This window comes from Lissotriton helveticus, chromosome 5_1 (assembly GCF_964261635.1).
Source record: "Lissotriton helveticus chromosome 5_1, aLisHel1.1, whole genome shotgun sequence".
In the NCBI taxonomy this organism is placed as follows: domain Eukaryota; kingdom Metazoa; phylum Chordata; class Amphibia; order Caudata; family Salamandridae; genus Lissotriton; species Lissotriton helveticus.
The window spans coordinates 547,433,860-547,578,038 of record NC_136065.1 but is presented as its reverse complement, the minus strand read 5'-3'; positions in this window follow the sequence as shown (position 1 = coordinate 547,578,038).

The following is a 144,179-nucleotide window of genomic DNA, read 5'->3' as shown; positions in this document are numbered from 1 at the left end:
TATTAGGTATATCATATAAAATATCAGAAGTTAGATACCAAAGTCTATTTCATATCTGCTCTAAATGTATTCAATAGTCATTTGATGTCAATGATTCTATTGTGTATATCAAGCCTAGCAATCCAACCAGGTAGTGTTCCAATATCCTGTCTCTCTTTCTCTCTTGCCTCATTTCCCTTTCACTGGCTCTACTTCTAACTTGTATTTTATTAGTGAAAGTTTGACTTAGGGGTTTGAAGGAATGTGAAAGTTTTTATCACTCTAGCTGGATTTGAATTGAAAGATTAGCACAACTTGACATTATGTTTGGGTTGATGCCAATTATAGGTGACAGAAGCTGAGGAGGGGAAGGGGAGAGGTTGAGATTAAGATTGGTGAAGATGGGAAAGGGGAAACTAAAGGTATATTGGGTGGAGAGAAAGGAGGTTAGAGGCCAGCGTAGTGTGCAGCAATCTGTGTCAGTGCTGATGTTAATTAGCACAACAGACATCATCAGATCCTTATAGTGTTGGTCACATAGCGATAAGATGCAAAATACCGAATAGATAGAGGATGTGTCTGAAAGCATTTCTTCATACTGGATTGCAGTAGAGGAGGAAAGAGAAGAAAACTTGACAGCAGAATGGACATGGGATGGCTATTTGGTGATGCACCTATTTGAATCAGTGAATTTTAGGTACAACCTTTACTGAACATATGCGATTGACAGTAACCACTGGAATAGGGGAGGAGAGTTAACAGTGATATCAGAACAAAGTGGATATTTAGGCACTGTAACCCAGATTGCGGTGCAAACAGTGATATCCACCTATAAAGGAAGGGAGTTATCAAATAGGTAATTTGCAATGTATGAAATGGAACAAGCAGTACCCAAATACATTGGGGAGGTAATGTAAATGATAGATTCATTGAACTTCCAGTGTGGAGAACTTAAAATCACACAATGTATCCAGCTCCTTTTTGTAGTTTGTGACATTGCTGTAGTAGCAGACAGTTGATAATTCAAACAATGAGCTAATTCTATGAAACAGTTCTTTGCTTCATGGTTACTTTGACATAGGGAACCTTCCAAAACTGGACAATTAGAAAGTTCTGTACCACATGGGAATTTTACCTCAGTTTCCGGCATTCCGGTAAATACGTATACTATTTGCAAAACTGTGAAGAGATCCACCCAATCTGAGAAAGGAAAGCTCAATATGTATGATTTAACAATCCATGCTGAAAGAGGAGCATTTACTTATCCAAGTCCCAACCTCTTCACATACCCTTACCACCTTGTTGGATTCAACAGTTTGAATTCTATTAAGGTTTTCTTTGAGTTCTCACAGCAACATTGTGACATTGTAATCAAATACACCATTCAACCAATTCACCTTCTTCAGGTTGCAGAAATATTACTATGTCTAAAGGTTTAAATATCCACTATCCCATACCACTACATTTGCTTGTGAGTGCTTGCCAACCAGCCTCGACCGGTCCACCATTAATCAAGTTGTTTTTGTATATCTCAATTTGGTTTCAAAGGACATTGTTCACCAAGGAATAGACAGCCCTGTAGTTACTTAACAGTAACATGCAGTTTGTCATACAATTAAAACCTCCTAGATTATCATTCTGCCATTCTAAATGTAGAGCCTACTACCAGCAGACTTTGTCTTTGGATGCAGTGTGGCAGATGGGCTGGTCATGAGGGCATATACCCTGATGCATCAATCATGCATGGTAGGGACATCTGTATCCTTTTCACCAAAAGGTAATAAAAGATATCATATGGTAGCTAGAAGTTATTATAAAGTTTGCACCAGCTTCTCTCTAACCACAATAATGGCCTATCACTGTCTGACGAAAAATACCTGCAGCATTATAGAATCAATCAAAGGAAGAAACCAATTGTCCTAATGATTACCTCATGTTTAACTGTGCAAGAGGTATTTAAATGTAATTATGTGTCAATGGATTGTCAAGAGAATAACCTCACTACCCAATTTAGAAGAAAGCAGGGTATTTTCAAAATATTTTTGATGCTCTTCCACTGACGCCTAGGCTCTGTCATGCATACAATCAAGTATAGAAATAAATACATGTGTTACCAATTTCCTTTGAACTAGTGATTTTCTTACCCTGCACACCCATCTGGGTAAAATAATTTTCTTGCCTTCCTTTCCTTTTAAGATCAAAGTTAAGCTATTGACTGTTGACTTGCCAGCTCAACATGTATTTCAGGGTCCTCTAATGAAAACACCTCCTCTATAACTACATCTTTTAATAAAATCAATGTTAATGTTATTAGAAGAAGCACAGGCACTTTGTATTCACCATGTTCACAAAAGAGTTTTAATTTTGTTTCACATAAGAATAAGCTTTCTTTCACTCTTAGTTGTCTTTGCCCAGTAGTACATCTTTTATTGAAATCAATTGCAATGTTATTAGATGAAGTGCAGGGAGGTTGTATTTACCAGGTACATATTTTACATTTACTTTTATTCAATACAAAAAAAAGCTCTGTCACTCTTTTTTTCCTTTGTACAACATTCAAGGTTACATTCCTCATTTCAGGTGGCTTCAAGGGCTTTCAAAATAATTGTGAGTCTTATGCTGAAGAAGCACATCTCTTTAGTAAATTAATTGATTCAGTTATCAAAACTGCAGTTATTTTAAAGTTATGCATTGAATGAATAACCACAAAATTGGAGTTCTGATTGTTGTATATTCAATTAATTAGAAACAAGATTATCCTGAAGGGATGCATTACATCACTGATCAAATAATGTATTGCCTTCCTAGACAAAAAGAAGTAATCTATCATGGATAAAGATCAGTGGAACTATCACCAAGCATGTACAAAATGTGTGCAGAGAACGATTTTGTTAAACTCATTATAATTCAAATTCATGTTCAATTTTAACTTATTTTTAAAACCTAAAATTAGGCTCAATGGCAGAATAAAAAATCATCAATTCCATTTTGGACAGTAATACACAAATAGAGGAACGCAAGTGTTTTCGAAAATAAACTTTGTGGGACCATAAATATTAACACAAACACATGGCGATCTTAGAGGGACCTTAGAGTGCTAGCCTTGGACCTGATTACCTGAAGCTCACAGTCTACCTTTCCATTCCATTTTTTGACCCGTCTTCACCTTTCTTTGCACTTTCTCTAATGAATGTAACATCAAAGAATTTAATAATTTGGAGTTTTGTCACTTATACTGTCTCACCTTTTTCAACTCTCTTTTTCTCTCATTAACACTTGATTATTCTCCCTTTTTTTTCTATACTGTTTTTGTATTATTTTCTACTTTGCTTGTCCTCTCCCTCAGACTCTCTCAAATTCAAACTCTTGTACATTTGCAAATGTTGCTGCAGTGCCCATTGATGGTCATTTGTTTTAAAAGTTGAAATATTCATTTGATTAGTTCTTAATCAGTGCATGACATATTAGCTGATCTTTGTAAAGAAATAATCTATTCAGATGAACCACACACACAATGGGAGTTTTGAATAACATGGAGAAGTAACCCTGGTGCTGGATTATAGAAATTGCAAAAAGAACAGGTGATGGACGAAATTCTGAGACAATCAAACATTCACCCCCAGTCACAGATCTGGGTTAAATCCATCATTCTTTTGCACACCATACCATTCCAGTTTGTGAGAAGGTGGGTTGGTATATGCTGTCCACTAGTTAAAGTGGGCACCTTGTACCAGTCCACTCGACCTGTATGATGTATGAGGTCAAAGATACCCTTATGGAAAGCTATCCTAGTGGTAGCTAAGGAGAGCAGCCTTCAGGCTTAATCTTGAAGGAATGTAAAGCAGCTTGTTTTACCAGAAAATCACCTCCTAAATGCCTAACTGAAAGGAGAGCCACACAGTGTTTACATAAAAATATGTATTTATTAATATAAAACTATCTACTAGTCTCTACACGAGTCTAGGGCACAAAGCACACAATATTGAATCAATAGAACACTCGGAAATAGCACAATACACAGCGGGCTCCAGGGGGAGATCGAACTATACACTAAAAAAATGATATAACAACAATGACTTCACTAGACACAGTGCCTAGAGCACGTAGAATCACTGGGACCCCAAGGAACGACCTAGATGAGTGACACAGGGAGCCCACGGAGGACGATTTCAGTGAGGAAACACAAACACGTGCTCCATACAACTCTATGGGAAAATAGCGGTTGGAAAATCCCAAGTTAAGGACACTTCAAATAGGAATTCAAGCAAACCCTTTGGAACTTAGTAGGTTCTGAGGCCAACCCTCCCGTGAGTACCAAGGTACTCATGTTACCTATCCCAGAGGAGTCGAGTGCATAGGTGTCAAGTGGTGTCGGAAACCTTTATCGTTTTCAATGGAGAGCTGCAAAGAAGTACTGCTGCCAGGAAGATGCAGAGTGTCTGGTCGAATCCAAGCCTGGATTCAAGGTGAGAGGAACCTGAAAGCAGAGGGGACAGAGTCTGGGTACTTCAGGTGACCAGGAGTTCAGTAGTCGAATGCCCACTAATGTCGGGTGCTTCAGGTGAGAAGAAGATTTGCTTGACTCTGCAGCCACAGGGACCAGGAGACATCTAGGATGACCAGAATCCGGAGGTGAGCTTTCCCATGAAGGATGTCGAGAGCTGATGGGTAGATGTCCGACTGGAGCACCAAGAAGCCTTGGCAACTGCAACCCATGTGGTGAAAGGAAACAAGTTACGGTGTGGACCAGCAAGGTCCAGGTGACTCACCAAGCAAGGGGTAGTCAGGGCACATCTGGGGGAACAAGGTACGCCCAAGAATTAATAAGATGTCCCTCGCCAGGACCCAGAGGCCAACGGACCAGGGATCGCGAGGAGACCTCCAGCAAGTCTGAAAAGCACCTGCCCACAGGACACTCGGAGAGTGGAATCTGGAAATCTTCAGTGCAAATCCTGCTCGGGGTCAGGATTACATGGAATCCAAAGCACAAGCTCAGGAATTGTCACTAAGCATATGCAACTGCAAATGTACGCAATGCACAGGGGTTCGGGTTGCACGGTCCCCACGAGGGATACTGGTCTCAGAATCCCTGAGAGGGCAGGTCGACCACAGGTACCTTCAGGAACCCACCTCCTGTTTGCTGAAATCTTCAGAGTACTCAGGATATTGGGAGAAGCAAACCAGGTAGATGCATTTAGGTGCGGGAGTAACTCCTTTACTCCAAGTGAGATTCTACAGTCGTCCAGCATCGTGCAAGCAGTCGAAGTACTTGGTTTCTTCTTAGCAGATTTTTGTCTAGGTAAAATCTAAAGTCCTATAGTCAGGTAACCCACTTCATACCCAGGGGAGGGTTTGGATGGATACTGTGGACCCTCCTAGGTGAGGGGCAGGACAGAGGGGTGACTACACCCATGTCCTTTGTCCAGTTTCGTGCCAGAGCAGGAGCCAATGGCTCCCATTACTGGTTTGAACTGGACTATGCACAGGGACACATAATGTGCCCCCAGTGCAGATTTTCTACCACTCTGAAAGTGCATCCACCCAGCCCCAATGCACTAAATCCTGTCTGGGAGGTGATCACACCTCCCTGTGACAGGATGCCTATTGTCATGCCTTCCTCTGCTCGAGCTTGGCTCAGCAGCAGGAGAGCAGAATCGCATCTGTGGCTGGCAGCATCCATTTTGTGCTGCCCAGGTCGAGAAAGCTGGTACCGGGTAGAACGGTGACCCACAGTAGTGGTTCTAGAGGGGTGGAATTATACCTCCCACACTAGTTACTGGTGTGGAGGTATGCTTCCAAGGTCTTTGATACCAAACACAACATGTTTCTAAGCAGCCGTTTTAAAGTTAGCATTTACCGCAAGGTTATATTGCACTTAAACATATATGTCTGGCTGCATCACAGACAACCCTGGAAAATGGCCTCCGAAGGCTGCAGAGGGGCTCTTCTCATGCAGGGGCACCCTCTCACGTAAAACCAGGCACCCTGCCTTCAGGATTGTTAAGGCCTGCCATAGAGGTGACTGATAGGTATTTATGTGTAGTGATTTAGAGAGATATAGTAAACCACCCCTCAGTAAGTGGTGCAAGCACCATCTTACACAGTCTGCAGTAGCAGGTCTGTCGTGTCAATTTGAATGATCTCTCATGGGTGGCATAATACATGCTGCAGCACATGTGAGGCCTCTGGGGTACCTATGCCCTTAATACATGGTGAACCGTATACTAGGGACTGATAAGGGTACCCCAGAATCCAATCTGGAATGTACCTAAAGTACATGCATTGCAATTTAAGGAAGAAAGCAGATAGACTGGAGTCCTGGATAGCAGGATGCCAGTCAGACTAGGCCAAAAACAGTGATACATCAGCAAAAAGTGGTGGTAACGATTAGAAGCAGATCCTACTTTCCTACACAGTTTAGACCCAGTAATATGCAAATCAGTCCTGGCCCTGCTCCCCATGGAAACAGTCTAGCCCGAACTGCAGGGCCAGGACCCCCCTGGACCACAAACAAGCATCCTGGGACCGGTTTCTGGGTTTCACCCCTCATCATCCACGCTAACTTGAATCTGGTGGTGTAGTGAGCACGGGACCCATGCCTGGGCACTCCCTTCCCACTTAGGGCGATAATTGCAAAAAGAACTGATGATGAATGGAATGCTAAACCAATCAAACATTCACCCACAGTCACAGATCTGGATTATATCCATCCTTTTTTTGCACAACACACGATTTCAGTTTAGACCCATTCAGATGCAAATCAGTCTTTACCCTGCTCCCAATGGGAACAGCCCAGCCCGAACTGCCAGGCCATGTCCTCCCTGGACCACAAAAAAGCATCCTGGGACCGGTTTTGGGGTTTCATCCCTCCTCAGCGAGGCTAACTTGAAACTGGTGGCGTAGTGAGTACAGGACTCACATCTGGGCATACCCTTCCCACTTAGGGCGATAAATGCAAAAAGAACAGATGAGGGACAGAATGCTGAACCACTCAAATTATTCACCCCCAGTCACACGTCTGGGCTAAATCCATTGTGTTTTTTAAACACCACACCATTCCAGTTTTGATCCAGTCATATGCAAATCAGTCTTTGTCCTTCTCCCAATCAGAACAGTCCAGTCCGAACTGCCAGGCCAGGTCATCCCGGGACCACAAAAAAAGCACCCTGGGACCGGTTTCCGCGTTTTATCACTCATCAGCCAGGCTAGTTTGAATCAGGTGGCACAGTGAGCACGGGACCCAAGTCTGGGCATACCCTTCCCACTTAGGGCGATAAATGCAAAAAGAGCTGTTGGACTGAAAGCTGAACCAATCCATCATTTCTTTGCACACCATGCCATTCCAGTTTAGACCCAGACATATGTAAATCAGCCTTGACCCTGCATCTCTACAGTACAGCCCGAACTGCCAGGCCATGTCCTCCCTGGGCCACAAACAAGCATCCTGGCGACCGGTTTTGCGGTTTCACCCCTCAGTAGCCAGGCTAGCTTGAATCTATTGGCGGATTGAGAATGGGACCGACGTCTGTTCATCATTTGCTGCCACAGAATTATAGAAATGATCATGAGGTCATTGCAAGCATTACACTTACTTTCTGCTCTCACCGACAATCTCGGCATTACAGTAGGGACTTTAAACATTCGCATAACCTCTTCTCTAACTGATTTGTGCTCATGCAGTTTCGTAGAGATGCTCCTTCCCTTGCATGGGTGTAAGAGAGCATTTTATTCTGTATTTGGGTGCACAGTTCTGTTTACAAAAGCACACATACCTAGCGTATACACCAGCATATGTCTGAATGGTATGCTTAATATTTAATCTGACTTGAAACGTAATAACTGTTTGTAGTTAAAAGTCTTAAGCCCCGATTATGAGTTGAGAGAATCAGAATTATTGTGTATGATTGTGCTCCACTCAATCGTTAGTGCAAGTTTATTCCTCGATTTATGGGTGTGTGAAAAATACAGATCTAATTTCACCAGCCAGAAAATCTGGCCAGTAAAATCGCTTTGGGAAAGGATTACATTGCAGCCTGGACCTATTACCCAGGCCCTGCCCAAATCCAAGAAAAGGCTAGAGGAGAGAATGTAACGCCCTCCACTGCCAGCCATCCTTCTCCTCTACTCTCCCCATCCCCCATCTTTCTCACGCCACTTCCACCTTACACCAGCTCCCACACACATTTATCAGCTGTTCAGAGCAAGTGGCGAAAGTGTGCTTTGAACCCCACAGAAAATTAAATACCATGTAGATTACCAACAACTAAATCCGCTCCACAGTTATTCTCCATTCGATTACGTTTTTAACTCGTAATTGGAGTAAATGTGTGCTGAAATGCATGTCGACAACAGTAATTCCAATCTCCTGGAATCTTTCCACGTATGTACTCCTAACTCATAATCAGGTACAAACCAGCTCATAGTAGAAACTTGTGGTTTTCTTTTTGTGTCTCTTTGGTTATTGTACAGCATCAGTGCTTTCAGTTAAAATTAAATATTGTTCCGTACAAAGTACTTATTTTGACTGGCAAGACTTTCACCTCACTCCACAAATAATAATTAATTAAAGTATGGCACATGAGAAACAAATATGTTATGAACGTAATTTTTTTCAAGGACTTAACCAAGTTGGGTAAAGCTGGGGACTGTGGGTGACCCTTTTAGGGATCATAGGTCCAAAACATCTAAATGCATTATTTTAATTATTTTGCAGCTCATAAAGCACAGCGGAAACAGTGAGGCCTGAGTATCCCACATCTCCTACATTATTACCAAACTGCTAATTTACAATATCTGGGTGAGTGGTGGCGAGGTTAAACAGACAAGTTGGGGTGATACATCAACCAGATCTCGGCATCTTGCTCCTAGTGGAAGTGCTGTTTGTTTCTTATAGATATCCCCAATAGCTAGGCCCTTGCTTGGGGTCTGCAAAAACGTAACTAAGAAACAGGTGAGTCTCTGTTTTTCCATCACTATGCTCACCCGTTTATACATGGGGAAATCTCCCCTGGAAAAAAAATCAGGGCCAGGGAGAAGGGGAGGCAGAACACAACCGAGTGATATATTTTTTAACATAGAAACACAATATGCTGGAGACTGAAAACTCTGGTAATTACAATACAGTATGGGGTAAATGTACTACTTTTCCCACAGCAAAAGTTGATGTGCTGTTTTGTGTGAAATTAAGAGAGAGGGAATGCACCATATCTAATAAGATATGGTGTTGTCACTCTCTCTCTCCCTGCTCTGGTGCATTTTTGGTTGTCTTGCTAGCCAGAACACACACCTTTGCTCTATAGTGGAAGAGTGTGACTATGTCAGGCTCAACATTTTATGCTGTTAGGGTACTCTTCCAGTACAAAATAATAGGCTTAGTCATTGATTAAAGCTTTTCTGACGTTGTATGTATGCTGTACAGTGTAGCAAACATGTAATGTTGGGAACCTTTTGAGAAACAAAAACCTTGCTGAAAATTCATGCTTAACTTATTTTTTTTAAAGAAACTTTATTTTAAGATTTTCAAGCACATAAACCATTGGTGCGCACACAGTAGCGAGCAGAGGTGATACATAGGCATGTAAAACAATAACAATATTCCCTCTCCCTTCCCTTCCCCCACCTCCACCTCCATATTCTGGGGCAAGAATTGAGCTCCTCAGACATTACTCCCCCCACATCGTGCCCTTCAGTAACCACTGAAGTATCCCCTAAAGTGGTTCTCTGTGTACCCGTCTGTGATTTCCTGGTAAATAAATTGTGACATAGCTCCCTCCAGAGCCTTAAGTCATCCTCAAGCGCATCATCCCTGCAACACTTTTTCATCTGCACCTCCTCAGCTAAGGTCCACTCACACACATCCCGGATATATGCTGAGGATGCGTCCCCGTCCATACTATTGCAATTCTACGCCTTGCCAGCACCATCAATAGTTGCTGTAGTCTATATCCTATTTTATCTAGTTTTTTTCTTTTCCTTATCAGCCCTACGAGACAGTTTTTTGTTGTTAATTGAACTCTACTATTCACATGGCCCCTTATCGACTCCACTACCTTTGTCCAGAAGCCACTGATGGCAGGGCACCCCCAAGCCAAGTGCAAGAATTAGCCCCAGTTTTATGACACCTGGGACATGCATTAGACCTGCCCAGAGTCATGCAATGGATTCTTGCCGGGGTCATGTATGTGTGGTGGACGTAGTTATAATGTAATTTGCGAAACCGGGCATTACAGGAGATTGTGTGCATGAGCGCACTTACCACTTTCTAATCCTTTTCTTCCAATGGCTCCATTAGATACGCATTCCAAGCCACATATGCAACAGGAGGGGGAGCCCCGGCATCCGCACTCATTGCCCTGTACAATAGAGATATGACACGCTTGCCGGCCCACCACATAAGTATAATCTCTATTGTTTGTGTCAGATGCAGTATCAGGGGATACATGGGCCATATCTCTTTGAATATGTTAGCTAGGGCAACATACTGTAGATGTTGCCCATGGCCCAATCCAAAGTCCCTACAAGCCTGTTCAAACGTAAAAAAGCACTTGCCTGGGTACAGCGATACCCCCCTCCTGCCATGCCCTAAATGACATGTTACCATCACTTTCCGGATTGGCTCTAACTCCCACACTGTTAATTCCCTGTGAAACGGAGTATGCCTGAGGATTCTCTCCACAAACAGCTGCCACATACACGCTGTCTGCCTAACCACATATGGTGCAGCTTCAAGGGCACCAGCGCCCTCCATGAGTAGGACCGGTAGTTCAGTGACTGGTATGCTATCAAAAAGTAGCCGTTTCTCCCAATTGTTCCCCTCCGCAAACCACTTGGCAGCATGCTGCAATTTAGCCGCATAATAATATAGTTCCATTCTAGGTGCCTCTAGCCCACCCCATCATATGTATGGTTTAGCATAGCAAGAGCAACTCTGCTACGCCGCCTGGCCCAGTATAAGTCTTTCAACAGTGAGTCCAAAGCCCTGAATATTTGGCGGGGTATGGGACACAGCCCATTATGTAGCACATAGAGGGAACGAGGCAGCACCACCATTGTAGCTATCAGCAACCTGCCTATTAGGGAAAGTGGTAGAGTATTCCAAAAGCCAATTGAGGCCCTTAAGGCCTCCAACGTCTTATGGATGTTAAATTGCAGAACTTGGAATCCTTGACAGCCACCTGTGTGCCCAGGTACCTGAAGTGCGAGGTCTCCCATCTCAGTCCTAGTTGAGGGAATAACTCCGTGCCAAGGTGAGTCAAGTGAGGTAGGGGATACAGCAGTAATTTACTCTTATTGATTCTCAGCCCAGAGCAGTTGCCAAACTTCTTCAAAATCTGTAAGAGTCTCAGTACTGCCTCCTCAGGTGTGTTGACATAAAATATTGCATCGTCCGCATATAGCAATGACCTGAGATGCTCCAGCAACATTGATGCCCTAAGAGACTAGGGCCATATGTAGGTAAATACTATTTACCGATTCTAAAATACCGAATTTTACCGATTCGGTATTTCAGAATCGATAAATGGTATGTAGCTAAAAATTCCGTAAATATTACCGATTTGGTAATATTCGGTATTACCAAATATTTACTGATTCGGTAATTCCCATTCATTCCTATGGGCCTGGAGGCCCATAGGGATGAATGGGTAGCCATACACTATAACTGATTCGGTAAATACCGAATCGGTAATAGGGGGAACACATTCAAGGGTGGAAGTGTCACATTGACACCCTGTTGCACCCCTGACTCATGCATGTGTGCACATGTGGCACACATACATGCCCTAAGGCCATGTATGTCTGCCACATGACACTGTTAAAAAAGAGCACAAAATTGCTTTTTCAATGGTTTTCGATATTTACCACCAACTTGTAGTTGGTGGTAAATAACGAATCATGAAAGCACATAAGCACTCTTAAATGTGCTTCCTACATACCCGATTCGGTAAATAATGATTCGGTAAATACAGAATCGGTAAATACCGATTCTGTATTTACTGAATCATCACCTACATTGGAAATGGCTCAATACCAGTCGGTAAGCCTGAAATTTACTGAATTTCGGGTTTACCGACTGGTAATGAGTCACCTACATCAGGCCCAAGGTCCCTACGTGTTCAAATTGCCTAGGGCTCTATTGCCTGAGCAAACAACAGAGGGGAGAGCAGACATCCCTGTCGCGTCCCCTTCTCTAGTTCCCATCGACCCGATCGGCTGCATTCCAGCAGGACTCTGGCGATGGGCGCCGTAAACAGGATCTGCACCCATCTTCTAAATTAAGGTCATGCAGTATGCAGTATGTGGGACAACCTCCTGATGTTCATGCCCGTGTTTCGAGTAGGTATAAACCCACATTGATTCACATGCACCAGGTGAGTCATGTGGGGAGCTAGTCTGGTGGCCAGGGCCTTGCATAGTATTTTCACATCGGAATGAATCATTGTCAGAGATCGATATGCTGAAGGGTCCTGTGCATTCCCCCCGAGTTTGAGGAGCATAACAAATCTGCCCTCACTCATGGTGGGCAGAAGCTTCCCCAACTCAAACGCCTCCTCATACACCTGCCGTAGCAGCTGTATCAACCGGTCTGAATGTGCATGTAGAAAGGCCACAGGTGACCCATCTGCTCCGGGGGCCTTGGATCCCAGCATAGATCGGAGTGCTGCCAGCACTACTTCAATGGTGAACTGAGCATCGAGCTCCTCTGAGCTCTCCGGCGAGAGCTGCGGTAGCGCCATTTCCTCTACAATTGGGATATACCTATCCCCAGTAAATGCTATTGGAATACCTTTAGGACGCCAGCCCTGATGTGTACAAGGCTCCCTCCCTCTGCTGTCAAGGCAGTGGTCAGTGTGGGAGCCTGCTCCCTTCTCAAAATCCAGCAAACAACCGGCCCGACTTATCACTCTCAGTGTGCAATCGCTGACGGTAACGCATCAGTGTGTACTTGTCCAGCCTTTCCCAGATGTCGACTATGCACTCACACTGTTCCCATTCTCTCTTATCTGTCCCTACGTCTGCTGGGCTTTGCACCTGTATTTCGGCCATGGTCCTCTCCACCTTATCTAGCTCCCTATGTAGTTGTCTCCTCACCCTGTACACAAACCCTATACTCACACCAAGTGTAACTTCTTTTAGAGCCTCCCACTCAGTGGTCCTCCCAGTCATGCTCTCCCAGTTTGTCCCTAAGTAATCTGTGATCAACTGAGCTAATGTGGACTTCCCCACTTTATCTTCCAAGAGGTCGAGCGGGAACCTTCAATGTCTGGGGCCCAGGACAGGAGTCCCCCACCTCACCGCACCAAACACCGATGAGTGGTCCTACAGGTAACGCGCCAAATGAGTCACCCCATCTCAGGGAAAGGCGACGCACCCAAAACCAGTATTCTGTCCAGCCTGCTCTGTGTACCATCTGTCTGGGATGACAAGTTAACAATGAAAGTGAGGGATGAGTTTCCCTCCATATGTCATTTGTCCCTACATCCTGCGTTAAGCATTTCAGTCATTCTAGGTTTTGTGCCATCCTTAGGGTGAGATCTTTCAAGAGCTAGATCCAACACTCAATTATTGTAGCCCATCCAAATAAAGGGAACATCTATTTGTTAATCAATGATTACCGGGTGAACTGATAAAATGAGGGATCATCTATATTGGGTACATATGTGTTCAATATGACAATTTCCCTGCCATCCAAACTATTGAGAACCATTACATATCTGCTATGTACATCTGCCCTGCCATACGTCACAGTATATGGTGTACCTGGAGCCACCCAAACCTAGGTGCCCCTACCATAAGTAGAATAGGAGGAATGATGCATCTGACCTCGCCACTTTTTAGCAACTTTAATTGCCCCGCAATCATCTAGGTACATTTCCAGGAGGAAGGCAATTGAAACATGATGGCATTTGAGAAATGTTAGCACCCTATGCCTCTTGGTACAGGTGCCCAGTTCCCTTCACATTCCAGGTCAGAAATGTATATTCAGTTCCCATTATGGAGTATATGCACTTGGGGCCCGATGTCAAGCCCCGTCCACCCCCGCAGTCGCCTCTACGGTGCGCACATTCAAAAAAACAAACAAATAAACAAACTAATAACCCCCATATACAACCCCCCACCCACGGACACTTTACGAACTATACCTGATCAAAAATGTCACCCCTAATATCGTGCCAGCCCCATGCATCCCCATATATAGCCCAACTGGAGCAAACACTCTCAAACCACCCTTTGCGTTGAAATCTGGAGCTATCACTCCCCAACGAATATTTGTCTTAAGCCGATTTAAGAGACCCCTATGGTATTTGCAGCAGGCGTCAAGCAAGAAAACAAGCAACGTGACCAAATAACCCCCCGACACCTGCAAAAAGTATCTAACCTATTAGTGCATGCCTCACTTCAACCTACAAACATTTGCTTATTAAGGCTATATTCCAGGGTACAGTAAGGTCCCGCTGCCCTCACTCATCCTCCTCCCCCGCCCCCCTCCAGCATCATCCTCCTATTCAAACAGCATATCCGGGACCACCTCCAATGATGGGGCGGTCCACTGCAGCGCTGCTCCATTGTCCTGGCTCCCAGTTTCACTTCTGCATCCAGAGATGAGAGCGAGAATGCACCCAAGCACAGTGTCCCATTGCTCCCAACTTTGATTCTTTCATCTGGGTTAGCCTCCTTAGCAGTTGAAACCCTCGCCGCCCACCCAGCCTGTGCTCCTGAAATGGGTCTGGCTCCCCAATTTTTGGCTCGTGTCCTAGGCTCCCGTGGGGGAAGAGCATCCCCCTGTATCTCCAGCCATTCTCACACCTCCTCAGGAGTCTCGAAAAATTACACCTTTCCCTGCGACAGGACCTTATGCTTTGCAGGATATAGAAGCATATATTGCAGATGTAGGTCCCTCAGTTTCCTCTTAAAATCTAGGAATGATTTTCTTTGCTCCTGCACATGTTTAGTTTAGACGGGATGGATAGAGATCTTGTTATTTTCAAAGCTGAGGTCTTGTCGTTCTCTAGCAGTCCGTATAATACAGTCCCTATCCCTTTAGTTCAGGATTTTAGCAATGAATGCCAGGAGCCCCAGGGGGGAGGGGGCACCAATGCCCTGTGTGCCCTTTCAATGACGAACACGTCAGATAGCCCCTCTGGGCACAACTGGTACCTGATCCACTATTCCAGAAACCCTTCTACTGACCTCCCCTCTGACCTCTCGGCGAATCCCAAGATGCTGATGTTGCTGTGCCGGGCTCACCCCTTTGCATCTTCTGCGCAGCGCTTTCACTTTGAAGGATAGCTGTGACACTTGCTTTTTTAGGGGGACCACTTCTCCCTTGAGGCCTGAGACATCCTCCTTCACTGCTGTGACCTTGTACGCCACCTTACGGAGGTCAGCCTGTAGGAGATTAACATCAATAGAGACAGTATCAATCAGGCCCTCCAGTGCCTTTTGGGATACCTGTATAGCTGCCAGTAGTTCTGCTTGCGTTGGCTCTGCGTCCCCACCACCGTCCTCCTCATCAGTGCCTGCTGTTTGTCGCGTTATATGCTGTGGTGGTTGGCGCAGTGTAGTGTATTGCTTAATGGTGTTGGATGCCCCTGCATGAGCCGCCTTATTCTTGTCCATGGCTCTGCGCAACCAAGGTCACCCCATGCATAATTTATGCTTAACTTACTCTTATCTTGAAGAGATGTTACTTTTTGGTGCAAAGTTCTGTCCACCCTTTTTAAGTACATAGACCTTTGTGATAAAATCATTAAAATGTATGGGAGGTTGCATAAAAACACCATGGAGTGTCTCTTTGATGCAATAGTACTGCAAAGTAGCACAAAGCACTACTTTATGTTTCTTATGGGCTTCTTTCCAATGCAAATCAGGAATGGTGCTGGAAGGTAAATCCCAAAACAACACTTTGCACCCTGGCCATAAAACATTTCCAAAGCAAATCAGGATTAGTGCTGGAGGGTAACGCAGACCTAACAGCAGAGGAAGTCATTGCCTACTACAGGCTCAAAAGGACAACCATCATTTGCATCATGACCCACATCGCCCACAGGTTGACGGTCCCAACACAGCGGAGAACCAGCATCCCTACCCAGACAAAGCGGCTGGCTGTGCTGCACTTGTCGGCCTCTGGTATATTCCAACCAACAACTGCCAGAGTCGGAGGGATCTCACAGCCAGCCCTATCAAAGTTCATCACACTTGTCCTGGAGGCCATCCTCAGCTTTATACCCCAGTACCTTCACTTCCTCCACACTGTGCAGGAACAACAGGAGACCAAGCAAGGCTTCTGTGCCAGAGCTGGATTCCTGGCCATGTTGGGGGCAATAGACTGCACACATGTCCCACTGGTGCCCCCTGCGGATACTACACACCACTACCGCGACAGAAAGCACAGGCATTCTATCAATGTGGAGGCAATAGTGGACCACCAGGGAATGTTCACCAATGTTGTTACAAACTACCCCAGTAGTGTGCACAATTCCTACATCTTCCGACAGTCCATCATCAACCAGTGCTTCCAGGATGGCACAAATGGAACTGGACTGTCAGTCAGTCAAAAGCTTTATTATCGGCTAAGAGCCATAAAAGAACATGTATACAGAATTTTTTTTAAAAACATACCAATGTAAAAGAATACAATGTACTCGTAGTAAAAAAATAATACACCTTAAAAACAATTATAAGATACAGCATTAAAAGCATAAGTAATTCCTGGTAAAGTTTAAAAAGAAAAAATTGATCCATTCACATTTTAGCTTTAAAAATTCCTTCTAAGTTACAGTAATCACGATAGCACAGATCTCACAGTTTGCCATTTTTTGATTTAATTTTCACGCCTCTGGCACACCACATAGAAAAGAGGTATCTGGAGGTCGCAAACTCAATCAAGGGAGTAGTGTCATATTTTAAAATTCTAAATACTTACCTATAATCCCTGAGACCCATATTCTTGCATAGTTGTACGATCCATTTGCTCTAGCCTTGAAGTAAAAGGGGCAGAAGAGCAGAACATGCACATCCGTCTCTTTGCTACTTTCACACCCTGGGCATAAACTAACTGCTGGGGGAACCTTCAACCACTTATTTGTTTCTGCCCTCACTGGGAGTGTTCCATGTCTAAATTGTAGATATCGTTTTTTTCACCAGTAGGGTCTGGATGTCGTTCAGGAATTGCTTAAAATGGTAATTATCCTTGACCTCCAGTAATCTATTGGTCAATTTACCAAGAGTAGGACTACGTAGTATAAGGTCCATTTGGTATTGCTTGAGTACATTAACCAAAAACCTTTTGGGGATCAAGGCACGAATTTGTTCTGGAGAAAGCCACATGTCTCCCCTACCCAAAGCGTGACTAAGCTGCTTAACATGTTTTAACCGGGGGAGTTTACCCACTCCCCTTATAGTCAATAGATCCCTTAGATCCTCCCTTTAACTTAGCAGCTCTGGAGTGGTCCAGAGTCGCCTCCAATACAACAGAGGGCGGTTAGCCATAGCCTCTTGTATAGAGGCCTAACCCAAGTCTAAATGAAGTGGGATCAAAGGTGTGCTCTGGGGAAGTCTCAATAGGCGCCTAGTGAAGCTGTTCTCAGTGGTGGACGGAGAGGTAGCGCTAGCGTGCCCCCACAGCTCTGCTCCATGGAGCGCACCACCTCTCGCCTGGGCTTTATAGATTTCCACTGGCGGTCCCAAGGTTTTAAGTGAGCACTCATTATAAACCTTCAAAAAACCACCAGAGGCTTGGGCCAACTTAATATTTGCCTTAACCATGTGCGACCCCCATTCCATCTTATCGTTCAATGTTATCCCCAGGTAGTCAAAGGTAGAGACTCTTTTCAACACCAAGCCATCCAAGTGAGGGTGAGGACAATTGGATGATTTAACGTTAAAGACCATGTATTTGGTTTTGGAAAGATTGATCTCCAAATTTCTAGTTCTGCAAAAAGAGCAGAAAGCCTCCAGTGTTCATTGAATGCAAATAGAAGATTTTGATAACAAAATGGTGTCATCAGCGAACATCAGGGCTGGTATCTTACGTGCAGCTAAACTAGGAGAATCTAAATCGCTCGCACTCAAAGGATGGTCAATCAATCCATTGAGGAACATAGATAAGAGCGTGGGGGCCAGCACGCACCCCTGCCTAACACCCTTTTCCACCGGGAAGGAGTCCGAAAGCTCCCCATTCCTCACCCTCACAAAAGTGCCTTGATGTAAGCGTTTAAACAATTGGCACAAGTATACTGGGGCACCCATCTCTAACATTATGGCCCATAGCTTGTCCCTCTGGACCAGATCAAATGCAGATCGAAGATCTACAAAGATCAGATAGAGGCTATCAGCTCCCATAGTCACTGTCTTCCAGTAGACCAATTCTAGTCTAAACAGTTGGTCGATGGTAGAGACCTTAGCACGAAAGCCCACTTGGAGGGAGGTCAGGATGTGGTGTTCTTCAATCCAGCACTGCAACCTCGTTAGTAAAAGATGGGCAAACAATTTCTGCAAGACGTCGATCAGACTAATGGGGCGGTAATTCGCCGGGTCGAGAGGGGAAGCCTTTTTATGGATGGGGATGATCTCTGCCCCCAACCATGTAAGGGGGATTTCCATACCATGAAGGATGGCATTAAAATATAACCAGATATAGGGAACTCACACCTCCTGCTCACTCAAGAATAGGTCTCCAGGGATTCAGTCCAATCCTGGAGCCTTCCCGGAGGACAAGCTCCTGAGGGCCGCCTGAATTTCCAGCATGGTGCAAGGTGGGTAATCGTAAACCTTTACGTCCAATACTTCTAGTGCAAGTGTACCCTTCGTTGGTGGAACTAGGGCTACTGAAGATGCAGTATCGGTATGGGAGAACAAAGGCTTAAAGTGTGATATCCACACCTCTTCACTCAGGTTAGGTATTAAAGCAGTCGTACCTTCTGGCGAGCCTGTTCTAACTAAATTCCAGAAAACCCTGTAATCGCGTCCATCCAGTGCTTCTTTTATACCTGCCCACCTTGAAGCCTCCCATTCTGACTTAGAGTCCGCAATTATACTTTAGTAGGTGAGTCGAGCTGCTCTAATGTTCTGCACAGAACCAGTTTTAGCTTCCTTAATGAGTGCGCATTTAGCCGCCCTACAGGATTTGTTGAACCATTTGGCCTGATTTTTTGGCCATGGCCTCTTGTTAACTGTAGTGTAAAAATAGGCGGCCAGAGTAGAGGTTAGATTAGAGTGGATGGACTCAAACGCCTGGAAATAGGATTAATCATAATTAGCAACCGGAAGTTCGAAAGCCTCCACAAGGGAGTTGACAGCGTGTTGATATAGCTCTGCTATTTTCTCGGGAGCTAGCACAAACTTGGCCCACCTAATACGTCGGCCACCTGCGGCTATGATTAAATTCGTGTCAGCGTGGGTCTCCGGCTCCCCCAAACTAAATCGGTATCCCAGTGTGTGTTTTAGTTCAAGCGACAGAAGGTTATGGTCACTGTTAACCCTTGGGATTACACAAAAGGCCCTAATTTGAGACCAAAATTCTACATTGACCATAATATAGTCAATGGTTGTGCTTTTCCCAACTCTGTTGTAAGTAATTTTACCTGGGACATCGGGAGGAAATCTACCATTACAAGCTCTGAGGGAATGGGTTAATACGAGCTTGTTAATCTGCAGAGCCAATGGCAACAAACGCTTTGCCGGGTACATAGAGCAATCCTGAATGTGCCAAGTAGAATCCTCATCTTGCATTACCGAAGGGATCCCGGCCAAGAGTTCAAAATGACAATTAAAGTCGCCCCTGATAATTCTATGTGTCGGTAAGGGAAATAATGTAAGAAGTTCATCTAGAGCATCTAATATAGATGCCCCCAACGTGTGGGGTGTGGGGCGCAAATAAACATTAAAAACCGCCACACTCGATCCATCCAAGTATTTAAGGGCAATACAGAGAATATCCAGGGAGTGGGATTCTATGGCCTTCACTGAGCACCCCAAATGCGTAGCTACCCAAATACAAAGTCCTCCCGAGGGTCTCCTTCTGGGTCCCTGTACAGCAGGTATATAGAATGTTGCAAAGCCCACCCTTATCGGGGCAGTCACCATCCATGTCTCTTGGAACAAGCACAAATTGTACTGGTCCACCAGCTCACCCCATTCTGGATGGGCTAGCTTAGTACCTATCCCCGCTAGGTTCCATGACCCGATCAATGTTCTATGGTGTTCGGCCCTAGATGGACTAGCTAGAGTAGATACAAACCCATTAAGAGGGGGGGCGTTCTTACCAGGTAGTCCAGCTCAGTTCCATCTCCTTGAGAGCGTGAATTTATACTTAATGGGATCATTAATATTCCATCTTCCTCTACCCCGAAACCCATCTGGGGTGGACCCTCCTCATCCCTCTGGCACTCCTCCACAGAACACCCCGTTACATTAGAATCTAATGCTATAAGCCTTAGTGGATGGTGTAGTCAATCTACATTATTCAGGGCGCTGAATCTGTTGACTACAGGTAAGTTATATTCTACCTCCAGTCCACCTTTGTGAAAATAGGTTGATCCAAAGCCACCAGGTGCTAATTCCCGTGCGTAAAAGTACCCCAGAGGGAGTGGGATGATTGTGCCCAGTTTGCAAGGACCTCCCCAGTGAAGAATATCTTTTACCACTCCGGGATCCCTAAAATTAACAATCACACAGTCCCCTCCAATATCCTTAGGTTTAGTCCCCAGCCAGCTGAATCTTCTAGCGAATATGATTTCTCCCTGCCCCGCTCCCGTTAATGGTCTATATTTATTCAACCAAAAAATTATTTTATTCTTCAGCTCGGAGAATGATTCACCTCACTCACCTGGAAGCAAAGGAGCTCCAGTTAATATCACCACATACGGAGAAGCCGCAGGGGGTAACTGGGGGCAAGGTAGCGAGTGTTGAATTCCCTTAGTGGGCGATTTCATGGCAGGCTTGGGAGGGGCCATAACCTGGTCTGGCTGATTTCTAATACTTACTTGTGGGATTAATGATGGTGCTCGAGGGGCAAAAGTGGCTGTAAATGAAGGCACCTTAGGTGGAATAACGGAACCGGGGCCGGTAGTGTTACTACGTTTAAATGTATTCATTGGATCCGATCCAGGTGCCACATTGTCAGATCGAGGGCCTTCATCTATACTTGGACCTTGGTTTACCAGGTTAATATTACCTAGGTCCGGTTTCTCGATATTGTTAATCCCGATAGGGACGGGTAGCTGCCCTCCTCCTCCACGCTTAATATTTAACACTGAAACAGCGTTATCAATTCTACTCATCAAGATTTTAAAATGAGATTTGATGAGCTGTTCCATTTGCGTTTGGCAATCAATTAGTAAATGAGTATCCCATACCGCGGGGTGGTGGTGATGGGACCTGGCTCAACCTGGGGGGTGTCTAGAGGTGTTATTGCCTTCGCTGGTTTTTATATGATTTCAATTTCTTATTTTTAGAGCGGAACTTAGGTACTTTTTAAGCCACCTGGGGAGCTATAGGGGGTGGGGGGATAATGGGAGAGCTAGCATCTGGGACAATATAAGCGCATGGAAGCTCAGCAAAAGAAGACACTAACATAGAATCGGACGAATTGGCAGTGGGTGAAAGTACGTTCCCGGTTGGCAAGGGGGTGGGCATAGCTGGTGTAAGAGAAAGTTGTCTTTCTGTATTCTGTATAGCCGATTAAACCACCCCAATTGTTTTTTGTAGCATTTTATCGATAGCCGTTAAACTCGGGACTGGTGTTGTTAAAGCTGCTTTTTGCCGTGTAAGTGGGCGGGAATTTGGGGGGTTGGTTTTACCCATGATACTAAATGTTGATTACTTGTGGATACAGAGTAACAGGACAACAAAGCTTAAAATTCAAGAAAAAAAGAAAAGAAAGGAAACTAATTGCTTGAAGGTTGTAACACCCTTAAAACACAAATTCAGTGGGCTATACAGAATAGTGGCGAGAAAGCCTAGCTTTGACTGAATATAGTGATAAATACCAGAGTGTGTGGCCCAGTCCAGTCACTGCCCGTCATAAACAGGCACAAACAGGCCCCCCCTTGGTCCAGGACTTCGTCCAGGTTGTCTTCCCGCGCCGCGGAGGGAGAGGCAGCGCTATTGAGTGCGATGGCAACGCCTCCCCCTCACTCGCGGCAGGTGAGTGGGTCCCGGTGCAGCCTGGGTGCTGAAGTCCGTGCCCCAGCTGCAGGTGAAGATTTTGCCGGTTTTCCGCGCAGAGGGAGCCCGCCTTCTCAAGGAGCCTCCAAGGATTCCACGGCTCAATCAGCAAAGTCGGAACTGGACTGCTCGTTGGTAAGTGCCAAATCAACACACCGAATACCTCAAAGCCACCATCACACAACGCACAACTGTGGGAATGCACACATGACCAAACCACATACAACATATCAATCAACATGCCCACCTACCAGACACAACAACACTACTCCATGGTGATCCTGGGCTACACCCTGCACACAATAAAGCTATATCATGGCACCACAGCCACACAACAGCTGAACGTGTGTAGATGCAGAATGCAGCCATGTGCGAAGGATGCAAGTGACCCATGAATGGGAATGTACACAACCACAAGTGAGGCGTGGATGTGCAGGACAGACATGGGTCTGGAAACCACAGATATGTCCATTCAGACCACAACTGCTGGTGACTGGAGAGTAGTGAACAGTGGACACAACCATGTCACCCTAGGCCGTGGCTCAGATAGCGGAAATGTCTCTCGCTGCATCCCCCCCTGTGTGCATGAGCGTAGTGGGCTGGCCCTGATTATGCCTGGGCTGCTCAGGGGTGTGGACAAAAACCCTGTGGCACAGATCATGGTTCTGTCCCGGAAAGGCCAACATCACTGACAGGGCGGCGCCTCGCAGTCTGCCATGAGGCCGATGCCGTGAGCAACGGGGCCTGCAACCCTGTGCGCCTGCTGCACCCCAGGACGCTGATACCCAGACCAGGCCTGCCAGATCCAGCACCCGAAGGACGCACTGCTCACGGTTGTGTGTCAAAGAGCGCCCACTACGTGCCGGCGCAAGCTCCAAGCCCAAGTCCCACGACCTCTGCAGCCTCTGCAGACCATTGCTGGCCCCCACGACGCTGGCCCACATTACTCCTTTCTCATTGACATACCCAACTGGCGTCCTCTTTGTCCCAGTAGGTCCCACATGAGGAACTGTGCCCTGAGTCCTGAATAGCAGTGACCCCAAATCCATGGCAGCAGCCACAGCACCAGACTCCCTTCGATCAGTGATGCATAATTCCATGTCACAGGCCTGCGACACGTGGTGCCACTAACCCAGTTTAACACAAGCCTTACATAGGGCGCAAACCCCGGGTATTTAGAGCAGTGTCCTCTATGATTCAGTCTCACGGGCTGAGGGATGTGTGGGGAAGCCTAAAAAAAGATGATCCAGGGCACACGTACTACTCACACCCATTTAATAAGCATACAAAGTTGGATTATTTTCTGGTATCGGCTACTTATCTCCCTAATGTAGAAATAGAAATGCTTCCGAGGTTAATATCAGACCATAACCCCCTTGTCTTATCAATCGCCATCAATAAACAAACAAAAAAAGTCAGACCTTGGACGTTTGACAGAAAGCTATTAGCTGATAGCAACTACATAGTGCATGTAAAGTACTGGTCTCAGGCTTTTTTCGACGCGAACAGGTATAGTGCCTCCCTTGTTGCCGTTTGGGATAGTTTCAAAGCAGGTTTATGGGGGGAGACAATTAGTTATACTGCCCGTAAGTGCAAAGAAGTGAAGGAAGAGAGGGAACGCTTGTTGGGAAAATTAGCAGAGCCAGAGGAACAACATAGGAGGGATGTGTGTCAGGGGAATCCGGGCATGCAGAGTTTGGATCGGTTAAACAGTTTAAAAGCCGAAATACAGAGGCAATTGGCTAAGAAAGCTGCGGCAGAATACCAAACCCAAAGAGCAAGGGTGTACGAGACCGGGGAAAATGCAGGTAGGGAATTGGCTTTACGTATAAGGCAGGCTACATCTAAGAATATTATCACTGAAATTAAAGAGGGGGAAAAAATCTATAACAACCCAGCTGAAATCCTTGACGTTTTTAGAAGATTTTATCAAGATCTGTATAAAGAAGCACAGGATATTGATGACCCGGGTGTAAATTGGCCGGAAAGTGGTATTAAACTCACAGCCATTGAAAGGGAAACCCTGGAACAGGGTATCACCATGGATGAATTGCTAGAGGCATTACAAGATCTGGCAGCAGGCAAGGCAGCAGGACCCGGCGCTATACCCCTGGAGCTATATAAATATCTGAAAAAAGAAACGTCACCTCTTCTTCTTGACTTATTTAATGGGGTTATGAATACTGGAGTTATACCGGAATCTTGGACCAAAGCTAATATCGTGGTATTCCACAAGAAAGGTAAACCGGAGGAAAGTCCAGGCTCCTACAGGCCAATATCGTTAATAAATAGCGATAATAAATTATATGCAAAAATTATGGCGACACGTTTGGGGAGGATCATTGGGACCCTGGTTTCTCCCTGGCAGCATGGTTTTGTTCCAGGCAGGGGCACAACTGACCATATAAAAAGAGTCATCACATTATTTGACATCCATGCTGCCTGGGAGGGGAGGTCCGCAATGGTCCTCCTCGACGCTGAAAAGGCCTTCGACCGGGTTAGGTGGAGTTTTTTGTGGAGAGTGATGGAAGATAGAGGATTTGGTCCCAGATTTCTACAGGCAATTCAGGCCATGTATTTTAATCCCACCGCAAGTATTCAGCTTATGGGTGAGAGTTCAGGACAGATTCACATAACAAGGGGCACGAGACAAGGGTGTCCGTGCTCACCTATTCTCTTCGCGTTGTATATAGACCCCCTAATAACCCTTATAATGAATAATAACGGAATCAAGCCAATTACTATCAATGGATTCCATACTAAAGTCCTTGCTTATGCGGACGACTTAGCTATAATCACCACGGACCCTGACAGCGCCATGAGGGAAATAGTTAGTATTACCTCCAACTTCGGGAAATTATCTGGATATCGTTTAAATGTGGCAAAAACGCAAGTACTATGCTCTAGAAATATAGCCAAGCGCGATGATAGATATGTTGACTCAGTAGTGTATCTGGGTATAATAATTAATGCTCAGCCAAGAGATATTATTAAAGACAACTTTATACCGCTATTGGCAAAAATGAAACAAGACCTTAAAAGGATAGATACGCTCCGTTTGTCAATAATAGGCAGGGCCAACGTCATCAAAATGACAATGTTTCCGAAAATTTTATATAAATTTAGGTCCATTCCATTTAAGATTGACGATTCACTGATTAAGGAAATGGAGGCGGTTTTTATGAATTTTGTCTGGCAATATGGCAAAGTCAGGAGATCAAGCAAACTCATGTCTCTTCCCCAGGAAAGGGGTGTGTTGGGAATACCAAATCTGAGGTTATATAACTGGTCTTGTTTGCTCACGGATATGGCTTTACTTTTCTTTCCTGACGATACTATGCATACTCAGGGAGGTATCCCCTCCATTTTTCAGCTGGCCCTTGGGAGGGAAGCGCATGGGGTATTGTTAAGGAGATATGATAAACGCTATTTCAAGGCATCAGGCTACAAAATATTGGAAGACATCTGGGGGCTATGGTCTTCTGTACAGAAAAATCAGGGGATCCCAAGGTACAATCAATATACTCCAATTTGGAATTCAGGACTATTCCCGCATCTAAGTAGTGATGGTTCATGGAGACATTGGGAAAAACAGGGAATCACTACATTAGGCCAAGTAATGATAAAGGATATATGTAGGCCCCTAGAACATCTGAGGGTACGTTATTCACTTCAAGGGTGCCAAGAGTTTAAATATATGCAGCTGGTTAATACAATAAAATCAAAAAGACCCTGTATAAATATATCCAAAAGATGCGCATTACTAGATTACATGAAGGGGGGTGGCTCTAAAATCAGGGAAATATACAGAATATTTCTGGAAGTATCTCCTGATGATATGGTTAAGACAGAGACAGCCTGGGCCTCAAAACTAGGGGATCCGGATATTGATCTGGACAAGGCCATCTTAATGGATAAAAGGTTCTTGCGATCCTCAAACTTAAGAGCACAGCATTTTAAGACGCTTTTTAACTTATACTACACACTGGCAAAATTATTTGATTGGGGCAAGAGGGTGGATAACAACTGCCCTAGGTGTGGGAACGGGCCAGCCGATGTTGTACATATGTTTTCTAGCTGTGGGAAATTAGGCCCCATTAAGAAGGAAATTGTAGCTTTTTTAGAGTGGCTGCTAGCTGTCAAAATAGACCTATCCCCGACACTCTTAATAATTGGTTGTGATGCTAAACTGGTTTTAACTACAGAGTTTGAGGCTCTTATTTTTATATCAGTGGCGGTCTTGAGAATTTTAATTGCTGCTGCTTGGAAGGATACTGAGGCCCCAACTTTCCAAATGTGGATTTGTAGGATGTTAGGGATTCACAATATTGAGTCAGAACTGTATGCCTTAAAGGGACTTAAATCTGGGGAAATGGGGACACGAGTCTGGGCGCCAGTGGCTACATGGCGGTCATCAAGATGCGGGGCCTTATTATGTCCGTGATGCCCCCTGACCGTGTCACGATTATCACTCTTTTAATCTCTGTTTTGTATATGTAATATCCTCTATTTCCAATATTGTAAGCACTCCTGCCCTCACTTTATTTATTTATATATATATATATATATATATATATATTTATCTTATATTTCTGTACAATTCATGTTTTGGTGTATATTAAATTGTCATGAACTTTCAATAAAAAAAAAAATTAAAAAAAAACGAAGGTTGTAACACCCTTAAAACACAAATTCAGTGGGCTATACAGAATAGTGGCGAGAAAGCCTAGCTTTGACTGAATATAGTGATAAATACCAGAGTGTGTGGCCCAGTCCAGTCACTGCCCGTCATAAACAGGCACAAACAGGCCCCCCCTTGGTCAAGGGCTTCGTCCAGGTTGTCTTCCCGTGCCGCGGAGGGAGAGGCAGCGCTTTTGAGTGCGATGGCAACGCCTCCCCCTCACTCGCGGCAGGTGAGTGGGTCCCGGTGCAGCCTGGGTGCTGAAGTCCGTGCCCCAGCTGCAGGTGAAGATTTTGTCGGTTTTCCGCGCAGAGGGAGCCCGCCTTCTCAAGGAGCCTCCAAGGATTCCACGGCTCAATCAGCAAAGTCGGAACTGGACTGCTCGTTGGTAAGTGCCAAATCAACACACCAAATACCTCAAAGCCACCATCACACAACGCACAACTGTGGTAATGCACACATGACCAAACCACATACAACATATCAATCAACATGCCCACCTACCAGACACAACAACACTACTCCATGGTGATCCTGGGCTACACCCTGCACACAATAAAGCTATATCATGGCACCACAGCCACACAACAGCTGAACGTGTGTAGATGCAGAATGCAGCCATGTGCGAAGGATGCAAGTGACCCATGAATGGGAATGTACACAACCACAAGTGAGGCGTGGATGTGCAGGACAGACATGGGTCTGGAAACCACAGATATGTCCATTCAGACCACAACTGCTGGTGACTGGAGAGTAGTGAACAGTGGACACAACCATGTCACCCTAGGCCGTGGCTCAGATAGCGGAAATGTCTCTCGCTGCATGTGTGCATGAGCGTAGTGGGCTGGCCCTGATTATGCCTGGGCTGCTCAGGGGTGTGGACAAAAACCCTGTGGCACAGATCATGGTTCTGTCCCGGAAAGGCCAACATCACTGACAGGGCGGCGCCTCGCAGTCTGCCATGAGGCCGATGCCGTGAGCAACGGGGCCTGCAACCCTGTGCGCCTGCTGCACCCCAGGACGCTGATACCCAGACCAGGCCTGCCAGATCCAGCACCCGAAGGACGCACTGCTCACCGTTGTGTGTCAAAGAGGGCCCACTACGTGCCGGCGCAAGCTCCAAGCCCAAGTCCCACGACCTCTGCAGCCTCTGCAGACCATTGCTGGCCCCCACGACGCTGGCCCACATTACTCCTTTCTCATTGACATACCCAACTGGCGTCCTCTTTGTCCCAGTAGGTCCCACATGAGGAACTGTGCCCTGAGTCCTGAATAGCAGTGACCCCAAATCCATGGCAGCAGCCACAGCACCAGACTCCCTTCGATCAGTGATGCATAATTCCATGTCACAGGCCTGCGACACGTGGTGCCACTAACCCAGTTTAACACAAGCCGGCGAGACGTGGTGCCACTAACCCAGTTCAATGCAAGCTGGCGACACGTGGTGCCTCTAACCCTGTTCAACACAAGCCGGCGACACGTGGTGCCAATAACCCTGTTCAATACAAGCTGGCAACAGGTGGTGTCACTAACCCTGTGCGCCATAAGTGACCGGCAGCCTCCGGCAGAACATCGTTGGTGTCTGAGCCTGTGGCCTGGGGGTTGTCATCAGCAACGGGCAGGTATAGACTTGGTGTCTTGCATGGGTCAGTGGCATTCATATCCACCATGCCGGACAGAGCTGGCATGTGCCCTCTGTATCATGCCCTGGGGGAGACCTCCCATTCTCCCCTGAGACACTACGCGGAATGCACCTATGACACATACAAGAACCTGCTCTGCCCTCATAACTTTACCCCAGTCTCCCGCAGGTCAGCGTCCCATGGCGGTGGGCTGTGTCAGCTGCTGTGCATCCGGGGCCACTAACCCTGTGCAACTCAAGTCATCCCCCTTGTTGTTCTGACATTGCATTTCTGAGTGCCTGAGTTGTTGTCAGCACCAGCTACACCCTGAGGGCTGGCTTACACTTACCCCACACACAGCCAGCACAGGCATCACATGATTAGTGGGCCTGCCATCACATCCTGCCGTACCAAATATTGACTCTTTTCTTCCTGCACTGTCACAGGTGATCAAGAATATGCACTCTGCCCTTGGATGATGACACCCTTCCAAGACCCGAACACACCAGCCCAGAGGCAGTACAATACGGCCTACATACGCACCGGGAGCATCGTTGAATGCACATTTGGCGTGTTGAAGTCACGATTCAGGTGCCTGGATGACACAGGTGGAAAGCTCCTGTACAGCCCGGACATCATGTGCAAGATGATCGTTGCATGTTGTGTGTTGAGCAACATCTGTGTACGCACCAATGTGCCATGGATCCCAGTTCCAGAAGTACCAGACGATGATGGGGCAGGTGGCCCATATCCCACTGCAGCTGCGGCAGAAATGGCCCTTAGGAACACCATCATTGACAATTACTTCTCATGAGCACATGACATTGTGGCCGTCCCTAGCAAATATGGTACAGTACAAAATGTACAATTGCACAGCATGTGTGAATAAAACGTATTTGCAGTTTACAGGTTGTACTTGTACATTGTCATGTCACAGTTTCCTGCTGTGCCAGATGTGATTTGCCATTTTGTGCACATTGGCGGCACCAGTTGTGTCCTGTCTTTTGTTGTGGAGGGTTGCTGTTTGTACTGGGATGTTGTCAATGTTGAGGTGCACTTATACTTATGTGCGTATTCTGCACGGAGGCTGATTCGCTGCTGCAGCTCTGATTTTTCTGCCACTGGTCCCTTTCATGCGGTATGCCTCTCAGTTCTGGGCTTCCACGGTGCTGAGATGTTGGATACTTGGATAATGTGTGCTCTTTGTTGAGTTGTGACTCTTGGGCATGGTTTGTCCACAGATGTGTCGTTGACATCAGGGGTTGTTTTTGCAGGTGGTTGTGTCCGTGTGTGACCTGCTCCTTTCCGGTTGTGGTCCGCACCCAGCCACCTCAGTGTCATGCCGTGTACATTGTCATGGTGATTGGACTCAAGCCATGCTACTCGTCATGTGGTGTCTCCTGCATTGTCAGAGTGGCTGACATATATGCGTGTTTGCTGTGTTGCACATGTGTGCATGTGTTAGTTGTGTGCTTGTTGATGTGTTGTGTGGGTGCTCCTTTAGGCACATCGTGTACGTGGGACTACTTAGTGTTTTAGTGTGTGCTGAAGTGTTCCTTTGGGATCAGGAACATGATCCTGAGTCATTGTGGGTGTGCAGCATGCTTTGCTTAATTGTGCATGTGTGCCATTGTGCCCATCCCCTGTTCACCCACTCAAAAGTCGGTGCGCACCATATTGATGTGGTGTCGGGTCATGTTGAACAGTGTCCGGATCCCCGACTCCTGTCACCGTCCCCCGACTGGTCACTGTGGCCACCATCTTCTCCATTTCATTCAGATCCTGGTGTTCTGCTGGCCCCTCTCCTCCGGGGTACGTTGCTGCTTTTGTGTTGGAAGTGAGTTTCTGCTTGATTTTGCCATTCACATCAGTCCAGGGCCTCTTGTGCTCTTCCATTGTCATTCTCTGCCATCTCTGTGGGGATTGCGTGGTTCAAGTTGTCCTCTGCAGTCGGTCAGGGTGCATCCGTGGTACTCGCAGTTGATGTCTTTTTTAGTGGCATTTTCCGAATGCTGTTCTTGTGCTTTTTCCCACAGTACGCTTGTGTATTGCTGTCCTCTCGCTGGTTGGCACTGTTTTCCTATTGCGTTTGGGCACATCATGTCTTTTTACGCGTTGGGGTTTGTGTTTTTATCTCCATCCCGGGGGTTGTATCGCAGACATTGGCTGCGTTTTTGGCAGACTATGGCATCGTACCGCCGTGTTGTGAATTCCACGTTGACACAGGTTTTTTTTGCTGCGATAGGCTGGGATGTGTAAAGGTGCATTAGCATTTTTTGGTGATGTTTAGCACACGTTCTTGTGAATATACCCCTTAGTCTCCGATTCACAAACATCATCCGCACTAAGGGAATAGGCCCTGCAGTTCAGGCTAGATCTCCATTCTCGAGGCTGGATCTCCACAATGCAGTTTCCGATTGCAGAGATGCCTTCTCGACTGCAGAGCCTCCTGTGAATCAATTACAGAAAGCTTTGCTGCTCTAAGGCAAATGCCTAAATCACTTACATGACGTTTCACTTGCTTTGTGCCCCTATAATATTTATTAGCAATATAGGGGCCTATTATGATGGCGGACAGACCTGCGTCTGTCCGCCACCCCGAGGTGGAGGGACAGTCCGCAGGGGGCAGCGGCGGTCCCTCCATCAGAATCAGGATGTGACCGCCACCCTGGCGGTCACATCCTGTATATTTAACATTGCGGTGGGTGCTGCTTGAGGCATGAGGTATCAAACACAGGTGACAAATCAAAAAACAACGGACAAGTGTTTGTAAGATTTAATGAGTTATGATCGATTGAGGGTACGAGTGCTGCTGCTGCGCTACCTATTACTTATTATTTGCGCCTGGTTTTAACAGCAGGAGGCACGAGTTCTGCTCGCACTGCGCTGTTTTTTTTAAAAGTTATCAGCTGACATCGCAGGGGGCACAATTTAGGTGCTTGCACTGCGGGATTACTTTTACATTTGTTTCTTTAGCGCACTATTGTTCCTGGATACTGGCGCTGCTGCTGTGAGAGAGCAGGGGGGCACAATTTCAGGTGCTGTGCTGTGTGCATTTAATACCTCACGTGTGTTGTCACTTGCTTCCCACTCCCCGTTCCACCCCGAGCCTAACTCGTTGTTGTGGAGGGAGTTCCTTGCTTTCACTTTACTCACTTCCGGTGGAAGGGGGGAGCGGTCTAGTTTCATACCGCGGCCTCCCTTCTTATAACAATGTGCTGGCCGATGCGCAACGGACGCCGCGGGCGCGACGATGGCACGCCGAAGTCGCGCCAAAGTCCAGCCCGTCTGCGCCCGTCCGCGACGGACCGGGACCAGGGGCCACTTCCTTTGTAATTAAACATCCTGCCGTACCTCTTACCTATACTAGAGAGGACCTCTTTAGCCTCAGGCCATCGTACTGCTCACAGATTATACCTCTGTGCTGTCACCAGGCTCCTATAACCTGCCCAAACGGTAACTTCTCCCTCTCATCCCTCCCCTCTTTAATCTACACAGCCACATGCAACTTCCCGTTTCCTCAAGCAAGGCTGAAACATATAGACCCCTCACAAGTACGTACGTTTATCAGTTTAAACTGTAGGTCATTAGCTAAACACAAGAGAGATATTTTTGATCTTCTTACTTCCTCCCAACCAACGGCCCTATTTCTTACAGAGACCTGGCTAAATGACAGCTCCGGCCCTGACATTGCATCTGCCCTCCCCGATTACCATACATATATAGGAAAAAATAGAGTGGGTAAAGATGGTGGAGGGATAGCTATAGTCTTTTAATAGATTATATTCCTGTAAATGGAAGGACTTTGATCTACCTCACAGTGAAGCTGGCCTGTTTAAACTTTTTCTATCTCCTAACTTTACCCTCTCTGGGGTGCTTATCTACCGTCCCCCGGGCCCAGCCAGTTCCTGGGCCACTGCCTTTACTGAGCACATAGCACCCATACTCCAGAACTCTACCAACATTTTGATTATCGGTGACTTGCCCTACATCTGAATGACACTTCCTGATCCATCAGTTCCAACCTTTTGCAGGATCTAGCAGCTCTGAATATAACCCTACACAATTCTGGCCCTACTCACAAGGCAGGGAACCTTCTGGATCCCATTTTTTCGAATTTAGACACTATTACGTGTAGGCCGCCCCTACCTATCCCTTGGTCAGATCACTACATGGTAATCTTCTCTGTCACTATTGGCTGTCCATCCAAAAACCCTCCCATCTTCACTGAACTAAGGGCTACTAGAAACTGGAAAAATCTGGACCTGAAGAAATGTAATTCCTGTCTTGAGAATACTAGGCCCCTCACTGAAGTTACTAGCATTAAAGCGGAGGCTGTCATTCACAATTGGCTTACTTATGCTGCGAATGCGTGCTTACCGCAGCATAAGCAGAAGTACAATCTGCACCACCCACCTGCGCCTTGGTTCACTGACTTGCTGAAAAAAGAAAAAACTATCTGCAAATACCTTGAGCGCAAGTGGCGTATACATTATGATCTATGCTCCAGGCAAATTTATAAAATCGCCTTAGCCAAATATCACTCACTCTGTAACACCGCCAAAAAAGAATATGTTAACCTTACTATACTTAAGGCACAAAATCGCCCAAAAGCGCTTTTTAAGGTCGTACAGGAACTTTCGAGCGCATCATGTCAGCCCAGAGCTCCCTGTCTGGACGCTGCACAATGTAACTCTTTGGCAGATTTTTTTATCTCCAAAATCGATGCTATTTACACTGATTTTGGAGAATCGATCCCTTCACATCTTCCCTCTAAGTCACCGGATCCAACTATTCTCTGTGAACCTGAGGCATCAGAGGATATACACCCTCGACCTTCACAGCAGATCAGTCTCCCTAGGGTACTTGATCCAGTGACCCTCTGTAACCCTGAGGCCTCAGAGGATACGAACCCTATACCCTCACAGCATATCTATACTTGGGATCCCCTCAACAGTACTACACTTCACGACATTATCAGTAATATCAAATCGGGCTCCCCATTGGATCCACTTCCCCCACAAATTTGACAAATCTTGGATACTTAATTTATTCCTGGATTTACTTAACACCTCCGTCAGAGAAGCCAAGGTTCCTTCTGCATGGAAACATGCAATGATAGTGCCCTTATTAAAAAAGGTGAATGCTGACCCCAATAACCCTTCCAATTTCCGGCCCATATCACTCCTTCCGGTCCTTTCAAAAATTTTCGAAAAACACATAAATACACAACTCACTCAATATGTCGAATCAAGGAACATCCTACATCCATCTCAGTCTGGTTTCAGGTCCGGCTTTTCCATGGAATCTACTCTGTTGGGGGTTTCGGAAACCATTCGATGCCGAGTGGACAAAGGGGAAACCGTGGTACTTATTTTACTTGACTTAAGCGCTGTATTTGACACGGTTTCCCACTCCATCCTTCTTAACGCTCTTAAGTCATCTGGCATCACTGGCTCAGCCCTCAACTGGCTTGCTAGCTTCCTCTCAGACCGCACCTTCCAAGTATTTTCCTCTTCATCGGCCTCCAAAACCTATAAATCTGTTTACGGTGTTCCCCGGGGCTCCATTTTGAGCCCCTTGCTTTTTAACTTATATGTTAGATCATTGGCCACCATTGCGGAGCAAGCTGGGCTCACCATTTACTCATATGCCGATGATACTCAGATCATCAACTCTCTTTCGATGGGACAGCATTCTTCCCCATCCTCTCTTTGTATAGGGCATAATAACATCGCCGCGTGGATGCATGAAAACAAACTAAAACTGTACGGGGGGAAACAGAGCTCCTTTTGTTTGGCCATAATACTATCTTATGGGTGCCTCACCATTGGCCGACGCAAATGGGCACCCTCCCCGTCCCTTCTAGAACAGCAGGAAATCTTGGCATCATTCATCTGCATCATGACACACATCGCCCACAGGTTGACGGTCCCAACACAGCGGAGAACCAGCATCCCTACCCAGACAAAGCTGCTGGCTGTGCTGCACTTGTCGGCCGCTGGTATATTCCAACCAACAACTGCCAGAGTCGGAGGGATCTCACAGCCAGCCCTATCAAAGTTCATCACACTTGTCCTGGATGCCATCCTCAGCTTCATACCCCAGTACCTTCACTTCCTCCACACTGTGCAGGAACAACAGGAGACCAAGCAAGGCTTCTGTGCCAGAGCTGGATTCCTGGCCATGTTGGGGGCAATAGACTGCACACATGTCCCACTGGTGCCCCCTGCGGATACTACACACCACTACCGCAACAGAAAGCACACGCATTCTATCAATGTGGAGGCAATAGTGGACCACCTGGGAATGTTCACCAATGTTGTTACAAACTACCCCAGTAGTGTGCACAATTCCTACATCTTCCGACAGTCCATCATCAACCAGTGCTTCCAGGATGGCACAAATGGAACTGGACTGTCAGTCAGTCAAAAGCTTTATTATCGGCTAAGAGCCATAAAAGAACATGTATACAGAATTTTTTTTTAAAAACATACCAATGTAAAATAATACAATGTACTTGTAGTAAAAAAATAATACACCTTAAAAACAATTATAAGATACAGCATTAAAAGCATAAGTAAGTCCTGGTAAAGTTTAAAAAGAAAAAATTGATCCATTCACATTTTAGCTTTAAAAATTCCTTCTAAGTTACAGTAATCACGATAGCACAGATCTCACAGTTTGCCATTTTTTGATTTAATTTTCACGCCTCTGGCACACCACATAGACAAGAGGTATCTGGAGGTCGCAAACTCAATCAAGGGAGTAGTGTCATATTTTAAAATTCTAAATACTTCCCTATAATCCCTGAGACCCATATTCTTGCATAGTTGTACGATCCATTTGCTCTAGCCTTGAAGTAAAAGGGGCAGAAGAGCAGAACGTGCACATCCGTCTCTTTGCTACTTTCACACCCTGGGCATAAACTAACTGCAGGGGGAACATTCAACCACTTATTTGTTACTGCCCTCACTGGGAGTGTTCCATGTCTAAATTGTAGATATAGTTTTTTCACCAGTAGGGTCTGGATGTCGTCCAGGAATTGCTTAAAATGGTAATTATCCTTGACCGCCAGTAATCTATTGGTCAATTTACCCAGAGTAGGACAACGTAGTATAAGGTCCATTCGGAATTGCTTGAGTACATTAACCAAAAACCTTTTGGGGATCAAGGCACAAATTTGTTCTGGAGAAAGCCACATGTCTCCCCTACCCAAAGCGTGACTAAGCTGCTTAACATGTTTTAACCGGGGGAGTTTACCCTCTCCCCTTATGGTCAATAGATCCCTTAGATCCTCCCTTTAACTTAGCAGCTCTGGAGTGGTCCAGAGTCGCCTCCAATACAACAGAGGGCGGTTAGCCATAGCCTCTTGTATAGAGGCCAAACCCAAGTCTAAACGAAGTGGGATCAAAGGTGTGCTCTGGGGAAGTCTCAATAGGCGCCTAGTGAAGCTGTTCTCAGTGGTGGACAGAGAGGTAGCGCTAGCGTGCCCCCACAGCTCTGCTCCATGGAACACACCACCTCTCGCCTGGGCTTTATAGATTTCCACTGGCAGTCCCAAGGTTTTAAGTGAGCACTCATTATAAACCTTCAAAATACCACCAGAGGCTTGGGCCAACTTAATATTTGCCTTAACCATGTGCGACCCCCATTCCATCTTATCGTTCAATGTTACCCCCAGGTAGTCAAAGGTAGAGACTCTTTTCAACACCAAGCCATCCAAGTGAGGGTGAGGACAATTGGATGATTTAACGTTAAAGACCATGTATTTGGTTTTGGAAAGATTGATCTGCAAATTTCTAGTTCTGCAAAAAGAGCAGGATGCCTCCAGTGTTCATTGAATGCAAATAGAAGATTTTGATAACAAAATGGTGTCATCAGCGAACATCAGGGCTGGTATCTTACGTGCAGCTAAACTAGGAGAATCTAAATCGCTCGCACCCAAAGGATGGTCAATCAATCCATTGAGGAACATAGAGAAGAGCGTGGGGGCCAGCACGCACCCCTGCCTAACACCCTTTTCCACCGGGAAGGAGTCCGAAAGCTCCCCATTCCTCACCCTCGCAAAAGTGCCTTGATGTAAGCGTTTAAACAATTGGCACAAGTATACTGGGGCACCCATCTCTAACATTATGGCCCATAGCTTGTCCCTCTGGACCAGATCAAATGCAGATCGAAGATCTACAAAGATCAGATAGAGGCTATCAGCTCCAATAGTCACTGTCTTCCAGTAGACCAATTCTAGTCTAAACAGTTGGCCGATGGTAGAGACCTTAGCACGAAAGCCCACTTGGAGGGAGGTCAGGATGTGGTGTTCATCAATCCAGCACTGCAACCTCGTTAGTAAAAGACGGGAAAACAATTTCTGCAAGACGTCGATCAGACTAATGGGGCGGTAATTCCCCGGGTCGAGAGGGGAAGCCTTTTTATGGATGGGGATGATCTCTGCCCCCAACCATGTAAGGGGGATTTCCATACCATGAAGGATGGCATTAAAATATTACCAGATATAGGGAACCCACACCTCCTGCTCACTCAAGAATAGGTCTCCAGGGATTCAGTCCAATCCTGGAGCCTTCCTGGAGGACAAGCTCCTGAGGGCCGCCTGAATTTCCAGCATGGTGCAAGGTGGGTAATCGTAAACCTTTACGTCCAATACTTCTAGTGCAAGTGTACCCTTCGTTGGTGGAACTAGGGCTACTGAAGATGCAGTATCGGTATGGGAGAACAAAGCCTTAAAGTGTGATATCCACACCTCTTCGCTCAGGTTAGGTATTGAAGCAGTCGTACCTTCTGGCGAGCCTGTTCTAACTAAATTCCAGAAAGCCCTGTAATCGCGTCCATCCAGTGCTTCTTTTATACCTGCCCACCTTGAAGCCTCCCATTCTGACTTAGAGTCCGCAATTATACTTTTGTAGGTGAGTCTAGCTGCTCTAATGTTCTGCACAGAACCAGTTTTAGCTTCCTTAATGAGTGCGCATTTAGCCGCCCTACAGGATTTGTTGAACCATTTGGCCTGATTTTTTGGCCGTGGCCTCTTGTTAACTTTAGTGTAAAAATAGGCGGCCAGAGTAGAGGTTAGATTAGAGTGGATGGACTCAAACGCCTGGAAATAGAAAGAATCATAATTAGCAACCGGAAGTTCGAAAGCCTCCACAAGGGAGCTGGCAGCGTGTTGATATAGCTCTGCTATTTTCTCGGGAGCTAGCACAAACTTGGCCCACCTAATACGTCGGCCACCTGCGGCTATGATTAAATTAGTGTCAGCGTGGGTCTCCGGCTCCCCCAAACTAAATCGGTATCCCAGTGTGTGTTTTAGTTCAAGCGACAGAAGGTTATGGTCACTGTCAACCCTTGGGATTACACTAAAGGCCCTAATTTGAGACCAAAATTCTACATTGACCATAATATAGCCAATAGTTGTGCTTTTCCCAACTCTGTTGTAAGTAATTTTACCTGGGACATCGGGAGGAAACCTACCATTACAAGCTCTGAGTGAATGGGTTAATAAGAGCTTGTTAATCTGCAGAGCCAATGGCAACAAACGCTTTGCCGGGTACATAGACCATTCCTGAATGTGCCAAGTAGAATCCTCATCTTGCGTTACCGAAGGGATCCCGGCCAAGGATTCAAAATGACAATTAAAGTCGCCCCTGATAATTCTATGTGTCGGTAAGGGAAATAATGTAAGAAGTTCATCTAGAGCATCTAACATAGATGCCCCCAACGTGTGGGGTGTGGGGCGCAAATAAACATTAAAAACCGCCACACTCGATCCATCCAAGTATTTTAAGGGCAATACAGAGAATATCCGGGGAGTGGGATTCTATGACCTTCACTGAGCACCCCAAGTGCGTAGCTACCCAAATACAAAGTCCCCCCGAGGGTCTCCTTCTGGGTCCCTGTACAGCGGGTATATAGAATGTTGCAAAGCCCACCCTTATGGGGGCAGTCACCATCCATGTCTCTTGGAACAAGCACAAATCGTACTTGTCCACCAGCTCACCCCATTCTGGATGGGCTAGCTTAGTACCTATCCCCGCTAGGTTCCATGACCCGATCAATGTTCTATGGGGGGTTCGGCCCTAGATGGACTAGCTAGAGTAGATACAAACCCATTAAGAGGGGGGGGGCGTTCTTACCAGGTAGTCCAGCTCAGTTCCATCTCCTTGAGAGCGTAAATTTATACTTAATGGGATCATTAATATTCCATCTTCCTGTACCCCGAAACCCATCTGGGGTGGACCCTCCTCAACCCTCTGGCACTCCTCCACAGAACACCCGTTACATTAGAATCTAATGCTATAAGCCTTAGTGGATGATGTAGTCAATCTACATTATTCAGGGCGCTGAATCTGGTAAGTTATATTCTACCTCTAGTCCACCTTGGTGAAAATAGGTTGATCCAAAGCACCAGGTGCTAATTCCAGTGCGTAAAAGTACCCCAGAGGGAGTGGGATGATTGTGCCCAGTTTGCAAGGAACTCCCCAGTGAAGAATATCTTTTACCACTCAGGGATCCCTAAAATTAACAATCACACAGTCCCCTCCAATATCCTTAGGTTTAGTCCCCAGCCAGCTGACTCTTCTAGCGAATACGATTTCTCCCTGCCCCGCTCCCGTTAATGGTCTATATTTATTCAACCAAAAAATTATTTTATTCTTCAGCTCGGAGAATGATTCACCTCGCTCACCTGGAAGCAAAGGAGCTCCAGTTAATATCACCACATACGGAGAAGCCGCAGGGGGTAACTGGGGGCAAGGTAGCGAGTGTTGAATTCCCTTGGTGGCCGATTTCATGGCAGGCTTGGGAGGGACCATGACCTGGTCTGGCTGATTTCTAATAGTTACTTTTGGGATTAAGGATGGTGGTCGAGGGGCAAAAGTGGCTGTAAATGAAGGCACCTTAGGTGGAATAAAGGAACCGGGGCCGGTAGTGTTACTACGTTTAAATGTATTCATTGGATCCTATCCAGGTGCCACATTGTCAGATCGAGGGCCTTCATCTATACTTGGACCTTGGTTTACCAGGTTAATATCACCTAGGACCGGTTTCTCGATATTGTTAATCCCGATAGGGACGGGTAGCTGTCCTCCTCCTCCACACTTAATATTTAACACTGAAACAGCTTTATCAATTCTACTCATCAAAATTTTAAAATGAGATTTGATAAGCTGTTCCATTTGCGTTTGGCAATCAATTAGTAAATGAGTATCCCATACCGCGGGGCAGGAGTGGTGGTGATGGGACCTGGCTCAACCTGGGGGGTGTCTAGAGGTGTTATTGCCTTCGCTGGTTTTTTATATGATTTCAATTTCTTATTTTTAGAGCGGAACTTAGGTACTTTTTAAGCCACCTGGGGAGCTATAGGGGGTGGGGGGTTAATGGGAGAGCTAGCATCTGGGACAATCTAAGCGAATGGAAGCTCAGCAAAAGAAGACACTAACATAGAATCAGACGAATTGGCAGTGGGTGAAAGTACGTTCCCGGTTGGCAAGGGGGTGGGCATAGCTGGTGTAAGAGAAAGTTGTCTTTCTGTATTCTGTATAGCCAATTAAACCACCCCAATTGTTTTTTGTAGCATTTTATCGATAGCCGTTAAACACGGGACTGGTGTTGTTAAAGCTGCTTTTTGCCGTGTAAGTGGGCGGGAATTTGGGGGGTTGGTTTTACCCATGGTACTAAATGTTGATTACTTGTGGATACAGAGTAACGGGACAACAAAGCTTAAAATTCAAGAAAAAAAGAAAAGAAAGGAAACTAATTGCTTGAAGGTTGTAACACCCTTAAAACACAAATTCAGTGGGCTATACACAATAGTGGCAAGAAAGCCTAGCTTTGACTGAATATAGTGATAAATACCAGAGTGTGTGGCCCAGTCCAGTCACTGCCCGTCATGAACAGGCACAAACAGGCCCGCCCTTGGTCCAGGGCTTCGTCCAGGTTGTCTTCCCGCGCCGCGGAGGGAGAGGCAGCGCTTTTGAGTGCGATGACAATGCCTCCCCCTCACTCGCGGCAGGTGAGTGGGTCCGGTGCAGCCTGGGTGCTGAAGTCCGTGCCCCAGCTGCAGGTGAAGATTCCGCCGGTTTTCCACGCAGAGGGAGCCCGCCTTCTCAAGGAGCCTCCAAGGATTCCACGGCTCAATCAGCAAAGTCGGAACTGGACTGCTCGTTGGTAAGTGCCAAATCAACACACCAAATACCTCAAAGCCACCATCACACAACGCACAACTGTGGGAATGCACACATGACCAAACCACATACAACATATCAATCAACATGCCCACCTACCAGACACAACAACACTACTCCATGGTGATCCTGGGCTACACCCTGCACACAATAAAGCTATATCATGGCACCACAGCCACACAACAGCTGAACGTGTGTAGATGCAGAATGCAGCCATGTGCGAAGGATGCAAGCGACCCATGAATGGGAATGTACAGAACCACAAGTGAGGCGTGGATGTGCAGGACAGACATGGGTCTGTAAACCACAGATATGTCCATTCAGACCACAACTGCTGGTGACTGGAGAGTAGTGAACAGTGGATACAACCATGTCACCCTAGGCCGTGGCTCAGATAGCGGAAATGTCTCTCGCTGTATCCCCCCTGTGTGCATGAGCGTAGTGGGCTGGCCCTGAGTATGCCTGGGCTGCTCAGGGGTGTGGACAAAAACCCTGTGGCACAGATCATGATTCTGTCCCGGAAAGGCCAACATCACTGACAGGGCGGCGCCTCGCAGTCTGCCATGAGACCGATGCCGTGAGCAACGGGGCCTGCAACCCTGTGCGCCTGCTGCACCCCAGGACGCTGATACCCAGACCAGGCCTGCCAGCTCCAGCACCCAAAGGACGCACTGCTCATTGTTGTGTGTCAAAGAGGGCCCACTACGTGCCGGCGCAAGCTCCAAGCCCAAGTCCCACGACCTCTGCAGCCTCTGCAGACCATTGCTGGCCCCCACGACGCTGGCCCACATAACTCCTTTCTCATTGACATACCCAAATGGCATCCTCTTTGTCCCAGTAGGTCCCACATGAGGAACTGTGCCCTGAGTCCTGAATAGCAGTGACCCCAAATCCATGGCAGCAGCCACAGCACCAGACTCCCTTCGATCAGTGATGCATAATTCCATGTCACAGGCCTGCGACACGTGGTGCCACTAACCCTGTTTAACACAAGCCGGCGAGACGTGGTGCCACTAACCCTGTTCAATGCAAGCTGGTGACACGTGGTGCCTCTAACCCTGTTCAACACAAGCTGGCGACACGTGGTGCCAATAACCCTGTTCAATACAAGCTGGCAACACGTGGTGTCACTAAACCTGTGCGCCATAAGTGACCGGCAGCCTCCGGCAGAACATCGTTGGTGTCTGAGCCTGTGGCCTGGGGGTTGTCATCAGCAACGGGCAGGTATAGACTTGGTGTCTTGCATGGGTCAGTGGCTTTCATATCCACCATGCCGGACAGAGCTGGCATGTGCCCTCTGTATCATGCCCTGGTGGAGACCTCCCATTCTCCCCTGAGACACTACGCGGAATGCACCTATGACACATACAAGAACCTGCTCTGCCCTCATAACTTTACCCCAGTCTCCCGCAGGTCAGCGTCCCATGGCGGTGGGTCGTGTCGGCTGCTGTGCATCCGGGGCCACTAACCCTGTGCGACTCAAGTCACCCCCCTTGTTGTTCTGACATTGCATTTCTGAGTGCCTGATGGCTATTGGAGTTGTTGTCAGCACCAGCTACACCCTGAGGGCTGGCTTACACTTACCCCACACACAGTCAGCACAGGCGTCACTGGATTAGTGGGCCTGCCATCACATCCTGCCGTACCAAGTATTGACTCTTTTCTTCCTGCACTGTCACAGGTGATCAAGAATATGCACTCTGCCCTTGGATGATGACACCCTTCCAAGACCCGAACACACCAGCCCAGAGGCAGTACAATACGGCCCACATACGCACCGGGAGCATCGTTGAACGCACATTTGGCGTGTTGAAGTCACGATTAAGGTGCCTCGATGACACAGGTGGAAAGCTCCTGTACAGCCCGGACATCATGTGCAAGATGATCGTTGCATGTTGTGTGTTGAGCAACATCTGTGTACGCACCAATGCGCAATGGATCCCAGTTCCAGAAGTACCAGACGATGATGGGGCAGGTGGCCCATATCCCACTGCAGCTGCGGCAGGAATGGCCCTTAGGAACACCATCATTGACAATTACTTCTCATGAGCACGTGACATTGTGGCCGTCCCTAGCAAATATGGTACAGTACAAAATGTACAATTGCACAGCATGTGTGAATAAAACGTATTTGCAGTTTACAGGTTGTACTTGTACATTGTCATGTCACAGTTTCCTGCTGTGCCAGATGTGATTTGCCATTTTGTGCACATTGGCGGCACCAGTTGTGTCCTGTCTTTTGTTGTGGAGGGTTGCTGTTTGTACTGGGATGTTGTCAATGTTGAGGTGCACTTATACTTATGTGCGTATTCTGCACGGAGGCTGATTCGCTGCTGCAGCTCTGATTTTTCTGCCACTGGTACCTTTCATGCGGTATGCCTCTCAGTTCTGGGCTTCCACGGTGCTGAGATGTTGGATACTTGGATAATGTGTGCTCTTTGTTGAGTTGTGACTCTTGGGCATGGTTTGTCCACAGATGTGTCGTTGACATCAGGGGTTGTTTTTGCAGGTGGTTGTGTCCGTGTGTGACCTGCTCCTTTCCGGTTGTGCTCCGCACTCAGCCACCTCAGTGTCATGCCGTGTACATTGTCATGGTGATTGGACTCAAGCCATGCTACTCGTCATGTGGTGTCTCCTGCATTGTCAGAGTGGCTGACATATATGCGTGTTTGCTGTGTTGCACATGTGTGCATGTGTTAGTTGTGTGCTTGTTGATGTGTTGTGTGGGTGCTCCTTTAGGCACATGGTGTACGTGGGACTACTTAGTGTTTGTGTGTGTGCTGAAGTGTTCCTTTGGGATCAGGAACATGATCCTGAGTCATTGTGGGAGTGCAGCATGCTTTGCTTAATTGTGCATGTGTGCCATTGTGCCCATCCCCCTGTTCACCCACTCAAAAGTCGGTGCGCACCCTATTGATGTGGTGTCGGGTCATGTTGAACAGTGTCCGGATCCCCGACTCCTGTCACCGTCCCCCGACTGGTCACTGTGGCCACCATCTTCTCTATGTCATTCAGCTCCTGGTGTTCTGCTGGCCCCTCTCCTTTGGGGTACGTTGCTGCTTTTGTGTTGGAAGTGAGTTTCTTCTTGGTTTTGCCATTCACATCAGTCCAGGGCCTCTTGTGCTCTTCCATTGTCATTCTCTGCCATCTCTGTGGGGATTGCGTGGTTCATGTTGTCCTCTGCAGTCGGTCAGGGTGCATCCGTGGTACTCCGCAGTTGATGTCTTTTTTAGTGGCATTTTCCGAATGCTGTTCTTGTGCTTTTTCCCACAGTACGCTTGTGTATTGCTGTCCTCTCGCTGGTTGGCACTGTTTTCTTATTGCGTTTGGGCACATCATGTATTTTTACGCGTTGGGGTTTGTGTTTTTATCTCCATCCCGGTGGTTGTGTCGCAGACATTGGCTGCGTTTTTGGCAGACTATGGCATTGTACCGCCGTGTTGTGAATTCCCCGTTGACACAGGTTTTTTTTCCTGCGATAGGCTGGGATGTGTAAAGGTTTATTAGCATTTTTTGGAGATGTTTAGCACACGTTCTTGTGAATATACCCCTTAGTCTCTGATTCACAAACATCATCCGCAGTGAGGGAATAGGCCCTGCAGTTCAGGCTAGATCTCCATTCTCGAGGCTAGATCTCCACAATGCAGTTTCCGTTTGCAGAGATGCCACCTCGACTGCAGAGGCTCCTGTGAATCAAGACCTTAATTTTCAGAAAGCTTTGCTGCTCTAAGGCAAATGCCTAAATCACTTACATGACGTTTCACTTGCTTTGTGCCCCTATAATATTTATTAGCAATATAGGGGCCTATTATGATGGCGGACAGACCTGCGTCTGTCCGCCACCCCCGAGGTGGAGGGACAGTCCGCAGGGGCAGCGGCGGTCTCTCCGTCAGAATTAGGATGTGACCGCCACCCTGGCGGTCACATCCTGTATATTTAACATTGCGGTGGGTGCTGCTTGAGGCAGCACCCGCCGCAAGGTTAAAAATGCATGCTTTGCATGTGCATGCACAAAGCGGCAGGCACCGCGCGGTGCCTGCCGCTTTGTGCATGCACATGCAGGGGGTACCATAGGTACCCCCCATGTGCACCCCCCACCCACCCCTTCACCCTGGGGGCCTGCAACGGGCCCCCAAAGGAAAGACCGTATGCCTTTCCACAGTGGCAATGTCGCCGTGGAAAGGCATGGGACCGCGGGCATCATAATATGGCTGGCGGTGTCTCGCAGACACCGCCACTATATGCATGCACTATTTCCGCCGGTCTTGCTGTCCGCCTCGGACCCCCCAGCCATCCTAATGTGACAGAGGGTCTTTTCAGTCACCGCAGCGGTGAGTCCGCATCCTCCGGGCCGGCGGTGGCTTCTGCCGGCCCGGAGGATGCGGATTCACCGCAATCCTAATCGGCCCCATAGTTGGCACTTATTACGAATGTTGCTGGCATGTGCACAGGAGTCAAAGCTTCAAACTCAAATGAGCTGTCTTCTAGCTCTTAATTTGAAAACTGCATGCTGTGTGCTCATGAAATAAATGTCCTGTTTCTCCTAGATGTGGGTTTGCATTTGGCATGGTAACTATATTGTCATGACAGTAGCGAAAATGTTGCTGATATCTCTGTTCAGTGATGCTACTCTTTACATTAACATTCAATACATGTACACAAATGTTTGCATTTTGTAAGTATGCATGATACACTGTTCCGCTGTAGAGTTTATGGGACTGATTCACAATGGCTCCTACATTCCTTTATGAATTTACTCCAAACATCTAAAATTTGAATATTTAGGGAAGATACATATAAAGTTAGAACGTGTAGAAAGATCTGTGCTTTCAATTTACTTTTACTAATAATCATTAGGAGTCTTGGGAGCGCATTACAGACAAGCTGCACTTTCACTGTTTGCAATGCTGCACATCTTTAAAATGGTACGCTTTGCACAAACAGGGACAATGCATCCTATGACAGATAATATGCTGCTCCCAGTTGGGGGCAACACATTAGTAAAAGACAGGGTTGCTGTTTAAATATGCTGCTCCTTCTTTCACAGTGCAGATGGTACCTAGCCTGCACCTTGAAGGGGAACAAAGATACCCCTGCTGGTGCTTTACTTGCCAGTAGGATAGTTTCTTAGGATTTATGAGACTCCCTTATGCTATTGCAAGGTTTGCCCTCTAGTACGCATTGATTATGTACACCTCTTTATGATGCAGTCAATGCACCTCCTGAAGGCCCCATTGCCTCTGCACCACTTCCATAATATGGTGTGGGCACAGAAGCAACATGTTTCCCTCATGTGCATGGTGCCACACCTCAATGCAAATGAAGAAAACCCTTTTAGTGTAGCACCAACACTACCCGTCTTTAATATTAACGTGCCCCAGAGGGTAGAAAGCAGGTGCGCATGATCGTTGCTTCGCCAGGCCACCTTTATGTAATACAGGCCTGGTAGTACTAATTTGAGTACTCATAAATGCCTTTGTGATTTGGCCACACATCGTGAGTATCCATTTTGCTACTTTTAGTGGCTAGTGTAAATATGGGTTGCCCATACCTTTTCCATTCTATACAATTCCATCTAATGAAATGGGGTCAGCATTTTCAAAAAGTTCTTCAGTGTTTTGTAATGCTCCATTTCATCAACCCCAAAACACCAAGATACCATCCTGAAAATATGTCACATTTGGGGTGTCCTTGCGTAAACGGTAAATAGCTCCCTGGAAATCAGCAGCCACTGAAGCTAGGCCAACTGGCATCCGCTTATGTCTGTAAGCTCCCTCAGGAGTGACAAATGCTGTTAAAGGTCTGGACTCAGGGTGAAGCACAATCTAGTTATATACCAAACAAAGATCTAAAGTGGAAAACACTTTTGTTCCTTTGATGGTGGTCAACATGGAAACTCAGTGACGTATGGTACCCTTGCATCCACCACGCACACTGCATCCCGTGGCAGGGTATGCACGTGGGGCAAAACGCGGGCCAAGGGCGCTAAATTTCTATCTTATTGTGACTTTTAAGACTGGACTGCAGTGAACTGCATCACACTTATTCCTTCTCGGTCTAGGATGCTAATTGATTTTATTTGGTTAAATTGTTTACATGCGTGCTTATTTGTCCAGCCCCATAGATTTTTTTCCCCTTTCTATAAGTCCATAGTACCCTTAGGACTACTCACTGGTACTATCATTAGTTTCTCCCAATCTTCCCCCCCAGTAAAGATTTATAGTTCATTTGTATAATCTAGGGGTGTGACTTTAAGGCATAGGCAATGGGGGCGGGTGCCCTAGGTAGTACGGCTAGTAAGAGCCTATATGCTCCTTAATGTGCTGACGACCGATAATACCTTATGAGCCCTGTGTTATTTTGTTTATTCAAATCATATGGGGAGAAGGAAACCTGTAGAGGAGGGGGAGGAGCCCTAAGTAAGAACAAGCAAAGCCAAGCAGACTTGCATGAGTGCTGGAAATGACTGTGTGTTAGACTGCATTGATGACTTCCTGGTTGAGTGTGAGGAGATATTAACCCCTCCTGGGACTGCTTCAGCTCACGCACCAGAGGTGACCTTATCTGGACCCAAACACAAGGTCCACAAATATATTCCTTCAATATTCAAAAAGCCTATCACAAGCAGCACTAAACAGATTCATTTAACCCCTACTGTCACTGCCACGGAGATCAATAGCGTGTCTAAACCCACAGCAATGCTGGAAATTGAATCAGTCCCATATTCACGGACCACTAGCCTTACACTGTGTAATAGGTTCTCACCACTATTGGATCTAAGTAATGACCAAGAGGGCAGCGATGTTCCTGAGAGATTGAGAAGGGGGGCCAAAGATCCGATAGGGGGGGGATAATAGGTGAAGCTGAAAATGCCCCACAGCTTGAAGGCTCAGCACTGACTAACCTAGATATTGTTAACATCATTACTGACCTAAGGGCCGAAGTAAGTGTTTTGAAAGCAACTATAACAGACCTTACCGACCAGGTCAGTTTATTAGTATCTAGCAGAGCAATTAGAACCCAACCGCCTCCCACTGACTTGTAGACACTGTGCCACTCCATCTTCCCTAGTGCACAGAATGTCCCCAACCCCTATGTGCACTGTCCCAGTTACCCCTAAGCCAAAACCAATTGTACCATTCAGACAATATATAGATATTAGATCTTTCTTCCAACCCATGCAGGGCCCACCTCCAAAATAGGGCCCTTTGTCTAATTTTGAATGCCAGCCAAGACCAATGGAAGCCTTAGTCATCCTTTAACCTAAAAGAGCAGTGCATGCACCTTATCTCCTACCCTAAATCTATTTATATGACCAATGTTCCAAAACTCTTGCCAAACCAAAAATAAGAAATGGAAGAGTCAATGATAAATAAAGTTGTACTTTGGACTCGCCATATGAGGGGCTGTCGTTCTGTGATTAGAGGCAACATTTTAGGAGCCAGAAGGATTACCCGCCTCAGCAAACATATGGACTTCATTTAAGTGCGTCTGATTGATGAGACGGTGGCCCATAACTTGATAGCCTTTGAAGATAGATGTAGTGCTCCTGCAACCTCTGCAATCCAATATTCAGTGGTTTAATCTCTCCCCAATACGATATGAATTGTGTGGCCATTTGAGCATATATGTATATGGTTCCCCTTTGAAATTATGTTCATTCCAAATGGTTGGCTAGTAGACATTATATTGGATATATAAAATTAGATCTTTTTGTGATAGGACCAATCATGATGTCCCAGAATTGTACTTTATGCCATGTTTCTTGTCCTATTATGTCACCCATGTTTTCTGTATATCTTATTGTGCATGCATTTGCGCACTCTATCACTTACCTTTAAAACCTGGTGAGCTTCTGTTATTATCTTTTCAGGGTACTCTTTGTTCTGCTGAAATAGTACTGTTAAATGTGTGCATAATTACGCTAGGACATGTATTTGATGTGCTCAGAACAAGTGACATTTCTGGACAAATATAAGTTTTCGCCCTATTGAAATGATGACAGTTGGTTTCGCATTTGGCTTATTAAAATTAGGCTGGCCACTAAAGTTAAAGTATCAAACACGGGTGACAAATCAAAAACAACGGACAAGTGTTTGTTAGATTTTTATGACTTATGATCGATTGAGGGTACGAGTGCTGCTGCGCTGCTACCTATTACTTATAATTTGCGCCTGGTTTTAATGGCAGGGGGTACGAGTTCTGCTCGCACTGCGCTGTTTTTTTAAAACTTATCAGCTGACATCGCATGGGGATCGATTTAGGTGTTCGCACTGCGGGATTACTTTTAAATTTGTTTCTTTAGCGCACTATTGTTCCTGGATACTGGCGCTGCTGCTGTGAGAGAGCAGGGGGGCACAATTTCAGGTGCTGTGCTGTGTGCATTTAATACCTCACGTGTGTTGTCACTTGCTTCCCACTCCCCGTTCCACCCCGAGCCTAACTCGTTGTTGTGGAGGGAGCTCCTTGCTTTCACTTTACTCACTTCCGGTGGAAGGGGGGAGTGGTCTAGTTTCATACCGCGGCCTCCCTTCTTAAAACAATGTGCTGGCCGATGCGCAACGGACGCGCCCAGCGGGCGAGACGATGGCACGCCGAAGTAGCGCCAAAGTCCAGCCCGTCTGCGCCCGTCCGCGACGGACCGGGACCAGGGGCCACTTCCTTTGCAATTAAACATCCTGCCGTACCTCTTACCTATACTAGAGAGGACCTCTTTAGCCTCAGGCCATCGTACTGCTCACAGATTATACCTCTGTGCTGTCACCAGGCTCCTATAACCTGCCCAAACGGTAACTTCGCCCTCTCATCCCTCCCCTCTTTAATCTACACAGCCACATGCAACTTCCCGTTACCTCAAGCAAGGCTGAAATATATAGACCCCCCCCCAAGTACGTACGTTGATCAGTTTAAACTGTAGGTCATTAGCTAAACACAAGAGAGATATTTTTGATCTTCTTACTTCCTCCCAACCAGCGGCCCTATTTCTTACAGAGACCTGGCTAAATGACAGCTCCGGCCTTGACATTGCATCTGCCCTCCCTGATAACTATACATATATAGGAAAAAATAGAGTGGGTAAAGATGGTGGAGGGATAGCTATAGTCTTTAATAGATTATATTCCTGTAAATGGGAGGACTTTGATCTACCTCACAGTGAAGCTGGCCTGTTTAAACTTTTGCTATCTCCTAACTTTACCCTCTCTGGGGTGCTTATCTACCGTCCCCCGGGCCCAGCCAGTTCCTGGGCCACTGCCTTTACTGAGCACATAGCACCCATACTCCAGAACTCTACCAACTTTTTGATTATCGGTGACTTGAACATACATCTGAATGACACTTCCTGCTCCATCAGTTCCAACCTTTTGCAGGATCTAGCAGCTCTGAATATAACTAAGCATGGGCGGATTTTACGAATTGGCAATCCGCGAACTTGCGTATTTACGGATTCGCAATCCGCAAAATCCGCGAACTCTCGCGAATTTGCGGATTTTTTTTTTTTTATGTTCGCAAGGATTTCTGCCAGTTCACGAGGGTTCTGTACCAGTTCGCAATTGCGAACTTACTTGTCGGCTCGCAACGGCCGCGACTATGTTGTTTCTACATCTGGTTCATCATCACAGGTTCACAGCACCCTCTGTTTCACCACTGCCACCCTCTGGTACACCCATGCCACCCTCTGGTACATCACTGCCACCCTCTGGTTGGTTTATCACTGTAGATTATGGGGGTGAAAAAAAGCAAGCACACCTGCCCTGCTTCAACTGACATGAATTAATTTGGGGTTGATTAATGTGTCACTGAATTTAAACTTCCAGTCTGGCTGGCACCTGCTTCCTTATCTGTAATTTGCTGAACTCTGAAGGGGCCCCTCAGGAAGCACTACAGGGAATGGTTACTAATGATAAGATTGAACTTTTGCACCTGCTGAGTGCTTTCAGTATTGTCTGTAATTGCTTTCTGTTGCAGTGTAATTTTTTTAACAGGACCTTTGTTGTATACTTGTAGCTATTCTCTGAGCCTGCTGTGAGGGTCAGAGCAGGGTCATAGAATAGTTGCAAGTAGGCAAATGAACTCTGAAGCGGCCCCTCAGGAAGCACTACAGGGAATGGTTACTAATGATAAGATTGAACTTTTGCACCTGCTGAGTGCTTTCAGTATTGCAAAAATCCAAATATCCAGCAGCATCCACAAAAGTAATCCTTCCAAGTCAAGATCCAAATCAAAGTGACCAGCACATGAAGAAAGCACTGGGAGGAGCCTGGTGGACAGGAACAGGAAGTTGGAGACTGTGGGGCACTTCCTTCCTCCCACCCCCACCCCCCAAAATGGACTCCTTGCAAAGAAAAAGTGCAGGCAAATGTCAACCTGAGGAGTTATTCTGATAAAAATCATAATTTTCAAGGTTTATGCTGCCTGCTGGTGGATTTCTTGTGCGAAATTGCAAATTTTGCAATCTCGCAATTGTGAGATTGTCGCTGCCCGCCGCATCTACGTGTTCGCAAGTATTTACTCCCGCAAAATTGTATAGTATTCTAGTTGGCAAGCAAAAAATCCGCTTCGCACGGATTTTACGAATTTTCGGCAAGTTCGCTAGAGTTCGCGGATTGCGAATTTACCGAAAATCCGCAAAATCCGCGAGCGGAACGGATTTTACGCCCATGCTTAAATATAACCCTACACAATTCTGGCCCTACTCAAAAGGCAGGGAACCTTCTGGATCCCATTTTTTCGAATTTAGACACTATTACGTGTAGGCCGCCCCTACCTATCCCTTGGTCAGATCACTACATGGTAATCTTCTCTGTCACTATTGGCTGTCCATCCAAAAACCCGCCCATCTTCACTGAACTAAGGGCTACTAGAAACTGGAAAAATCTGGACCTGAAGAAATGTAATTCCTATCTTGAGAATACTAGGCCCCTCACTGAAGTTACTAGCATTAAAGCGGAGGCTGTCATTCACAATTGGCTTACTTATGCTGCGAATGCGTGCTTACCGCAGCGTAAGCAAAAGTACAATCTGCACCACCCACCTGCGCCTTGGTTCACTGACTTGCTGAAAAAAGAAAAAACTATCTGCAAAAACCTTGAGCGCAAGTGGCGTATACATTATGACCTATGCTCCAGGCAAATTTATTAAACCGCCTTAGCCAAATATCACTCACTCTGTAACACCGCCAAAAAAGAATATGTTAACCTTACTATACTTAAGGCACAAAATCGCCCAAAAGCACTTTTTAAGGTCGTACAGGAACGTTCGGGCGCATCATGTCAGCCCAGAGCTCCCTGTCTGGACGCTGCACAATGTAACTCTTTGGCAGATTTTTTTATCTCCAAAATCGATACTATTTACACTGATTTTGGAGAATCGATCCCTTCACATCTTCCCTCTAAGTCACCGGATCCAACTATTCTCTGTGAACCTGAGGCATCAGAGGATATACACCCTCGACCTTCACAGCAGTTCAGTCTCCCTAGGGTACTTGATCCAGTGACCCTCTGTAACCCTGAGGCCTCAGAGGATATGAACCCTATACCCTCACAGCAGATCTATACTTGGGATCCCCTCAACAGTACTACACTTCATGACATTATCAGTAATATCAAATCGGGCTCCCCATTGGATCCACTTCCCCCACAAATTTTACAAATCTTGGATATTTTAATTTAATCCTGGATTTACTTAGCACCTCCCTCAGAGAAGCCAAGGTTCCTTCTGCATGGAAACATGCAATGATAGTGCCCTTATTATTACTCCTTCCGGTCTTTTCAAAAATTTTGGAAAAACACATAAATACACAACTCACTCAATATGTCGAATCAAGGAACATCCTACATCCATCTCAGTCTGGCTTCAGGTCCGGCTTTTCCACGGAATCTACTCTGTTGGGGGTTTTGGAAACCATTCAATGCCGAGTGGACAAAGGGGAAACCGTGGCAGTTATTTTGCTTGACTTAAGCGCTGCATTTGACACGGTTTCCCACTCCATCCATCTTAACGCTCTTAAGTCATCTGGCATCACTGGCTCAGCCCTCAACTGGCTTGCTAGCTTCCTCTCAGACCGCACCTTCCAAGTGTTTTCCTCTTCATCGGCCTCCAAAACCTATAAATCCGTTTACGGTGTTCCCCAGGGCTCCATTTTGAGCCCCTTGCTTTTTAACTTATATGTTTGACCATTGGCCACCATTGCGGAGCAAGCTGGTCTCACCATTTACTCATATGCCGATGATACTCAGATTATCTACTCTCTTTCGATGGGACACCATTACTCCCCATCCTCTCTTTGTATAGGGCATAATAACATCGCCGCGTGGATGCATGAAAACAAACTAAAACTGAACGGGGGAAAACAGAGCTCCTTTTGTTTGGCCATAATACTATCTTATGGGGGCCCCACCATTGGCCGACGCAAATGGGCACCCTCCCGTCCCTTCTAGAACAGCACGAAATCTTGGCATCATTTTTGATGACCAGTTATCTATGAAGCAACACGTGGTCAAGACTTCCTCTACCTGCATCACTATCATTAAATGGCTGAGAAAGATAATCTGGATGCTTCCTCAAGAGACACAGAAAACCGTAGTCCAGGCATTAATTACCTCTAGACTGGACTACGGCAACATTCTTCTCCTGGGGGCTTGCAAGGAGGTGACTCGCAAACTACAGACAGTCCAGAACATGGCGGTCCAGCTGCTCTGTAAGCTTCCTAATAAATCCTCTACTTCTATTTCACTACGTAGCCTGCATTGGCTCCGTATTGAAAACCGCACTAAATTTAAGGCCCTCTGCTTTATGCATAGAATTAATGCAGGTCGGGTTCCACTCTACCTTAGCACCTTAGTTCACCAGTATTGTCCACCCCGCACTCTTCGGTAACTAAGCAGCATAGGTTCCAGGTTCCTAGGGTCAAAAGAGCCAGAATGGGTGGTCGCTCCTTCTCTTGTCTGGCCCCCTTCCTCTGGAACTCTCTCCCCTTGTATGTGCGTGCTGAACCTTGTTATCTCAAGTTCCGCAGAGAGGTTAAAACTTGGTTATTTAACCAATAACCGCTTCTCCGTACTCTTTTCAGGTGGTTCACTCCCTTCATTTGGTCCCTAGCGCCGGGAAACCTTCGGGTAGCTGTGCGCTCTATAAGCTTAAATATAATAATACTAATAATGACTACAAACTAGTAACTGCATATTATACTTATTTTTTGCCAGTTTTTAAGTTTGAGTTTTGACTTATACAAGAAATGATAAGGACATAAACCCCAAATGTTTGTGGGGGAATGGTGTCAGATTCTTAAAACATACACTGTGAACCCGCCAAAAAGGCTCTGCAATTAGATATACGTAGGCATACGATGCAATGGAGAGACACATGACTTTGGCCGGGCTTTGAAAGAAGGAGCCAGGTTAGGACACGCAGACACAGTGCCGAAAACACAGAGCTGGGTGTCACATTTACTTGAGCTCCGGTCTGGTGAGTTACAAACTTAGATCTCTTGGGCTTTTCAAGTTTAGAATTTGTGTACTTTACGGATCTGGGCCGTTTGGACTGCAACGTGTGTTATGTTCGTTGTATCTTATTTAGTGAGGAGGCTTATCAAGGACTTCACGCCGCGTTATGCCATGAGCAACTATTCGTAGGTGTATGTACTGTACACTGCGCATTAAGGACGTTTTATTGCATTTATATCCCACTGAGGAAAACAGTAAATAGGACATTTTGTTACTCCTAAGAATTTATAGGAGAACCTCCACATGCATGTCGAATGCACTGTGAGATGTATAAATGACTACAGCTGATTTTCATGCAGAGGCCAAAGTGGGGTCATTGTAGAAACTAAGTGAAACTATTAACAAAATACTTGCATGTATGCTTTTGAAACATAAGTGGTTGTAGTGCAAGGACCGGGGTACATAATACTGGGCCCTGTAATAGCATTTTATATTTTTAGATAGTTTGCACTAATATACGATTATTAGAATGGTATACAAGGGTTGTCCTCTAAAATCCTGGACTATACGGATGTGACTGATGTTTATTTCGAAAGGGTCTCTCCTTAGCTTAACCAGTGAGACTTTTTATTGCTCTATTTGATATTAGGCCAGGATTTTCATATATTGTTGTTCCCCACTACAGACTCAGACCTTTGTAATTCATATTCAAAAGGGTCTCTGACAAACATAAACACCCTTGCAAAAAGCATTCTAAATGAAAAAAAGAATTCTTTAGGAAAGAACTGGATAATGCAAAAAATAGACTGAGGAAACTATTTGAACTGCTAAAAGATCAATCCAATAAAATGGCCAAATCTGCACAAACAAATACAAAATTGAACATAAGCAGACTTCTCCTTCTTCACAGCCAAAGCCAAATTGATGGAGGTGGAGGTGGAGCTAAAAAAGCAGCTAAATGCCCTTCACACAAAAAGAGCACCTCAGATGAGCTTCAATGTCAACGAGGTCCGGAAATGCCTAAAAATAATGCTCTTTGGTCAGAATTCAAGCCTCTTAGTGAATTAGATATTGCAAAGATTATCTCAACCATTAAACCAAACAATCATTACAAAGATACTCTACCCGCAAATTGTTGGTCTATAATAAACCATCTGCTCATCCCTTCATGGACAAGGATCATTAACACATCGCTATCACAAGGCTCAATACCAGACTGCCTAAAAACAAGGCGTCACTCCATTCCTAAAAAAAACAACGGAGAACCCTACTGACCCGAACAACTTCAGACCAGTAACAAACATTCCTATCCTAGCCATCGTCCTGGGAAAATGTGTACAACAACAATTGAGCCCTCACATCTCTGAATTCAGTCTGTTGAATGACTTCCAGTCAGGATTCAGACTAAACCACAGTACTGAAACAGCAATTCTGCACATCGTGGACGAAGCTCTTTTTGCCCTCAACAACAGCAAAACCTGTCTCCTAATCCTTCTCGGCATTTCAACGGCATTCGACACAGTAAATCATGCTAAAATACTAGATCGCTTGAAAAATAGGATGGGTTTAGAGGGCACAGTCTTAAAGTGGTTTAGCTCGTTGCAAGAGAACAGATCGCAAAAATTCACAGTCAACCAAACATTATCAGCTTCATCCAGAAATGCTATTGGTGTTCCTCAGGGCTCAACACTTTCTCCTGCTCTATTCAATCTGTATGTAGAGCCACTCAGAGAAACCATACAACAAGCAAATATTTTCTTCCACATGTACGCAGATGACGTACATCAAAATGTCATCAATAGAAGAGATAGATAGCATGAACCAGGCATTAAAGTGTATCGTCCATTGGCTAACCAGCAATCACCTCAAGCTTAACCTGCATAAAAATGAATTCCTGCAGATTTCCCCACATAAAAATGCTACGATCATCCCAGGGTGAACCAACCTGATCATGGCATTAATCTGTATTCTTAAGATTGTTAATTCTTCCAAATCCCTGGGTATTATACTAGACAAAAATCTGAACATGTTATCACATATTAACACAATGGCAAAAAAAGCCTGCTTCCACTTTAGCTACCTCAGGAAGCTGAAACCTTTTATAAACAACTCAGACCTTAAAACAGCAGTTGAGGCATTAGTCAAATCAAGGATCAAGTATGGTTACACAACTCTAGCTGGTCATCCCAAGATTTCAACAGCGCCTCTGAAAGCCTGTCGTAATGCGGCCACAAGACTTATAACTTGCTCAAGAAAGCGCTTAATGTAGAGATTCCTTTTGGTTTCTTTATAATTTACGTACCCACTTTTTTGTCTATTTTTGACAAAAGGTTGTTTCTTCGCAGGTAAAATCTTTGGTCACATTGACCTTCTCAGTCTGGTTTGTTTTGTTTGGCTTTCTTCACAATAACCCTTATTGCACTTAAATTTAAATATATCTTTTTCTGAATCAACTTTTTCCCACTATGATACATCTGGCTGTTTCTCTATAGAACATGTAAATGAAAAACAAACCAATTGTTTCCATATTTTTTATCAAATGGTACATATCCAGACAATGTATATTGTTCTTATTCCAGCCTTAAAAAAGTCTTGTGATTAAGACAAAACACGTGTCGGCTGATGGTTGCTGGAATTAAACAAATAATAAATCAACAGTGGAAACAACAAACATTTTGGATTCTTATAATTATTTCTGTCATGAGAAGAGAGAACTTGAACTCTGGATCTTTGTTCTGAATTGGGCATATTGTGGACAACTATATTTGCGTTATTATACTGAGGATTAAATAGTCTTTTGTTTGACTTAAGAGAGTGCTGCAAAAAGGTTCTAATTTGTTTATATAGCCTTCACCGACCTCAAGACTGCTTTCGATCTTGTCTCCACTAATAAACTCTGGCAAGTTTTAAATGAGATGGATCTCCCCATGGAGATTTGTTCACTTATCTGACTCCTTCAGAAAAATGTTGCTAGGGTATGCTTGGGTTGCCAAGGCCAGCTCAGTGACCCAATAACAATCAACAGGGTGGTGCACCAGGGTTGTATCTTGGCCTCCACTCTCTTCTTCCTTTTTGTGAATGGTGTAGTCAAGTATCTGTCAGAGGTCCCAGCGGATGCCGGAATTCTGGGGGCGAAAAATTGGTACCCCTGTTATTCGCTTACGATACTCTGTTAGTATCAAAAACCCCAAGTGGGCTCCAATTGCTCTTGAATTATTTCAAAAACGTTTGCGATTCATGAGGTCTAGAGGTTAATACCCTAAAGAAGCTACTCCTTGTCAACCCCACAAGTCCTTCAGAGGTAGATTCACAATTGGAGGGGTTCCCCTTGAGAGGGTGAGTATCTTTGAATATTTGGGATTTACCATCTCTGAAAATATTTAATGGAAACAGCCTGTGGATAAGCCGTCTCTCAAGCATAGACCAATAGTTGGAGCCTTGCTCAAAGAGCACAGCACCTCCTTTACTAAAGCAGTGGTGGCCCCAATTCAGATCTATGAGGCTAAAGCTGTGGGCTCCGGGCTTTATGGAGCGGAACTTTGGGGTTTTGAAAGGATGGGTGCTCTACTTAACTCGTGGAACAAGTTTCTGACGTCTCTACACCAAAAGCGGTACAAAAGAGGGTGGTGATGGACGGAGCATCTGAATCAATCAAACACTCGTACCCAGTCAAAAGATCTGGGTTTAATCCATCACCGTTCTTTAGCCCACTCTGCCACCCCAGTTTGACATGGCTATATGCAAATCAGTCTGGCCCTGTGCCTCATGGGAACAGTCCAGCCTGAACGGCCAAGCCATGTCTTCCCTGGACCGGAAACAAGCTTCCGAGGACCGGTTTCTGGCATTCCAGCCGTCTTCAGCCCGGCTTGCTTGAATCCAGTGGCAAAGTGAGCAAGGGACTCTCGTCTGAGCATACCCTGCCACACTTATGGCGGGCAAAAGTTTGATTGGTTCAGATGCTCCGTCCGTCACCACCCCCTTTTGTACCGCTTTGGCCGCCATAAGTGTGGCAGGGTATGCTCAGACGTTAGTCCCTTGCTCACTTTGCCACTGGATTCAAGCAAGCCGGGCTGAAGACGGCTGTAATGCCAGAAACCGGTCCCCGGAAGCTTGTTTCCGGTCCAGGGAAGGCATGGCTTGGCAGTTCGGGCTGGACTGTTCCCATGAGGCACAGGATCAGACTGATTTGCATATGGCCATGTCTGAACTGGGGTGGCAGAGTGGGCTAAAGAACGGTGATGGATTAAACCCAGATCATTTGACTGGGTGTGAGTGTTTGATTGGTTCAGATGCTCCGTCCATCACCTACCCCTATTGTACCGCTTTGGCCGCCATAAGTGTGGCAGGGTATGCTCAGATGTGAGTCCCTTGCTCACTTTGCCACTGGATTCAAGCAAGCCGGGCTGAAGACGGCTGTAATGCCAGAAACCGGTCCTCGGAAGCTTGTTTCCGGTTCAGGGAAGGCATGGCTTGGCAGTTCAGGCTGGACTGTTCCCATGAGGCACAGGGTCAGACTGATTTGCATATGGCCATGTCTGAACTGGGGTGGCAGAGTGGGCTAAAGAACGGTGATGGATTAAACCCAGATCCTTTGACTGGGTGAGAGTGTTTGATTGGTTCAGATGCTCCGTCCATCACCACCCCCTTTTGTACCGCTTTGGCCGCCATAAGTGTGGCAGGGTATGCTCAGACGTGAGTCCCTTGCTCACTTTGCCACTGGATTCAAGCAAGCCGGGCTGAAGACGGCTGTAATGCCAGAAACCGGTCCTCGGAAGCTTGTTTCCGGTCCAGGGAAGGCATGGCTTGGCAGTTCAGGCTGGACTGTTCCCATGAGGCACAGGGTCAGACTGATTTGCATATGGCCATGTCTGAACTGGGGTGGCAGAGTGGGCTAAAGAACGGTGATGGATTTAACCCAGATCCTTTGACTGGGTGTGAGTGTTTGATTGGTTCAGATGCTCCGTCCATCACCACCCCCTTTTGTACCGCTTTGGCCGCTATAAGTGTGGCAGGGTATGTTCAGACTTGAGTCCCTTGCTCACTTTGCCACTGGATTCAAGCAAGCCGGGCTGAAGACGGCTGTAATGCCAGAAACCGGTCCTCGGAAGCTTGTTTCTGGTCCAGGGAAGGCATGGCTTGGCAGTTCGGGCTGGACTGTTCCCATGAGGCACAGGGTCAGACTGATTTGCATATGGCCATGTCTGAACTGGGGTGGCAGAGTGGGCTAAAGAACGGTGATGGATTAAACCCAGATCCTTTGACTGGGTGTGAGTGTTTGATTGGTTCAGATGCTCCGTCCATCACCATCCCCTTTTCTACACCAAAAAGCATGCCCCTGCACCCGTTAGGACTTGATATGGGTAGACCTACCATTGTGGAGAATTCCAAGCTACGCCCCTTATTATTCTGGCTGTGCATTAGGCCCACCCCAGAGTTCTCCTTGTATGCTGCATCCCTTGATGAGGTGGGAGCACTCAACCTTTTTAAGAGGATTAGCTGGTTTCGCAATGTGAAATCTTCCCTAAGAGTATTAGGTCTAGAAGGCCTTTGGAACATTAAGGACCACCCACTGCCCCTTAGCAATGTGCACTCCAGAAACACTTCTGGGATTGGGTTGTCCAGGGTTTAAGTTACCAGCTCTTCCTGGGGACGTCTAACCTTGGATTTTATGAATTTAAGAATTACTGGATTGTATGAAAAATACTTTGATATCATCACCATTCCCTTGGATAGGAAACTTTATATACAGTTCAGCTTTGTTTCACTCCTTTGAACACATATAATAGCTCCTGGACGCAGGCATCCACTTCTTCTCAGTAGCATTACAGGTGCATATCTCTTACTGAATCCATTGCCCCTGTGTTTTGTGTCTGACCGAGTACTTCTGTCCAAGGCACAAATGGCTACAACCAATCTGCAAGCACCTGGGCACGCGCCACCATGCTGAGGCACTTTGCATTTTAAGATCAGATCCGAGCCCTGCGAACAACAGTGCCATTGCCAAGTTCTTGGGGCATATGTGGGCAATAAGAATGCATCTGTTCAAAGAGTGAAACTTATACATAGATTATTAACTTCCTATTACTGTATACATAAGGTTTTAAGTATCCCTGTGTCACTGTTTTAGGTCCCTTGTGTAACCTATTACTAGCTGTGAGTGTGCAAAAAGCACACAAACTATTCAGCAGAGTGGGCTTGCCCGCCCCAAGTGGTATAGGCAAGGGCTTTTTTTTTACATGGTTTTTGCCTTACACCTTTCTACCTAATCACTAATAGATTTGTATATTGTGTCCTTATGGATATTTTTATTCTCTGTTTTAGGCTACTGTTTTTTTTAAATTAGTTATCAATGTGCTAATCTTTGTTTTAATGTATACATCTTATGCTGTGTATTCTTCCATTTTGTCTTATTCCATTGGTCTGGTTTTATAATGTTTTTATGTATTATCTGAACTCACACTTTTATTCTCTAAAACAGAAATAAAGTTGAATAAAATGATCTACCATATGTGATACTATCAATGGTATAGTAAATATCATCGGGACCACTGGGAAATTTTTGGAAAAGAGTCAGTCCTCATTTACACAGACACCATGGCAATACATTTGAAAAGGAGAAAGGTAACGAAGAAATGGTGAACTTCTCAAAGTGCATGTCAACCTACTAAATTATAAAGATAAGGTACATCCCTTTGTGAGGGGAAACGAGAGTCATAAATGTCATCCCAGGTAAGAACTCCAGATATTAGCTCTTCAATCGAAATCAAACTTACAGAACCAGATATTGCAAAGCAGGGCAGATGAATATCCAACCACCTACTGAAAGTGAAATCAAAAACAACAGCAGAGCCTTTCTTATGATGCTAATGATGCTGAAGTAATTTCAAAAAGGGGGTGGTGATGGACAGAGTATCTGAGTTAATCAGAACACTCCTACCCAGTCAACAGATCAGGGCTTGATCCATCACCGTTTTTTAGCTCACTGCACCATCCCAGTTCAGAACCTGGCTATATGCAAATTAGTCTGTCCCTGGCCCAGTGCATCATGGGAACAGGGCAGACCAAACTACCAAGCCAATTCTTCACTGGAAAGGAAACAAGCTTCCGGGGACCGGTTTCTGGCATTACAGCCGTCTTCGGCCCGGCTTGCTTGAATCCTGATGGTGCAGTGAGCAAGGGACTCACGTCTGAGCATACCCTTCCACACTTATGGTGGCCAAAATAATTTCAAAAAGGGGGTGGTGATGGACAGAGTATCTGAGTTAATCAGAACACTCCTACCCAGTCAACAGATCAGGGCTTGATCCATCACCGTTTTTTAGCTCACTGCACCATCCCAGTTCAGAACCTGGCTATGTGCAAATTAGTCTGTCCCTGGCCCAGTGCATCATGGGAACAGGGCAGACCAAACTACCAAGCCAATTCTTCACTGGAAAGGAAACACGCTTCCGGGGACCGGTTTCTGGCATTACAGCCGTCTTCGGCCCGGCTTGCTTGAATCCTGATGGTGCAGTGAGCAAGGGACTCACGTCTGAGCATACCCTTCCACACTTATGGTGGCCAAAATAATTTCAAAAAGGGGGTGGTGATGGACAGAGTATCTGAGTTAATCAGAAGACTCCTACCCAGTCAACAGATCAGGGCTTGATCCATCACCGTTTTTTAGCTCACTGCACCATCCCAGTTCAGAACCTGGCTATATGCAAATTAGTCTGTCCCTGGCCCAGTGCATCATGGGAACAGGGCAGACCAAACTACCAAGCCAATTCTTCACTGGAAAGGAAACAAGCTTCCGGGGACCGGTTTCTGGCATTACAGCCGTCTACGGCCCGGCTTGCTTGAATCCTGATGGTGCAGTGAGCAAGGGACTCACGTCTGAGCATACCCTTCCACACTTATGGTGGCCAAAATAATTTCAAAAAGGGGGTGGTGATGGACAGAGTATCTGAGTTAATCAGAACACTCCTACCCAGTCAGCAGATCAGGGCTTGATCCATCACCGTTTTTTAGCTCACTGCACCATCCCAGTTCAGAACCTGGCTATATGCAAATTAGTCTGTCCCTGGCCCAGTGCATCATGGGAACAGCGCAGACCAAACTACCAAGCCAATTCTTCACTGGAAAGGAAACAAGCTTCCGGGGACCGGTTTCTGGCATTACAGCCGTCTTCGGCCCGGCTTGCTTGAATCCTGATGGTGCAGTGAGCAAGGGACTCACGTCTGAGCATACCCTTCCACACTTATGGTGGCCAAAATAATTTCAAAAAGGGGGTGGTGATGGACAGAGTATCTGAGTTAATCAGAACACTCCTGCCCAGTCAACAGATCAGGGCTTGATCCATCACCGTTTTTTAGCTCACTGCACCATCCCAGTTCAGAACCTGGCTATATGCAAATTAGTCTGTCCCTGGCCCAGTGCATCATGGGAACAGGGCAGACCAAACTACCAAGCCAATTCTTCACTGGAAAGGAAACAAGCTTCCGGGGACCGGTTTCTGGCATTACAGCCGTCTTCGGCCCGGCTTGCTTGAATCCTGATGGTGCAGTGAGCAAGGGACTCACGTCTGAGCATACCCTTCCACACTTATGGTGGCCAAAATAATTTCAAAAAGGGGGTGGTGATGGACAGAGTATCTGAGTTAATCAGAACACTCCTACCCAGTCAACAGATCAGGGCTTGATCCATCACCGTTTTTTAGCTCACTGCACCATCCCAGTTCAGAACCTGGCTATGTGCAAATTAGTCTGTCCCTGGCCCAGTGCATCATGGGAACAGGGCAGACCAAACTACCAAGCCAATTCTTCACTGGAAAGGAAACACGCTTCCGGGGACCGGTTTCTGGCATTACAGCCGTCTTCGGCCCGGCTTGCTTGAATCCTGATGGTGCAGTGAGCAAGGGACTCACGTCTGAGCATACCCTTCCACACTTATGGTGGCCAAAATAATTTCAAAAAGGGGGTGGTGATGGACAGAGTATCTGAGTTAATCAGAAGACTCCTACCCAGTCAACAGATCAGGGCTTGATCCATCACCGTTTTTTAGCTCACTGCACCATCCCAGTTCAGAACCTGGCTATATGCAAATTAGTCTGTCCCTGGCCCAGTGCATCATGGGAACAGGGCAGACCAAACTACCAAGCCAATTCTTCACTGGAAAGGAAACAAGCTTCCGGGGACCGGTTTCTGGCATTACAGCCGTCTACGGCCCGGCTTGCTTGAATCCTGATGGTGCAGTGAGCAAGGGACTCACGTCTGAGCATACCCTTCCACACTTATGGTGGCCAAAATAATTTCAAAAAGGGGGTGGTGATGGACAGAGTATCTGAGTTAATCAGAACACTCCTACCCAGTCAACAGATCAGGGCTTGAACCATCACCGTTTTTTAGCTCACTGCACCATCCCAGTTCAGAACCTGGCTATATGCAAATTAGTCTGTCCCTGGCCCAGTGCATCATGGGAACAGCGCAGACCAAACTACCAAGCCAATTCTTCACTGGAAAGGAAACAAGCTTCCGGGGACCGGTTTCTGGCATTAAAGCCGTCTTCGGCCCGGCTTGCTTGAATCCTGATGGTGCAGTGAGCAAGGGACTCACGTCTGAGCATACCCTTCCACACTTATGGTGGCCAAAATAATTTCAAAAAGGGGGTGGTGATGGACAGAGTATCTGAGTTAATCAGAACACTCCTACCCAGTCAACAGATCAGGGCTTGATCCATCACCGTTTTTTAGCTCACTGCACCATCCCAGTTCAGAACCTGGCTATATGCAAATTAGTCTGTCCCTGGCCCAGTGCATCATGGGAACAGGGCAGACCAAACTACCAAGCCAATTCTTCACTGGAAAGGAAACAAGCTTCCGGGGACCGGTTTCTGGCATTACAGCCGTCTTCGGCCCGGCTTGCTTGAATCCTGATGGTGCAGTGAGCAAGGGACTCACGTCTGAGCATACCCTTCCACACTTATGGTGGCCAAAATAATTTCAAAAACGGGGTGCTGAAGTAGCCACATTTATATGAGGAGGCAGGAAGTTGTCTCGAAGCTGAACCAACCCAGGAAAGGTGGCAGGGCCACCTTTCAAGCGTATCAAATTATAAATCTGTCTGGATGATCCCTTTGGAACAAAAACCATCAGATACCAAAGGAATGGGGGAAATTACAGAAAACTGATGTAAAAGACCCGTTACAATGGAAAGTAGGATTGACAAGTCAATGCAGATAAGCATACTACTTTTTTCAAAGCATACTAGTTTTTTCAAAGCAAGCAAGACATCGCACCTAGCAACACAGCAATCTGTCATAGAATTCACTCATTCGATGAACTTGCTGGATCTATAAATCCTGAGTCAGTAGCCTTTAAAAACAAAGGGGGAAACTTTGAGGTTTTGCCATAGGGAAGCACAGCAGGCCTTCCTGCTGCGCTTCCCTACGGCAAAAGAAAAGGGCAGGAATGCACCATATTTCCCGTGGGCCGGCACACAATGGGCTGCCTGTGCCAGCGCAGGCACCTTTGCACAATGGTGCAAGGGTACCAGCCTTGCGGGGATGATTATTTTTGTACAGGAAGGGCAACCTCTCTGTACAAAAATATTCACAAGAGGCTTTTCCTCTTTCTATGGGAGCTACAGAAAGCAACACACATAGAAAAAGGAAGAAAAACAAGGAGAAATAAAGATATTTCTCCCCGTTGCGCCTCCCTTATGCCTCCCCTGGGGAGGCGTAAGCTTTTGGCACTGGCTTAGATTCATGATTTCTCGTAAATCTGGGGCAGTGTAAAAAGGACATGGGTGTTGCTGGGGTCACCATTGCACGCCCCTTTAGCGCAGAACACTGCGTTAGAGGGACTGATATTTATCAGGCAGTAGTACGCCAAAAAAGTGGCTTAGTGCTGCATGATAAATATCACGCATGCTTATGCGCCACAGAACTTCACAAAAAGTGAAGTTCTAATGTCGCAAGGGGCCTCATAAATGAGGCCATTGGAGTTTAGAAGAGCAGAGGCTCCAAAGTAAAGCCACAGGGATCCCACCCATTTACCAACATATATTTATTTTACTATGGCCTGTCATCATGGGTTGGGTTCTACTCTTACATGCTTTGATAAAATCTTTCTGTCTCTGATGTCTACAGAAGGAAAACAAAGCCACGATCCTGTGAACACATTGACATTCTCTGTGTTCATTTCTAACTTGCCTACCTTGGTAGAGATGTATCGCCGTCGTGCAAATACGGGTGTCAATTGTCACTAAAACCCCATTTGTGCATTTAAAAACAATAATGTTTGGAAGGTGTTCTTCCATGTGTTACCCCTCAGTTTCAAGGGGTCCTATTGAAACATAAATGATCACCTGGTAGAATGATGTCTCGAAGTGTGGTCTGGGTCAGACAGACTGCGGGGCATATTATCAAGGGGGTTTATCTCCGCTTTTTTGGCTTTAAAAGCCAAGAAAGCAGAGATAAAATTATCTCCCTATTACCTAGCTGTCGCTAACACCAGTTAGCGACAGCTAGTAGGAGATAGCGACCATCTTGGGCCCCACTTGGCATGTCAGTGATATTTATCACTAATGACATGCAAAGTGGGCGTGCCAAGATGTTAGCGACTGGAAACAGTCGCTAACATCGCTATCTCCTATTACCAACTTTTGGAGATATTCGCGCTAAGCGCGAATATCTCCAAAAGCTAACACCTGCCCTGAGCAGTTCTTAGCCATGTTATCCAATGGGAGGAGGATAACATGGCTAAAAGCATTAGCTCGGTAATGCATGAATATCGCTGACTTTTCAGCGATATTCATGCATTGCGATAAACCTCGGTAATACCAAGGTTTATCTGCGGTAAAAATCGCCGCAGCTCAGCGGTAAAATTTTGTCTCTAACCAAGCAATAGCGATAATTATCGCTATTGCTTGGTAATATGCCCCTGTGTGTTTTTTAAAGTAACGACAGCATTATGACGAATATCGCAAACATGTGTGCGGTGCTCCACTGTGGGTTGGATGCAGACAGAATAGATTCCTTTTTGGTTCAAATAAGTACTGAAGAGTGCAGGGGAATATATATTTTCAATTCCCTGACCCCGTCATGTAGTCACAAAATAACTGTTTTGTCAGACACTATTTGCAAAGGAGCCCTGTGTGGGATTACATCAACACAAAAGTCCCTCAAGCATGGGTAGCAAATTATTCATGACCCTAATTTGGAAGAAAATATGCCTCCTCCATGAAGGTGTTCTTTTGCAGCCATGCATTTCATAACGAATCAAGTGCAGGATTAAACAAACTATACTCCCAATATAAAACATACATGATTATGTTATGTTTTTTTACGTTTGAAGTGTTGTGTGTATTTGTACAGAGCACAACTCACCTGGAGGGTATCCTGGTGCTGAAGCAGAAGCTGTGGGATGAGCTAGGGCCACGGCTAGTTGATGAGCGAGGTCTTCAGTATCTTTCGGAATTCAAGAAGTGAGAAGGAGGCTCTGATGAGCAAGGGCAGGTTATTCCAAGCTTGAGGAGCGAGGTAGGAGAAGGCAAGATGATCTGATTCTGTGTATGTAGGGGATGAGTGCGAGTACCAGCCCAACTGAGCAGAGCTGTCTGGTACTTTGTAGACGTTTTTGCAGCTGTTGAGGTACAGGGGCCGAATGCTGTGTAGAACTTTGCAGGAGTGCATGAGGAGTTTGAAGACTGATAATTTGTGGCTCGGTACCAGTTGATCTCTTTAAAATGCAGGCTGATGTTATAGCGGGGTGGGAGGTTGAGGGTGAACCTGGCTACAGAATTTTGCATGGTCTGGAGTCTTCTGGTCAGTTGAGCAGTGATTCCAGCATAGAGTGTGCTGCTGTTGCCCAGCTTGCTTGTGATGAGGGCTGTGTGATGGTTCAGCGAGTGTTGGAGCCTTTTGAAGATCTTATTGAGCATCATGAGTGTGTGGAAGCAGGAGGCAGAGGCTGCATTCACTTGGACAGTCATGGTGAGTTAGGCGTTGATTACTGTTCCAAGGGTCTTTAAGTGGGTTACCCAGATGGGTGTGGGTCTGAGTTTGTCAGGCCAATCCCTGGCAGCAAAACCCTACAAGCATAATCAATATTACACAGGACCCTTGCAGAAAGTCAAAGGGCACAATTATTTCGAAGTTGCACAAATTTACTAAATGAATTATATGTGTAAAATGAAATTACGCATTACGCATTAGCAAGGAGATACAGAAGGATTTGTGCCTGGCATGCCTTCCCTTTCCCCCTGAGAGTCCAGATATGATGCCTACATTACAAGACCTCAGACAACAAAGTTCAAGCCAGCTGTTACAAATGTACATACCCAGTCCTACTTTGAGAAGCAGGAAAGCTATTTTCATTGTATTGCAAAGCCACTGCAGGCCACAAACATATGTTCTAAGACTCCTGCTAGTGGTGCAGAGTTCAAGGCCTGTTCCCAGGCACCTGCCTGTCAGCACACATAGTCCACAGGGGAATATGAATAATTAAGCAAAGCATCCAGTGTACACCCACTACTTTACTATTTTTGTGATTAAATATTTCAGGCAGCATGGAACTGTGACTACCAGACTAATATTGTACTCTTTTTGCTGGCAACAATTTGAATAAAGGCCTAAAATCTAGGCAAGTATTTATACATTTAGAACTTGAAACTATGAATTGAAACTGTTTTGTCTGAGAGTGGGGGTTTATCATGCTCATTGAACAGCACCTTCCTGCACGGTGTGGTATACATGCCAAATCATACAGGAACTGGGGGTGCAGATTTACAGGGGGGGCCCAAGCTGCCGGACCGCCCGCAGTATTATTGCGGTTGGACCACCACCACAACTACAGAAGTCCCATGAACTTCCGTAGTCGTAATAAGACCCTCAGTTTTAGGTAGTTTAATGTTTTGTTTTCAGATTTTGTATTGCTTAAGTGTTTCTTAGTTCTCTCTTTGTTCTTTTCTTTTTTTCAAATGGATGAAAAAAGAGCCAACTGCCTGGAGTTTCAATTTATTTAATAGCATGTACATTGCTTTCTGTCTTGATTCCAGTGATTGTATAGAAGATATGTGACTTATAATAAGTATTTATTTTAATTCCTAATACCATCTAAAGTCATGCAATTGCATGCTGTGAAACCCATTTAAAATGTTGCATCATATCTGATTTCTGAATACTTAAGGTTATTAAAATAAAAAAGCCAATCGCTATTTTCATTTGTATTGTGTAGACATCTCAACGTGAAGTCGCTATGATAAACTAAAGAATGCTTAATGAAAGGAAATGATTAAATTGAATCCAAATGTTATACAAGGTAATAAAGAAGTGAACCAGAACAAAACAATGAATTTAATTTGAATTTGCGTTATTGTGGTTAGTAAAAAGCAACATGTCCTTTGAAAACCATGGAAATGTTGCCCATTTAACCCCTTGCATGCTGATGACGGCCCCCATCCGTCATGCACTACGGCGCTCGTGTGCTGATGACGGCTGGGGGCCGTCATAAACACGCCCACTCGCGATTCTGCCGCACAGGCGCAGAATCTCGGCAGCATGCAAGGGGTTAAGGGGACAGCTACGATGTAATACCAGCTCTGTCCAAAAGGCATGCTCCTGACCAATAAATGAGGTAGAGAACATTTCACAACCAATAAAGCTTCCAGAAGATGACTATAATGCGATTTGAACAGTCTACTGAGAGCAGTGTTATCTAAATTGGACAGTGCTGAAAACCAAGATAAATGTTTCAATGTCAGAGCAGGTGTGGTTCACTCACTGGTTTTTTTTTTAAATTGGCCAAACTCTTGGCTTCAGTTTCCAACATTCTCATGTTATGGTAACTTTTCTTGTGATATGCATTGTAATATAATTTGTGTGTTTAATGGCAAATAAAGTGAAATAAACAATGCCTCTTTTATTGACTAGATATTGAGAAGGCTATTTCTTCACTACATCCCCCTATATGTGACACTTTCTCACTCTTTGTATTCAGGTGCAACACAAAGAGGTAAATGCAATATTTAGTTTTTATGGAAGACTGTCTGAACTGATTCACTGTTGGGTTACCCAGTTATTTTTAGAATAGAAAACATTTGTTAACTGGAAAAAAAGAAATAGTAAAATATTTATGTTGTAAAAAATAAGAAAAAAGTATCTGTTTAAACTGGAGGCAGAAACTAACTTGCCTTAGGTGACCACAGAAAAGGAAATGTCTGTCTTTCATAGCAGGTGTAAACAGGATCACCATTTGCTCCTCTCCATTTGCATACATTTGCCTGCATGCTTTGAGGAACACAATACGGCCTGATTATGACTTCAAGCATTATTTATCGCCCCCAAAAAATAATGATACCACAGGGTACGTTATTTATTGGGTGTAATAATTAACACCTGTTATGAGTTTAGGGGGAACAGCATGCGGACTTTGGTATTTAATGCACCAAAACCTGCATGATACGGTAAATGCTGAATATTTTTCCTTGTTAAATTTCAGCAGGCTTGATCTGCAGGAATTAAATGAATGTCCGGTTATATAAGTTATCGGATATGTAAATTAAAATCCAACTCGTAATTCCTTCCCATGCATAAACAGGGGTTTATGCATGGATGGACTTTAATGAACCACTCATAATGAGGCGCTAAGTAGGGTTCAGAGAGAGAAGAGGAACTAGGAGAGATACAATGTGCCGCATGATTGACCGCATGAGTGTGAGGGATGCTGTATTGGCCTAGGCTGGGATAACTGACATAATGTTGATGCACACAATATCAAAATACGAAAAAAATAGGAAATATACATCATTAACAAAAATTCTGCCTTTCTATGCTTGACTAGTAAAGCTAGAAAATATCAAAAACCCAAATATCATTGTTAAAATATCAATTTTGAATGATATCAAAAACACAAATATCGAAAAAAAAATATTACCTTTAAATAGACATATATGAGAAAAATATTGCATCACACAATATCAAGTGCGAAAAGATCACCAAAATAATTATATTATCAGTATTAAACTTATTAAGCTACTTTTTGATGTTAGGCAGATATTTATAAAAATATTAATGAATATATATACACATGTTGGAATAAAAAATGAATCTCAATAAAATACATAACTAAATGCATAACTACATGAGCCAAAAAAGAGTATTTGCATTAACGGTGGAATTTCTATAGTTTTGTACAGATGAAATGTCTAGCTACCTATAACGTCCCTGAAAGCTAAGTTTTTTATTAATTTCAAAGTATTTTATTAAAACATTTTTATACATACAGTTATCACCGCTTTACCATTGTGGGCTAACATCTCAAACTGGCTGTACTTGTCAATGATACAGGTAAGTGGTCTACATGTTCGGCTGTTCCCTTTTCCATTGTCTTGCTATAGGAATGACAGTGGGTGAAAGGGGAAAGAAAAAGAAGAGAAGAGAATAGAGAGGAGAAGGAAGAAGATAGTGCACAAGAAGATATTTACACTTGTGGGTCTAATTTTGCCTGCTGGGAAATGCTTTGTGGGCAGGCGCACTTCTTCAGTTGGGTTCAAGGGGGTTCGTAGGGGTCCAAGTATTCATCCAGTGATACCCACATTCCTCAGGTTGCTGGTCTCCAGGGTGAGTTCCGCAGGGCGGTATTGTCTGCGCCTCTGAGGTACGTCCCCCAGTTGAGCCCCCCCTTGAATGTCGCCGTAGTTATATCCTTCCATTTGGAGACTACCATTTTTACTGCCAAGGTCAGAAGGAGGTCTAGTAGGTCCCTGTTGTGCTGTGAGTCTAGGTCCGTGGTTATAAACGCTGTGGCAAGGGTGGAGAATTCTGGTTTTAGTGTGCACCCCAGCATTTTTGTTATAAAAATGAATATTTCCTCCCAGAACCTTCTAACTTTAGGGCAATAGAAGATGAGGTGTGCTACATCCCCCTTTTCGTTCTCGCAGTTCCAGCACAGGTGGTTTTCCCTGAGGCCTAGCGCTGCTAGTCACGCAAGGGTCCAGTAGGTTTTGTGTAGGAGCCAGAATTTTGTCTGGGCCAATGCTGGAGAGATCTTGTTCCTTGAGGGGGAGGCCCACAGGAGAATCATTTTGTGTTCGCTTAGTGTGGTGCCATGTAGTTTTGTCCAGTATTCTGCTGGCTTGTCATTGATATTGGTGGTGCTAGGGCATAGTAGCTTGTAGAGGTGTGAAACCTGGTGTCCTATTCTGTTAAGCCTTGCCATGTATTGTATGATTGACGGGTTGTGTTGTGCTAAGTTTGCCTTTGTCAGAGCTGTTCGGATTTTTAGGAAGTTATATAGTTCGATGTCTGGTAAGTTATGTTTCTCTTTTAGCGTGCTGAATGTGGTGGAGTTGCCTTCCTCTTCCAGCTGGGCTGGGTGGGAGATTCCCATTTTCCTCCATGTCTCTATGGATAGGGGTTTCCCCCTATATTTAATCTTGGTGTTTGCCCACAAGGACTCCCACTTCGAGTTTTTTATACTGTATCCCATTTTTTAATCTATTTTGAGCAGGGCCACTTTTGTGTTCTTGAATATTGGGTTGGAGGTGTGTATGTGTTTATTGGCTGTTAGGAGTACCATTGGCTCTAGGTTGTCTAGGATGGCTTGCTCGATTATTAGCCATACTGGCATGTAATCCTTTAGGGAGGACAGCCTGTACGCTCCTTGTTTAGCTATGAATGGGGTTTGGAAGGCTCTGTAATCTGCTTGGTTCAGACCCCCTAATTTCTTGTGTAGTCTTTTTAAGCTTATTCTAGCAATTTTGTCTCTCCATAGGAATTTATTAATCATCTTGTCCAGTTTGTGAGGGAAGTCGTCTGTGAGTATGAGTGGGAGCATGCTCAGTAAGTAATTAATCATTGGGGTAATCATCATCTTGACTGTTTCTATTCTGCCCCACCATGTTATAAATTTGGGGGGCCAGGACTCTAAGAGAGTCTTTGTCTTCCCTAACAGTAGTTTCTCATTTTGGTCTAATGTGGTTTTAAGGTCATTGCCAAAGTGAATCCCTAGGTATTTGATGAACCCCATTTGCCAGGCCAGTCCCATCCTCCCAATGAATCTGTAGTAGTATGGACGTTGAGGGGTTTGCACTCAGACTTGTCTTTCTTCAGCTTATACCCTGAGTGTTTTGAGTATGTTTCAATGGCTCCTATCAGTGCCGCGATGGAGCTCGTCAGGTGTTCTGTCACAATGAGGATGTCGTCCGCATACGCTGCTAACTTGACTTCCACCTCGTTGATGCAGATCCCCTTCACTTACTTGTTGGCCTTGGTGTCCCTGATTAGAGGCTCCATGGTCAGCAGGAATAGCGAGGAGGAAAAGGGGCAGCCCTGTCTTGTACTGCGCTGTAAGGCAAAGGGGTCAGAAACTGCCCTATTAACTACAATCCGTGCTCTGGGTTCCCCGTATAGCACCATTACCTTCCTTGTGTATGCTTCCCCAAGGTGAATGCATGGTTCCAGGATATCCCAATATACCCAGTCAAACGCTTTCTTGGAATCTAGTGTAATAGCCACCGCTGGCTCATCTGTTTTAGAGGTGCGTTCGAGTATGTGGTATAGGAACCTGGTGTTGTTGTGTGACATTGGGGTCTTTAGGAACCCTACTTGTGAGTTAGATATCAGCTTTGGTAGAATGGTATTTAGTCTCATTGCCAAAAGTTTAGCATATATATTGCAGTCCACATTGATTAAAGATATGGGCCTGTAGTTTTTGGGTAATAGTGCGTCCTTGTCTTCCTTTGGGATTACAAATATGTTCGCCTCCGACATGGATTGGGATACTAGTCCCTTCTCCGCGCAGTGGCTGAACACCGTTTTCATGATTGGTAGCAGGTGCCATTAGGAGTGCTATGTAGAAGGTGGGCGTGTATCCGTCTGAGCCTGGTGTCTTGTTCTCTTTTAGGGATTAGACTGCCATATATATCTCTGCTGAGTTTATATCCTGCCCTAGCATTTGAGCTTCATCGTTTGTTACTTTGGGGATGCCTAATCTGTCTAGATAGAGCAGGGAAACACATAGCCTCCTACCTAAAACATAAACAAAGACCGTTCACCATCTTATCAATCACAGACACACAGCAACGCACACAAAACATAAACAAATCCTACAAACGTTCCAAGAGTTCTACTAAGATCTCTATAGAAGAGATCAGGCCCTATTTTAGTGAATTTCAAAGGTTTTTCAAATATTAATTTCTAGCTACTGTGTCCCTGAAACCTATATTGCTTTTAAGTACATTTTTAAAAGATGTGCATACTTTTTGTAGTGAAAAACTAACTGTAACAGTAGTCAGTTATGTTATAATTTAACAATGTTTAAAACTTAATTAGCAGTAATTAACATATAAGTGTGAAAAAAGTGTGACGCAGCAGCTATGATACATGACTTCGAACAACAGAGTTCACAGTTCGATTCCCGGCTCCAGTGGCACGTTAGCCCACCACTATGTCACTGTGGGCAACAGCTTGCTTAATCTTCCCGGCGCCCTAAGCACCGGCACACCTTTAATGGGGTACCTGTGCCCTTTACAAATCCTGGTATCTTTTTAATTTAAAACCATAGTGATGAGAAATATTAGCACATACTTTTTTTTTCTTCTATTCTGAACAATATTTTTTTTAATGTCTTCTATTTAGAATTACCGCAATTAATAGATGTTTTTAGTCATGAGAATGGAAATGACATGGTTTGCCAGGTAACAGTTTTTAAGCTCTCCAACGTACGTACATATTAAGGACTTTATACGTATTAGGATTAAAATCAAAACCTTTACCGCTGCACATTTTGTAACTTTTCCCAAAATGTGCACAAGTTAAACACTTGAAATGTGGGCATGTGTAAATTGTAAAACGTGACATCTAAATGGGCGGAGCCGCATCGTCCTTCCATTGACTACTTAATAACCAAAAAGTATATAAACCACACCTGTTGTTCGATTAGTTTAGTTTTTGCAAGTTATTTACCCGTGTCCATTCTGCGATGCAGGTTCCCTATTGTAGCGTCAGATTCTTGTTTTGCGGCAACAAAACATATTCCAGAGTTGTAAATTGTTAGATTATGGCACGGTAGATATTCATAATATGTAGCTATTTGTGAATATTTAAACAATTGTATTTAGAAAAAAGTGTTACTGTTTTTTTTGCCTTTTTTCTGTAACGTTAGCAGCTTGTTTTCAGAAACAGATAGAATACAACACACATTGCTCCTTTTCTGGCTCCTTTGAGCTCATATACTGTGACTTTGTATACTATAATATTGACACTTTACTTGACGTCCGAGGTGTTGAGTGACCCGTTGGCGCGAAGACTAAAGTTTTATATGTAACGTCACCAGCTTCTGGTTGTTACTGTGTTTCCCCCTTAAGTTTATATACTGTCAATATGTATATTATAATATTAACAGTGATGGTGATCCCAGAGGAGTTCATGACCCGTCGGGGTGAAGAGTAAAGATTTATATGTAACGTCAGCACCTTCTGGTATCTAACTCTGTTTCCCCCTTGGAATTATATAGTGTGAATATATATATTATAATATTCACAGTCATTATGATCTCAGGGGAGTTTATAAGCCATCAGCGCGAAGACAAAAGATTTGGAAGTTCGGAGAAAAAAAGCATTGAACATTTTCACCGCTGGAAAATATTTTGTTATTGATCTTGTTTTGTGTTTTTCACTATATTTTCCTTTCCTTTTTTTGTGTGGCATCAGTGATACTCTCTAAATTGTAGTATTGTGTCATAGTTTACCACAAGAGGAATTTAATATTTGTCACCCTCAGGAGTAAACCATCTGAAATACAGTATTGTATATATTACTACTTTCCTATATATCCTTAAAGGAGTACATGATCTGTTAGCAGAGCAGTGAGTTACCTCTAAGCACCACAACAAAACGTTCATGACTTCTACAGAATAGAGATTGTAAAAATTATGTTTTTTTTGTTGTGCTCCTTATTCTTCTTCTCCTGTGGAATACTATAAACTCACCCTGTACATTTTAATACTGTGAACTTATAGTACTTCAGAGGGGTTGGCGATCTATCTTTGCGACATATTAACAACATTTACTACCGTTATATCCATTGATAACTTACTATCTCACAGTTTGTAACACTGCTAATATTTTATAAAATAGTGCTTTTTTTATGTTTTGATGAAGCATACATTTCTAGGTAATATGGCGTCATTTGTGTTTAACTGTTTTTTACTTCTTTTTATTGTAGTGACCTGAGATGTTGTAGTGCGGGAGTAGAACTTCTTTTCTAATTTATATAAAAGTAACTGATGCCCTCTTATATTAGCATGAATTGGGGGCAACACTTTTACAAACTATAGGTGACAAAAAAAGGAGGGTGTGGCCACACTTAACGGATATTTTATGAATTGCATTTTTATTTGTCACCCCTCTGATATATACAGCTACACTTTCCTAAGAAAGTATATTTGTGATTGCTTAATAAAAACTGTTTCAAACCTAGACTTAATTTTTTGCAGCTCAACCACACCTACTTTTTTGCTGCAAGAAAATAGCACTGCCCACGACAGAAGTAAGCACTGCACTATAACTATACATTATAAGTAAACATCGCTCCTGAGAAGTAGCTTACTCAGAACCTTATATAAATGAAGACCGCAACAGAGCACTTTCTTTTTCAACCCCCTCCTCCATAGTAGAGTATTTGCTCCAAAGATGTAGCACTCCCATCAGAAAAGTAAACACCACATTATAAGTAAATACTGCTCCTGTGAAGTATCCCACCTGCTGACTAAATAAAAAGAAGACCGCAACACACTCTGTTATTTTCCCGACGTGATTTGTAGGCCCCATGCAAAATAAAATGTGGAAAATTGATGCCTAATTATTTATTAGTGAGAAAAGACAGAGCTATATTAGGATCTTTAAAGGGTTCCACAGGAACTCCTCTTTTTAACGATAATGATATTTTAAAAGAATTTGTTTAATTTGATAAAAGTTTATATTCTCCTGATACACCACCAGAACAGTCTGATCTCTCTACTTCTTTTCAATCTATTGCTACTCCTCCCTCCCATCACATTGACTTGGATTCCTTGGGAGTCAAAATTTCCCATGCAGTTTCGGTGTTAAGATGAGGGAAGGCACTGATGGCTTTACTATTGAATTTTAGGATCACTTTGCAAATCTTCTCCTATCCAATCTTTTACTTTTATTTAAATCTTTTATTGACAAAGGTATATCTGAGGGCACATTCCAAGAAGCCTTGATCTGCTTGTTCTCTGTGCAAAAGCAATTGTCCCATCTCCTTAGTTAGTACTGACTATAGGAATTTTGCTAAGATTTTGGCATTATGCATCAACCCCATCTTGCCTCATATGAAAGGTACTGAAGAATCTGGCTTTGTTAAACAAAAGTTAGCCTCTGACAATTCACAAGTCTTTTTCAATGTCCTAATTAGGGCCTCATCTTTAGATTACCCTATGGCTGCTATCGCTTTAAACGCCGAAAAAGCCTTTGATAGGATTGGTTGGGATTTAATGTTAGAGGCATTAAGATGAGTTGGCCTCCCATCTAAGTTAACTGCTCTAATTTCTCTATTATATTCGGGTCCTAAGGCCTCAATCTTCGTTAACGGTAAAACCTCAGATTACTTCCCACTGCATAGAGTGGTACGATAAGGCTGTCTCCTATCATCTCTATTGTTCGTTAGAGCACTGCAACCCTTTTAACTAACAGTTGGCAAGATACTCATATTTCAGGTTTACAATGTGGTCCTCATCAGGACAAAATGTCTGTCTACGCTAATGACATTGTTTTATGCTGTTCTAACCCTGTAACTTCGCTCCCCCCTTTCTTCAACAAGTAGCCACATTTTCTCAACTTTCAGGATATTGACCTAATATTGAGAAATGTGAAGTTTTGCCTTTAAATGTTTTATGTCAAAAACATATTTTTGTCCACACCGGTTTTTTCATGGCAATCTTCTAAAATAAAATATTTGGGCTAATGTTTCGCTCTGACAATTCCTGAAATATTCAAATTACATTTCGATCATATTACCAAAGCATTAAATGATGCTATTACACTTTGGCATCCTCTTTTTCTCTCTTGGTGGGGCAGAGTGGACTTGATTAAAATGATGCTCAAGCCTCTGTTACTGTATATAATCTCCATGATTCAGGTTCACCTTCCTGAGTATTATTTTAAGAACATCGATTCTCTCTTAACAAAATTACTTTGGAAAGGCAAACCCCCTCGCATAGCTTTGTCTTCTTTCAAATAAGGATAAATCAAACGGAGGTCTTAGGTTTCTCGACTTTCGGGCATATTATCAAGAAACTGCGTTAAAATTATCGCCACTTTAGCGGCAGGAAACTGCAGCTAAAGCGGCTATAATGGGCTTGATAATATGCCCTTGTGAATTTCCATAGAAGCTCATGTTCTGGTGTGAACATGGGCTTCTATTGGAATTCTCAACAGCATATTATCAAGCCCATTATCGCCGCTTTAGCAGCAGTTTCCAGCTGTTAAAGTGGCGATAATTTTAACGCCGTTCTTGATAATATGCCCCTTCAAAACCTATCACTCTACTTTTTCCTTAATACAAGCTGCCCGTTGGCTCTCTTTGGAGTTCTCCATATTTTCTCCATTGTGGATAAAAATAGAGAAATTTCTTATCACCCCCTTTGACTTTCAGAGAAAACTTGCTTTTACTGCTAATATTTCATGTTTACGTTCCCCTATCATTTCTCATTCAACAAACTCTTAGTTCCTCTACTACCATCATCATATCCCTCAATTTACTCTTATCAACTGCAATCCATTTGGCATAATAAATCATTACAAATTAAGAACCGTTCTGTATACTGGAACAATTGTCATTCTAAGGGCTTGTGTTGGATTTCTCAACTTCCACTTCACAATCAACTCCTTTAATTTACTGATATTCAAACAAATTTTTCTTTGCTAAGGTTCTCTGTGGGGTTTCTGTGTGTGCAGGAAGGATGGCGCCTGGGCTGGTAGTGGTAAGAGTATGGTGAAAAGTAATAATACTGTTACGGTGCTTCAGGTTAGATGGGATCCCCAAACCTCTACAGTGAGTGACAAGGGCTCACTCAGTGAATATAACAAACAAATCCTGTGCACACGTTAAGTCAAAAGTGCAAAGTCCTCTCTTACTGAGGAACAAGACACCACCGGTCTTGACCTCACTGCTATCTTTCAGAATCCTGGTGGAGACGGCTGTACCCGTCCGTCCCACTTTTACCATTTACAGTGAGGCAAAACAACACTAAGATACCTACGTTACGCCTGTGCTAGCCTGGTCGGAAATATCACCGGCTATTCGAACTCCGCACTTTTGACTTGGACAGCCCTGAAGAGTCACGGGTCCAATACCCGCATGACGAAAGAAGTGTCGGCTGGTTGTATTCTTTGATGTCCAATATATTTCCATTTGAAAGAAACGACTCTGATGTGTCCACTTTGTTTCATATGCTGATACTTTTTCACTATGAATGAGTTGTACAGACACCAAATGTAATGTGTGTATTGGAATTGTTTGTTAAATTTTTCTTTACCAGCTTCCACTAAATCACAATATGGTCTTCAATGCCTCTCCCTCAACCGATATCTTCTTACATTACCAAATACTTCCAACATCCCTGCAAATTGAAAACCTTTATCCAGTATTATATACTTCCCCCTCTGCATCCACTATATACAAATCCTTACAATTGCCCTAGACAGACTTAAATCAAAGCCTGAATTAACTTGGGAAAACGACTTGCTGAAATATTGGTCAACTAGTACATGGGATAAGTTATAGTCTACACTTCTCAAAACTTCATGAGCTGCTAATACCACACCAACCCTTTACTTTGTTTATCAGAGGGTGTTACTCTCTCCAGTGACCCAAGCATCGTTCTCATTGGATATGTCTTCTACTTGTTGGTCCTGCTCTTGCCCTACTGCCGATTTGAAAACACATGGTATTTGAATGCCCCCTATCCATTAATTTTGGCAGTTGGTTTGGTCCCAAAATAGGAACATTTTCAGAATTAAGGTCCCCTTTTCTCTAATAAACTCCTAGATACCCAGTCACCCCAATGGCCTCAGTCACCAAATAGTTTTAAACTGTTAAATGTATTGTTAGCTGTTGATTTTCAGTTAATAACTTCAAATTGGAAACATGCAGATAAAGTCACTTTTGGATCCTGGTGGAATGCTGTGTGTTTTCATCATAGATTAGACACTAATTATGTCTCCCCTATATCTTTAGCGATTAAAAGAGATCTCCTATGGCTTCCATTAACCACATATTTTTATTTCTCTGCCTCTACTATTGTTAAAGTTATTACTGAATCAGATGATGTATGGAAGCCACCTTAACTTCACTCTTTACCTCTTTTTCTTCATAGATGACTAGAAGATATTGGTATTCTTAAATTTATACCATGCTATTCAGTTTTAAGTATTGTTGCTTACAGTGTTAGATCAATTATTATTCTTACTTTTATTCTTTATATTATAAATAACTTATATATTGTTCCCCTCCCCTTTCCCCTTCCCTATTTTGTTTTATATTGTGTATATTCACCTTTGCATACAGCTTGAAAGTTATATTCCTCATATTTTGCTTTTTGTTTTCCTTCCAACTTTTATGTTAAATAGGATGTGTTGTATTCATTACATTGCTGTTCTTTTTTTAAACTCAAACTTAAAAATAGAAAGAAAATATTCAACAAACATATTAATGGCCAAAGTTATTTTGCCATTAATATTATCCCATCAAAATACCTCTGCTGCAGGTGCTTTAACCTCATAAGACATTTTGAAATGCAGCTTCATTGTGGCTGATTAAATGAGCCAGAAAAGATATATTGGGGTTTCTCTTTATTGCCATTTTCTCTGCAGCAGAGTTTTAAAATAATAATTGTATGTTAACTGTCAGGATCCTCTTTTCATGGCTCTCCCCCACATGACTCCACTCCCTTTCCACTGCCACACCCTAAGCCGTAAACTATCGATTATCAGAGTACAATTTTCCAAATCCTTGCTGACTTGACAATGAATGATGGAATGGTGTTTGTTGCACTCTAGCCCATAACACCTTCCCAAGTGAGCTTTGAACTATTCTGCTTTACTTCCCTGACACTCAAGTGCTAAAGAGGTGTACTTAGTTCACAAGTGGGGAGTCCGCAGCATGTGGGCCCCAGGACACCAGAGGCAAAAACTCAGACCCTCATTTATGAAAAGTGCCGCATCTCTGTGAGAAAACAGCGATGTGTCACTTTTCATTGCATCCTCCTTGCGACACCAATGATGCGTCATATTTACAGTGTGACGCATCATGTCAAAGGAGTTACAGATACATCATTATTTCTGACGTATCTGTAGACGCAAAATAATGCATTGCTGGAGTGTGTCACAAAAGTGACGCAACTCCAGCAATGGGTCATTTACGCATGGGAAAGTCCCATGGTAAATGTGCCTGCATTCGTCTTACGACTGGCAGGCGTGAGATATTGACGCATTTACGTCCTAGAAGTGGCGTAGTGAAATCTCATGGATTTCACTGCATCACTTCTACGACCCTTTCCTGCGTCGGAACGCCCCCCCTGCATACATTATACCTGGCGCAGGTATAATGTGGCGCAGGGGTTTACAAAGTGCCGCATCTGCCTAGATGCGTCACTTTGTAAATATGGGGCAACATGGCTCATTTTTTACAGTGCTGGTGCGTCACAAAAAGTGAGGCACCAGCGGTGCAAAAGTGATGCAGGGGCCCATAAATAAGCCCCTCAATTTGTTACAACTGGAGCCCGGTACTTCAACTCTGCCCTGGAACTCGCCAAATCAAATTTCTTACCTCATTTTTCTCCAAAATATGTTGGCATCATAATCAATTTGAATTAGGTCTGAAAGTGGCCGCAGCTGACGATTGGATTTGATTACTTTAAGATGGAGAAGATTCAATGTAACTGTAAAGGCTGGGTGTAAAGGCTGGCCAAATAGTGGAGAAGTGTGGCTCAATGGTTAGAGCAGGCAGACCTTGATGCAGAGCTCTGGCCAGGGACCAGGGTTCAATTCCCGCCTCGGCGGGTCTCCGTCTCATTAATTCCCCTGACTGGATATTCTCGCCTCAGTGCCTGTTCTGATCATGGGTCCCACGCTGCAACTCTGGGCAATAGCTTGCTTAGTCTCCACAACGGCCCCAAAAGCGCTGGGATGCCTGGCTGCACCTGGGGGGTGCCCAGGAGTGGACATTTCCCAGGAAAGCCAGGAAGGGTTCCTAAGTGGTATACGGACAGCGCCGGGACACCTCCGGTGGAGGTGGTTTACAAATTCCGACATATTTCCATTCTGCGTACTCCACTAAGGCCAGAAAAGTTTAAAGGTCACTATGCAACGCATTACCCCCACTCCATGTATGGGTCAACATAGAAAAAGCACACATTCGGTAAATTTTAAACGATTTATGTTCACTTTGCATGAAATAAGATTCCAAAACAGTCTCATTGTTCTCCCTCCACTGAGCAGGGCAGACAGACGCAGTGCATTGCATGGAACGGGTTCAGTCAGCAGTTCTGTGCGCATAAACGATATCTCACTAAAGCAGGCCCTCCTGTGATACCATCCATCAAGGTAACAGTTTCATTTAGATGCTAATCTGCGTATCCCCCTAAAAGGGTTTTATGCCTTTGCAGATGTTCGAAATTGTTTTTGCTTCTTACTGTGAACCCATTTGACAATTTGTTTCAGCTTTTACTGAGCTTCCTCTAACCCTGACTTCCAGGAATGTGGAAACAATGATACAGTAGTAGTTTTTACTTCTTACTAATATATCACGCGGACAAGATTTCCCGTTTTTTTGCGTTCAAAGCTCAATCTTGCGCTCGAGAGCTGTTTTTATTGTTGAAATTGATTCATTTTCTGCGAGACTATTTGTAACCTCTGTCAGGAGAACAAGTGAAGTACTCTGCGGTGAGATGCCTTAACACATTATTAAGCATAATTGTCCTAAAGGGGTATATTTTTTAAATATTCATCAGTTATGAAGAGGTTTTTTTCTGAATTGAATGCCATGCCGATCTGTATATTGCAATGTATGTCGCAAGAAAGAGCACAATGTTATGAAAATTATAAGCATCATATGATGATGGACTGCACTGCTTCAGCGCCTTGCTGAGTGTCTGTTTTTTGTGCGTCTGAGGCATATACAGTTCATACATTTGGTTTGGAATGTCTGCAAGTGAAGAAGGCAAGAACTCTCGGCAGAACACAATCTCTGCTCACCGACTCCAACCAGGAGCTAGTGGGCTCCAGTGGCTCAGCTCAGAACGGAGCGCTTGTTTTTATGCTCCTACGGTGCATTAAGTCAATTTAAATTTAAAGCGATCCTTTTCCAAGTTAGTGCATTATTTTAGGCAGCACAGCTCAGAAACAGAAAGAGGCAAACTATGTTCCCTGTTTCGGGGCTGTTCTGCCTGAAAACAAAGCTCTAACTGAGCCACTCCAATAAATATTGGTGTAAAATAAATCGACTCTGCACACCACCAATGTACAAAAACAGATGCACATCTCTGCACTGAGGCAGCGGGGCCCTTCGTGTTAGAGCCCCTGTTTAAAGGCAATGCATTAAGTTGCAAAAATCCAAGTTAAATGTATGAACTTTAGGGGCTGTATTACAGGAAGTGCCCTAGGGCGCAACTGGCGTTGGCGCCCACTTTGCGTGCCCTCTGGGCACTTTGGTATTACAGAAGGGGGCGTAGACAAGTGTGCATCCCCTTCAGTAATACCGGTAGCGCTGGCGCACTTAAAGCGCCAACACTACCTTAAGGGGACGTTTCCTTATTTGCCTAGAGGCATGCCCTATGCAAATGAGAGAATTCCTTTGCCTCTGCGCCCACACCAAATTACAGACACGGGCGCCGAGGCAAAAAAGCTCTCAAGGGGTGCTCTCACAGTACGCCACATTCTAGCAGCCCCCTGAAAGGGGGAAAGATGGTCCTATTTATCCCCCAGGCAATGACAGCACCCGCCTGCAAGGGGATCTCTAATCACCTTCAAAAGTGCACACAGATTGCTGCCTGCACTGTGAAAACACGGAGAGGCTGTAGCTGCTACGTGTTTTCACTTGAAAGAGCTGGCCCATGGCAGCGCAAGTTCGCAGCTGCCCTTGGCAGTCCACTCATCCTAATAGGTGTGTTAGAACTGGGGGTCTCTAATTGGCAGAGGTAAGTACCTTTGACCAAGTAGGGACCCTTACTTCTAGTCAGGGTGAAGGGATACACACTGTAGATAACCCCTGCTCACCCCCTGGGTAGCTTGGCACGAGCAGACAGGCTTATCCCCAAGGCAATGTGTACAATATTTGCACTTAACACATACAGTAATTCTACAACACACCACAAACTCAGACCACACAGGTAGGTATATGTAAAAATATAACTTTATCTAGTTTCAGCAGTAAAAAAAACAGTTACAGGATGATTGCACGATATCTTCAGTTCTTCTTGGTATTTATCTTGTTTCTAGGAAGATTTCACTCTATGAAGATCAGTCTCAGTGTCAGTAATCAGAAAATATGGTTGGAGGCTGTTGTTGCGTATAAAACGATCATATGGCCGTACCTAGCGCTATTCTACTGAAGCGCTCCTCTCCAGCTGCTCTATTTGATCACACGGACTCCCCCTGGCCTCTGCCGAACCCGCTAGCTCCCCGCCCGCTCCTGATACTTCAGCGAGCGGCGGAAGGCTCAAATACCTTTCTGGCATGGAGGCGGCAGGCCGGGGATGATCGATGTGGCTTCCTCGTTGCTCTTCTACTTCGGCGAGGCTCCCGGCGTCTCCTGGCTATGGTGCCCTGCGAAGACCAATCCGGTCGCGGCTCCTCCGGCGAGCCCCCTTGATGATGCGGCGATCTCCTGGGTGCGGAGCAACCAACGTGCAGCTTGCAAGCCGAGCCTTCCACAGCCCGCCAATGGTCTCCCCCTGTGTTTAGAATAGACCAATGTTAATGAACAATTTTGGAAGTTCATTAGATCCCCGTATTAAAAGTGTTGACAAAGGTCAAACGATCCATTTTCTCTTTTGCTTGTTGTGGTTCCAGCAACCTTTCGCGATTGTTGTTGGACGCGCGTTTTTTCGATTGTTGAACCACCTTCTTGGGATATCCTCTCTCTAATAGTTGTTCTTCCAATTCAGAAGCATGTTTTACAAAGCTCGTTTTATCTGAGCAGTTTCGTTGGACTCTTAAGAATTGCCCAAATGGCAAATTGTTCCTCAGTGATCTCGGGTGATAGCTCTCATAACTAAGGAGAGAGTTACGGGCCATCGGTTTTTTGTACAGTTCTGAATGGAGCCCGTTTTCGTTGCTAAAAGCGCAACATCTGCTCCCGAAATTTTGGCTGAGTCTAACTTGAATAATCGAGGATATGTGTAGAGAATAATTTTAAACTCCTCGGTTCAGAGATTACTATAAACAATAGACAACAATAGTATATGAGACCATCCTATGTTCCTTCTGAACACAAAAAATAAATAATTGCATTACTGAATTGTGTCTGTGTAAGACACGTGACCTTTTGGTGTGAGTTCAAGTATCTTGTTCTGTGTTTTTTTACTAGAGAGCGGTGCTCCTCTTACCAGAGCAGCAGCCAGGTGGGGTGATGCTTTTCCTCCTACAACATTTAGGTAAGGTGACTAGAGATTTAGTTGAAAGTATATGGTGATTTTGTGACTAATCTTGTATAGATCGAATCAAGTATCTAAAATGTGGCAAAACGTTTTACAATTGCCTTTCTACGGTTCTATTATATTTCTCATTTGTATGTGCACATGTTCTCTTTTTTCACCAAATACAGTGGAGAAGATTCAATGAACTTGAGAAAAATATACAGGAGATATTTTTCCTTTTCTTATACAGTAGCCATATACATCTTGGTCCTGAAGAAAGCAGTGACATATTTTCACTTTTGCTGAAACATGTTGACCCTACAGACCAACAGATATTATGTTAAATCTGTTTGCTTTTTCACATTTTAATATTGGGAGTTTTGAGGGAATCTATTAAAATATTTGCTGTATCCACTCAATAACTACCTAATTTTAACATTGCACTATTTTCACATATTTAATTTGGCACTGTAATTCAGTTACCCACGACAGACAATTTACCAGTCCTACCAGCATAACTTTTGATTTATTCTTAAGTTGATCTATCAATATCACACCGATAGACAAACTGCACTTTCTCCTGGGGAAGGAGAGCCCAAATGATGTAGGGCGGAACCAGGTGGGAACTAATGGGCACTTTTTCCAAGCATGGGAATTTGCGTGTAGAATAGCATATAGTCACATGACTTTATTCATCACTATTTTTTAATTTGATGTTTCTATAGTATGATCCGTAGTTATTGTCTGGAGACCCCCGGATACTTTTTCTAGTTATATAGACAAGAGAACAGACACTTTCTAAAAGTACTGTTCTCAAACACAGAATTTAAAAACAACCTTTCCTAAAAGATGTGTTCTTAAATTCTGAGTTAAGGGATATCAATCACTTATGTCCCATCTTGTTCCTATGAGAAGATAGGCCGGTATCCATTGGGGCCAGCCTCCCCCATGTTAGTCTATGGAGCAAGATAACCTTGCAGCAGTGAGCACACAAAATGGCTTCTGTTCACTACCAGAGCATGTTACCTGCACTAGTACATGCTCTACCTTTCCTATACACTGCACCCTGCCCAGGGGGGTACCTTGAGCCTTCCATAGGGGTGACCAATGTGTACATAAAGGTAAGGATTAGGCCCACAGGAGGACATGGCAGTTCACTGACTGCACACAGGCACTGCGGTGGCAGGCCTGAGACACCATTTTAGGGCTACTTATGTGGGTGGCACAATCAGCGCTGCAGGCCCACTAGTAGCATCTGTCATCACCAGCCCTGGCACACACAGTGCACTTTACTAGGGACTTCACGGTGATACAAATATGCCAATCAGGTATACCCAATCAATATGATAATTTACATAGGGAGCACTTACACTCTGGCACTGATCAGCAGTGGCAGAGTGTCCAAAGCATCTAAATCAGCAAAAACGAAATCCAGCACAGCATCAAAAATACAGGAGGCAGAGGCAAAAATATAGGGGACAAACCACGCCAAGGGTGTCAGGTCTAACAAGGTGTATTTTCATTCTTTGTGCCCGGTGCACCTTTTAAAAGGTGTGCCTGGTGCAAACAATGAAAATGTGTAATATGCCCCTTGATGAGCAGACGCAGAAAAAGGTTCTCAGTTCTATTTTGAGCCAGCACATATGGTCACAATACAGTCCCATATGAGAATAAAGAACAGTGTCACCAATCAAACTCTTCTGTTCTATGCATAGATTTTCGATTATGTATTTATTTCATACATATGGGAAAATGCAAAACACCAGAAAAGAAAAGAAATAAACCCAGCAGAGCGCACTATAACAAAAAGAAGTGTGGCTCACCGGTTAGAGAAGGCAGACCCTGATGCAGAGGTCAGACCCGGGACCAGGGTTCAATTCCCGACGCGGCAGGGTCTTGAGCTCATAATGTCCACGGACTCGATAATTCTCGCCTCGGTGCCTACTCGAATTGTGGGTTCACACTCTGCAACTCTGGGCAATAGCTTGCTTAATCTCCACTAAGGCCCCACCGCGATGGGATGCCTGGTCTTCACCTTGGGGATGCCCAGTAGGGGTAATCTCGCAGGGAAAGACCAGGACGGGTTCCCAAAGCAAGCGCCTTGAGACCTTACGGTGATAAGGCGCTATACAAGAGCGTATGATTACGATTACAACAGCATGTGCACAATCATGATCTGAAAGTAAGTAACAGGAAAGCATCAGTTACACACAATAACAACAGAAAATAGGAAAAGAAGAGAATACCATAGCAGTAGTCTTGTCGAAAGTCTCTTGTGTGGCCGAGGGTTGGTAGAATATTTTGGAAGACTTATGGCCTGGCAAAATAACTGACCTACTCACAAGACACATATGGTAGTCAGTCAGAAAATTAATCCTAAAGCACACATTTATGGCCAGCTTTTGATTCACCACAGCTTGTAACTGGAAAAGTAATCATACAATCCGCTTTGCTCTTGAGACCTTTTAACTGAATGTGCCAACATTGATATACTCCCTACACTGATAGGTCTGTGGAAATTGTTTAAAGCCATATCACCATTTTTCTTCCATATGTCAGACCAAGGAACATACTGAAAAAGTTACAATATATGTCCAAACACCCGAAGCGCATGTTTAAATCATGACGTGCTCATACAGGTGTTTGAAACACCCATCACTTTAATTTTGCTAGATCTGAAAGTAAAGAAAAATAGTGAAGGTTTGGAGAAGTAGTGCCCCAAGATTGACCTGTATATGTCTCTCCCATGTACACAGACTAGCTAGTGGAGTACATTTTAATATAATATATGGATGGCATGTTTCTGGGGGAATTGAGTCACAACACTTCTTGAAGTTAGCAGCTGGCTTGATGCCTCATTTTTAGGTGAGTGCAACATTTCCATTATACTTGCCTAATTTGCGCAGTTTGTTCAATTTTGCATTATGCATGTTACGCAAAATTGAAGCATTTACGGGACTAAGAGAACACACTTTTTTATTCCAAGTGCAGGTTCAAGTAGAAAAAGTTTTGCACACGAATGGCTTGAGCAGAAAATGTGCTGCAGGATTTTTTTTATTGAACTAGTCCGCTAGATGGTGGCTCAAGTAACAGTGGGGCATATTATCAAGACAGGCGATAAAATTATCGCTGCTTTACCGGCAGAAAACTGCAGCTAAAACGAAGATAATGGGCTTGATAATATGCTCTATGGAATTCCAATTGAAGCCCATGTTAGATGCGAAGTACATCTAACATTGGCTTCAATTGGAATTCCATAGAGCATATTATCAAGCCCATTAACGCAGTTTTAACTGCAGTTCTCTGCCGCTAAGGCGGCGATAATTTTATCGCCTGACTTAATAATATGCCCCAATGTTTTATGGGGGATTTTTATATAGCACGACCTAGACCCAGAGGTATCAGAGCGCTTTACATGAGCACCAGTAACCTTACAGACGGACACATTCATTTTTGTTAAGCACAGGGAGATTAAGTGATTTGACTAGAATCACAGAATGTTGAGCATCCATGCCAAGACTCGGACTGGTTCCTCAGCTCTGAGTTCGACCGCCCTAGCCATTAGGCCACATTCTCTCCCCATGTTAGGCAAGGCATGCTCTTCCTTTCAACCTTCACTCTAGATAGTAAGATGTGCTTTTTGTGAACATGACATTACATTTTTGCAAATTTTCTAATTTTTTGTTCATAATAATACGATTTCCTTTTTGTAAAAAAAACTAGGGGCCATATTATTAAGAAAGGACGATACAATATCGCCGCTTTTATCGGCAAGAAACTGCTGCTAAAGCGGCGATAATGGGCTTGATAATATGCCCTTGTGAATTCCCATAGAAGCCCAGTTTCACGTGTTAACCTGGGCTTCTATGGGAATTCACAAGGGCATATCATCAAGCCCATTATCGCCGCTTCAGCGGCAGTTTCCTGCCGATAAAAGCGGCGATAGTGTATCGCCCTTTCTTGATAATATGGCCCTAAGTGATTTAGCACACATTTACTCAGCAGTTACTTTACTGGTGTTTTATCTGGAATTTGGCAGGCCTTTCTCTGTGTCTATGAGAACACATAGAACGTGGAATCCTTCCTGGGACCCTGCAATGCAAGGTTATATGTGCCTTGAGAATCAAAGGAGTTAGGAACAACTACAATTTATCAACTACAGAATAACCCATTTGGTCATACAGTAAAACTCAGGGACGATTCATGGGATTAAGTATGGATTGGTTACAGATTTAAGGCCAAGGAAATATAAATCAATTGCAGAAACATAGTATAAAAATGCAGACTAATTAAGGGTATACGAAATGAGATGCAAAAGTAATCTTCAAAAACAGAAATCAAATTAGGTATTCTGTAGCTGCAATGCAAAGAATAGGAAATGAAGTCTGATGAGTAGATTGAAAAATGTGATACTCTTGCCTATAACTGAGGTTGTCAAGAAAACCTGCTAACCCCAGTTCTAAACTAGAAATCAGGAAAACAGTTTTAAGTCAGGGAGGCAGAGAAATGTATCAGCACAGTAGAACCTCTGTAGAAGATCTTTAAAGGGAAATTATATGTTAGAGCATAAAGCCACATAGCAAAGATGTTGCAAGCGGTCTGTACCTCTCAGAGTCTTAAAGGAATCCGACTAACCTAAATTGGGATGTCCAATTATACCCCCAAAAGAACCTTTGAGAATCCCATGGCAAATGTCTGATTACTTTTTACATCTTCAAACGCTAAAACTTGGCAACTAGACTAGAGATTTCTTTCCTTTGATCCTCACATTAGAATGCCCTTGGATTCCTTCTTTCTCCCTATTCCACATTAACAGTAGTCCTCCCTTCGCTCCTTAAATCTTCTTATACTCACTAAAAGATACTCCTTTCGAGTCTCCTTTTCTCTTTCACACAATGTGCCTTTCTTTAACCAAGAGCTCATACAACTGCACCCGCAAACGATGGAAAAACATTGCATCCAAAGCAAGCAGTCATGTTGAAAGTTCAACGTTAAGAAATCCCAGTTCTTAAGGCCTTTGTTCAATATAGTGCGGCAAGCATTTCAGGACATGTAAATGCAGGATTACAGATATAAATACGGTTACGATATAGATGTAAAGCACTATTCAATGGATACATTTTCGGTTATAAAATAAATGTAGAGTACTTTTTAAATGAATATGTAAGAATTACAATATTGTTCAAAACACATAATTGCAGATATATGTGAGAACTGCAACTGGCTGTTACTGTAGGGGAAAACGTTAATATGCACACTCATAAATGGCGAAATTAATTTGTAGATGCACTTTCTGTAACTGTTCAAGTGTACTACATTATTTTTATAAGATTACATCACACGAGTACATAAGGCCATTGGCACACATATCTGCGGGTGAATTAAACACGAAAGGGTGGAACCAAAGTTATACTTCTCCAGTACCCCCTCTGATGGCAAATCAAGCTACCACAGATTACAATCATGATGTTATCTGATGGGCTATCTAAAGCCTGGTGGTTTTAAGCATTTTTGTCTAGACGCATCTTTACAACAACTCTCCTTGAATTCCACATTTCCTCTCTTCTTCTTCATTCCCCGTCTAATTTGTGCGTACTTGTATCCCTTAAAGATCATGAATAGGAATATTACACAAAGATCAATTATCAATAGGGGTTTCAAGATGGCACTCAGAATTCCCCTTGCCATGCTTCCTAATATTTTATCTACAGCCGACAATCCATTCCCCATGGCATCCCAGGCTCTTTTTGCTTCTAACTCTTATAAGTATTTTGTCTTTTGTTATATTCCAAATATTTATCTCCAGATCCTGAGTATTGTCTGGGATATAGGCACAGCATTGCTGAACTTTGAGCATCCTGAAGACTCCACCCTCTTTTGTGAGTAAAAGGTTTAGTGAAAGTAGGTTTGAAAACCATAGAACTTATTGCAACCATTTTGGTATTTACAAGCAATAAAGAATTTGCAGTATAAGTAGCCAGCTTATCTTCTATTGTAGACAGCTTTCTAATTTTCAGACCATTCAGAATCACATCTACAGACGGGATTATAGCACCAAAATATCTCTTCCTACTTCCGCTGCACTAACACCTCATCTAGTTCTAGATTTCGTTTCCCATTCAGGATCATTGAAATGTTCCTCATGGTACATCTTGAGGAAAACCATACCAAAATACCATGTACCATGCCATCCATGGGTCAATCTAAAATATGCATACTGCCCACAAATAAAGTACACTCCAGGAATCACAGGATCCTGTCCCTCCAAGGAAAGGTCATTCTTCCCTCTCGCCTACAAAACATGTCAGTCTGTCTTAAGAATAATTGCTCTATATAGCTTTGATCAACATGTAAACGCAGCATTCCCTTATGTTACCCATCTAAGGTCAAGGAGGTAAATGTCCCTTTACATGATGTTTAATTTCTTCACTATTTCACCTAAAGTGTTTTTTAAAGATTTTTATTAGTTTCTGATTTGGACTCTAGACCTCTTCTTCTGTCTTCCACCAAATTTTTGCTCCACATCTGACAAGGAGTGGGTCACTTTATGTCTATGTAAGTACACTGAGGCAGATTTACAAGCCCCCTGCGCCATCAGTACATCACGTACTGGTGGCGTATCTTACTGCTCCATATTTACAAGGACAGGAAGAGCCACCCTCAGTGGCTTTTCCTGTCCTTGTAAAGATGGCCCCTTTATACGCAGTACTTTGCATGACAGGAGCCTTTCATGGGTGTTGCTGTGGGTGTTCCCACATAACACCCGTGGAACGAGACACATAATTTCCCAATTTACGAGGAATCATGAATCTGGAAATGCGTGTGAATGCTACTTCTCCACAGGGGGGGAGCAGGGAGGTGCAACGAGGAGAAATGTTTTCATCTCTCCTAGTTTTTTCCTCCTTCAATGCGTGCTGCATTCTACAGCACGCATTGAAAGAGGTAAATGTCTGTAGTGATTGTTTTTGTGCAGGAAGGTGCACCTTCCTGCACAAAAACAATCTCCCCAGGAAGTAGGCATCCTTGCAAGGCTGCAGTTTGTGCACCAGCGCAGTGGAAAGCACAGAGATGTGACATATTGTTGTAAATATGTTGCATCCCTCGGCTTTGAAAGTGACTCAGTGCGGCGCAGCCAAACGTCTTGCGGAGAACACTGAGTCACTTTCATTGTAAATCTGCCCCTCTGTGTACAGTGACTTAAGACACCTTAAGGGGAAATATTTCATCCATGGAGATTAATGATAGTAGTTTTCAAGCCATAGTTGTTGATGCCAAGCTGAGCCTGTATTTAGTGAATTTCTACAATATTGATTTTAGCGGCCTACTTAATACTATATTTTCTTCTTTGTTTAAATTTCTTTCTAGCATTACGGTAAACTTAGAGCATTTAAGACATTTGATATGTCTGTCGAGCCGGAGATTTTAACATATATTTTTCCAACGGCTAGTTTGTCCAAATTTAGCCCATCGCCCTGATAACTTTCCTGACCCTCGAAGAGTGGAACTTATTTCATACTTAGCCCCATTAGACTTGGTTAACGAACTGTCAATTGGAGGTTTGTCCAGCAGTGAAGCACCTACTTTTAGAGATAGGGATAGCCATTTCACCATAGACTACATCTTTGCCACATAACTTAGAAAAGTCACTCTAACTTGGTCTGGTTGTCCCATCCACATTTACTGAAACAACCTGCTTCTTCGCCGGAAGGGAAAGTATAGGCGGCACATTGGGGCATGTTATTTACAACCCACTACTGAGAAGCTAAGGCTAACATGAAGGTCTGGTGACCCAGTACAGCTGTTTAATGAGGTTATACATATGAATATAGGGTTGGAAACTATATGCTTGAGTGAGGTGTATTGAGGTGGCCAGGTAGTGGAGGTATTTCCTTACCTTTGTGTTAGGATCAGTATTGCACTTTTAAAAACCTTTCCAGCCTAAACCATATACCCCACAGAGGGATAATGCTGAATGCTCAGCAGCTAATAGGGCACTTCAACAAGCCCTGGTGTCTAGACCAAGGGACTCGGCATTAGTGGCCCTTTGACGCAAGCAGTATAATGCCATTATCGCAAAACGACATCAGGATGTAGTAAAAGGTCATTGGGAAATGTTAGTACAGTTTTCACAGGTGGGTAATAGCGAAACATTCTGGACCACTGTATCTGAGTTAATGTGTTGTATCTCGTGGTCCTCTAGTCCTGTTACCTGCCATATTGCTTGCAGTACCTGGGAGGAGCACTTGGTCAAATGCATGCCACACATATGTCACATGATACCTTTACTATAGACCTTGGGTTAGCTGCAGGTTTTCAGGCAACCCTATTGGGAGTGGAGGATGAAATCAATCAAAGTGTAGGAGGTAAGGCTCAGGCCCTGATGGGGTACCAATCAACTTAAAAAAAAATAATGTTGTTTTCTTGGTGCCCCTCCTTACAAATATCTTCAATAATCTCGCCCAAGCTCCCCTACCATGCACCTGGGGTTCATCCACAATAGTGTCAGTTTTAAGCAAGGCGATAGCTCCCATCCAGGCGGTTATTGGCCAACCTCATTAATTGACACTTCTATAAAGATTCTGGGTAGGATTATCTATAACAGGATAATGGATTGGGTCCATGATGTGTCAGTGTTATATTGCTGCCAGTCACCGTTCAGGCGTAAAATAGGAACAATCGAGCAACGCCTACACTTAAATCTAGTCCATACCTAGCATTCATGACCCATCATCGGCATTTGACTGCGTTAACAGGGCCACATTTTGGCACCACCTTATTGTACAGGAGATGGATACAATGCTGGCCAACTTCCTTGCATTCCTTCACAAAGACATGAGGGCAAGAGCCTGCATTAGTGCTCAGGGGAACGTAACTGGAAAAATATATATTCATTGCAGGTTAAGTTTAGACAAGGCTGCAAGCTAGTTCTGCTTCTTTTTATTCTTTACATAAATGATCTCCATCTTTCTCTAGCACACCCCACTACAGTTATACAAATGATTAAAGGCAATCCCCTTCCCACACTCCTTTATGTGGATGACGCAGTGCTGATGGCACTTACTCGAAGGGCACTGCGTATGCTAGTTCATGATTTTGTTAACTTTATGGGTTCACTCGACATGCAAACCCACCTTACCATATCAGATATTTTTTCCTGCGGTCCAAAGCATAGAACCATCCCAAATATGCGTGTTGGCTCTCATTACCTGACCAGTACCAACACTTTTCCATACCTAGGTATTATTATTTATACTCAGGGGTCATGGTCTCCCAATATAGCACACCACTCGACCATATTTTTAGTGGCTAATGGGTCACTATACAGTCTCCCACAATGCACGAGGGGAGGCTCTCTCTTACCACTGGTATAAGTTTATAAATCACAATCAGCTAGATTCATGAAGCCAAATTGCGATCGCAATAGCTGCGAATTCGCAATTGCGATCACAATTTGACGGAAAGGAATTTATGATACAGAAAAGTCCCAAAATCCGAAATCGGTAAATAAAAATTGCGACTTCGCAAATAAATTCGCAGAATCCTGGAAGATGGGCATTTGCGAATCTGAAATTGCGAGAAACCATGGATTCTGCAAATTCATTTGCGAAGTCCCAAAACATTCGCAATCGCCATTAATGAAAAATCGCTAAATGTGAAAAACCCGAAATTCGCAAATTGCGACGCGCAAATTAAGAAGAACACAAATCAGGTGGTAACCAGTAAGGACATTTTTTTTTTTTCAAAAAAGGGTTAACAAACTACCAATAGGTGCAGGGCTGACCAAACACATTTAAGGACATGCAGCTGGAGGCTGAGGATTCTCACAATGCCAGGACGCTACATGGTGGTGAGGCGGCGAAGGCTACAGCGAACAGCACGGAACAGACGGAGGATCCAGGAGCGGATATTCCGCCAGCGGGTCACCCTTCTGGGCCAAACCAGGGAGCAAATTTACGCAAAGTACCGCCTGACTGGGGCTATGATCATCAAGCTTATCCAGGACCTGGACCCCCTGTGATGTATTCCTATAGGTTCTGAATCGATCCCCCTATTCCTGACCCTATTCTGGTTAAACAAACCAACAAGTTAACTAGCAGTCAGACCATGAGGCAGAAAACCCCCATGATGCAGATACCGTTATCTGACGCAGTCACACTACGGCACAGGAACGTGTTATCTGATTAGGTCATAACGCTTGCGATCTAATTAGACAAGCGATATTCCTCCAGCCCCTGATAAGGCATACGGAGTTCTCATAACAAATCAAACCTATGACAACCTGGGCAAAACCCTGCGGCCATTGTTTTGATTTCACCGAGAACTTCAGCAAAAGAATGTGCTAACGAGCAAGTCGTATGACATCCTTATTGACGTATCTATGTCCATCCTTACGTCAATCTCGGCACCTTAAAGGTATAAATATTACCGATCTTGCCCTATGCAAACACACGCGTGGTGACGAGACGGAGCAGCCATACTTGCCGAAGCCCAGAGCAGAGCAGACCCCGCTGGCAGCAGCCCCGCCTTCCTGACGCGCTGAGAACGAGACGCGCTGCTTTCTCCTGCCGAGAATCCAGCCCCGGCGCTTCTGGGTAGCCCTCGCAGGCAGCCTGGAATATCGAGACCAGAGAGAGAGATACCATCCCTCATTCATCCTAACTTCCAGGTACAGAACTGAATAACCCCTCGCAGAGAATTCTTTAGTTATTCACTTGGCAAAAACAAACTTAACTTAAACTGTAACTTTCTATTCCCGCTCACGTATTAGACTTAGGTCAGGTACACGGGGTAGGCGTATTTAGAAACACCAGTTGAGTACGTTTAGTCAAATGTATATGTGTATATAATATATTTTAATCATTTTAAAACATCTTATGGCTTAGAAACCATATCAATGTTTTTACAGTATTATTTTATACTATTGCTTTTAATGTATGCACTTTACTTAACTATAAGTATTGCAATAATATCGATCCATTTCTCTTGTATGAGAAAAGAGACTGATCAATAAATAACACCTGTTTATTGAACACGCCCGTCTCTTCCTTTTCTCTACAATCTGATGAGACTAAGAATGCATGTACTGACTGAGTAAAATAATTTGCCTTTTGTTCACACGACTCTCGAGATTTACTCTTGATTAGGGGAGAGCAAAGTTGTCATGTTCTATGGTTGTCAGAAACTAAATCCCTTCTTGTCTAATCAGGGAAGTTAATTCTTTCCTGAACATTCGAGAAAGTTTCTAGTGAACTCTGAGCTAAGCTGGCAAACCCAAAACTTTAAGTCTAGTATCGACAGTAGTAGACCTAGTTAACGTCTGGTCTAGGCCTTTACTGCTGTAGGTATTATTCCAATGCGCAGAGCCTATTGGGATGATAGGAGCTACACTACATGGCGCCCAACGTGTTTGGAAAGGGCGATAAAACTAACGTAAGACATTTAGAGTAACTCAGTCGTGCTTTCTCACTCAGACCCCTTTTCCCACAATACTCCAAAGACGTCTGGAGTGGGTGAAAGGTTATATCCGCCAAACCTCGCAGGAGGGAACTCCTATGTATGGTTCTTGGTTTCGTCAACGTTGAAGGATACACTGTTCCAAAAATATTGTGCATCTAATCTTTGTTTCCATAAGAAAGTTGATCTGCAAACAAATAAAATAACCTTACTGTTGGTAAAATGGTAGAGAGTGATGATGAAAGAGAGGCAGTTAGAATAGCAACTGAACTCGCAGCAGCTGATGCTACCATGCAGGAAGCAGACCCGGATATAATACTCATCCCGGTCATCAAAAGAAAATCTATAACCATAAAACGTATAGAAAATGGACTGACACTTAGAGGTGGTACAGTCATATTCGTAATTGAGGCACACGAATATCGGCAGACAGAGGTATACTATTCATGGATAAATTTTCCAGCAGCAAATCCTGTAACAAAGTACTTCCACTATTACAAAATAGAGGAACCTCCTGAAATGTACACTCCTTTTGAGGAGGTGGAAGTACCACTTAAATTTCAAGAGCATTTGCTCTTATTTAATGGCGCCCTAATACACAATAATCACATCACCAGGCTCGGTCCTTTAGGTAGACCAGGAGCAACGTGGCCGGTCCTAGCCGGATACACACCACATCCAGACATCGATGGGATGTCTGCACCACACCTGTTAACGGATGTACGGCATTACGACGCGTACTTTTACAACGCGTGCCGTTACAATGTGGTTTTTTCAACGCAAGTCGTTACCACGACTTGCTTTGGAGGGGGTGCGGACTTAGGAATTTTTTTATTTACTATTCCAACACCAGCCTACGTACAGTAGGGAAGGTGTTGGATAGTAAATCAAAAAATTCCTTGTCCTGCAGCGCCCTCCAGCGCAAGTCGTGGTAACGACTTGCGTTGAAAAGACCGCGTTGTAACAGCGCGGCGGTGTAACAGCCGCGTCGTAAAAGCTGTTCACCCCTGTTAACACAGCTAAAACAATTAATAAAAATACACAGACAATTAGTCCAGTATGTGATGCGGACTTCAACAATTCAGCCAGCGATTAAACTCCCACAGCTGACCCCTCACCAGGGGAACACAAATAAAATTACACCACAGAACATCCAGTCCTGCCTAGGTAAAGTACCGGCTAAACGGGAACAAATACCATTCTGGCTAGCGCAGAAAATCACCCAAATAGAGGCGGTGTTTCCAGACACCACCCCGCTAGAAAAGCACAGGATTCTGACTATCTGTCTTCCAATGGGAATCGCACCACACATTGAGTACTGTGACACTTGGGGTACAGTCTTTGCTTCCATCTACACAAAAACGCACGGTGTTCCATCCATTTCGGTAATACCAGATGTGCTAAAACAAATTCAAGGCGAATACGGTCCAGAACCCGCTTTAACTCTTGGTATGAAATTACTAAAAGACTTCAAGCAGGTCTCGGCTATACTATTAGCCAACATAAAAGGTGAAGCAGCAAACGTGGCGATCCGCCAGAGGTTAAAGGAGACAGATATAGCAGACCAACCAGCTGAAATTGCCAGAATCATAGAAAAATCCTATGAGGAACTAGGTAGAGATAGTTTAGGTGGAATACCAGGAAAAACACAACTGATTGAAAGTCCTGAAAAAATATTTTTTAATAATAATTCAACATCACAGAAAAAGAACTGGGATGGAAACAACAATCCAATCCTAAAGAAAAGAAATTCCAGTCCAGAGGAAGGTCTCCTAGGCGAAGAGAAAAATCTCCGAACCAAAGACACAGGTCACCCCAGAGTGACCCCTCTGGGAAAAAATATAACCTTAGAAATAGGGATAATATAAAAAAACCTGATAGATATCAAGACATTGATACACGTCCCTCTCAATCTTTTCAGAATTCCTCGCAGAAATCGGAAAGAAGAGGACGATCAGAACAAAGAGAAGAGCACGCCAATTCCAAAGACAAGGAACCTGCTCAGCTAAAAAAGAAATTACAATTTCCAAAAAAGAAGGTAGCCAGTATCAAGGTAGTTAACAATGCCGAGAATACTGAGGACACAACTGAAAAACAGAGAATGGGCTCAGACAATGCTAGACAGCGCAGCAGAAGTGAGCATAGCTCGCAAAGTCCTTATGAATCATCTGGAGACAGTGGACACGAATGAATATCTTCAAGTGGAAACTGCGGACACCAGAGTTAGCAAACCTCACAAAATATACGAAATAACATTGCGTATAGAGGGAGATAAGACTAGAAAAATAAGGGGACTATTTTGGGATAATCTCTCCAAGGGCTATGATATCCTTCTAGCTGAAAAAGACTGGCCACCAGAGTTTGTCAGGGAGTGCCCTCATGGCGAAGAAATAATTATGCCTGCCTTCTCAAATCAAATTCCAATTCATAAAAAATACACACTTGCCAGAAAATGGGCAGTGGCTCTAGCTCCTGCTTTATATAAAAATCACGTGGGATGGGATGAGGACTCTCCTCCTCACAAAATCCAGTTAAAATCACAACCTACTGCACAAAGGCAGTACCCAATTAAGCAAGAAGCTAAAAAACAGGTAAATGAAATACTAGATTAGCTAGAATACCAGGGGGTGATTGAAACTTGCACCTCACAAATGAACAACCCTTTGTTTCCGGTCTCCAAACCAGACAATTCATATCGTCTAGTTTTGGATTACCGACACCTTAACACATGTTGCAAAACTTTTGCAGTGCAAAACTCACACAGTGCTGCACTAATGAATAACATAGTGCGCAAAAAATACAAAACAACCTTAGACATCTCTAATGGATTCTTTTGTCAAAACATAGCACCAGAGAGCAGATATTTAACTGCGTTCTCAATAAATGGCACTCAAAAACAATTCTGTCGGTTAGCCCAGGGGTACAAGAACAGCCCGGGAGTATTCTCAGCGAGAGTAACAGAATTACTACAAATATATGATGATGAAGCATTATCTTATGTCGATGACATTTACTTAACAGATGATGACTTGGATACTCACTTGAAGAGAGTGAACACCAAAATACTTGGGTTCGCAGCGGAGGGTTACAAATTCAACTTTAAAAAATCCAGAATTGCCCATCTGACAGTCCTATTCTTAGGATATGAATTATCAAGTGAAGGCAAAAGCCTGGCTGGCAATTTCCTAGAGAAATGTGCCGTAATCCAAGCACCTAGAACACTAAAAAACCTACAGTCGATTCTAGGCTTCCTAAATTTCGGAAGGACATACATTGCAAATTACCCAGAAAGGGTCAAACCCCTTTATGATCTGATAAAACCAGATTTTAAAAAATCCAATTGGACTCAAATACACACAGAAATTTTGAGATCCTTACAAACAGACATGCTAATTAAAACAAAATTAGAAACACGTGATAACACACGCAATCTTGTGATTCGAGTCATCCCAGGAAGATGCGGATTCACATACCTGACCTCTAATGAGGGAGAAAAGGTACCAATTGCATTCAAATCACACTTGTACACAGAAGCTGAACAGAAATTCAGCAACAAAGAAAAAATTGTTCATGCAGTTCAAACCGCAATAGCTAGAGAAAAAGACATAGCTGACGGTAGACATATCACAGTCAGAACAGCTGAATCAGCCTTTGAGGCACTAACAACACCGTGTAATTTACCAACAACAACATTGAATCCGGAATGGATACAATGGGTGAATTCAATCACAACGGACAAAGTATACTACTACTTTGATCCAGAACTAGAAGAATTAAAAAATCTAGAATATGAAAAAACATATCCTCTGCCAATCGACATTCTGCCTTTACGACACTACGCCTGTGTAATCTATACAGACGGACATGCTCAACCCCCCGTTTGGGGAGAACAAGCATACAACCCCACATGTGGGATTACAAAAGAAGTGTGGCGCGGAGGTAAACTAAGACCTCTATTAACAAAAACGCACTCAGTTGAAACTAATTCAGAACAACAGACTGAAATAATAGCATTGAAAATGGCGCTAGATAATGCGGATCGCGAATTCCCGACACTTATAGTGTCAGATTCATATTACTGCGTCAAATCATATAACAAGGATTTGCAGACATGGATTCAAAACGGTTACAAAGATGACACAGATACACCAATAAAGCAGAAACTGCTCTGGGAACAAATAGCTCTTTTACAAAAAGAACTACCAAAGGCTCACGTGACACACTCACTGAGTCATCAGCGTGATGGCATTCACGTTGCAGGGAATTCATTGGCTGAAACAGCCACAGCGGCAGCCACTAAATCGGCTCCCGTAGTTCAAAAAAAGCGTACATTAAAATACATTGACGGTGAAACAGTGCTGGCGGTGAAAACGTCATCGAAAGGCGACTGCTCAGCGTTACCGATCAACTATCCACTCAATTATACATACATAATCGATGCAAACTCCGTCCCTTTTGCTCGAATCCCTGGAGTGGGGGATAGAGTGATTCCAAACATGGACAGGAGAAACTTGTTAATCGCAGACGCACATATGGGCGAGGGTCTCAGACACCTTAAACTAAAAGATTCTCTGGAAGAATTACAATCACGGTACTGGTGGCCAGGCATGAGCCTGCGTCACACCATGTTTGTAAAAAACTGCCCAAACTGCAACAGAGATCGCAGTGGGGAGAGAAACAGTTTAATACCTCGTCGTTTTACTCCAGAAAAAATCAGAAGTAAAAAGGAAGGGTTGCGATTAACATATACAGGCTAGTTTCCACTTATAATGTAGATCACCAGCACTCGGCTGACGTCTGGACTGTTATACAAAGATTCGCGAGTCTAAATGGCATATACGCTAAGAGCATGCTACGTTTGACCATTGTTTTCACTCTAGCCCTCCAGCCTGAGGGGAAAAAATGACCAAATGAGCATAGCCCAGCGGGAATCTTCTCACTTCCTTCCTGAGGGATACGGGATGGTGTAAAGAAAAAACCAAGGCATAAAGCAATCTATAACGGAAAGGATATTAGGTTCGGGAGCTGGGTGGGTCAAACATCTAATAAGTGTCCAACGTAGTCTCAATAACTTGCCAAGAAATTCTCTGAAGGGATTCAGTGCGTACGAATTATTATTTGGAACTAGGATGATGATCTCTGACATTGATAGTCAGACTTCAGTGGTGAAAGAAAAAAGCTTTGATATCAAAGACCGTTTGGCTATTTTGCAGGACTTAAACAAAACAAGAAAAGACCTGAGCAACATAAAGTTGAAACAACAGCCAACAACCACTGAAGAACCACCACCTGTCCCAGCAAGACCTGTCTGGATTCCAAAAGTCGGGGATCTAGTCAGGGAAAAGATCGCGGTAAAGAAGGAATTTGGGCCTTCTTACAGAAAAGCAGTTCCTGTCTTGTCTGTCAACGGGACAAGATCAGTTGTACTACCGCCACTTGCTGGTAAAAAGGAGAACCGAGTTGTATCCATCGACCTGGTAAAACCACAACATGTGGCCGATAACAAACAGTAGGCCAAGTGGACTCCCAATAAGTAGCAGAACACCAAGGTTTGCTACCAGTACAGAGGTCCTAACGAAGAGGCTCATCACATTCGAAACGCCTACAGAAGAACAACAAGGACTATGCAACAATGCAATAGAACTCAGACCTCTGAAAACCCAAATAAAAACATTTAGCAGAGACACACCAATCTACAATGAAGTACCAAGTGAAAATGCAAGAAACAGAAATCCTGAACCAATTGGAACAATTGACAGAACTGCATCCGGCTACTTCATAAACTTCGATGATTCCTCTGAAGGCTTCAGTGAATCAAAGACACAGCCATCATCAAAAACCTTTAAAGATAAAGCTAAAGAACTTTTGAAACAACTGAAAGAAACATATCTGATTTCTCCATGGATTGAATTTTGGGTGGGTTTTGGTGCATTTATCCTCATACTTTGGCTCATCATGGTACTAACTTTGGGACGCTTCATTGAGGGAAAATATGCTAAAATGGACACAGCAATCTCAGAAAATCAACTTGATCCTCAAACCACACACATCTTCACACGTCGAGAAAAGAGAACTTTCTTCAGTCAACTTCACAGCCAATCCTATACCGGGTGGGGTAGCCTGGGACAACACTGACTATGAAATTTATGGTCCGGTCGAAATCCTGAAAAATCCACACCAAATTAAGATCTCATTGAGTGACTTTGCAAAACCAAGCTCATTTGCTGATGATTGGGACTTCGAAAGCATTGATAATATGATGTCTGACTTAGTAATGTCTGCTAAATTTACCAAACATGATTATTTGCAGGGTTCTACAAATTATGATAGTATGTACTGTTATAACCACTATGGTAACCATTTTTTACATAGATCTGCACAACCTAGAAATGTTTTAAATTATAATCAATGGGAACATTGTGCAACACCTCCAAAAGGGAGCTCAAGAACCGTTTACGACAAATATTCATATTTTTCAGGTTTTATCATAAGTAATGCTGAAACATTTTATTTTAAATTGTCAAACAAAACAGGGACCAAGACCATGATAACAAACACAAAATTGATATATTCAGATTCCTTTTTTGAAAAAATGAATACTTTTGGATTTGATTATTGGGACAAAAATGTTGAATTGAAAAGTGTTTGGGGTACAAAAGATTGGCAAGTACAGGGTATAGAAGCTTTGTTTAGAGCCTGCATGATCCCAGAACAAATTATATTTTTAAATGACACTGTTCAACAAACCACCTGTCTTGGGACTCCAACAGATGGTTTAACGACCACCTAAAAGAGTTAAAACTATCGGCCCGACAGGCGGAGAGACAGTGGAGAAGAAACTATTCCTCCGCAGCAAAAACCCTCTATCTCAAAGCACTTGTTGCTTACAAAACTGCTATTCTCTCTGCTAAAACCACCTATTTTTCCTTAAAAATAGAGGCAGCGGAAAATAAATCCAGAGAAATTTTCAGCATAGTTAACAACTTGGCTTATTCTGACAGAGCTTCTTCGCAAATCCTTCCATCTCAATCATTTTGCGATCAGCTCAACACCTATTTTACAGACAAAATCATTACCATCAAGGCTAACACCCCCCCCCCTTCACCTACTCTTGTGGACCCCTCTTCTCCCAACGTTCTCAATCGCCTCACCTCTATTCTTCCCCTCACTGAGGCTTCATTCCGCGAGATACTCCCCAAAGTCAAGTCGGGCTCCCCGGTAGACACTTGTCCTGCTCGTATCTTGCAACACATTTACTCCTCTTGCCCTGAAGCCCCCATCACCTTTCTCAACAACTCACTTGCTCAGGGAGTAGTGACCCCGGCACTCAAAACAGCCTTTATAGTGCCCATTCTGAAAAAGCCCGGCTCTGACCCTACCATCTCAGCCAACTACCGCCCCATCTCCCTGCTGCCCTACCTGAGCAAGGTGCTGGAACGCCATGCCACCGCGGTCCTCAGCGCCCACGTAGAGGCCAACGGTGGGTTGGCTTCCCGCCAGGCCGGCTTCCGTCCCAGACACTCGACCGAATCAGTCGTGGTATCAGTACTGGACACCCTCAGGATGGGCTTGGACAACAACAAACACCAGGCGCTGGTGCTTCTCGATCTCTCCGCCGCCTTTGACACGGTTGACCATACCATCTTGTTGTCCCGTGTCAGGGCGGCGGGAATCGAGGGCTCAGCCCTGCTCTGGCTGTCCTCATTCCTGAGGGACCGCACCCAGGCGGTTCGGTCGGGTGACTTCACGTCCACTCCCATCCCTGTCACTTGTGGTGTCCCCCAGGGATCCTCTCTTTCCCCCTTATTGTTTAATCTTTACATTTCTCCTCTTATCTTTGCTCTTCAGCAGCTGGAGGTCACCGTGTACAACTACGCGGATGACCTCCAGCTCATCTTCGATCTGTCTACTTCCCCTTCTTCTGTTTCTAACTTTCAGTCGACTTTGACCTTCATCCGGGACTGGATGAACCACAACCAGCTGAAATTGAACCCAGACAAAACCGAGCTGGTTCTCACCGGTGGTTCGTCCAGTCCGTGGAACTCTCATTTCTGGCCACCCTCTCTTGGTCCCCCCCCCTCTCCGTCACCCACAGTCAAAACACTGGGGGTCAAAATCAACAACCAGCTCACCCTCCACTCACAAATTAGCACCGTTGTATCTTCCTGCTTCCTCACCCTTCGCACTATCCGCTCCGTCTCCCGTTTTTTTTCCCCACAGGCACTTAAGATGATCATGGCTGCACTGGTCATCTCTAGGCTAGATTACGCTAATGCCATTTACAGCGGCATCCCATTATACAGCCTGCGGAGACTCCAGTTGGTCCAGAACCAGGCGGCCCGTCTGGTCTATGGTCTCCCACGGTACCACCATTCCACACCCCTCCTCAAAGAGCTCCACTGGCTCCCGGTCAAAGAACGTTCCCTGTTCAAGATCGGGTGCATGGTCTTTCAGGCCCGACAAGGCACTGCTCCAGCCTTTATTGCCTCATTACTAAAGGAATATGTTCCTTCTAGAGAGCTTCGTTCTTCCTCTAAATCCCTCCTCCTAACCCCACGTTTCAAACGTAAAAAATGGGGCGGAACCAATTTTGCCACCCTTGCCCCCACATTTTGGAATTCCCTCCCTGATCACCTCCGTTATTCTACCCATTATCTTTCGTTCCGCAAGGACTTAAAAACCTTTCTCTTCAAACAAGCCTTTCCTGTATAATGCCCCTCCCCACCCAAGACCGGTCTCATCTTCTTCAGGAGTCAAACGAACTACCAGCGCCAAGAACCCGTACGGTATATGCTGCGCTCTACAAATGTTTTAAATTAGAAATTAGAAATTTGGCCTAGCCAAAATCAAAGATTTAAATAAACCGTCTATTCCAAAGCCAGCAATGTTTAGCAACACTTCTACAGATGAAGAGATAGACGTAAACCATATATTAAACCAAAACAGAACACATCCTGATTGGAAACAGTGGTTGATCTGGCCCACAGATACAAATAACTGTCAAGACAGATTCCTGAACAAAACACAGGGGTTCAAAATGATCAGGCCAGACCCTAGATATCCTCAAAGACATCACCCAGGGATAATAACCACCTACAGTGTGGGCAAATTATGCCTTCAATGGCTACAAACTTCCACACTGGCAGAAATTAAGCAACACCTAACTTTACTTACTGATGGTGCTGACTTGCGTGATTTCACTTTGGGACCACGCAAACAGCGTCAAAAGCGTTTCATAGCAGCCTCTGTATATGCAGCATACAATGAGGCCTGGAAGGTTACTCAAATTGAAACAGCAGAGAGAATACGGGAAATTGACCGTATTAATTTGGAAAAATCACTTTCTGTAGTGGACAATGGGTTAATGACTCTGTCCTCCAGAATTTTTTCTTTGGACAGCATTGTGTCTTCAGCAATCGACATATTATCGCAGGACTTACTGTTATTACAACACGGTCAGTCTCAATTGCGTTCTATTGTACAGCTTGGCTGGACGTTACAAAATCTGCGTTCAGGCTATGTGCCTTGGCGTTTAATCAACACAACGTCACTATTCCAAATCTTTAACCTTACTGATAGACAAATCAGTATGGCACAAAAGGGTGCTGATTATACAATCTTGAGCATTGAAAAACTAGAAAGATTACCAGTGACAATGTCAGAACGACCTGTCAGTGAATGGATAATACATGGGATAATAAATATTCCAATCTCAACCTTCAGGTTTCAATACTGCAAAAAATATATACAGGCTGGCATGTACGAGAAATTGGGAAAGGGGTACCTTAAAACAACTTGGAACCTGCCCTATTCACATGCATGTGTCAGTAATAAAGGACAGAAAGTGTTTCTTAGTGGCAACAATTGTGCGATGTCACTAAGTGGCACACTTCTGTGTAACGGAATTAGTTTGCACGGAGCCTGTGAAGGGAATTCATACAACCTTTCATGTCACCAGCAAGGCGCACCTGCAACAGAAATAGAACCATTCTTTCAAAGACTCTATAATGGGAGTTACATTCTAATTGTAGACCGCAGATGTTGTAGTCTTATGCCCGGGACTCCTTATCTAGTAACTACGACTGCGAAGGTCAAGTGCTGTGGACGCTCATTGTTCCCCAGCTCCTTTCCAGACAGGGAGGCAAGGGCATGGCCCAATTTGAAAATTACTTCTATTCGAATAGATACTTTAAGCAGAATGAAAACAGTGCTTCTTCAGACGCCTACAAGGCTCAAGTCATCAAAAGAAACGTATGATCTACAAGTCGCAAGGACGACTGCAGAGATACATACATTATTATCAACTAATTCCCCCGTACATTTCGCGGAAATCCTGAATGAAATCTTAAATATTTCTGATACCAATGGGATCTCAAAGGTATTTAAGACAGTATTTTCGATGGCATTAACACCATTCAAAGCCATACTGGGTATTTTTCCAGATTTCGTCCATTCGATTTTTGGCGGACTTCCCCTGATCTTGGGACTAATTGCAGGAATCCTATTCTTAGTCCTTATTTTTCGTTATGGCAACCCATGTCACAGACAAAACTCTTGCGACAAGGGAAGAAACAATCCTAGCCATTGGATACCGGGACCGGATATCAAAAATCCTGGGACTCTCCCGGCTTAGAGACCTGAACATGACTTGGTTTCTATCATTTCGACCAATGTGGCAAAGATGTGTTTTACCTGTATTAAGGTGTCTGCTATGTCTGACGCTACAATCGGATGCGCCAATGGATGCAGAAACATTGTTGAGCCCGATCAAGGTTCACGCTTTGTGCTGCCCTCAAAGGCTACCAATCCTGATGACGGCATTCGTGGAAGCTTCACCACTACGATTGATGGGTAGTGAAGTTCAAGATGAAAGCAGCATCGATCAGGTATGACCTTCTGTCAGCAATGCGAATCAGAATGTCAATGGAGACAATCATGCGCATGAATGCATGATTACACCTATTTCCGAGTTAGTGGAACTTTCCCAGGAGGCTGTTGACAGTTTTTTCGAAAGCCTAAATGATATGATGTTCTCGCCAGAACAGAAATAGAGACTTTTGAACAAGCTCGCACACGGCGTTCCCTGAATTCGGCCTTCAACTTTAAAAATAAAGTCACATGAACTATTTTCCCTCCAGTTCACGGACAGCAAGTTTTTCAGCAGCCCCAAAATATTTTTTCATACTTTTCGGGACACTATCTTCTGCTTAAAGTAAGAACTATTCTTAGAGAACTAAGGTTTCTACATTTTAGATAGCTTATAGACATTAGCTGCCCGCTGGTATGTTCATAAATATTTTTATTTTGTGATGGAATGGTCTCGAACTTTTTTTCTGTATTTAGAGCCATTTCATGTGTAATTCTCATATACCAAATAGCAATAATGTATACTAATGCGATTACTTTGGCATTATTCTACAGCTTGAGTGTATACAATACATATGTCTGCAATTTTTCAGTATATTTGATAATTTCGAAATGCATTTATGTATTTTGGGGTGGTAAGGTATACACAATACTCTATAGTATGTTGTACTATGTTATACTATGCATAGATTAGTAAATATGACCATAGTTAGCGTGGAGTGGGTGTGATGTATTCCTATAGGTTCTGAATCGATCCCCCTATTTCTGACCCTATTCTGGTTAAACAAACCAACAAGTTAACTAGCAGTCAGCCCATGAGGCAGAAAACCCCCATGATGCAGATACCGTTATCTGACGCAGTCACACTACGGCACAGGAACGTGTTATCTGATTAGGTCATAACGCTTGCGATCTAATTAGACAAGCGATATTCCTCCAGCCCCTGATAAGGCATACGGAGTTCTCATAACAAATCAAACCTGTGACAACCTGGGCAAAACCCTGCGGCCATTGTTTTGATTTCACCGAGAACTTCAGCAAAAGAATGTGCTAACGAGCAAGTCGTATGACATCCTTATTGACGTATCTATGTCCATCCTTACGTCAATCTCGGCACCTTAAAGGTATAAATATTACCGATCTTGCCCTATGCAAACACACGCGTGGTGACGAGACGGAGCAGCCATACTTGCCGAAGCCCAGAGCAGAGCAGACCCCGCTGGCAGCAGCCCCGCCTTCCTGACGCGCTGAGAACGAGACGCGCTGCTTTCTCCTGCCGAGAATCCAGCCCCGGCGCTTCTGGGTAGCCCTCGCAGGCAGCCTGGAATATCGAGACCAGAGAGAGAGATACCATCCCTCATTCATCCTAACTTCCAGGTACAGAACTGAATAACCCCTCGCAGAGAATTCTTTAGTTATTCACTTGGCAAAAACAAACTTAACTTAAACTGTAACTTTCTATTCCCGCCCACGTATTAGACTTAGGTCAGGTACACGGGGTAGGCGTATTTAGAAACACCAGTTGAGTACGTTTAGTCAAATGTATATGTGTATATAATATATTTTAATCATTTTAAAACATCTTATGGCTTAGAAACCATATCAATGTTTTTACAGTATTATTTTATACTATTGGTTTTAATGTATGCACTTTACTTAACTATAAGTATTGCAATAATATCGATCCATTTCTCTTGTATGAGAAAAGAGACTGATCAATAAATAACACCTTTTTATTGAACACGCCCGTCTCTTCCTTTTCTCTACAATCTGATGAGACTAAGAATGCACGTACTGACTGAGTAAAATAATTTGCCTTTTGTTCACACGACTCTCGAGATTTACTCTTGATTAGGGGAGAGCAAAGTTGTCATGTTCTATGGTTGTCAGAAACTAAATCCCTTCTTGTCTAATCAGGGAAGTTAATTCTTTCCTGAACATTCGAGAAAGTTTCTAGTGAACTCTGAGCTAAGCTGGCAAACCCAAAACTTTAAGTCTAGTATCGACAGTAGTAGACCTAGTTAACGTCTGGTCTAGGCCTTTACTGCTGTAGGTATTATTCCAATGCGCAGAGCCTATTGGGATGATAGGAGCTACACTACACCCCTGATGCAGCACCCAACAAGGAGGACCAATGCAGTGCCCACACATGTGCAGGTATTGTGCTGCCTGCACCTCCTGGCCTCCGGAAACTTCCAGGGGATGGTCGATGTTGCAGGGGGGATATCCCAGCCCACCATGTCCCGCTGCCTAAGGAGTTTCATGGATGCTATGCTGACCCGGCTACACCACTACATCTCATTCCCCACCAGCCAACAGGACCTGAATGAGACCAAGCTACAATTTTACAATGTAGCTCAATTTCCACGTGTCATAGGATGTATTGACTGTACCCACATCCACATCTGCCCACCTGCAGAAACGGAGTACATGTACCGCAACCGAAAAAGCTACCACTCCCTCAACATCCAGATGGTGTGCAATGCAAAAACATTCATCACGGACATTGTGGCACAGTACCCGGGGAGCACACATGACTCCTTCATATTCAGGCACAGCGGCATCCACACACAACTGGCCAGGGGAGACTTTGGGGAAGGACACCTACTAGGTAAGTACACATGCCCCAAAATAGTACACAGTGATCATGTAGCTGCGCAGAACAGGCACTCACCCTCTGCTCCTTTCATTCAGGTGACAGCAGCTATGCTCTCCGTGAGTACCTCTTCACCCAATACCTCAACCCTGCAACACCACAGCAACGGCGATTTAATGCAGCACACATACGCACAACATTTTTTATTGAGAGGACATTTGGCCTATCGAAAAGCAGGTTCCGCATACTTCACAAGACTGGTGGGGCCAAGAAATACGAGCCAGAGGTCTGCTGCCGCATCGTGGCCGTGTGTGCTATCCTTCACAACATTGCTACCAAGTGCAGGATCCCTGTTGACATCTCTGGCAGTGAATCGGAAGGGGACAACCGGCCACCTGCACATGTGAGTCATGCACGTGGGGAGAATGCTGCAGAAGGACACAGGCGCCGTAACCAAATCTGCTTGAACTATTTCTAGTGCACCCACTCCCCACACCCATGACTTCACTCATGCATGACAATAGTAAAAATTACATGAGTCAGATTAAGTTAGACAGCATGTATGTTATTGTTACATCACAATAAAGTGGGTATTTCCCAAACTGTTACATGATTGACATATTTCGTCCTATGTACCATGTTCCTGTGGAGGGTATGCTTGTAGCAGCAGCATGGCCCCTCAACCTCCTTTCTACATCCTTCTCCTGATTAGGCCGTGAGGCAGCAGAGGGCCTGCTGCTGCGGCGGGGTGCTACCACCGGTGGAATGGACTGGCTACTATGGCTGGATGTAGCCTCACTAGTGTCATCAGTCCCCCCCGCCTGGCCATGGCCGGTAGCCTGCATGCCCAGCAATGCTGTTGACACATGCTCCAGAGCTCTCGCGACGTCCTGGCAGCACTGGACGATTTGGACCGCGTGTATGCTGACAGGCGGGTCAGCAGCTGGCGGTGTCTGCGGCGGTTGAGATCCCGCTGCCTGGACATGGCCTGTGTGTGGGTCTCCATTGCAGCTGTCATCCTCTCCATGCGGTCTGACATTTGTGCTACAATGCGGGCGGTCTTGTTCAGTTGGAGGTGGATAGCCGCAAGATGAAGAGCCTGGGTTTGATGCACATGTGGCATACGGCGCTCAATGGAGAGCCCACCTGGTTGCACGTTTTGTCCCCTGCCAGTGCGGGAATTGTTAGTGCGCTGCTCCCTCACCAGTCCGCTTGACTGGCTCCTCACAACCGCAGGGCGGCGGGTTGGTTGGCGAACTGCTGCTGGTGCGGCAGCTCGCCCTGATGGTCCGGGATTTGGGGATAGATGTGTGTCTCCCTCTGTGTCCTCCGTGATGTCCTCAATTACCAGGGCATCGCTGTCTGTGCTGGGGACTTCTGCGCCACCTGTGATGTAAAGTAGACGTTGATTAGTGACATGTTTCTTACACATTTAGGCTTCCTATATGCATGCAGACTACCATTCCCTGACTCGCTGCAGGATTGACTCTCACTAAACATGTCTGGCTTAATGGGGCAAGATGGTAATTGTGGTCAGACTACATGTCCCACAATGCAATAGCGCTATAGTGGTGTGCTTTGCCTGCATGACTGGGGTTTGATATGGGATGCTCTGGAGTCATGGACATTGTTAGGGGACAGGGGTTCGCAGTCGCATGGCACTTACCTGGTGTGTCTTGGGTGGGTCGGGAGGAGTCCAGCTGGGTCACACCCATGCATGCCTGCGGATTGATGGTGTCCTCCACTCGGTCCTCCAGTAGTGTGTTCGGTGGGACAGTGGGCTCCCCTCCACCTGTCGCCACACGCTCCCCCAGCCTCTCCACAATATTCTCCTTTGACCGCCCTCTGAGATCATACCAGCATTTTTTATCTCTTCCACGGAGCACTGGGTCACCCTCACAGATTTTACTTTTGCGCGGATGCGCAACCATAACTGCCTTTTATCCGCCTCGGGCACCCTTCTCGAGTCTTTACCGAAGAGCCGATTGTAGTCCTTGCTGACTCCTTCAATCAAAAATTCGAGCTCTTGGTCAGAAAATGGGATTTTCCTCTTTCTCCCACTGGAAGATCCACCTGCAGCTTCCTGTGACATGCTTGCCACTGGGGTGTCTCCTGGTTTACTCCTGTAGGCACACTGGAGGGGAGCACTGATAATGCTGCTTCCAGTTCAGGCTCTCACTAATGAATGAGGGTGGAACCTGCCTACTTCCTGGTTGTGATGTCATCACTGTGCTCAGGATGCGACTTCCCGTTTTTGCGATCTCGCAGTTAGCGAGATCTCAATTTGCGATTTCTGTAATTGCGAGATCGCAATTTCAACACGGGTATCGGCCGATTATGCGAATATTTACCGATTTTCGGGGACTCGCAATCGGCGATTGCAGCCGATTGTGATTCGCTTTTTTATCTCGCAAATTTTCATGAATGCCATTCTGCGATTTCTTAATTGCGATTCGCTTATTCTCGCAATTTAGGAATTGCAGAATTTGACATTGATGAACGTGGCTGTAAGTCTGCTAATTGCTATATATGGTGCGGAGGTGTGGGGCATTTCCAGCTGTTTAGCTATTCAACAATAAGAAAAGCAGATTTTGCAGAAAGTTGTCAACTTTTCCTATTTCTACTGCACATTTCATCCTGCACAATGAACTCAGGCTTCCCTATATTACGGATCTAATTAGGGCCCGCCAGTCCTCCTCAGACTTTCGATCTGACGTAATGATGAGGCTGCCTTGACGGAGACATTATACTGGATTGTCTCTCTCTGGATAGAGGGCCACTAATTCCATAGATTGCTTATATAAGGACTGTGCACCTTAACTTCAGGATGCAATCCATTTCTCTGACCCAGCTTCCTGTATTACTACAAGTAAAAGACGTTGGCTCATGCTTTCCACCTATTTTCGGAATCTCAGAGGTTTAGGGTTCTGTAGGGGATGCCTAATATGGCTTGCTATCTTAGTCTGTATGATTTTGACCACCCTACTGATTACTGTGCCTGCAGCCACTGGGAATGCTCTGCTCTTCCGTTTTAGGTCAGACACTATGAGATATCTCCCCTGCTTTCCTATGAGATTTATGCATAGCCTTGAAACAAAACCATGTTCTTGTGTTCTTGTGATGATGTATCTGGTCAATCAATGCTCCATTTCACATCTTTTTGTACATTTTATATAAGATATACCAGATTTTTTCTAATACCCCTTTAAAAGAAGTATTGTTATGACCTTGATCAGTGCAGACATAATTTTAGATTTTTATGGTTCTAGATCCAGGATAAATTCAGCTTTTATTGCTTACTCATCGATATAATGACTATGTTTCATCGTATTTTATAGATAACTATCTGAGAACTTTGCACCTGCTTCACTTTATGTGATGTCCAGCTGAATATTATTAGCTGCTATCTGCACTTTTATATTCTTTCTTGCTCTAACGTACTGTATGTCTAATGCTGATTGCCTTGTATGATGCTTTAATGGGTGCCACGATGCTCTTGAATAAAGTTACTGATCGATTGATTGACTTAAGAGACACAAAATATTTGCCTGCAATCTCTACCCCTTTGAGTAAAGATTATTTTTAAAATATTTGACTATAGGGACTTCTGAAACAACTAAATCATAGTTTGAAAAATAATATTGAAAACTACCCTGTAAGCAGAATAAGCTCAATAGAAGGTTACAATAAATCCTATATGTCAAAGGGATATGATAGTACATTATACGCTCTGCAACAAACAGAGGCAACAGAGTGCACATTTATTTATTTATTGGGCTTTTAAAGCGAGACAGCTACCCAAAAAGGGTTTCCCGGCGCTAAAGAGACACTAAGCCATTTGAACTGATCGTAGAAATCAGGAGAAAGGCGGGTGCAAGTTACTGATTAAAAAGCCATGTCTTTATGGCTCTGCGAAAGTGGAAATAACGAGTTTCCAAGCGTAAGTTCAAAGGAAGAGAATTCCAAAGCTTGGGGCCCAACAGGGAGAAAGATCTTTCCCCGATTCTAGCTCGACGCACTTTGGGCACACTAAAAAGGCCGTGAGATGCAGATCTCAGGCAACGAGCAGGCATGTAGGTGTGAACGAGGGCTTGTAAGTATCTAGGGACATTGCCCCATTTGATTCTATGCATAACACTCATTGCCTTAAATTTGACTCTGTTTTCAATTCTTAGCCAGTGGAGTGCCTTGAGATGTCCTGACTGGGTGTTCCATTCTGTGACACTTACAAAGTAATCTTGCAGCAGCATTTTGCACAAGTTGAAGGCGTCTCATGGCGTCTCACATGTAACAGTCTCTCACATTCATAGTGTCAATGTATTCATAAAGCAATCTAAAATAAGCATTTGAAGCATAATGTCCCCGGGATAGAGCTGTGTGCAGCTTCTTAACCCCACACAACTGTAGGCTACTATCAGCAGGATGCGCTGTAGTATGAGCAACAGTAGACTAATTTCTACTGACTTATATGTAGCTGGCACAAGCCGACATAGCACGATGATTAATACGACTACAGCCTTCTATAATGTATCTACGCCTATTAGTATTAGAATTGCATTTCATTTCTTCGTTAGAATCTAAATCATATGTGGAACATAGGAGCTGCAGAGTCTTCTCTTTAGGTTTCCACCTTTGCAAGCACTAAAACCAAAGTTCAGGTGATGTGCAACAAAATTATGTACAAAGTCTTTGTGACTCTTCTTTTGTCCCTACAAAGTCTTTTTAAATGCCTCTAATAATACATGGTTCAAAGCACTGACAAACAGTTCCAAAATAAAGTGTTTCAGTTCATCATCTCGCATTGGAAACTCATTTGTATCCAAGAAAGGAAACTCGGCCACATCCATAATAAGATGTCTCAAGGCACTCAATTAAACTTACAAAGGAAGTTCAAATGTAAGATCAAAGTGAGGATCAAGCTCCTGAAATTTCAGTTGAATTTCACAATGATTCCAGAATTTCCAAAACGTGTTCTACATTCAATAAGGCATTCTTACTTGCTTTTGCCTTCTGAGTGTATTCCCCTGTACTACGTCACTCAGATAAGAATCCTCAATTTCTTCTGGGATGACTGAGAGGTTTCATTCTCCCTGTGGGACCAGTCTCCCCTTCTCCTGCTTTCTCGGCCAATGTTCTCCTGCAGCCACTTATGGTTCTCTTCAGTGTTGGAGTCTGGTTCAGTCACTCACATCACTGGCCCCTTCATTCTCAGCTTTGACAACCAACTTTCCAGGACCCCCCTCAGGCCGAAGAAGTGCTGCTTCAGATTATTGCTGGTCTCCAACAGTTTGACTAACTTGCTCCTGTGGCCTCTGGACTACTACTGGCACTTCTGGGACAGGTGCTGTTATATTTTCAAGGGGACACAGAACACTGTGAGTGTGGGCAGCATGCACCTAGTTGGGGAGACCTCAGCACTTCACAATAGTCATGATCACAAGGATCACCTGGAACGGCCCACATCAATGAGGCTCCGACAACCTTTTTGCATGTGTTTTTTTTTTTTTACCCGAAACCAGTCACCGGGGCTGAGGGGATGTCACTGCTCTTGGTGAAACTGGGCTGTGGCAACTCCAACCTGATGAGGCACAGAACGAACCACATCATTCAGTCCTTTGCAGTAATCAAGTATTGAATCACCACTAATGTTCACACGCCCATTTGCAGGCACAGCTGGCAACCTCATTGCCCTGCCCATGATGATCTTATGTGGGGACAATCCTGTCAGGTATGCTATGGAGACTCACCAACACATCAGCATACAACTGCCCATTTTAGAGATGTAGAAGCACATACATTTACCCCCTCTGGGACCATAAGTGTCCAAGATCATGAACAACTCCAAAACTGTTCTGACTATCAGTGAAAATTGGCACTCTCTCCTGGTCTCAGACACAACCAATCAATCAATCAATCACAGCATTTATATAGCGCGCTACTCACCCAGAGGGTCTCAAGGCGCTTGGGGGGGGGGGGGGGGGGGGTCCGCTACTGCTCGAACAGCCAGGTCTTGAGCTGCTTCCTGAAGGCGAGGTGGTCTTGGGTCAGGCGGAGGTGGGTCGGGAGGGAGTTCCACGTCTTGGCGGCGAGGTAGGAGAAGGACCTTCCTCCTGTGGTGGCTCTTCGGATGCGGGGGACGGCGGCGAGGGCGTGGTTGGTTGATCGAAGCTGGCGTGTAGGAGTGTAGAAGTTGAGGCGGTTGTTGAGGTATCTTGGTCCTTGGTTGTGTAGGGCTTTGTGAGCGTGGGTGAGGAGTCAGAACGTGATTCTCTTGTTGACCGGGAGCCAGTGCAGGTCTCTCAGGTGTCCGGAGAAGTGGCCGTGTCGGGGGATGTCCAGGATGAGCCTTGCTGAGGCGTTCTGGATTTGCTGGAGTCTCTTCTGGAGTCTGACAGTGGTTCTGGCGTAGAGGGCGTTGCCGTAGTCCAGTCGGCTGGTGACGAGGGCCTGGGTGACCGTCATCCAGGTCTCGGTGAGGATCCACCGGAAGATCTTACGTAGCATGCGCAGGATGTTGAAGCATGCTGGTCATGGAGAGGGAGGGGTCCAGGATGAAGCCCAGGTTGCGACAAAGTGACACCCCCTGCACACTTGCAGGATTCGGTATTTACCGATTCGGAAAATACCGAATCGGTATTGCCCATTGATTCCTATGGGCTTCAAGGCCCATAGGAATCAATGGGCAATATTGATTCGGTATTTACCGAATCGGTAAATACCGAATCTTACAGATTCGGTATTCCTGAATTCGGAATTACCTAAATCTGCCCCCTTCCCATTTACAGACTCTTAAATACCGAATCGGTAAAATTCGGTATTTAAGAGTCTGTAAATGGGAATTACCTACATCTAGGCCCTAATGATTTAAATCTGTTTGCTGAAAAAAACCACCCGAGCTGTCTAACCCCTGATTCAGTCCATCTCATCATACATACATCCCGGAATATTTCTGTAAGGTCCATATTCTGTGACACTGGGGTGTAGAAGGAATACCGACCTGAGCCTACTAGTTTTTTAACGTTACCCCATATTTTAACAACACTGGAAATGGTCTTAAATTTCACTTTTTTGAAATAGTCATCATTTACATGTCGCCACAGACAGCCAGCGCTCCCATCCCCCAGGATCAGTTCTTGAGGAGTGGGTATGTTGCGGCCATCCGGGTTGTCAATTAATAGACTTACACTATATTTTAGCGCTGTAGCCCAATAATATAGTTTAAAATTGGGGAGTGACCATCCACCTCGTTCTCTGGGTAAGGTGGTCCATCTAAGTGCTCTACGTGGTCTATTATATCCCCACACAAACCGTGAAAACATAGTGTCTATATTTTTAAAAACTAGTGGGGAAAATTCTAGACATATTGAACGGAAGAAATATAAAAACTTAGGAAAAAATAGCATCTTTACAACATTAGTTCTACCCCCAATAGTCAGATGTAAATTATGTAGCCGAAGCAGTTCCTTCTTGGTATGGTGTATGAGGGGCTCAATATTATCATCAACGATATTTTCAATTTTAGCGCTAATACTAACCCCTAAATATGTCGCCTTATCAGTTACCCTTGGATCCCTCATCGTGATTTTATTATTGAGCACTATCTGAGTCTTGCTAGAATTCAGTTTATATCCTGAAACTCTACCAAAGTCGTGGGCTTCTTTTTCTATCCATTTTATGGCGTTGTTAGGGTCTCCTGTAATAATGGCTATATCATCCGTATATGCCAGGCATTTTGTTTCTAAATCTCGTACTTGGATTGGGAAGATTAAGGCATTATTTTCAAGTCTATGTATAAATGTGTCAATATAAATTGCAAACAAGAGGGGTGAGCAGGGACACCCCTGTCTTGTACCCCTAGTGATGGCAAAGCTTTCAGAGAGTACCCCCTTAATCAAAACACTAGGTTTCACATGAAGCCATTTGATTGCTGTTATATATTTCTCTCCGATCCCACGGTTTGACTTGGCTGCCCACAGGAATTTCCAGGAGACCCTATCGAACGCCTTCTCTGCGTCAAGCAGTATAAGCACCATAGGGTCTCCTGTCACTCCGGTGTAATTAAAAAGAGAAATAACTCTTTGTATGTGATCGATTGTTGATCGTCCGGGAACGAATCCGTGTTGTCGTTCTGAAATTATTTTATGTATAATGGGTGCCAGCCGTGCTGCCAGTAGTTTTGAATACATTTTCGAGTCCCCATTGATCAAGGTAATGGGACGATAAGAGCCCATTTCCTTGACATCCTTGTTTTTTTTTAGGAAAAACAATTATTTTAGCCAGTGACCAGGACCTTGGTGGGTTCCCCCCCTGAAAAATATACTGAAACAATGCTGTCATGATGGTTCTAAGTTGTGGAGCGAATTTAGTATAAAATTCGGTGGGAATTCCATCCATACCCGCCACTTTCCTGTTAGCCAGGGATTTTAATGCTAGTAATATTTCCTCCCAGGAGATTGGACCATCTAACAGCTCTTGATCTTCTGTTCCCAGGTGGACGGGAGTGAGTGGATCCAGATATATTTGGGGGTCGCCACATTCTGTAGCTTCTTCTTGATATAGTTTTCTATAAAACCCTTGGAAGGCAGTTCTTATTTCTGCGGGTTCAAATCTTAAGCCCAAATCTGGATCTCTGATTTCTTTTATTAGTGTAAATGAGATCTCTTCTCGAGTTCTAATGGCTAATTGATGTCCCACTTTTTCACTTACCTCATATGTTTTTTCCCTGTGGATGCTGACTCTAGCGACTGCTCTTCCAACTAATGCTTTAGAAATGTAGTTTTTAGCGATTGCTACCCTGCATACCTCGCTATCTGTCTGCCTTCCTTCCTGTACCGCTTTAATCAATTCCTCCTCTGCTCATCTTAGATCTTGTTCTAGTAGTGCCATTTCTTGTTTTTCTGCTTTGTTACATTTAAAGGAGAATTTCATTGTTTCACCTCTGACACTGGCCTTTAGCGCATCCCACACCATGTCGATCGAGGTAGATCCCACGTTATCCTCTAAAAAAGCCAAGATCCAGGTTCTCATATGTTGACAATATGCATCATTGTTCAATGTCCTTTCAAATGTCCATTTGTTTATGTTGGGTCTCTCAGGGACAACCATGAGGCTAAGCTCCAGCGGGTTATGGTCTGATAAAATTCTGGGTAGTCTGTCGATTTGACATGTTGTTCTCATGAAATTAGACATTAACATATAATCTAATCTTGCATGCCTTGAGTGTGGGTGTGAATAATAGGTGTAACCAGGATCCCCTGGATCTTTCATTGACCAACCGTCAATTAAACCATTTAGCATACACATATCTTTTAAAGCTTGGAAAACTTTTCGCTTTCTTCCCTGAAATGTAAACCCTGGCTCTATGGACCATTCGCTAGGCAGATGTATATTTAAGTCTCCACATAAAATCAAGGGAAGAGGCCAATGTGTTAATTCATTAGAGACATTATTCAAAACATCCAGGTCATCACTAACATTACCATATATAGTGCATATAGTTAACTTGCCTTACCCATTTTTATAGTGGCATTCTGCTATTGCAAATTGTCCTAATGTATCCGCTATAGCCCTTGGAAATTGTAGCCCCCCACCCTTTGTTAGGATAGCAACTCCCCTGGTACGTGTCCCTTGCATTGAGGCTACTATGAGTCGATATCCTCGTGTTTTTAGAAGATATTGCTGCGACCCCTCAATGTGCATCTCCAGAAGACAAACAATGTTTGTGCCAGATACCTTAAGTCCCTCCGCAACTTTCTGTCTCTTTTAAAAATCGTTAAGACCACAAATATTCATTGACAGTATGCTGATCTTAGCCATCAAGATTTCTCGTATCCTCTACCTTCGTTATATTCCATCTCCAGAAGCACCCTGTTATTCTAAGTTTTTCTTTCTTGCTACTCTCTGTAAAAGTCATGTGTCCTTCGTAGAAATAATGAGTCCTGTCCCCCCCCTGCAACCCCCCTCCCCCTCCTCCCCCCCTTACCAACCATTGAGGCGTCCTGGGTCCGATGAGATCCAGGTGTGGGCATCCGCCTGATTAGTGCCCCTCAGTACACCCCCCCTCCCAGTCCCTGCGTGAGTATTGGATCTGAGTAGGGAGAAAATCTATGAAAACAAGTGTTTTTCCACAGTTATACAAATTATCATATATTACATCATATGTGATAGATAATTGGTAATATTCTCTCCATCTTTATAATTGGTAATATTCTCTCCATCTTTAGCCTTTTTCTTTGTGTTTTATCTTTTTTTCTTTATTCTATAGCCCCATAACGTTCTTTAAATTGTACTTATGGTCCGATCCCCATCGTGGTAAAAGTTTTATCTGCAAATACTTGATCATTCTCATGTATTTCTTGTTACAGTCCCTGTGATTTCTTTCAGATAATTTTCAGCCTGAATTTCACTTGTGAAGCTGCGGGTGTTTCCCCTAAAAATTATTTTCAATCGAGCATGGTTTGGTAAGAATACTTTTGTGCCAATTTGTTCGAACGGAGTAAATAACTGCCGCATTCTCCACCTTCTTTCTACGGTCATGTGGGCAAAGTCTGGTCTAACAAAAAATATGGAGCCATTATATTCTCTCTTGCTTGTAGATCTGGCAAGGTCGTAGATAGTTTCCCGCAGTAGAAAGTTCCCAAAATACACTAGCATTTCCCTGGGATATTTAGGTTGATTCTGTGTTCATTTAGGTTGCGTTGGGGGAAAGCGGTGGGCTCGCTGAACTTCTCTATCTAGTTCCCATGTTTGCAATTTGGGAAGGGCTGATTTAAGGAGTTTAGTCACGTATCCCCTTGGGTCATTGCCCTCGGCGCCTTCCGGGAGCCCCAGGAAGTGCAGGTTGTTCCTCCTCGCTCTGTTCTCCTGGTCCTCGACCTTTATCAGTAGATCCTTTATAATTCCTTCTTGAATTTTTTTTGGGTTTTGAAGACATGTGACATCCTTCTCTAGATGGTCAGTTCGTGTTTCTACTGACACCATCCTTTCTGATATCTCCATACAAGTGCTGCCCACTTTGTTAATCGCACCTTGTAGTTTTTGTATGGCGATGTGGTTCTTGTGCCTATCCAATTTAACATCTTTATGGAATTGACTTATGGAGCTTAGTATATCCTTCAGAGATGGCTCGGCCGCTTTTCCTGTTCCTTCTTGTTGGGAGCCATTCCCCTTTGACTCCTCCCCACTTTCCTGGTCAGGTTCTATTATCTTAGTTTTTTTAGGAGTTGAGTTTTTTCGTGTGCTGATTTCTTCCGAATTACTCCCATGATCGGTGGTTTCTTCGAATGCTAATTTGTTTAGCCTTTTATTCCTTAACCTTCTTTTCTCTAGTCTTTTCTTTGGGGCGATCCCTTGTCCAGGGTCGCTCGTCTTCCTTACATCTGAAGGGTCTGACATTTCCGGGGCTGATGCAATTTGTTCTTTGTCTTTGCTAGCATTGCTTGCCTCACTAGAAGTTGAGATGCCAGTTTCGTATATGTCTGCATCCGATTCCTCTGAGCGTGTATCACTTTCCCACTGTAGTGTTTTTCCACGGGTGAGATTTTGAATTATAGAGGCGCTGGTTTCAGGGCCACCTATTCCCTTGTCAGCCTCACTCTGTGTCTGTGTCATTAGGTCCTGTACAGCCCCCGAATATTTGTATCTTTATGCACCTCTTCTTTGGGTCGTGGGCTAAAAATATTGCAAATACCAGGCTGCGATGTAGATATCGGACCTGTTGATTTCGCATTTGCTTTCAAGTTTTTGATGGTTTGTAACCGTTTTGCTTTTTTTAACATTAATTCCATCTCTTCGGTATCTTCAAAATCCTTCACCTTCTCCTTGTCTTTTTCCTTCCTTTTCTCTTGTTCCATACCTTTAGCTTTCACTGTATTTTTCTCTTTGTGCGAATCCTTCTTGATTTTTTCATAGTCTTCCTTTTTGTCACCATTACTCATGATTTTATCTTTATCTTTATTTTTACCTTTAATTTTTTCTTTTTCTTTTTCTGGACCCCTTTTGTTTACTTTTCTCCTTCTCATTCTCCTTTACCTTGTCTTTCTCTCTATCTGTTTCTTTATCTTGCTCTTGAACTTTGCCTTTTATCTTCCTTAGCTTTGGCTCCTCTAGTCTCAGGTTTCCGCTTCGTTGGTTTTACTCTCTGTGCATTGTACCCTGCTTGTATGTCTTGTACACTCTCGTTAAGTTCGGTTTCTTGGATACTTTTGGCGTTCAGGGTATTCAGGGTGTCCATGGTGTCTGGCTGGGAGAATAGTAGGGCATGTGCCAGACTTTGCTCCGTTAACTACTTCTGACCATTCTGATCAATCTGTCCCCTCCCTGTACCCATGTCATCCATATTCTGTTTCTCCTCTCGCCGTTTATTCTGTTCATTCTGCTCTGCTAATATTGTCTCCGTAGGTGGTAGGGTAGCTGCTTTGCTTCCTAGATGAGACACTTTAGTTATATTCCGTGCAGTATGTTCGCCATGTACTTGTACATATACTTGTACATATGCTTTGGGATTATGTATGCTACGTGGGTTGAGTTTGCTACCTTCAGAAGCTCCTTTTGTCGCCGTCTTCTCTTGCCATGTATCTGGACACTTGATTGCTGCCTTAGATGCTTTAGATACGTTTGTAAAACACGTGGTACATGAAAAATAAATTTTGAATGTGGCCCCCACCAGTAGCCTTCTTGAGCCACTGTTTAGTTTCTGCAAATGACTCTCTCTGGTTACCCCACTCTCATTATACTCTGTTACTCTGAGGGAAAACCCCGTTTTTTTCCGTTTTTTTTTAAAGCTTTTTACACCCCCAGTCGAGTCAGGCAGCCGAGTAGCCGAGCAGACGAAGTAGCCAGGAAAGTCTTGAGTATCCTCTGTGATCCAAGAGCGAGTGATTGATGACAGAGTGGCGATGGGATCAAGACCTTTCTAGCAGACCCGGCACGAAAATCAGAGCATTGAAGGAGCAAAGATAGAGCAGTTTGTTTGTGATGCAGATTGCCGCTCGTAAGTAAGAAAAAGATATCTCAGCGCTTTTTGTTAAATTGTTAGTTAGTCTGTTCACGGTTCACAATTCTGAGCAGTGCAGCATTAATACAGAGATACAAAGACAATGATACAGCGATAAATGAAAGTGACACACTTCTCGTTTCCCAAGTTTCTCTTCCACACGTTTATGTGTGCCTCGAGGCAACAGGCAGGAAAGAAAGATGAAAGGCCGTATAATGTATATGAAGCGCTGCCTCCGCTCCTCCCTAACTTCAGTGTCAATGACTCAGATGGCTCAGATGTTCGACGAGCCGATAGTTTGACAGTTTGACAATTTACTGTTTTCTCTAGAAAGTGTAAGGATTGCGGTTGAGGGTAGCAGGGTAGAAGAGAATTGCTGGATGAAGTACAAAGAAGAACGGGAGAAGTTAAACACTTTCAGAGTCTTTTCAATCACTGTGTTCGCTGTGTTCACCATACACCTCACTCTCTGCCCCCCTCACCTCACTTTTCTTTGAAGTAAACAGTTGATCGTAGTTGAATGCTGGATGGCAGATTGTTTTGCAGGGTCAACGAAAGAGAAAGAGAGTAGACGGCAGCCTGTCATGGGTCTCTGGGTCGCCGTGAGTACGCTGATTTTTTCGAACTAGGTTTGAGTTTTGGAATTCCAATTCGACCCCCCTAGGGTCCTAGGGTCCAAGGGTCCTTTTCTTATAATCAGCAAAATTGATTTTTTCACATTGCCATTAACGGTTTTGTTATTCCGTTGCTCCGTTACTCCGTTGCTCATCGGACCAGTCATGCTAAACAGGGCTAGGATGGGCAGGCCTGGTTCACATCACGCAGGGAGGGTTCAGGGAGCGCTTCTGATAGCGACCGCTCAAGCTGACGCCATCTTGCCTCTCACAGAAAACTAGGATTTGTTTCTAATAAATTACTATGAACCTCTATACCTATAGGAATCATTTAAAAGATTACAAATTCAGCATCAATATACATTTTTTAGAAAATACTATATACAAAAAAACTCTTACATTGCAATTCTTTAACTTTAAACATGTTCATAAATGTTGTAAATAATGTAACAAATGAATAATCTAACGCTTCTTCTTTTACTTCACAGCTTACTCTTCAATATAACTCCACCAAAAAAAGTTACAACACACAACTTGGAAGAAAATTACAAAATCTACATTAAAGAAAAAATCAAAAACAGCAAGTATACAAAGGAACTAAGAAATAGAGCAAAATAATAAACAATAAAAAAAGAATTTAAATAATACATTCTTTTCTCTCAGCTTCTACAAACTGCACCAACAAACAAAATCCACAAAATGAAAGTCACCAACAACTAGTATTATTTTTTCCTTTTAAAGACAAAAAGATAAAATTTAATAAAAATATCATATAAATTTATAAGAACAAAAAGATGTTGCTTTCATACCAACAGATAATATAACGGTGAATAAACAAAGATCATCAATACAAATCATCAACAAAAGTAAAGCAACACTAATGAGTATAATGTACATAACATTAATTATACTAGCATGTTTATTATTTAACATTGCATAATTATTAAACATAACTAAATATATATTTTCAGATATACCCCAAAAATTACTGAAGGGGCAATGTTAATTTCATCGCAAAAGGGGAAACTAATGCTTTGCTATATGGGTTATACTTATACTCAAGAAAAAGTTATTGAAAATAAAACACACTGGAAATGTAGCAAATATCATTCCAATGCCTGTTACAGGAGAGCCACTACAATATATACTAATGTTGTAAATGTTAGAGAACACAACCATCCCCCAAACGTAACTGAAGTAGAAGTAAGAGATGCACTAGAGACAATAAGTGAAGCAAGCATAAGCTCCTAACAAACAAGCACTCTGTCACAGGACAAATACCTTCAATCCCCAATTTAAAAAGATTATTAGCAAGTACTAAGTGAGCTACATCTCAAACCCCATCTATTCCCCAAACTTTTAGAGAAATTGTAATGCTTCCTGAGTACACCTTCACCCACAAAGAGGATTTTTGACAATGAAAGTCATGACAAAAGAATTGTAATATTTGCAACTAATGCAAATTTGCAAAAACTTAAAAACTGTGCAACGTGGATGATGGATATTGCCTTCAAAGTTTGCCCAAAACCATTCTATTAGCTGAATACCATCCACGGAGAATATGAAGAGACAAACATCCCTTTATTTTTTTTATTAATTTATATTAAAAATATATATATATTTACTACTCACCCTTATTCCCAATATACCAAAATAAAATAAAATATATAAAAAATGTATTAATATATATTTTGTATCTACATTTTTAAATTACTCCCCAACCTTATCCCTATAAACCCAACATCCTGTTCCTAAAATATATAATACATTAAAAAATTAACATTATTGCAACATAAAAAAATATATTTATACATTAAAAATGTACTCCTACAAATTTACAAACTTTTTTTAATTAAAAAATTTAGAAACCACAAAATTTACCAGATTTACACGGGATGCCTGATCTGGGGTGCCCCAATCTTCTAGGCAGGTTCCCGGCGGCCTGTGAGTGCTCCAAAGCTTCAGGAAGCACATGGTGATTCCAGAGGTGGCAACAGGAGTGGGATGGGACCCAGCTCGAGTGGTGCTCCTCATATCTCCTGAGCAACAAGCTGGGGGGGGGTGGAACAGGCTGCTTTACCAAGCAACATGGGGACTGGGTGTGGGCCCCAAGCACCGCTTTCCCTTCTAGTCCTGTGCAGGCTTCGTTAACCCAGGCCCTCACTCCTAGACTGGAAGTCTCAGCCCATGCTGCACTCTCCGTCTCTGTGGGCCACCTGCTGGGGGTGGAATTGGATTCATCTAGTGAGCAGCGAGGGGCCATGGGTGAAGGCCCCCTCCACTGTCCCCCCACCTCCTGTCTCTGTGGTGCCCTTTTGAGCCCGGCTGGCCATCAAACTCCTGGGACCACACAGTCGGACTTTGTTTATTCCCGGTGGCCTGACTAGTGCAGGACTGGGATCCAGGTCTTTCGGCCCTGATTTTGACTCAGGACTTCACCGCCTGCATCTGACCGGACCCTACTGGGATTGGCCACGGGCTGCGGTGGGGCTGTAATTGTGGCCGCCATCTTGGGCGGCGGAGAGCAAGATCATCCGTGGCGTCTCTGACGCTCCATCCTTCCTGCCGCTCCGGTTTCAGTCCGTGGTCATCGACTGGAGGTGCCCCATCCCACCGGGTGTGGTCTCAATGGCCTGGAGATACCCCACAGTTCCTGTGGTATCCAGGGTGTGCAGTGGCGGCAGTAAAGGGTACCGGGACACAGCTACAGGGGGGGTGGAACCGGCTGCATCTATTGAGCAGTGTGGGGTTCTGGGTGTAGGCCTCCTCCACTGTTCCCTCCTCACCCACCCAGTGGTGCCTCTCCCAGGCCTTGCCAGCTGTTGACCACCTGAACTCGTTTGTGAGAGTTGATTCAGTCCTGACCCACACTCTGTTGTGGAATCCTCCCCCCTCGCCCAGCCTTGACACTGACCCTTTACACCCGCCTGGGAAAGCGCCCACTGACAACTGAACAATGAGCTGTGTCTTACATGCTGCACCCAATCTTGGAACAGGCACCTCTGATCTGGTCTGCATTTTGGTCAAGCGCCTAGGGAGCCCAGCCGGCCTCGGCCCACCGTGACCTTACCAGAACTGCCCCAACCCTGATCCTCGGCAGCAACGTTGCTCATCCACCGTCATGGGGAAAGATCTGACCTCCAAATCCGAGGCCTCCCACACACATACAAAGATTGATCAATTTACCACAGCTGACCACGAGCCGACAGGGAAAGGTGAAGGTGGCCACCCTCTTCAAGGTAAAGACTTGTCTACAGGTGATCAGCACGTCGCAGGCCTCGGTGAAGAGAAAGATTGGGGAGGTTAATGTGGGCATCTCCCTTATTCGGCAGTACCTGCATCACAGAGGCTGAATCCTGCCTCTCCATGGTGGAGGACGACATTCACAAACTAAAAGAACAGGTAGCCCACTTGGAATCTCAAACCAAAGAGCTCCATCGGCGTGCGGAGGACGCTGAAAATCACTCACGCCACAACAACCTCCCCCTGGTAAGCTTTCCCGAGGGGGCAGAGACAGAACATGTGTCCAACATCATCGAACCTTGGTTTTCCTCATGGATGCCCAAGGACGCGCACTCCACATGGTTCGTGGTGGAGAGAGCCCATGGATGCCTGGTGCCTAAGCCTTACATGGGGCCTCTCATCATCCCATCATCGCCCGTATTCTCTACTTTAAGGACCGTGACGCAATCCTCCGTAAAGCACGCTCCTTGGGACCCGTCAAGTTCCAAACCCACACCATCATGGTATTCCCCAATTACACCTGGGAGGTACAGGATCAGCGCCGTTCTTACATGGAAGTCAAGAAGAAACTGCAGACCCTTGGCCTTCAGTATCGACTCCTATTCCCGGCTCGCCTCTGTCATCTTTCAGGGCAAGATTCAGTTCTTTGAATCACCCCAAGCTGCCTGGACGTGGTTGAGAGGAGCTTCTACTTGGGTCCTGGCAAAACATGTCACCCTTTTGAACTGCTTGCGCAAAACAATTAACAAATTGCGCAGATTCCCTGGGCATGTGCAATGCCTGGAGAATCTGGCACCCCGACAACAGACAGTTCACCTATACATCAGCGGCACACCACACTCAGGTGTGCATAGACATTATATTGTCTCCTCCACCGACTGCTGAATGATCCAAGATATCCACATATTTCCTAGAGGTATCTCCGACCATTCACTACAGCTACTTCATGCCATGCCCCTCCCCCCTCGACATGCCCAACCTGGCGGACGAACACCTGGTTTCTCCAGGATGTAGAATTTAAAAATTTGGTGGGGATAGAACTCCAGCAGTACTTCCTTGCCAATAATGGCTCCATCCGTTCCCCAGGTACCCTATGGGAGGCTGGTAAAGCCACCATCTGAGGCTTTGCCGAGGGTCAACTCAAACATCAGTGACAAGCCCAGGTACACCAGATTACCCTACGAGAGGCACAAGCACTGCTCCTCGAGTAATCCCCTCCCGATGACAGCACCACCACCCAAGAGAGACAACTTACACGCTTTTGGGCTAAAATCCAGCAACTCTCCCTGGATGCCGCCAAGCTCCTCTGGAGATCATCCATAGCAAGGGTGTACGGATGGGGTGACAAGAATGGGAATATCCTTCATAGACTGTCTACATACCCAAGGGCAAACCACATTATCCCCGATATTGTAGGCCTGGACGGGCTAGCACACCGATCCCCAATGGCAATTGCCTGAGCCTTTGCCTCCTACTGTTGCACGCTCTACTAGGCGCAGAGCCCTGGAATGTCCTTCTCTGAACTGCTGGGTACTGGCCGCACTAGTCTTCCCCGCCTAGGCCCTACCAAGTTGGCTGACTTGGACCTCCCCATCACCCTTGAGGAAATTAAGGAAGCGATTGAACATACTTTGTCGGGCAAAACCCGAGGCCCAGAAAGGCTTTCACAATAATACTATGTTGCATATCAAGACTGTAGTCCCACACCTCAAGGATGTCTTCTGCGAGGCCTTGGAGACGGGCTCCTTCTCGCCCTAGACAGATATGGCCACCATTGTTGTTCTCCCTAAAACACAACCTCTGTCTCCTCGCTGCGTGGACTACCGCCCAATTTCTCTCATAAATACGGAAGTCAAAATATTTGCTACAATTCTTGCCCAATGGCTGAAGCCCTACCTCACCAAGCTGGTTCACTCGGACCAGTGTGGGTTTATGACCATGTGAGTGTCTAGACATTGCCTTCATCGTCTTCATCTGGCCTTGGCACACTACCACATGCTTGTCCCCACATGGCACTTCTACTCGACGATTTTGAGAAGGCCTTAGATTCTGTGGATTGGCAGTACCTGGGAAATGTGCTGGAGGAAATGGGCTCTGGCCCATGCTTTCGCAACCTGATAAGGGTTCTTTACCCCAGCCCCAAGCACTGGTGCTTGTAAACGGAACATTATCGGAGGCCTTCCCCATTTGTTGAGGGACAAGGCAGGGGTGCCCCCTCTCACCCCCCCTCTTCACCGTGGTGATGGAGCCCTTGCGAACCGGATTTGATCGGAGGTCCGCATCGGGGGATGGGAGTGGCCTAACTCAGAGGTGGACAAGATTGCCCTTTACGTCAACGATGTTTTAATTTTACGCGCAGAACTCGCTCAGTCCGGCCCTCATTGTTTCTGGGTCATACAATCCTTCAGACAGGCCTCTGGCCTACGACTTAACTCCGGTAAGTCATTCCTGTTCCCCCTACAAATGGCCAGGGACTGCTACGATTGGCAATCCACAATACCCCTCAGGCGACAATCATTCAAATACTTAGGGACTGGGTCGCCCTGCTCCCAGACCTCAACCGGTCCCTCAACATCAACCTGCTGGTGAAAAAAGTGAAGAAAGACCTCCGCAAGTGGCAGACGCTTCCCCTGAACACCCTGGGGAGGGTTGCCCTGTTTAAAATGATGATTCTCCCCAGATTCCTATATGTCCTCCAAAACACCCCCTTCAGCTTTCCGCAGGCTTGGTTTAAGGGAACCCGACAGTACAGCTACCAAATTCCTCTGGGGGGTGGGAGGTCCTGTATAGCTCTGACCCAATACCAGATCCCACCCTTCGACAGGGGCATGGGGATGACCAACGTATATGGATACTACTTGGTGACCCGCCTCCTCACATTGCATGATTGGTTCAATGTGGGAAGATCTGACCCGGCCTACAGGCTTGAACTGAGCGTGATGGGCCTGCTTCAAATCCAATCTATGATGTACGGAGGGTCCATACCTTCCACCTTGCCAGATGTGACACGTACGGTGCTTCTGGCCTGGCGGGCATCACTGTGTTACACCCAATGGACACATAAACTCACTCAATACACGCCTCTCTGGCACGGTACTTGGCTCCAGGAGGTTAGTGGGCTGAAGGGATTTCGATCTTGGGACCTTATAGAGATCTCCCGACTCGGTGATGTGTGGGCTGGCTGCCACGTGCGCTCCTTCTAGGACCTTCAACCCAGGTACTCCCTACACCTGACACAATTTTAAAAGTACCTGCAACTGCATCACACCCTCCACTCACACATATCAGCTGATACAGCTGTTCCGGAACACAATCCTCCCGAAGCATAGATCATGATTGGCAATTGGGGAAAATGGGGCATCTCCCGCATCTACCGTACAATAATCAACAACACCCCAACCACACTAGACCGGCTCAGAAGCAAGTGGGAGGAATGTGTGGGTCCTCTGGAAGAGGAAGACTGGAGAGATGCGCTCTTGGTGCCTAAGATGGACACTGCATCGGCTATACTCCACCTGATTCAACTGTACTACTTGCATTCCACCTATTTAACCCCAGCACGCCTTCATAGTGCATGCCTTTTTGCAACTGCCTCCTGAACACGCTGTGGCAGAGACCAGGCAGATTTCTTCCATATGGTCAGGGTGTGTCCACAACTGACATGATTCTGGGGGTGCATTGAGAAGGAACTCACCAAAGTCTTGCGGTGGGAAGTTCCCGATGACCCGTGACACACGCTCCTGGGGATCATGGATGGACTGGATGGGTCTAGAAATGAGAAGATGTTTTTTGACACGGCTATGGTTGTAGCAAAGCGTGATATAGCCGCCAACTGGAAGCATCCATCTCCACCTAGCCTCACAAAATGGCGGGAGGGGGTGGACTGGTGCGCTGCACAAAAAATAACTGTGTATGAAGTGCAGGGTTGCCTGAGGAAGTACCGCAAGGTGTGGGGTAAATGGCTGGGTGTAATGGCTTAATTCTGGATCGCCTACTACATGTTTGTATGATGTCAGATTTTGTGAGTCTTGTGGTACAATATCATCTTCCAACTGTCTGGGAATTGTAATTTCTACTGTACTGTGCTGAACTGCTAGTCTTTGTTTTTCATGTCAAAATCAATAAAGTTGTTTATCAAAACAAATGTGCATGTTTTTCTTAAAAGACTGGGATTTTAACTATGCTCATGTAAAGTCTCCTAAATCCTAAATTCAGGACCTAACCATCCTTTACTACCATCTGAGAACGCATAGTACATGGACTCCTACTTTCATGGCCCCTGCAATGGAAGGTTAGAAGTGCCTAAGGAAAAAAAGAAGTTAGGATCAATACAAGTTACCAATTACAATGTAACCCATTTGGTCACACAGTAAAACTCAGGGACGATTGATGGTATTAATTATGGATTTGTTACAAATTGAAAGCCAAGCTGATACGAATCAGTCACAGAAAGAATATAAAAATAAAGAAACAATAAGGGATATCTGAACGAAATGATGTACAAAACGTATCCTCACTAACAGAAAGCAAATGAGGAATTCTGTAGCTTCAATTCAAATAATGATAAACAAAGTCTGACGAGTGAATTGAAAGTTTTGATCCTCTTGCCTATACATGAGGTTGTCTAAGAAGATCTCCTCAACCCTATGCTAAGCTAGGAATCAGGAAAAACCTAATAAGTCAGGGAAGCAGAGAAAGGTGTCAGCACATTAGAACCTCTGCAGATGATCTCTAAAGGGAAATAATATTGTATAGCATAAAGCCACACAATAGAATTGTCACAAGGAGATCTGCAACTCTCACAGTTTAAAGGTAATTTGACTAACCTAAAGCGTGATGTCCAATTATACCCACCAAAAGCACCTTTGAGACTCCCATGTCACATGTCCAATAAATGTTTCATCTTCAAACACATAAACACGGCAACTACACTCAAGAAATGTATTTCCTGTGGTCCACACATTAGAATGTCCTTGGATTCCTCCAGGCTCCCTATTCCGTATGAACAGTAGTCCTCCCTTCACTCGGTAAATCTTCTCATCCTCACCAAAAGATACTTTTCAAGTCTCTTTATCTCTTTCACAAAATGTGCCTTTCTTTTTCAAGAAGCTCATACAACTGCACCTGTAGAGGAAAGAAAAACATTGCTTCCAAAGAAAGCATTCACAATAAAAGTTAAAGGTTAAGAAATCCTAGTGCTTAAGGACTTTGGTCAATTTAGTACAGCAAGCATTTCGGTACACGGTGTAAATGCATGAATACAGACATAAATATGGTTATGATATAGATGTAAAGCACTATTCAGTAGATATATTTTCAATTATAATATAAATCCAGAGCATTATTTAAGTGAATATGTGAATATATAAGAATTACAATATTATTCCAGCCACACAAATGCAGATATGTGTGAGAACTGCAACTCGTTACTGTAAGGGAAAACGTTAATATTCAGACTCATATAAATGTCAAAATTACACATTAGATGCACTTTCTGAAACTGTTCAAATACAAAACATTACATGAATAAGTTTACATCACATGAATACATAAGGCCATTCATACACATATATGTGGCATAATTAAATATGAAAGGGTGGAGAGAAAAACGTGCTGTTCTGTTTGTTTGTTGTGAGTTTTGTTTTATAATCATTTTTGCTGCCTTCCTGAAGTATTTCGACATTGTTTGCAAGATAGCAAGTGAATTGTTTCTGCTGAGAGAGTCCCACTTGGTGCAGTCAAAGGGTGGTGTTATATCTTAAAATGTTCTACCACAGAAAATACCTGATGTGAATCTATGTAGTGGAAGCCAGAGTTTTATTAACTGTGATATGATCTTTCACACCGTAGTTTAATTATACCTTCTGCATTCTCAGTTGAACTTAGGCTACATTTTTAATGCAGATATTTAAATGCACATGGCATGAATAGACCTGCAGATGCAATAATTGTGAACGCATATTCCACCTGCTTCAGTCTTAGGTTGTTCATGTGAACATCACAGCGAGCACGATTTAAAAGGCCTATTTGCTTTTTCTCTTCTTACATTCATAACATACATATTCCAGAAAGTCTGTCAATTTGTATGGTCATAATCACTTCATACAGTGGTCATATTGTTGGTTCATATTATTAAAAACCGTAGGTGGGCTTAAAGGTTTCCAGATTTTGAGACGTGACATTTTTCTTTAGAAATGTCTGCATTGGACTAGCCAACCGAAATAATCTGATTCCCAGTTATAATGTTAGAAGGAGCTCTCTAGGACAACAGCTGCTTGCGTTGAGCTGCTTCGATGCCTTAGCTATAAAGTTTTAAAGCAAATTACCACAAACTGTGACATTTGTGGTACATTTTTACCTCTAATGGTGCATAATTATACAAAGGTGCATAAAGGCATAATTTCAGGAATTTGGCATAACGTGAAGTTCCCGAAACTGAACCAATTATGCAGGTGTAATTTAAATTTCACTGAGTCCTACTATTTAGTCATCTTGTTCATTGTTCGATAACTACTGCGATGGCCACAGTGCTTCAAGTATAAACAAAATTATTCTTTTATCCTGTGATACTTTGTAGTCATAGAAACTAAAACGAAACTCTGAACATGAAGGAGAATTATAGGCATATATTTCTATTGAGACATTTTAGATTTTGTTCAATGCAAACATTAACATTCTTTGCAAGGCAAATTAGTGTAATGAAACTATTTGCAAACAAGTCACACTCAGACCGAAAAACATCTGGGGGCAATGGCTTGTTATGACAGAAACATAACGAAACAAACAGCTTGCCTAAACATAGGCAAACCACATTCCCTGGAATATTTTCCCTTTTGGAAAATATTGCTAAAAATACCGAGCACATTAAAGCATCCGAAATACGGCTGCAGGGAATGTGTGTGTCCTTATGCCAGATTTCGTTTCCATACAGTGCACATCCATTTACAATGTCATTTTAATGGTTTACATTTTGAGGAAGGCTGTTAAGAAACAATAGAACAATGTTGTAAACAATGATAAAAATGAATCAGTTAATTTTAAAACACATGGTATGTCTGCTAATCTGTGAATGTTAATTTCTTCTTTCATTTCAGAGCTTGTGTATCCTGAGCCGAGCCGGATGGCTCCAGTAATGTTTTGTCAACTTCCTATGCATGTGTTATTTTCTCAATTCTACAAACAAACGGCCAGATTCATCATTGTAAATTCGACTCGTAAAGGGCCAGATTCTGAGAATCCGGCCCTTTGCGAGCGCTATTTTTGCATTTGGGATTCATCATCCCAAATGCAAAAATCGCAATTACCGAAATCGCTTGCCGCCTGATTCATCAAGCTAAATTGCACTCGCAAAGGGCAAGATTCTCAGAATCTTGCCTTTTGCGAGTGCAATTTATGCATTTGGGATTCATCATCCCAAATGCAAAATTCGCTATTTAAGAATTCGCACATTTGCGAAAAATTGAATTTAAGGAATCTCTATTTGAGATTCCTTAAATGCAATTCATGAAGCATTTTAAAATTGCGAAAATGCAATTTTGGGCCGCTATTTACCGAGAGATCAGACCTCTCGGTAAATAGCAAAAACTTAGAAAAATGCTTTTAAAAGCATTTTTCTAAGTTGCATGTTGCACACACACATGTCCTTTGGACATGTGCGTGCGCAACACCTGTTTCAATTTGCATTTAAGGGGTGCTACAGGGTGTCCTTTGGACACCCCTGGCACCCTTTAAATCGCTTTCTTATTTGCGAGTAGCTAATTGTTAATCGCAAATAAGGAATACTCCCCATTCATTCCTATGGGCCATTTGGCTCATAGGAATGAATGGGGAGTTATTCCTTATTTGCGATTAGCAATTTGCTACTCGCAAATAAGGAATGTGTAGGAATCGCTATTTATTTAGCAATTCCTACATGAATACCGTTTTGCGAGTCCTTAATAGCGATTCGCTATGAATCGCTATTAGGGGCTCGCACAACAGCCCGTTGATGAATAAGGCTGCTAATTGTGAAGAATCGCATTTAAGGAATCTCAATTAGAGATTCCTTAAATGCTATTCATGTACCTTTTTAAAATAGCGAATTCGCAATATGGGGCCGCTATTTACCGCAAAGTGTAACTTCGTGGTAAATAGCGAAAACTTAGAAAAATGCACTTTAGTGCATTTTTCTAAGTTGTATGTTACACACACACATGTCCTTTGGACATATGTGTGCGCATCCCCTGTGTACATTTGCATTTCAGGGGTGCTACAGGGTGTCCTTTGGACACCCTGGCACCCTTGAAATTGCTTCCTTATTTGCGATTCGCAAATAAGGATTGACTCCTCATTCATTCCTATGGGCCTTTGGCCCATAGAAAATGAATTGGGAGTCTTTCCTTATTTGCGATTAGCAATTAGCGAATCGCAAATAAGGAAGCAGTAGAAATCGCATTTAATTGTGCGATTTCTACATGAATCCCGTTTTGCGAGTCTTTAATAGCGATTCCTTAATAATCGCTATTAACGACTCGCTAATCGGGACATTGATGAATCTGGCCGAAAGTTTCAATGTTAAAGCCAGTACAAAACCCACTTATCAAAGACCCAAGGTAGTATGTTTTCCACAGAAACACGTGTGTTAGATGTAGTAAAAAGGAGAAAAGTGTAATAGCATGCATGTCACCAATCAGATTATGGGAACAAGATACATGATATGTTAAAGTTTTCAAGTAAAAAAACAAGTAGAAACTTAAAAGTATCCATGGTTATGTTTGGATGTCTCCTAGGCGTCAATTCAGGGACATTGTGAGGAAGGAAGGGTCAGTAAACTTAGTGGGTAACATTGATCAGGAGTTTTGTCTTCTGACTCAAGGGGTCACTTAACATTTAGTTTCTGCGAAGTATTTGCCAAAATGTCGTGGATGCTACATCTGGTACAGTTGCAGGTAGGAACTGGGCACAAAGTGTGGTCCCCGTCAGTGGAACCAGAGCTTGCTCTAAAGTTCAAAACATTTGACCACCAGATCCTTCACCATTGATCAATGTATGTCAGAATAATCTCCTTACACAGGGTGGTCATTCCTGTGCACATTTGTTTTGATTGGGAACACTAGGGAGTACCTATTGGTCCTGAGCAGGAAACAAACAAAATGACCCCAAGACAAAGGGAGCAAACTGGGCCAGTGTTGTTTTTTTTGTTTTCAAATAATAAAAGTGTATTACCAAAGAGCATAAAGCATTGATGAGCAGGCGGATCAAAAAAATGGCACCTGCTCAGAAAATATTATGTGCCTTCAGTAGGCCCTACGGCGGTATCTCTGAATCTAGCCGGCATTCTTCCACCAGGTGCAGTACTCGGTAGATTCCATTGACCTGTTGGGCCAGCAGCCTGTCTGCCAAACTTTAACTCACCTCAACATTTCTTTATATGGAAATCCAAATGCCTCAGTGGCACAATACAGGACTCTGTAGGCAGCGAGCTCCTCACAAAGACACATACTTGTATTTTTGAGTGCCCAGCCGAAGTCTGGGGCCTTAATGCTGACTGCTGAAAGTATGACTTATTTGAAAGAGATAGCTATCAAAGTTTGCTTATTCTTGCTAGGATAATTTTGAGTATTGAGTTTTCCCATTGGATTTAGTGTCTTTTTTTTACTTTAAATTCGTCTGTTGGGGCAAGATAGAATCCTGTAGCTGATAAGGATTCACAGGTGTGAATACTTGATTTTAGGGGTGCTGTGCTAGCCTGTCAAAAAGCTCTGTGTGAGATAAAATTCGAAATATTAGCTGAAGATTCAAGGAGCCTATGTCAGCCTCAGACACCCATTCAGAAAAATGACAAAGAGCATTGTTTAGGGTTTAATGGAATGCACCATTCTGTCAGCTTTGCAGTTCCTCTACTATATATAGAGAAGTAGATTGAGCGCAGTCTAATCTGGCTTCACTGGTGTAAACCTTTGGCCTGGAGCCTCCACAGCCATTATGCCCTAGAGGTCATCGTGGCACTCGCCCCATCCCATCCTATGTAATTAAGGTAATAAAGGTGTGGTAGCCATCAATTGTTTTTCCTATTCATGACTACCATGTGACACACAGTGGCCCCAAATAGAGAAACAGCACAATCAAACAAATTCATACTTGTTGCAACGATTTGGGAGTTCGTTTTTACAGAGCAAAATCAGTTTCTGAGTGAGAGCTCTTAACAGGGGAGAGGGGTTGGCCTAACGGCTAAGGCGCTCAACCTCGGACCTGGGGATCTGGGTTCTAGTCTCGGTAACGACGCCAAAAACCCCCTGTGATTCTGGGCAAATCACTTAATCTCCCCGTGCCTAAACAATGAAAGTGTGTCCTCATGTAACGTAACTGGTGCTATGTAAAGCGCTCTGATAACTGGTTCGGTTCTAGTTCGCGCTATATAAAACTCAGAAAAAAGACAAAAACATTGGGATCCTTTGCAAGAGGAGTGACTTAACAGTCTGGCAGGCCCCAGCTATGGTCAAAATTACACTGTAAATCTCAACTTTTATAGTTGTGGTATATTGGTGTATTTTTCTTAAAGCTCCAAGACTGCTCAGATGAAAAGAGAATATGAGAAAAGCAACTGCAATTTAATTATCACACCATTGCATTTATTCTCGGAAAGAGTCATGCTTGTCAAACCTACTAAAATGTATCAGAGGCAAAAGCCCCCAAAAAAGGTTAAGCGTGAGGAAGTTAATCTGTTAAAAAATAATTCTGCTGGTCATGCCTTAGTTTCCAGATGAAAACACAGTAAGCAGGTGTTTACCACACATGGTAAACACCTCACCCAGGTTGTTATTTACCATAAGTAGTACCTGTTGGACTTGGCACTTTTTGCAGGGCCTGACCTGGTGTTGGTGGTTTTAGGACTCTGGGAACTTTCAGCCTGATTCATCAAGGTACCGTTTTGCGAGTCTCTAATAGAGATTCATAAGGAATCGCTATTAGAGACTCGCAAAACTGTATTCATGTAGGAATTGCTAAATAAATAGCGATTCCTACACATTCCTTATTTGCGAGTAGCAAATTGCTACTCGCAAATAAGGAATAACTCCCCATTCATTCCTATGGGCCAAAAGGCCCATAGGAATGAATGGGGAGTATTCCTTATTTGCGAGTAGCAATTTGCTACTCGCAATAGCGATTTAAAGGGTGCCAGGGGTGTCCAAAGGACACCCTGTAGCACCCCTTAAATGCAAATTGGAACAGGCGTTGTGCACACACATGTCCAAAGGACATGTGTGTGTGCAACATGCAACTTAGAAAAATGCTTTTAAAAGCATTTTTCTAAGTTTTTGCTATTTACCGAGAGGTCTGACCTCTCGGTAAATAGCGGCCCGAAATTGCGAATTAGCAATTTAAAATTGGTTGATGAATTGCATTTAAGGAATCTCTAATAGAGATTCCTTAAATGCAATTCCTCGCACAATAGTGAATTCTGTAATAGCGATTATTGCATTTGGGATGATGAATCCCAAATGCAATAATTGCGCTCGCAAAGGGCCAGATTCTCAGAATCTGGCCCTTTGCGAGCCGATTTTCGTTTCATGAATCAGGCTGTTTATCACTGCTGTCCAGTGTAAAGTGCATGTGCTCTCTATGGAAAACGTGGTAAGATTGGTCTACACCTGTTTGGTGTATTTGATTTACCATCAGTCCCTTGTAAAGTGGTATCTCATATACCCAGGGCCAGTAAATTAAATGCTACTGGTGGTCTTGCAGCGCTGCTTGCGCAAATCACCAAAGTAGCCTTTCAAACCTGGCTCAGGCTTCTGCCATTGCAGGGCCCGTGCACGCAGTTTACTGCTGCTGTGACGTTGTAAATAAAGTGGTTGCCATCTCTGTGACTTCCCTTTTACTACATATCAGTCACCCCTAAGGTAGGCCTTAGCTAGCACTATGGGAAGGGTGTGCTGTAGGTAAAAGGTAGAACATGTGCCTTAACTGTGTGGCATGCCCTGGTAGTGACAAACAGCCATTTTGGTTTCTCACTACTGTGAGGCTGCCCTCTCATAGGAATGTATTGGGGATTCCCTGATATGTGTTTCTGTGGCAATTCCTGACGTGAGAGGAATAGCATGATCAAGTTTAGTATGTTTGGAATAGTGGTAATAAATGCTACGTAATGATGTTCGCAGACTTATTGTCACTATTTTTAGAAGTGGGCATTTCTGTGTGCTATGTGTCTTGTCTGGATGACAGGGACTGGTGAGGTGCAGTGGCTCCAGAGGTACTGGGTGAGTCACTTCTAGGCTGAATTGGCCGATCTGCATTGGGAGTGGGGGGAGGAGTGGCACCTGAACTTGAATAGGCCTGTGCCTGCCTCCCACAATGCTGGCTCTACCCCCCTGTGGTTTGTCTTGGACCAGAACCTACACAGACATAGGAGGTTGTTGTGCACTGTAAAGAAATGTGTAAGTGTCCCCCAGAACTGGTCTTGACCGGGCACAGAGCCCTATGCCAGGGGGGGAACAAAGACATTTGCAGTATAAATATTGGGGTTGTGACCCCATGTTCTTGGTCCCTGCTTGGAGCTCTGTTGCTGAAGGACTGCTGGGTGCCAGGAGGAACCTCCGTGAAGGACTCCTCCTCTACTGGAGGGCCCTGTGAGCGGGCCTGCCTGGGCCCAGCTCTGCCCTTTGTGATTTGTGGTTCAGCGCGTGGTGAGTGCTTGACCCGTCCCCATCAGGGCTTGGGGGATCCTGCTCTGCGGGACTCAGCAGATTTAGTGCTACAAGAGTGCTGGAGTCATTGAAGGGGCCTTTCCCTTGCTTTGGGGAAGTGTTATCATTGGTTGCCCGATCCTTTGAGGCATTACGCCTCCTGAGCCAGAAACAGGAGCGGTACTCTGGCTGACAGAAAGCACGTGGTGAGCGCTTTGACTTTTTGCAGCCTGAGCCTGAGGAGTGGGCTCCGTCGTCCAAGGTGTGGCAGGCGCAGTGTGTGGTCGTGCCGGGATTCAAAAAACGTCAACATTGACAGAGATCTCGCTCCTTGAATCCCAGCATTCAGGAAGCTGGTTGTGGGCAGGGCCGAGGCCGTGAGCAGGAACAGCCGGGAACGCGGCCGGAAATCAGGCAGAATCAGAAGCCTGAATGGGAGCGGGGCCTCCTTGATGACAGGGGCACGCGTGGAGAAAGGAAGGATCCCTGCTGGGATCAGAAGAGATGACTTTCCGGCACAAGGACCTCATGGGCCCCAGGGAAACGGCATTAGTGGAAACTGGTGAGTGGGGCCTGCGAGGGACACTGTTTGTACCTCACTGTGGTCACAGCTACACCGCTGGATTGCGGGTAGCAGCAACATCGAGGGCATTTCTTTTCTAAGGAGAGAGAAGGGTGAGCTGCAGCGTTGCCCCCCCTATTGTGTTACGGGCCGGTTGAGGCCATTGCTCCACTGCAACTACAGATAGGGGGGCTAGTGGTAGCCTCATGAAGGGACCAGCCATGGGGAGAGCCCTCACCTTGGCCCAAGAGCATTGCGGGGACACCCAGCAAGGGCCCCCGAGGTTAAGGCCAGCTGGCCTGCTGGTCGCCCCTATGTTTAGGTGGGGCCTAATGTGATTAGGTGATGTGGTATAAGGATCACCTATTGTGCAATTTCTGCCGAAGAGGGTCCAGGATGTGTGCACAATTTACAAGTGTTTACTAGTGGGGCACAGATGATGGTGGGCATGATGTGTTGTGATGATGTACTGCACTACTGTTGATTATGTTTAGCACAGCATGCTATACTAGGAAGTGCTATGATGTTAATGCCTCATGATTTATGCATAATGTGTTAATGCTATGTGCAATATTGCCAGTAGCTATTGGTTGTTTTCACTAACTTTGATATGATGGTTATGACAGTGGCCCGATTGGCCCTGTATGTATATAATCCCTGTAAAGTCATACCAAGTACCAGGTGGCCCAGTTTATATATGTGATTACGTTCTAATGTGTTTTATGAGTAATACAAAGGCAATTTTGGATATAATCTTGTGTGGAGTTTTTCTGTGGTGTGCCTAGTGTGTCGCTGCTGTATGTGTGTGTTGCGCCAACGCTTTCCAAATTGCCTCTAGGATAAGCCTGACTGCTCGTGCCAATCTACCAAGGGGGTGAGCAGGGGTTATCTTCAGAGTGTAACTCCCTTGCCCTGACTAGAGTGGTGGCTTCTGCCAGGTTTAGCCACATGCCTTAGCCAACCAGTAATCCCATTTCTAACAGTACCCTATTTAAACACGCTTGTAATAAGGACCTTTGTGGTGTTTCCTTGGTGGAGTTCTCTATGTGAAATATCTTTATGTACACCTGCCTATGTTCATTTCATGCATACTTTAGTACTTACAAAAAAAACTGGCTATTCTATACGCATTTCCTGTCGCCTTTCAGAAGCATTTAACTATCCTAGATTATTTTGGATGTATATAGCCCATGATTGACATATCCATACATATTTGTGTTAATGTTTAAATATATATATAGATTTGAATCTGTTCTGCTAAAACAATGAGGGTAGTTGATGAGTATACACTTTCTCATCAAGCATTCACTCGTAAAACAGCTACATTTCTTATATTGCTACTCTATAAAGAATCACACAAATCAATTATTACATTTTGTATTCATATCCATATGCGATATAATGAAAAGAAAGTCACATAAGTTGTAGACGATGAGTAAGCTAGACTTCCTGAAGCAGTTTCAATGAGAAGAACTAGAGGCAAAACATGAGGGCCCACATGCATCAAGCATTTTTGCAGTCGCAGACGGTGCGATTCCTTAAAATCGGCCGTTTGCGAATGCAAAAGTGCTTGTTGGGATGCATCATGCCATTTTAGAAGTCGCATCTTTTTTACGATTTCTAAAATTGCGTTAGCATTTAAGAAATCGCAATTGTGCGATTTCTTAAATGCTATGCATCATTATAGAAAAATATGCGTTTTTTCAAATTGGAAGTGCAAATTACCACGAAGTTCAACTTCGTGGTAAATTGCGAAATTGATTCAAAATGCACAAAAATGCATTTTTTAAACTGTAAAGTTACACACACACATGTCCTTAGGACATGTGTGTATGTAACTTATGCTGAAAAGTACATTTCAGGGGTGCATGGGGGGGTCCTTTGGACCCCCCCCTGCACCCATGAAATTTTCTAAGTGCCACTCGCAATTTCCATTGACTCCTATGGGCCTTTTGGCCCATAGGAATCAATGGGAATTGAGAAAATTAAGTTAAGAAATCGGTATTTCTTTGGGATTCGGTAAAAAATGCGATTTTTACCGAATCCCACAAGAATACCGAAAATATTGATGCATATCATTTTGCATTTCTTAATTTGCGATTCCTTATTTTTCGCAAATTAAGAAATGCAAAAAGACACAATGATGCATGTGGGCCATTGTTTTAGTTTTAACTTTGACACTAACTAATTAAAAGTGGCATACATTCTGTGAGACCTTTCATCCTTGGTGTGGTTTTCACTGTCTTTTTGCCTCTACCTCCTGTATTTTTGAAAGGCAGGACATGTACCGATGTGTTTTACATGTTGTGATAGTGGAATACTGCCAATTTCATTTTTCATTAATGCAAGGACTTGCTCTTTCATAGGTTATCATTGGAGCTGCCTTGTAACATCTTACAAGAGAACTTTTTTATTGGGAAGAGCTAGAAATTTGGAATTTGGACTCCCTGAGCTCAGAATTTAACATGCTTCCTTTAGTAAAGGTGGTTTCCAAATTGTGTGCTTGAAAGTGCCACTTTTAGAAAGTGCAAAAAGAACAATTGATGGACAGAATGCAGAACAATGTCATGCATTCACCATAGTGGAGTGATCGGGGCCTAAAGCCGTAGTTGTTTTGCACCCCATGCCATTCCAGTTTGAAGCCAGCCACACGAACAAAAGAACAGTGAGTTAAACCCAGATCTTTGTGACTGGCGGTGAGTGTTTGCATTGTTTAGCATTCCGTCCATCATTTGTTCCTTTTGCACTTTTAGAAAGTGGGCATTTTCTTGATTTACAGTTCTGTGTCTCTGCATGCCTATGGAATTCACATGTGGTTTAGACTGACAGTTGGGCTGTTTGTGCATTCACCACTTTAGACACTCACACAAAGGAAGCTGAGGTGTGCCCTGCATATCCTGATTGCCCATCACCAAGCTGATGGGCCTTCCTGAGCTAGAGTGGTGGGAAGAGTTGTCACTGACACATGAATAGGGCTCTGCCTAGCCTCTCAATATGCTGACTCCACCCCTATGTAGTGTGTCTGGAGCCAGGACAGGACAAGTCAGGATCTGTGCAGTACAAAGACTATCCTTTGACGTATTCCTACTTCAAAGACCAAAGACCCATAGAGGCATAAGAATTGGATCTGTAACACTTCTGGAGCAAGAACAAACTCTGCCAAGAGGAAGAGCTGGAGAACTGTCAGGAGGAGTACTCCCCCTTTGCTGTGTTGCTTTCCTTGGATGGCCTGAAGAGGCTGCTTCCGTCTTGGAGAGACTAAAAGGAGAGGCCTTTTGTTTGGTATGCTGCTTGAGAAGATTCTCCAAGGGCTTGTGTGTGCTTGCCTCCTGCTAAGAAGTCTCAGGGCCATCAAAGACTTGCAGCCTGATTCATCAAGGTACCGTTTTGCGAGTCTCTAATAGAGATTCATAAGGAATCGCTATTAGAGACTCGCAAAACGGTATTCATGTAGGAATTGCTAAATAAATAGCGATTCCTACACATTCCTTATTTGCGAGTAGCAAATTGCTACTCGCAAATAAGGAATAACTCCCCATTCATTCCTATGGGCCAAAAGGCCCATAGGAATGAATGGGGAGTATTCCTTATTTGCGAGTAGCAATTTGCTACTCGCAAATAAGATAGCGATTTAAAGGGTGCCAGGGGTGTCCAAAGGACACCCTGTAGCACCCCTTAAATGCAAATTGGAACAGGTGTTGCGCACACACATGTCCAAAGGACATGTGTGTGTGCAACATGTAACTTAGAAAAATGCTTTTAAAAGCATTTTTCTAAGTTTTTGCTATTTACCGAGAGGTTTGACCTCTCGGTAAATAGCGGCCCGAAATTGCGAATTAGCAATTTAAAATTGGTTGATGAATTGCATTTAAGGAATCTCTAATAGAGATTCCTTAAATGCAATTCCTCGCACAATAGCGAATTCTGTAATAGCGATTATTGCATTTGGGATGATGAATCCCAAATGCAATAATTGCGCTCGCAAAGGGCCAGATTCTCAGAATCTGGCCCTTTGCGAGCCGATTTTCGTTTCATGAATCAGGCTGTTGATCCGCAGCACATCTGAACTCCTCTGCTGTGAGCTGTGATCGGCCAAGTGGTGCTGATTGCAGATCTGGGCCCTTGGAGGTGGTTTGGTCTTTAATAGCGATTCCTTAATAATCGCTATTAACGACTCGCAAATCGGGACATTGATGAATCTGGCCGAAAGTTTCAATGTTAAAGCCAGTACAAAACCCACTTATCAAAGACCCAAGGTAGTATGTTTTCCACAGAAACACGTGTGTTAGATGTAGTAAAAAGGAGAAAAGTGTAATAGCATGCATGTCACCAATCAGATTATGGGAACAAGATACATGATATGTTAAAGTTTTCAAGTAAAAAACAAGTAGAAACTTAAAAGTATCCATGGTTATGTTTGGATGTCTCCTAGGCGTCAATTCAGGGACATTGTGAGGAAGGAA